Source organism: Acanthopagrus latus, chromosome 23, assembly GCF_904848185.1.
Source record: "Acanthopagrus latus isolate v.2019 chromosome 23, fAcaLat1.1, whole genome shotgun sequence".
Classification (NCBI taxonomy): domain Eukaryota; kingdom Metazoa; phylum Chordata; class Actinopteri; order Spariformes; family Sparidae; genus Acanthopagrus; species Acanthopagrus latus.
In genome coordinates, this window is record NC_051061.1 from 1,312,072 (window position 1) to 1,456,250 (window position 144,179).

A 144,179-nucleotide genomic window follows, 5' to 3' on the forward strand; every position below is an offset into this window, starting at 1 on the left:
AGCAGAGTTACAAGTTGCACCCAGAAGAAGTCAACCCCCTGTAGAGATTTTGAGTACAGCCTGCAAACAATCCCAATTTTGATCCCTTAATTTACATTTACATTTGATTTAGGGCATTTAACCGATGCTTTTGGCAAAACGACTTACAATAAGTACAGTTGCACATTTAAGTAATAATGAATTGTGACCCACATATGTGCTGAGTGAGACATTTTGCAATGTAAATATTAACTTCCAAGTGCTCTCTGCTGGACAAAGTTGTGGCAATACTGGCAGTAAAATGCTTGAAAGTCATCCCCAACCTACATAAAAATATAAACAATATGTAAATCTAGAGAGGTTGCCCAATGTCAGCTACTTGGACAATAAACCAATAAACAAATGCCTCTTCAGGGTGTAATCGAAATAAAAATGTGCCCACATAAGTAATAAAATGTTCAAAGTAAAGGTGTATAGAGGCTTAGGTTTCTAGGGGTTCAAGAATAATCAGTTTCCTCACTAGGCTGATGTGGGGCGGCCAAGGAAACACGATAGGGCCCAAACAGACCAGGGTGTCTGGCTGGCAGTCTAAGGGGATGAGGTTCTCAGTGAGCAGGGACAGATTTAGAATGAGTGTAAGAGCCACCTGGGTGCCATTCCCCACCTCTTTTAAGCCTTCACAAAAGATGATTGGCTCGAAGAGGAATGCCCCAAGCCGCTACAAGTCTTAAACAATGGCACTACACTATTTAACTGTGAAACTAATGTAACAGTGATAAGCATACATCTGCCAGTAAACACACAGCAACACATTTTCACTGTAGTTAAGAACATAAAATGGAAGAGAATAGCCATGAAGCTTAATTTGCTCCTGGTCCTGTCCAGAAAGGTCTAACACTGACAGAGAACTTATATAAAGTTCAAAAACTAAAACTCTAATAAACTTTGGATGCCAATCACAGATATACAATCGGAGGAAAATGCAACCGTGTTAACTGCAGCACAACAGAAGTCATGTTCTGCAAGAAATGCATGACAAGCTCAGAATAATGTTCCTAAATATTCTCATAAATTCAATCTGTGGAAAGCAGCAAAGTGATCCCAGATTTTAGGATGCTATTAAAACCATGTAATGTCTCATCTCCTCTTAGATATAGTCTTATTTAAGTTTTGCATGAGTCTTAAACTGGGACTCTAAAACATTATCTTAAGACCCAACGCGACTAAATGCATGGTCACCGGAACCCTGGCCAGTGCACCCTGAACCCTCATACTTCATCTGAACTCATTAGGATTCCACTAAATTTGAAAGAAAGTCAGTTTAGAGCTGATGTAATGCCAGATGATAGGCCTACACAACCGAGATCAGCTACTGACCACCCTCTGAATGAAAGGATTTGTATTGCAGAATAAAAAAAAATAGTTTCCTCATGATCACCTGTGTGTGTTACATGTTGAAAAGGTCATATAATGACAGAACAGAGCTTTCTTATAATTCTCTCTACCGCCGTCACCCCTTTCCTTCTTTTTCTCACTATGTTCTTAGATTCGTTCTCTCTATCCATGTCATGCCGTCCCCCTCAGTCGTTCTTAATTCTCTCTCATCTCTCTGCGTCTCTGTCGTCCTAATTTGAAGTCTTCTTCTCCGTTTGTCTCTCTCTGCACTTTCTAGCTGACTGCTCACTGTGCATGCATGACCCCCACTACACGCACACACACACACGTACACGTGCGCACGCACACACACACACGTACACGTGCGCGCACACACACACACACACACACACACAAACACACACACACACACACACCGAATTGGCCTTCAGCTGTGCTCACAGATAAAGCTCCATGTCCTTGAGGATTCTTCTCTCTCTCTCTCTCTCTCTCTCTCTCTCTCAGCTTTATCATTATTTTGCTTTGTTCATTATGTCATACATGATGTTAGGCTCTATTTTTCTACGTATTGTTAATAGTGATGTTGGTTTTAGATGAGAAACTTGTCAGTGTTCACTTGCACTGGTTATGTACAGTACATATGTACATGAACATGCCGTGGATTTTTTGAGCCCTTATAGTCCTGTGCTCTCTTGGCGAGGAGCACGGTCCAAACATCGAGTACAACAGCTTAACCTGGGGCATTGTGGTGGCATCTCTTTAAAGATGTGGGAGCAACAGTCCAGCTGGTCAGGTCCATCAGCCCTGTATAATGACTTGTTATTCAAATGTTATTAGATTTTGCAGGATGACTATACCTAGTCAACATCATATATGAAAAAAGTAGTGTACGGCCTTTTGCTGCTCCAGAGGAAGCTGCATGTAATCTGATAACTTGCCTCCAATGATGTCATTCAGTGGTCATGTTGCATTATGGGTAATTGTAGGCACCAGGTTTTGAAAGGCAGTTGGACTCATAATGGACGGTTAAAAACAAATGATCAAAATCGAAACATACCTCTTTCTTTTCAAAAGCAACTATTGTGTTTTACCTCATACATCATTTCATATTTAATTTATTTATGCAAGGAGGCTGCACTGCTCAGTTTTGTTTACATCTGCCAAAGAAATAACAGCAACAAAAATGCCTGATCCTCACTTCTGCCTTTTCAGATCATTCTGTGTATCAAGTGTATGCACTGTAAATAAACATACAAATAATGAAATAATAAATAACACATACAGTAAATAGAATGAAATGCTGACAGTTGCATTATTGCTAATGCTTTGTGGTCAACATGAATGCCATTACTGCACACACTCTGATGATGAAGCATACCACTGGGTTTTGTGTTTGACTGCAGGGGGTTGTGGGTAACGCGGGCTGTGGGTCCATTAATAAATGAATCAACCATGTGATGAAGACATATGGCTCTGCACTGATCTGCCCTTGGCTGGTACTGTGTGTGTGGTCCTGCAAAAGCACGTCAATAGAGCTGAGTGAATTGAGTTGAAAATTGAGGGGGATGTAGAGGAAGAGCTAGATAGACCATAGACATAAGCAGTGTGTGGGCTCAATGTGTGTGTGAGACAGAGTCTGTGGGCTGCTGAGTGGGAGTTATCTGCAGAGAGATGCTTTGACCTCTCTGCTGCTACTGCAGCTGCCTTTAGGCTTCATAAACACACACACACACACACACACACACACACACACACACACACACACACATAAACATGGGAGTAGTAGCGAGTGAAGGAGAGGAAGAGAGTTAGATTTTTAATAAGCTCACAATGGTATGAATTTATTCTCCAGTACTATACTATGCTCTTGCCCTCAATCAAGTCACTTGCCGGAGAGCTGGAGCTGTTCCACAAGGGCATGTCAAACACACAGGACACGTTTCCCCTTCAGGGTTAATTAAATTCATGAGCAACAACCTAAGTGACTACATAGGCCTATGTCAATTCCAGAACTACCCATTTGTCAATTACAGTAATGTTTTATATGACCTTTTTTTGGACAAACAACAGGATGCATGTAGCATGATAGCTTTACTATGCCCATTTTCCATATTTCGTACCATTAAATGACTTTTGAGAATGATTTCAAATATTTCAAACATTTATAGGTATGTTTGTGTGTAGCCCTTATTGCCTGTCAGCCCTGCTTAGCTGAAATGGAACATTCTGCATTATTTTGGACACCACTGCTTTTGTTCTTTGCGAGATATGCTCCATCGTGCCTCTGACTGGTAGCCTTATTTGTGTTCTTTATGCCTGACTCAAACTGTTAACTCATTGTAAACTGTAAACTAACTGGCCTCTCTCCCAGTCAGTCATCCTCCAGAGCCACTCTTTACTTTAAGAGTGTCTCTAGGCAAAGCTCGTCCAACACCTGGCCTGTCTGCTCTGCCTAACCATAGCTAGCCTAATCAGTGTGTTGACCTGGAAAACTGCAGCTCTCAGTCAGCTGTATCATCTCCAGCAGTGGCTGTTTGTTTTACAAACTAACCACAAGGAAAATACAGACACAGCCAATTAACACTAGACAACCACTGAACATACAGTTAGGAAATGGCGTGCTAGCTAGCCAATTCTTGTCTCAGTTGTGGTGCTAACAGTTAATTAATCCTACTGACCGCCCAATAATAATGCTAATCAAGAATATACAGTACGTATAGTCCTAAACATCAACCAGCAACATAGGTTCAAAACATAGAACCTGCTCACAGACAAAACATTACCATAAATCACAATGAAATTCCAGCAGTGTGCTTGCTTCACAAGTAGAAAACAATTGATTCTGGATGATGTACTGATAGCATCTGCACATATGCTTTTTACACATGTTCTGTGTACAGTGACTTGGTAGAGTTTTGTAGGAGACGTGAGACGATCACACAGGTGAGACCATTGATGCAAATCTATGTAATGGCTAATGAAGACTCAGTTGAAGCAAGACGATCACACAGCTTTGCGTCCACCACTCTTTTTCTTTGCACAGTGGTCACAAGCACGTAGCTTTATGGAAATAGTCAGTGCAACTTACGTGACTTTCTGCCAGTGGTATTCATGAGATCGTTGGACTGTTATTGCCATATCTTACTTACGGTTAGCTGTAGCTTGTTAGCAGCACACACACCAGCCATGTACAGTATGTGCCTGTGCTGTGTTGGTGTAACAGCTCCGCTGCTGATGTGTCACATAACCAACGAGCAACTCCAGTTCTTATTAAAAGGTTCCTCCAGACCACTCTCCTCCTCCGTTTTACATAATGCCACAACACTGCCTGCTTCATGATCTGATTGCTAAACAGTGTAGTGTAGAACTGAGATATGTGCATGCATATGTGTTTTGCTGCCTGCTGTTGTGAGAGGTATGGATGGCTGTTATGAACCTTGAGTTCGATGTTCATGTATGAAATGTTAATGTACTGCAGAGCTGCACCCTCTGTCCTGCTCTCATTAAGCCACTGCTCAGATCCTCTGGCTCAGCATCTTTAGACTAGTCTACGTAGTTTTAATCTTACATAATCAGACCTCTGTGGCATTCGCATAGACCAGTGATTGTCAACTGACAGCGCATAGGCCACATTTACCTTGCCGAAGCCGCTCATCCAGCCTGAGGAAGATTAATGAATTCTATAATATGAGCAGGCAAAAGGGCAAATCTGCCAACTCTCACACACTAACTGTGTGACCCACATAATGGACACTTTTCATAAACTCTTCCGCCTTATATTCTTTTGTTCATGTAGTGAAAAACAAACACATGACGAAGAGAGGATGTTTTTATGGATCTCCAGATACCCTTTTAATGCTCATCCTCTGATTTAGACTATGTCAGGTGGCTGACAAGTGATTTGATAAACCATAATTATTCATCATCAACCAGGATTATCACTGATAATGAATCTCACTCTAACTAAATTGAAAAGTAATTCACTGTCCCTCCTACCTGCATGTGCACAGTGCAGAGAAGGAGGAGAGACACTGCTGCCTTAAGAGTTGATCGCTCTTGTCTGTATGCTGTCGTGTTTGAATGTAAATGTATTAAGTAAACAAGACAACATTGTGGCCATGTCTATTATTCACTGCCTATTTTCTTGCTTTGGTCAATAAATTTAGTTTGTATCTTTCACTGAAGTAGGTCGTCCTTTAAGCCCTGGTGTTGTGCAAATTGGATGTGTATCACGGTGAAGAGCATACATTGTGTTGAATGTACAGACATATTGTCATGTGATTCAGGCATCGGTCCTGAAAAAGACGCTCTTGACATCTTTTGCTATGGAGCGCTGCAGGGATGACTTCTTTTTATAGGCAAAAGTTGGAGGGAAGTTGTTCCCCCAACAAAAAGCTTGTTTTTGATTGGATTTTGTTCAGCAAGATAATGTTCTCAAATGAAAGATTTTTGAAGCATAAATGAAATCCATGGAAGTAAAATGTAACATTAGTATACAAACAAACTACATCATGGTAGCATGACTTTAACGTCACCACCACTATCATGTTACTACACTGTACAACACACTTTTCTTTAACCTGATCAATGTGCAAGTTGTAGAGTTAGAATTAGAATAGCAACTGTCTGTGGCTCCACCCAGTGGCCCTGATTTGATTTGCAAGAATCCACTGCTCTCGCATCAACACAACCAATCAGAGCCAAGGGGAGTGTCTGAGAACTGTCAATCACTCTCAGAGATAAAAGTAACCAGATAAGCAGTGAGCCGGAGGAGTAGACTCCTCAGTGCAGGGCCAAAAAACATTTTAGATAAAACTGAAGTTTAAACTGCTTGAATTAGCAACACATGAATCACTTATATGAGTGATTCTTTCATCGGTCAGGTCGGATTATTATGAATGCCAAGTCTATTTACAGACAGGTGACACATTTAGAGACAAAAATGGTTTTTGCTTATCTGATTGAATGTGATGGAAGTCAAATTATAATTTTGTCCGTATATAACATGCAACTAGCCACAGCTGTAAAGTGCTGAAAAAGCTTGGAAATGCACATTGAAAAGGCTTGAATGTACTATCGCACATGCATAGGTGTAAATATAGATAATTACATAATTGCTGGATGAAATTAAAATTAGAATATAGTAGTGCTTTTTTTTTTGTATTCAAATAGTGGTATTATTTAGCTTGTAAATGTCTCCTTGTATCCCTTTGTTGAGAAAACAACTTAATCTGATACATTTTCATTGTGCCACTTCTTAGCAACCATCTTTCTTAAGTGTGTACATGCTTTAGAATTCAAGTGTGGGGTATTTACTGACATATTTTATTTTATTTTATTTTATTTTATTTACTTTGAGAAGAGAGAACAGGAAGTATAGAATTACTGACTTATTTCTATGTGTTTCTCTCCTCCTACAGTGGGTTAGGCAGCGGTATGAGCAGGGATCAGGGGACAGCTCTGACATGAGTTTGTCAGTGGATGGAAGCAATGTGTTGCTCAATTCAATGCATTCACTGAGGAGCTTTGCATTTACATTCTCAATAATTAGTTCATTTTATTTTTCAATGTATTTTTTTTAGGCAGAATGTGCCGTGAGCAGTAATGGCTTAGTGTTACAGTTATAGCCTGGCAGTTTTGTGGCTTCTAATAATTGTATATCAAATGTACACATAGTGTTGTCTGTTGGAACTGTACAACATGATATACCTAAACACAAGCTTGCCTCTGAGCTCTTGAGAAGCAGTGGCTAGGAAAAGCACACAAAACATGGAATTATTAATCCTTATTGATTCCATCATGTGCAGGTATAGTTTGGGATTCTTCTTTTGAGGTATCTTTTTTTTGTGTGTGTGTAACCATGGAAACCACCAGTGAGAGGAAAGGGACAGGGTAGAGAGGATGTACTTTACAGAAGCAGATGGAAAACACCAAAACCTTGGCTGGCGGGCTCAGTGGGCTCCTGGCTGAAGTTTGAAAATGCACAATCACACAAACACTCTCTCTGACTGCCACCTCTGCCAAGACATGCAGCCTGGCAGATTTACTGTAATTAGTGCCCCCGCTGTGAGGTGGAGAGTGCAAAGTGACTTACTGAGCTGATATGGCTACTAGCCTTTTGACTATCTGCCTAAAGGCCAGCTTGTGTTTTCTGCACCACATTTCCAGAGACTCACCGCAGCTCTTTCTATTCCTCTCCTACAGCTAACTGACGATGGATCTATTCCGCAGAGGAGAGCTGGGGCTGCTTGGAGGAGGAGAAGGGCTGAGAGATGATGTGGGTGTTTCCGGGATCAGCTGGTCAGCCAATCGGCTGCCAGAGGACATGTACCCGGCGTCAGGATTGGCCCTGGCTGCGGCCTATCATGACATCAAGACCCGGTTGGCCAGTTTGGAGAGGGAGAACAGCAGCATAAAGAGGAAGCTCAAACACTACGAGGTCAAGGTGGAGAGCAGCACATACACAAACACACAGACAGTACACAGATTATCACACAGAATAGAACACAAGGGAATAAACAAGACACATGGTAAAGATGTGAATGCATTGTTTACTGGAGAGTCAATCTTCTCACACTTCCTCCCTTCTCCTGTCCTCCAGTTTCCTATGATCAGTGAATTTGGAGAGGAGAGGATACTCTGCTGTTCCTGTGAGCCCATCATCAAGGATACCAGTGTTATCCAATCAGAGACCACCAACCTACAGCAGAGGATCAACTCTCTCACTCAGGAGGTACTCTGTAATATTAGCAGTGTTGTAATGGCTGAAATCTGTAGATATGGAATTACTGTCGAGTGTAGAGACAATATCTCTAAAAGTCAGACCACTAGACACCAAGCTGACTGTTTAGCCAGATTATTGAGGTCACACCAACGCGAGCACAACTTTACAGTTGCTATTGATCCCTCGTGCACAGCAGTCGCAGCGGCAGAGGAAAATAAAAGGTTGGGTGTTTGATTTTTGTGGGCGGTTTGAATAGTTCAATAGTCTCTGTTAAAAGCCATGGAATGATACGCTTGTTCCCGCTACATATTAGACACTTAAATTTAATGCAGTCAATGTGAATTAATTGACTCGACAGTCTGGGCAATTTTTAAAAACGTACATATTTATTTTTTGTCATCTCTTTTTAATGTTTTTTCATGTTTCATGCATTTCTATGAGCTGTTGAAATAATTGTTTTTCAATGTGATCATTGAATTAGCAAATACATTCTTTTAAAGTTGATAAATACATATTTAAAAAAGTATAATTATAATATTAAGTAACATAGTTGGACAAGCCACAACAACCACAAAATGAACACTGAAACATGTGCTGTGGTAACCCTGCACTAGTGTCTAAAATATGAATTATTAACAATGTATCATAATCGTAAACCAACGTAACAAATTTCTGCTTTTACTGCATTTGTGATATGCACTGTATGTGGTGTTTGTCCATGTTGTGTTACCATACTTAACTGTCCAAGATGGCAGATGTACTGCTGTAGCATATATCTGTTACTCAGCATTGGCAAACATACTTTAAGGCCCAATATTTTTAACCAAGCTGGAAACCTATTTGAGGAAAACTTCTTACGTTGACACTGACTTAGCAAACACAGAAAAGATTTTGGAAGCTTAGATTTCTGTTTTGCATTATATCAGCCACAGTGTCATTATAGCGCTCTGTATTTTTCAGTTTGCTTCTGATTATCATGCAGGAGAAGCTGCAAGTGTTTTTTGCGTTACTTCATCTTTAATCCTTCTCTCACCCACTCGCCTGTCAACAAGTAGCCAAACACGATGGTAGCCAACATGATGGTAAGGCTGTTTATGGTTGTAACATTAGATAACTGTGAGCTAGTAACCTGCGTTTCTAAAATGTACTGTCATTTGCATATTCAGTAATATTTCTCACCATCTAATACATTGTCATCATCCTCACTAGCTGCGGTTACATGGATAATAGTACTTGAAAGCAATTGAAATCATTCTGAGTAGAGATTCTGACTCAGATGTGTGTTTACATTCCCCAAAGTTTTAGGGGCACTATGTAGTTTTGGATTAGAAATTCAAACTCAGAATTTTGATATTTTACAATATTAATGAGGAACTAATGCAAACTCATAAAAATAAAAATGTTAGGTGGAAATAGGCAGGGCCTATATCACAAGATTCAGCCCAATTCACCGAACGTTTGGATATATACATACAAAAACAGCATGCTCTACTGCTTTGAACACCTGTTTTATCATTTTAGTGCAGAGTGTCAAATTGGATTTGCACACACAACTGTACTTGTGTGTCCATGTACTTATATCTCCAAATATTTCACTATGAATCACAGCATTAACTGATAGTCACGGGAGATGCATTTATGTGTTTTCTTTCAGAACTGGAATGATGGACAGAACAAAACCCAAACTGTTTCTGTTTTTAATGAACAGAATTAGAATGACAGTTGTCTCTTTGTGTCTCAGCTCCAGAAGAGTAAGGAGAGAGAGGAGAGGTTGGAGGAAGTCATCCAGGCTTATGAGAAGATTCACTTGGAGAAAAGCAATGTCCAGAGAGACCTAGATAAGATGGTAAACACACACACACACACACACACACAAAGACCAATATTTCCCTGTCAGAACATTTTTGCACAACATTTTTGGTCTGTGTGTGTCAGACGACTCTAGCAGAGCAGCATGTGGAGCGGATCCACAGTCTGGAGTCGGCTCTCAGACAGAGAGAAACCTCCCTTCAGACACTCAGCGCTCAGCTCCGCAGCAAAGACACACATCAGTCTCAACTCCACACAAGCCTGGATGTACCCAGAGGTGGGTGCTGTTTGGATCACGGCAGTACTGTCAGTCATAACGACAGAAGTATTGGTAGTAATGCTACTAGACATATTAGTAGCTGTAAAGCACAAGCTTAAAGTGGACACCGCAACCTCTTCTCACCACACGAGCCAAGTTTAGTTAGGTAAACATACAAATAATGCAATTGATCATTTTAATAATCCCTTCCCCTTTATACTGTTAGTACACACTGTTCAGTCCGTTCCTTGTTGTGTTATTAAACCATTCTACTCTGTCTCTTACTGGTTCTCTACATGGGACTGAAACATTTAACTTAAAGTGTAGTGTGGTTATATCTGATTGCCTTGCGGTTCTGCTCCGGTGCTCTATGAGCTATAGTTTTATAATCTGCTGTTGTTCCTCTCAGGTTCAGACATCTTGCTGTGAGCAGATGTTCACTTGAGCCACAGTACCACTGCTCCGCTCAGTAGTGTTTTTATACAAACCACTTGCGGAAGAAGAGACACAAACCTAATGACTCCTGACAACCACTGAACATACAAAATCTGAAATAGCATGCTAGCTGACTAGCTGTCTCATTTGTAGTAAATTCATTGTGAAATAGACCTGAAGTAACCTGTAGGACAGTCATAGCACCATCATACTAACTTGTTCCTGCAGTTTTACTGTCCATATCCATAGAATATATCATAGACATGAAGAGACACACACAACAACACATAGAATGGGCGAAGGATGTGGCAACTTCATGCTTGGCATGCTGTAATCCAGTGTTACATTATTAGTTATTAGAGACAGACACCACAGACATGTACATAGAAAATACCAGCGATTTATATTATTTTATTCATATCATTGTAGAGCAGTGATTTGAAAGAGAACTAATGAGTAAACAATGACACAGCTGCGTGTCTGGTTCTGTCAGAGGGCCGTGGGCCAACGCTGCAAAGCTCCCGCAGTCTGGACGCCTTGTCAGACTTGAAGCTACAGCGACTCGAGGCGGAGCTGGAGGGGGCGAGGCACCAGGCTGAGGGAGCCTGTCAGAGGGAGAAGGAGCTGAGGGCCAAGCTTCAGAGGCTGCAGCAGGATGTAGCTCAGCTACAGGATGCCCAGAGACAGGTAGGCCTCATGCCTACAAGACTGAATGTTTACACCTCAGAGCCATTATCTACTGCAGGTCTCCAGACAGATAATGGAAATTCATAATGAAGTGTAACACAAAGGAAAAACAAAATTCAGTGAAACTGAAATGAATAGATTACATGTATGCATAATACAAATCATAAAAATAACCTAACAAACCTATTGCAGGTTGAGGTGGTTGGTCGAGAGCAGTCCCCGATATCTACGGTATTTAAGCTTGTTTGGAACAGAGACCAGTTGTTTTGGGAAATGAATGAATATTTTAAAAATAATAATAATAAACAATATATTTGTCCGCCACTTTGAAAGATTTACATCAGGAACAACCAAAGGGCTTGAGGCCTAGAGCCACAGATAGGGTTAAGAATGGTGTTGCCTCGTGTACAACAAATTAAATCTCTGTACAATAATTAATCCATTTGTATCATGAGGAGTAATTCTAAAAATACAAAATTTGAACATGTGGTATTTGACTTCTTTGAATATTATCAAAATGTTCAGAGCTGATATGATACCAGTGTTATTTTTCATGTTCACTTTGCCAGGTATAGGTATTATATAGGTATAGTTAATGTATAATGACGATCTTTCCCAGCATCCAATCACTTCTCCAAAAAGATCTTCCATGACACATCTTCTTATCACAGCTTTTAACTGAAGTCTAGAGGACATTTAATGTGTACAACAGTGGTTCTGTTAACACAAAAAATAATATTCAGCATAACATCAGAGGCATTTTCATAACATGACAAATGAGTGTTCAGATATTGCAAATATTACCATAGAAACCAAATCCCGGGAACTAAAAAACCCCACAACTAACTGGATACAAATCCTAGCATTAGCTTTTTTCCCTTGACAGAAAGCTTTTTCAGCAAACTTACAGACAGAAGGATGAACTCAGCCTCCGACTTAAACATGTGTAGAGATTGAAGGACTGTACTACGTGCTGATAAAATCAATCCATCAAAAGATAAAACAAAAATGAAATAGCAGTGCTAGTGTTGCAGTAGAGGGAAGAAAGACAAAGCTGGAACATATGTAGAAAAACAAATACATGAAATACAGTATAGGTTTACAGAGATGTATTAGAAAATATGTTAAAACAGCACTGTGTCTCTCTGTCAGTCACAGGACTTGTCCACACACTGTGAGCACTGTGATGTGGAATGGATAAAGAAAGCCGGGGACGAACAGTGAGTCTTACTTTAAATAGGGCAGTATTTTACAGTCTACAGTGTATTTCTATTTATTTGTGTATTCATGCACGCTCTTCGTGTTGCAGGGTGAACCTAGCATTAGCTTATACTGAGCTAACGGAGGAGTTGGGTCGTGTTCGCAATCTGGCAGTGAAACAGAGTGACCTTCTGCGACACGTCTCCCAGGAGCCGGGTAGGTCACCTGAGTGGCTTCTTGGTTGATGCATTCGAATGATTGGTACTATCCTTGAGTATTATTGAGCCAAAACGCCTAAATGTCTGTCTTTCTCTCTGCTTCCTCAAGTCTCTCGTCCTCCCCCGGCTCCTCAGCGTCTCTCCCCTACTTCCCCCCAACGCCCCTCACTCTCTCCTGACAGGCTCCTCCCCACTACCTCTCCTCCTCTGTCACCAAACGACGGCCCTGCCTCTTACTCCCATCAGCCAACGAGCAGCCGCCTACGAGCAAAGTTCCAGGGTCGCCGTAGTTATTCAGAGGTGAGGCTTGATTTTTGGTATAACTCGGTTTGAAGATTTGACATGCTTGGTAATATTTTGTCTAATATTACTATCAAACTACGGATATACATCATGACAGTTGTTTTGACCTCTCGCTTTTTCCCAGGTATCTGACCCGTCAGCCATCCAGAGACCATCGGCTCGCCTGATGAGAGATCCAGTATCCACCCTCCCTAAGCCCAGGCCGCTCCTTGGGGAGATGCAGGGTTATGGCCAAGCCAAACCCCAGCTCCGGGCGTCCTTGGTGGGCCTGGTCAGACCAGCCTCGGCTCATGGAGCCAGAGGAGAGAGAGGAGGGGGAGGAGAGAGAGGTGGGGGCAGCAGCCTGAGCAGCAGTCCTCATCATTGTGCTTTGGACCTGGGCTTCCCTCTGGCTGCTGAGGTCAGACAGAGAGCTTTCCTTTACTTTTATTTATATAAGAACCTTTCCAAAAAAAGACATGCTTTCTGCACCAGTGTTTGTTTCAGAAATACTGATCTATAACCATTGAACCTGATGATGTTTAATCATCATGCTCTCCCCTGCCCCTCCTTTCATCCAGGTGCATCACTTTTGTCACCTTGACGACCCACCTGAGCCCACCCCACTGGTTACTCCACCACAGTCCTCTGATGATGAAGAGGTGATGTCCATGATAAATATGTGCGTGGCTCTTCCATGGATTTATAGAGGAGATATTCATTGTGAAGATGTGTATGTTGTGTGAATTTACAGGATGTATGTACATACCTATCACCGGCTGCCAGCCCGCCTCAGACACTTGGTGCAATTGGGATTGGCTCATCGTCTCCTAGGGAACAGCCGCTACACCCTTCATTTCCGTCTCCTAGGAAACAGCCCCATCATCCCTCCTTCTCAGCACCTGAGGGCCCTGCCACCCTCTCCTGCCATCTGCCTCCCTACATGAACACTGAGCATGCTCAGTCTTGGCCCTCCATTAACGTGAGTACGAAACATGAGAATGTCATAAAGTAGCTAATAGATTCCCTGCATGGAAATACATCACATGACAGGATACATGGGGAAAAGAAACATACAGAAAACCAACCCAATAATTTACAACAGACAACTGTGGAAGCCCATAGGTTACTTTATTAAAATGATAATGTTAACCTGAAAATTAAAGTGTAATTCCACAATATAATTGTCACAGATGTATGCAATACTTACTAATAATCCACGTTACATTTTATTTTCATATGCTTGTATGTGTATGTGTAATGGTGCAGTCTTTATATTGAATTTTAATTTACCTATTTACATACATACATTTCAGTGATTTAATAATTTAAGTATAATTTGAGGGTGTGAAAATGAGCGTTAATTTGATTATTGCAATTTCATTTTTGCTCGAATAACACACATGTAAGTGGAAAACGTTGCACATCACATTTTCGCCTCTGGACTTCCGTAGACAAACTGCACTGCAGTAAGCAGAAGTGGGATGATATGATATCAGAAATTTCTAAACAGAGAAAACACAGTTGTTTCTTCAAAATTTAGAAATGTAAATATAAACTCTAACACAGCATATTGAAAACAAGCAAAAGTTGGCAGTTTGAGCTGTATTGATAGAACTTTTGGCTCCATCAGTGCAGACAAATCAGTACAAGCAATACTGAAACTGTATCACTTGAAAAGGTTCACAAGATAGCAAAACTTGCAAACACCATGTATGGGATCATTGTTAGTTGTTTTGATTTATTGGTTATTGTTTAGTAAAAACAGAGATAAGATTCTGAGATTTTACTCAAAATTAGAGCTTCACCAACTGACACTTGTGTCTTCCTCTGTCTGTAGTTGTGGATGGAGTCAGAAGAGAGTGCTGTTCGTAGCTGTCCTCTGTGTCAGCTGACCTTCCCGACTGGTTACCCTGATGACGCCCTCATCAAACACATCGACTCCCACTTGGAGAACAGCAAGATATGACTTCTTTTTGAGAGACGGGCACCAGGCCCGCCCTGATTTTTTTGTTTTTTTTCCAGCAATGGTTTAATGAGCCTGCATGCTTCTTTCTATGGAACCTGCTCTGTACGACCACAGTCTTCTGGTAAAGGGGTCACATGCCTTGCTCAAGGGACATTTCCCTCTGCCCTTCCAATTAAGATTTTTTTAATCTAACCAGTGACCTTTGTTTTTCTACCCTCCAGGCTCAAATGTTTATAATTTCAATGTCCAGCTTTTGAATATTTTCCTTTTTGTCCACCACGGACATACATCTCTCACAAAGCTCCATATTAACAATACTGTATGAAATGGTGATTTTTCTCTTCTCATAACCACACTCTCCATTTGTACAAAGACCTTAGTGCTAAAGAGCTAGCAGATGTAAAGAAATGACATAGTGTTGTATCTCTTGGATACACTGCCACAGAGACAGGAGCTGCTGGAGCTCCACTCATATTGTCATGTATGGTGATCTCAGAGAAGCTCAGAGAAGACAGAAGACATGCTAGAAACATCCAACACATGCAATGTCAAAGGCATTTGTTGTTTTCATGTCCCAACATGCATCAGACCTCGTGGATGTTACAGCTCTCATGACAACTTGTGACGGCCCATATTTCTGGACATGAAAATAACTGTTGTGAGGTAAAATGATTTAGAGGAAAAAAATAAGTAATTTAATTAGTAATGCACTCTTGTTTGAATTGGATAACACATTTTACACCATGTTGTCTAATAGCCAGTTTCCAAATACAATTGATAATTTATGGTTGAAGGATAGTTTAAAGGATCTATTAGAGGGACTCAACAGGTGAGTGGTGTTCCAAAACAAACTATACGTAAACTCAAGAGTGTAAAACTTTCCCATGGTAAACATGAAATTGGAACATGAGAAAAGGAGCACCTACTGTTGTAATCAAGGTGCATGGTTAAACCCACAAGGCAGAGACCTGTGGAGGACCATGTTCACCACTTATAATTTTTGAATATTATCTTAACTGTGTATTTCACACTTTCCATTATCAATTGTTAACCAGATGCTTTTCATCATTGCTTTCTCTCCCTCATGAATATGACTTTGTATCTCATAATCATCAGATTAAAAAAGGAATCTGAAAGATCAGATCATCAACAGTGTGAAAAGAAACAGCACAGAAGTCATATACTGTGTTGCAGATATGTCCACTGAAGTTAGCATGCTAACCAGCAAGCCCTGGCCCATCCTGTCTCCTTATACAGCTTTGTACCAGCAAAAGGATGGTAGCGTGATAGACCAGTAGATTCAGCTGAGAGATATATGCACATACATCTGTCTTTTACCTAAATAAGATGATCTTAGACATAACGTGTTTTACAATCCAGTTTCACACTTTAGGGCACACTCATCAGTTTAAATTAAAAAGAGTTAATTAAAAAGACAGAAAAGATCAAGCTCAGAAACCTGCAGTGATGCCAGAAAACTATCACGTGTCATTGCTTATCACTTTGTTTGCATCAGAATTACTGTGCTGAAAAGACAGAGAAACTAAGGGCAAATATCTACAGAGACTGAAACTGTTTTCTTTTTGTTTTTTTTTGTTTTTTTTTACATTTAGCTCTTATTATTTGAAAGGATGAAAGCCAGACGTATCAAGCAAAAAAAGTTGAGAATCTAACATTAATGACACAAAATCATTTTCATTATATCTGCACATTGTGTCTCAAGTGATTTTACACATTTGACATTTGACTGAAGTTCACTGCCTTGCTCAAGGACACTTCACCAGAAGTGGGGGCCAGGGGGGCTCTACAAAGATCAAGTCCAAGGCACTTCTCACTGATCGAATGAGTTCTTCCTCCATGAAGGCAATAGAAGGTGTGGGAGAGCAGAGAGGACTCTCGATCAGCCTCTCTGCAACACCTCCATCATTACTGTTCCTCAGACACAACAGTGTCCTGATTAGGGTACTGTTTTAAGATGGGAACACTGGTCACAGTTTAACCTCCGGGTGAGTCCATGATGTGTGTATATTTTGTCACAGTGTAAATGGATTAACTACCTTAGCATAAGCTATGTGTGTTTTCTGTCACACACACACACACACACACACACACACACACGCACACACACACACACACACACGTCAAACTGTTATCCATACATAAAATGTCAGAGAGCTTCAAAATCTGAGGCAGAAGCCTTTAGAGGGTCAGTTTACCCCAAAATGAAAAACATATTTTCTCCTTACCCCAGGTGGTACTGAGCAATACAGATCACTGTGGTCTAATGTGACACACAAACAACACACACACATATATGTATATGTGTGTGTATATATAAAGTGGTTCTTCAGCTGGTTGATTTTGTTTTTGATATGTCTCAGATTTCTGCCTCTACTTCAATAAAATGGAAATAACTTTCATTTGTTGTTTTCACAGCACCCATAGGCACAAAACAAGAGTCTAAAGCCATGCTGTCATAACTGTGAGGCTGCTCTTCAAAACAGATTGTGCTCTCTGTGAATGCACAGAGAGCATAATCCTCCTGAGTGCAGCTCATGTATGTCATCCCACTGTTGCTGTGGTGACATAGAGAGGAGGGAGGGGACCGCTAACTGCAAAATGGACAGGAAGTTAGATAAAACTATGATGGCGACTTTAATACTATGCAGTGAGATATACAAAAGCAGGAGAAATTAGTCCAAATTGTAACTGTCGGTTTCATTAGCCTGTCAACACTATTATGCTATCTAATGTGAGACTCAAGAGCTAGAATGTTTACAATATCAGCATATCTCTTTTATTGGCTATTGCACTGCTGCTTGGAAAGTACTGACATAATCATCCAGACAAAGGCCGGTTAGGCCAACGACAAGTGGCCCTAAGGATTCTGAAATTCAGAGCTCACACCTGTTCATAATGACTCTGTAAGGAAAGTCACACACAGGGTTTAAAAGCCTGCAACTCCCCTCCAGTTAGTTAGAACTGAAGAAGCCCCTTGGATTAGAGGTAAAATGTCTTAAAGAGAGTGAAACAAGTCCAAAAGTCTAGTGGCCTATAACACAGCGTTTAGATTCATCCAGATAACCTGCAAGCAGTTCAGGAGGTTAAACTAAACCCTTCATGTTAGCAGATAATCTTGGCCAAACTTCAGTACCGATAACAGATTTCTCCTCCGACTGTCAGAAGGGGTGAACTGGAATTAAATCTGAAATTTAGCTGAATGCTAACATCAGCATGCAGTCTCACCCATATGTAACAATAAGGCTAACATGTCTAGCAGGTGCAATATTCCCATGTTCACCATTTTATTGCATTTTCTAATTCGCACTAAACCCAAAAGTATAGCTGTGGGTGATGGACTGTCAATTTACAAAAGGTCATAAACAAATTATTAGAGCTTATCCAAATCTTGCCAGAGGAAAAAATAAAATATATCACAAATAATCACAAAAAATATTGATAGAAAGTTGCGTTTCATTCATTTTTGTATGACACAACACCAGCCACACTCCATCTGGGAAATGCTGAGACCATTTTACTGGATGATTAAAAACTTTGGGTGGATAACACATTAAGTGGCTCTAGATGAAAAGTCAGGACAACAAATAAGTCAAAAGTTCAGCCTCAGGGTGGGAATGAATATCTATGTTAGGCAATCCATCCACTGGTAGTTTTAATATTTTAGTCTGGTGTCTGGACCAGTTTTGGCAGACCACCTAACCAACAAACTGACCTAGCAATCTGTTGCAACTTCAAATTGTATACAGATGTCTATGCCAAGTATAACAGGAAAACTTGGGTTAGAGGCAGAAATATCTAAGACTGCTAATGGACAACATACGGAAGCTGAGAACAGCCATGGATTTTTCTTTTTTTTTTTATATATATACACTGTTATCTCATGATAACAACTTATGATCTCGTTATCTCAGTATATCAAAGATTGTTTTCTCGTGATAACGAATTGATTGATAATGTGTTCACCTTGATTTCAACCTACAAGAGCTGCTTCCATAGACGGCTGTAGCTGTAGCCTACCGGTAAGTTACACTTCACGTAAGTTTGCTTACCTGACTGGGTTTGTTTAGGGGCTACCAGTTAGCAGATGAGAGGCTGACAAACTCCCATCTATCCAGCTGCTTCAGCTAAGGTAACGTAAATGAAGGCTAACGTTAATTTAGCAATGTAATGTGAAACGTAATTAAGTGTTTATTAATTAATTTAATATTACGGAACACATAATTAATTAGTCGTCACGAGATAATCTTTGTTATATGGAAATAACCAGATGATAAGTCGTTATCACAAGATAACAATGCATTAAAAAAAAAAAAAATAGAAAAATGCATGGCCATTCTTGTCTTCCGTAAAAACCTTACCAAACATTTGCTAATAAACTTATTTAAGATTGTAAAACTCATGACTGTGTGAATATGGACATAACACAAAGATTCCCTAAAAACAATACATTATTACTTATTACCTTATCTGATGCTCTGTGGTTGTTTGAACTCACGCTGCTTCATTAGACTCATGTGGTGATCTGTCTCCACCTAGTGAAGGGACAAGGAATGACAACATACACAGCTGGATGTGACACTGTCACCATGACTTGTATGACAAGTCTGCCAAGGAAGCGATGCAGTTTCTCCAAGTGTGACTCTTGTTTGGCAGATCATATCTGTGATGCTTCTCAGCACTATATTGATGAATGCATACTGGCATGCTCTTCATTTAAACTTTTCTGCAGCACATTTGGTGAAATTACAAACATGTACACTGTCCCATACTGAAAATGTGGACCTATTGATTTTAAGTGCCGGTACACTGGTGTAAATGGCAAGATATGTGTATATTATACACTAATTGTAGATACAGTACAAATCTACTAGGTTAGGGTCATATGAAAAATCTTATTTATTGATGTGTTTCTTCAAGGCATTTGAATCTTTGTAACTCTGTGGAAAACTTCTGGGAAAGTGAAGGAGGCAATAGTGTTCTCTTATTTCTTCCTCCTTTCTATTTTGGTAATATTGAGAATTTAGCGCTTGGCTTTGTTACTTTAGGTCCTATTGGCTGCTTCATTCTTAATCAAAGGCTCCGTTAACACTGCAGCAAACAATGTTGTTTTTTCTGCCATTTGAAGAAACAATCTAAAAGGACAACTATTACCTATTTCAATAGGGGTCTATTTTTGTAGTTTCTATCATCTGTTTTAATGCCAGGGAATTTCTAAGATCTCATCCCTTGACAACATTGCTAAAAGTAAAGTCCTACATTAGATTGATTACTAGCAGTTTGAAACGTTACTTCAGCTTTGGTAAGAACTTAATATAGCACTGATACCGTAGGAGAGTGAGCCACAAACATTGGGGGTCATTAAAACTAAAAAAAAAAAAAAAAATGTATAATAATAATCTAATTGCAAACATTAATTCTGGATGACTTGTCATGACCTGTCATCATTTCCTGTCAATCCCTTGTGTGTGAAGGCAATTTGTATCCAGCACAGAAATACTGGACTCTGCTACTAACCAAGAAAGGTACTGGTTCAGATAGATAATAACCACTGGTGAAAAAAAAATGACAGTTCACAATATCATCACCATGTTTATTTTCTGCTGATTTGGAGGATTATAAGATTGAGCAGTGTTACATTACATACAAATAAAATACACAGTATCTTGGATTTGTCATGACGTTGCAAACTAAATAAGATTTAAAGTCATATAAACATCTAATCTCACAGAGGAACATTCTGAGGCAAGTTTTAAGGGAGCCCAAAATTTACTTCTGCATCGCCTAGTCTCCGATACATACAGCATGTGGCTGTGCAGACATCCACCCAGCTACATGTCTGCCAACACAGACAAAATGTAACGTGCAGCAATGGGCATCTGGCATTTCTAAACCCAGAATGATTTGAAGTAAAGAAACACACCATTATTAGAGACCTGTAAAAATCGAGCAAACTCAGTTTTATTTTTTCTTTTGCATTATTTATTTTCTTTAATATCAAACAACTGAAAATTAGTGTCTCTTACTGTACACATTATATTTTATTTATCAGTAAGTTGTGAGACAAGATCAAGTTTTTCCAATATTTTATTGTAGAATGCAGTTGTGCTCATAGGTTTCTGTTTACAACATCCGCAAGAGAGCAGAATGAACACTTCAATAAAATATCGTATAACTGTGGATGGGGATGTGTGCTGTAATGATTTGGAAGGGTAACAAAGATGAAAACTAACCTGTGTTAGGGTCAGTGACTGGCTGAGTGTCAAACAGCCTGAGAGACTTTAGGTCTTGGCAATATACTAAAGTTATTTAGTGCACAAAGTATTTCAGATAATGTACACATGCAAATGAAATAGTGTGCGCATGCACACACACACACACACACACACACACACACTTTTACTTCCATATGCTAAGTATTTCATGCACCATGGTGTTATAACATCTGTAAACATGAGCAAAATATGTGAAACCAAAATAAATTGTTTTTTTGACTGCCGAACTGGAAATGTCCCCAGTTTTTACCAAACCTTTCCACACACACACACACTTTATCACTGTTATTGGTGAAACTATTTCATGTTTTATGCAAAAAGGTTTCCTGAGGCAACCTGTACCCGGGGCATAAATTAACTACTAGTTAGCACTGCTGCTTGCCTAGTTCTAATTCTTGTGTTATTGCTTGAAGCACTTTCCTGCCTGAAGTTTCACTATGTTGGTCAAGTTACCTACTTACTCCCCCCCCCCTCCTAAATAATGAGCAAAGACATCTTTTCCAGAGGTTCAACTGGATGCATGTTGCAGCCAGGTGTCATTATCTCAGGTTCAGGTTGTATTAGCTCAGAACTGTTCTGGGTTGTATAAACTCATAGCTGATGGAAAAAAGACATGCATTTTTAGGAAGTGACATTGTTATGATGCCGCTTTGTTTGTAATTGGTTGGGTAATTCACACAATTACTACATAATGGTGCTTTTACAGATTTTAGTTTAGTTTTTTTTTTTTTATGTGATATCAGGGAGGCCCAAAAGACAAAATGGCAAGCAAATTTGATTATGGAACCTTTAATTTGAAACAAAGTCATTAAGAAAAAAAAATTAATTCAAGGGGTTTTAACAGCAGTCTCTTTTCGTTTAGAAAAATCCATTGTTGAAACATCAATAAAAACACTTCATTGCATCAACCGAGAGATCCAAGAGACACAATCCTAGTCTTTCAGCTCATTTTGAACATTGACAATTCATACAGGTGCGAGGTAAATGCAAAGCTAACAGGACTGACATTCAACCAGGGCAAGGACACAAAAAACAGTGTATCACCAAGAATATAACCAATGACAAGCAAGACCCAGTGAGAAAGCAAGTAGGATAGCACCATTTCACCTGAACACACCTCACAAGCACCAGAATATACCCTGCTTGTGTTCTGGATCCCTCCAATTGAAGTGATCGTCACAGACCATTTCCAAACTCATCACAATGTCATAAAAATGAGCTCAAACACACACATTTTTTATAAAAACAGGTTAAAACTAACAAAAGTATAACATAATCCCACAGATAAAAAGACACTTTACATACAGAGAGAGGCCTCAATCCTGACAGGAAAACTTGATTTTTAAACATTTTTTTCAAGGGGAGCAATAAAACTAGTTTTCAGGTTCAGATTTAATTTCGAGTAATCAATGATTACACTGAAGGTCCCCATCATGGTAAGAGGTAGGTGAAAGGCTGGAAAGACATCTGACCTTGTCCAATCAGTCTTCATTTGTTCCATAGTGGCACCTCACCTCTTCAAGGCACAGAAAACCACACGAGAGGTTCATTTATGCTTCCAGACACTTTTCTCCTCTGCATGCTGGCAGCAGGGCTCAGCAGCAGACCTCTGGAGTATATTTATGCACATATTATAAGACTAAAATGGGTACAATTAAATCAGTTTTACTAATAGAGGGGCATATCATTCATCCTCATCATATTACCATGTGTTTTCTGTAAAGTTGGTGCAGTGTTCTACCACAGGTCCAGATTTTCAGTCTTGGCGAAGCCTGGGTCTTTGCGGAGCTTCCAGTAGGTGTCATTTGACAGCCACACCTCTCTGCCAGCCTCATCCAGAGTTTTTCTGTGATAGTAAACAAAAGAAAATGGTTGCTTTTGAGCAGTTCTATTGGAAAGACAATGCCCTGTTTGTTTCCATCATAAACATTTGCTGCATTTGCTTCCTACAACTCAGAATTCTTTGTTAGATTTGAGGATATAACTCCTGGTAATGTCAGTTTGTAGCATGCTCTCTGTCCAAGCTGAGATAACTCCAAGGTGGGAATTGATGGGGTATGGACAGTCTGAATATCCATGACTGCTGAGTATTTTGAATACCCCGTCACTGGGATAATCCTTGAACATATTGTTCATACACAAGGGGAGGCAGGTTGTGGATAAATGTGTTCTGAAAAAGGTTGAAAAAGCAGAGCTCCTAACCTGAAGAACCTCGGGATGTGCTCCTCCCCATTCTTTGCCATCTCCTTCCGCCTCTCCCTCTGCTTCTCCTCCACCTCTTCCTTCATTTTTTCTGCCTCAGCTACCTTCCCCTCCTCCAGGAGCCTGATGAAGGAGGCCAGGAATTAAACAACAAGGATGGCGCAATAGTATAGGAAAAAAATATATATATATAGTATGTATAAAACACCACATTTTTCATTTCAAATAAATGAAGATCTTGTGTGCACCTCTGGTCTGGTCTGAAGCGGGTGTCTGTAGGCGGGAGGACTGCCTTGAGCTCAGGCGTCAATTCATTTAGTTCTCTGGCATAACGCGAGAAGCCGTAGAAGTCAGCGTGGTCATCAGGCTGCACATCTAAGCCGGAAATCACAACATACATTTATTCCCAGAAGGAAGGTTATGTGATCGACAACTCATTCCATTAGCAAACCATGCATTTGTCACTGAAATTCACCTGTATTGGTGAATCCATTATGCGTATTCTTCAACACTACAGGAATTTCATCAGACAGTAACTGGCTTGTAAGCCTGAATATAATTACACTGTGACTTTTCTGAAGATGTTTCCATTGCTCAGATGAAGATGCTACTCACTTGGCTTCCAGATGCACTTCGGTTCAAGCAGGGTGTCACAGAAGATGCCCTCATGCCAGAGGCCTCCAAATCTATGAACCACCTCCCCAGCCCGGTTTAGAACCACACCCTGCACCTCATTCTTATTGTTGTCTGAGCTCCAGTAGCGTGACTGAAATATATAGGAAGGAAGGGGTCAGGGTGATTTCAGTAATAGAGGACAAGAAAAGTACATGTTGATTACCCTGTCTTGTAACTGAACGACAAGATACAGAAACAGAACTTTAGAGGACAGGCTGGCCAAATGAAGACATCTGTGAATGTGTGTGTGTGTGTGTGTGTGTGTGTGTGTGTGTGTGTGTGTGTGTGTGTGTGTGTGTGTGTGTGTGTGTGTGTGTGTGTGTGTGTGTATGTGTGTGTGTGTCCTAACCTTGACAAAGGTGATCTTGCAGGTGCAGATGTCGCTCTGTGTGTTTCTGATCACCACCTCACCATAGTGCTCAATCCAGCGCTGCTGACTCAGCACATTGTGGATACATGTCACTGCCTTGTTCCATTCATAGTGATCACCGTACCTGCACACAAATGATGCTTTGAATGATGCCAAAATCAATAATAAATTAAAGAAATAAATGGCTTAGTAAATAGGTCATGAAATGCATCAAATACTAAAAATGGAACGGAATGTTGTTACAGATAACATACACATAATAATCATGATATTACATAATAGTAAATTAACATAATCTCCTACAATTTCTAATATTTGGTTAAGACTACACAACAATTAGTCTGTTATGGTCAGTGTCAGATTAGGTGATTAAAGAGTCAAAAACTCTTCCAGGAGACCAGGAGACATGACAGCCTACCCGACCAATCATAGCCTGCCATCTTAAAATGTGTGTGATTTCATTGGTAAGAAAACACAAACCTCTGTGTCTATACAATCAACTACTGTTATACAGTATGTATATTATGCCAGCTCACTGTTTTCAGTATTAGCAGGTTCTGTATTCATTTTGTCATTTTTACAGCTATTGTACATCTAGATGATACATTGTGTTCCAGCTGTTGTTAAGTAGTAGAAGCAGAGGCTTACTTGGGCAGGGTAACGTTGACTTGTCCAGAAGAGAGGATCTCTACTGACTTTCCCCAAAACTTGTACTTCCATCTCTGATCTGGGAGCAGACAGGACGAGACAGAGCATTAGGTTTGTCTCCACTCATACAGAGGTATAGGTGGACCCAGCACTCATCTTGATGCACTCAGCGCCTACCTTGCCAGAAAGTGAAGTTTTCTGACTCTGCATGGCAGGCAGAGACGGGTGGGTGATGGCTGACCTGAAAACAAGCATAACAGTAAGCTCAAAACTCAGAAGCTCACCTTTGGTCAGCATGTTTCTGTATTGAACTCCACTGGTTACCTGCTCACTGACGTAGTGGAAGCCTCTATCTTCTCTGTGAGTCTCGTAGGTTTCTCCCAGCACAGGGTTAAAGGGTTTGTAGCGATACCTCCAGGATGCCCAGGCATATCCAGAGATGGAGAACACTGCCACATAAACCTGTGGACATTTTTTTTCAAAAGTGATGAACTCTCCACTGAACTCCACTGTATCTTAGCTCCGGGTGGTCGGGATTCCAAGTAAGCCAAACTCACCATTCTCTCAAACGGATCCTCGATGTGGTTGGCAATGTCCAGCAGCTCACTGTACTCCAGCTCTTCACTGAGTCTCTGCAGCAAAGACACAGGCTCATTGAGAGCGATCGGCATGGAGACTCTGGACAGGTCCTTGCCAATGTTGTTGTACAGGATGGTCATGATGCCAATGTGGCTGTTGTCTGCTCCTGGGGCGGGGATGGCAGTGCGACGGCCTGGATCATAGAAACCGGCACAATTATTTGGTGGGCATACAAACATTTGGAAGGCATGCTCTTTTTTTTTTTTTAACCAATTTTGACAGATTTAGCTGGCAGTACGTCTTAGTCTGGTGTTCGCACCATATCCTCTCTGGCTCAGGTTATGGAGGCTTGGCATTGTGTGCAGTACTTCTGCAAACATCGACTGCCACTTGGCATAAAAATGCCTGTGCGTACATGTTTACGTTTTCAAGAGTCAACATTGATATGGCGTACCAAGCTTTGTTTGTAGAATGAATGCAACATGCAAAATCTGTGCAAAGCAAAGTGCACAAATGACAAATTTCTTCATAAAATCCATATATACACACACAATATTTATACTGTACAGTTTACATCATGTGTTCAGAATTTGTTGAATTTCAAGGAATTCAAGGATATGAAAGGCAAGCGACTGATGAGCAATCCTGGCCCTGTCAATGGTGGCATACAAATATTCAGAGCCTTCAAGAGGACCTGCTGCAGACTTCCAGAGAGTCTGGACGTGTGGACTACAATTATCCACAATTTGTTGCAATACATCCGTTAGAATGTAACAGCTGGATCAAATGAATGTTGCATTCAGTGATGCATTCAAAATATCTTACAAAGTCTAACTGAAACTGAACCAGGTGTCATGAATGTTTGTTTCTGTAACTCAACGAATGACTGCTTGTAAGAATTCAGACACTCTTGTGCTATAAGGAAAAGCTGTGCCCTTGCTGAGCTTGTCCTCTCACGGCACCATCAGGAAGCAGCTAAACTCAGTCCTGGAAAACCCGGACTGATGAACCAGCAGTACGTAGTAGACATGCTCTGCACTCAAATTCAAAATGAGACAAAGGAAGGATAGTGTTACCAGTGTTGGTGGGTACTGGGCTCGGCCTGTTAGGAGCGCTGTTCAGACTGGCCCGGTAGTTGATGGTGGCAGCAGCTGAGGAGTAGAGGAGATGGTTAATCTTTAGTCTTTTTTTTTTTTTTTTTGCACAGAAAATGTTTAAGTGGAGGGCAGTATGATCAGAGTGCTACAGGCGACTGGACGGTAGGTTAACACTCACTGTGTCCCTCCTCAGGCTCTGAGGTGCTGGTGGTGGTGATGTCACTCAGGCCCGACTCATCCGAAGCCTCTGCCTCTGATGAGGTCTCGCACACAATCACTTCACTGGCATCGAAATACTCTGCCATGGAGTCCGCCACTGAGGGCGCACGGAGACTGTGGCGGCCCATTGAGGGTGTCCTCTGTGAGGGAGCAGAGGATAGAGGATCTGCGGTTCAAACTACAGTTTCATTTCTAAAATGAACAGATTGGACAATGAAAGTACTGGAACCAGACTAGCCAGCAAGACATGTGAAGTATCAGACAAACCGACAGGACACATGAAAAAAAAAAGAAAAAAACACCACAGACACACAAAAAATGTCCACAGGCATGATCCTGCCAGGAACATGCAGCATTAAGTGACTAACCTGCATCACACCAACCACTTGGTTTTCTTCATAAATTTTAACTAATTTCACAGGCAAGATAAAACAAAAAACTGAATGCAAATAGGTGACAGTGAGACAATGAGACAGACATGCATGAAAAGAAACTGTTTCACACATCCAGACACAAGGCAGTACACACCTGGTCAGGACGAACGGTGCAGAAGGATTCCTCAGTAGAATCAGAGGACAGGGAAAGCGAGTGGACTTTGGTCAGACGTGACTGTATGTCAAGCTAAACACACATGCACGGACATGCGCATATACACGGATCAGCCATGCAAGAAACAAGAGGAAGGGAAGACAGTGGATCAAACACAAATGGTGAGATGGTTAACGCAGACTCCACAGCCTTCACACAATACGAGGTGTGGATCAACGTTTGGCTCTGTTGTTCAACTGTCACCAGGGGACAAAACTGCATCTGTCTTATGAACTCCAGGCATTATAATGGGTCAATCAGGTCTTTGCCTGGCTGCCTGGTCAACACCCATGTTTTGTTTTTGTTTTTTTTTTTCCCCAACTCCACACCCCCAAACTGTAATGTAGGCTAAGAAAATGTAATTCAGGTTATTTTTAATTTTTGTCTTGCAGCCAAACATGACTAAACCACTCAGGCTTGATTCCATCCCTGCCCTCTTCTCCATGCAGACAAGAGAGCAGAACTGAACTGACCAACAGTGACAATGCAGGATGACAGCTGCCAGGCAAACACCAAAAAGTCACAACAACTACAGTCACATGCAGCACAGACAGATCACAAGCAGGCAAACAAGAAGAAACCTCATGCAGCCCCACACAGGAAGGATTACAGAGTGCCGTCAGTTTGACAGCTGAAATCTACTGGCAAGTCTGAGTTTCAGTGTGTGACAACAGCCGTGCCGTTTGTGTCTTTGTGTGTGAAAACAGGGTGAGAAAAGACTTGAGGTGTGTTCCTTCAGGGCACGCCCGTGATAACATGTGTCTGTTCGCCTAGAAACAACCCAAACCTGCTCAACAGTTTCACACAGTGCCTCGCCAACAGTCAGCAAGGGCTGAGCCTCCATTGTCTATTTGCCAATCAATCAGTGTTAGAACTCTGGCAGAAATGGTGAGGTGGTAAAGAAGTGAGCCGACAGGGAAAGACACTTCTAAATTCATGCCAGTCTTTGTTGTTGTCGTCAACTTCTTCAGGAAGAAGACATTTCTGAGTTTTGAGTTGACGTTACCCAGTTCAGCTGCTGCTGCCTGTGTGTGTCTGCGTGTCTCTCAGTGTGTGTGCGTTACCTCAGACAGTGTGCTGCACAGTGTAGCGAGCTGGTGTGAGGTGTTCTGCCTCAGGTCCGGGCCGGTCCAGGCCTGCCTCACTCGCTCTCTCTCCAAGGTTAAAACATCATGAATTGACTTGAGAGAAGCATGAACTGCAACATAACGACAGAAACTTATGGACATGCTGTGGCAGCCACAATGTCATAACAAAACATCTTGTAGTAGTGCTATATTACAAAACCATTTTCTACATTAATCTACATAACAATTTGCATGTAGTCATGGCGGCTAACATTAGCTTAGAAAAGTATTTGCCAACATAAACTAACAACCAGCTTCGAGCACAGAAGTTCCACAGAGCCCCTTTTTAAAAAAAAAAGGGGGAACACAAGAATTGACCCCACTTTATTTCATATTGCAGGAATTATTTCAGAACCAAGAAACGTCCAGTGTATTGAGCCCTGACTTCTTTCAAAACAAGTTCAATTATTATATTCATATTACTACGAGGTGAGTGAGTTCTGTACCCCTTTGGGAAGCGGTGCAGATGTCCTGGTGAAGCTTCTTGGCCTCAGGAGAGGTGACCTGAGGGTTGGATAGCTGAGAGTAGACGTAGTCGGGGATCGACTGAACCGACGCCCCCAGACCAGCGCTGCTGTTTGTACTCAGGTGGCTGGAAGTGAACTGGACAGGACAGGAGGGCTTGATATGGTGTCAAAGTGAGAGGTTTAACTTGTTCAACACATGATGTTTTAAGATGAATCACAGCATGCGTAAGAGGTTAAAGACAGTCTTACCAGACCCCCATCAACACGGGACAAAGTCCTGGCATGGCCAACTGGTTTTCCCATCTTCCTCTTAGGTTTTTCCAGGGAGAGATTCTAAAACAGAAACAGGGTTATAGTGTCTCTCTGAAGATAACACCACATTTTTAGATGACTGAATGTTTGCTTTTAGACATAACATATTTGTTGTTTAAATTCTGTACATGTAATGACAGATCACAAGTGTACAATGTAATGACATGAAAGACAAAAGCCTTAGCTTTTAGCTCCAAAAAGAATAAATAATCTAGCTATTATGTTGTGATCATTTGATTCATTTGTATTTGTGATCATTTCATCAGAGACCATCAGCAATCTTCTGAGGCCAGCTCAGTGTCCCAAGTAGGAGGTCCATTTTATCAGGTTTAAATAGAAGACAAGTGATCTCAGCGCAATCTTTTTTTTCAAATTAAAAGAATACTATGAAGAAGCAGACACATTCACAGTTGCCTCCAGAACACTCACCTGCATGCTGATCCGCATCTCCAGATCTGTGTTTGTGATCGGTAGGCCTCCTTCTAGCCAGTGGAGTCGCTGAATGAGCTGGGCTAGTTCAGTCAACTCTGCCTGACAGCGAGCCAGATCTGACAAACAGAAAGGTCAAAAGGTCAGCGTTCCGAGATCACACACACACACAAACATTTTGCACATGATCCTACTAAAAAGTCACTATCACATCAATGTGTTCATTTTCTGCATTTCAGCATATGTATGTATGCATTCTGACTGGTGAAATACGACTGAACCAGGATTCACTATGTGGCTAGAAGGACGTGGGGATTCTGACCGTTGGAGGTGGCATCAATATCGTGGGTCTGCTGCAGCCAGGCTGACACCTTGTTGGTCACTCCTGGGTGGGAGGTGATGGCAGGGGCGGGGCTGCCCATCTCTGGCTGGTACACTGACGCTGAGCTGGCATATTGAGGAAGCTTGACACACACACACAAACACACCTCTGAGCATTTTTGACAGCTGGTCAAACAAGACAGAAATTTTTAGGAAAGTATTTTAAAAACGCAAAGTAACTGATCAAGTATTTAAAAATCATGACAATAAGTCTGAGAAAATTGGTCACAACAAGTTTTTTACACAAGTTGAGAGGAATGAGTATAAACCAAAAACAATGGAAAAATAAGAAATATCTTTATTATTTTGATGTCACTAAGCAAATCAACCACCTCCCACAAATCTATGTGCTTAGCTGATCACACAGAAACAACCCACTCAGAGGGTTCTTAAGAATTACACAAATTTGAGTGGGAGAGTTGCAGTAATTTCATTCAAAACATGTATTAAAAAAAAAAATATGCTAAAGTGTGTGAGATTAACAGGAATCTTTACTCACTGTTGCTCTGTTTTTCTGGGCGAGAGATGCCATGGCTGGCAGGGTGCCCTGACCGATGGAGAGAGCGTGAAGGACCCCATGATGAACACTCATCGCCTCGTTTTTCCTGAACACACGGTGGGCACACAGCTTGGTGAGCCAGATATAGAAGAGATCATGGCTCTTTGCCTAGCAGGGAGAGTAAAACAACAGCCCACAGGGATTCAGTAAAGAGAGGAACAGGGACAAAGTGAACTGAAATGAAGCTTTTCAGACAACAGTCTGCAGCTCAGGAGCGTGAGGTCATATCATTCTCCTACAAAACACCTCCTGGGTCCTGGAATCTCTGACATGTGTTGCGTTGGGTACCTTGAGGTGGTAGAGGTTGTCTCCAGCATCCAGGTCTATGCGTTTGGATTTCTTGTTGATGGACATGACAGCCAGGCTGACATCCAGAGAGCCGTGGAGTTTCCCTCTCTGAATCTAAAAAACACAGCCACCAAGTTTGTTTTCACTAGATTTTTTATTTACCATTCCAAACATTTACAAAGAGCTGTTAAGAGCACACTCAAATCAACCGAATAATCACAGAGTTCATCGCTGATGCCATCAGTGTGTTGTGAGACAGTGTTCCATTGGCAGCTGTGGTGTTTTTACGACTTACATCTTGCTGCGTCTTTGAGTATTTGAGAATTCCCTTCTCCAACAGGAAGTATCTCTGAAAAAGAACCAATCACAGTGAAGTGTTAGAAAATAAAACAATGATGATCTAGTGAATGCTGGAATTGCGTGATGTCATCAGAAGGTTAAACAGCTCTAGGTAGCTTGGCAGATAGATAAGATAACAGTGAAAATCAGTGCAAACAGAGCTGCTCACATGCTGTCCAGTCTGTGCTCACCTTGTGCCAGCCTTTGAGCGGGTACTTCCTCCTCTTCATTAAGTAGCCCTCGCAGATCCCGGGGATACTGAGGTCCACAGTGGAGCCGGGAACTGAACACATATCCTGATACTGCATATCGTCCAACACCTCCCAGTTACGAGACTGACACAGAGGAAACACTTTCATTACTAGAAAACAAATAGGGCTGGGTATTGTTAAGAACATCGCGATTTGATTTCGACTCAATTGGATTCAATATCGATTTGAGTCAGTATTGATTCAAATGCTTCGATATCGATTCAGTAATGAACAAGTAATTCATTAGAGTGCCTGTTGATCATTTTTAAATTCAAAAAAGTATTCTTAAAATTTTAAATCTTTCCTCTAGGAAGTTCTAGTTCAAATTGAGCGGGCAGGGTGAGACCGGCTACACTGGGAGTTTACAGTCTCCAAAAGAGCGGTGCGTCAGACATCGGCTACCCGCCTCCGTAGCTTCGACAGTGTTCCCGTCCTGTGGGTTTATTACCTGTTTTGAATGTTTGGAGGAGCCAGTACTACTGCTCCGTGAGTGGCCAGGTTTGAAAGTGCTGGCTGGGGATTTGTCAAGGGCACTGATCATGGACTGGCTGCTGCTCAGAGGGGGCGGACACACCTGAGGGTCCATTGGAACAGCGTAAGGAGGAAAGCGCTGCATGGAGGTAAAGACTTTCAGAGCCGGTTGTATCTCATGGCAAAGTACACGGCACTGTGGAAGTCAAGAAAAAAGTGTCAGCAGTGCAGTGATGAACCAAATAATCCAGACAATTAAAGTTTCGACAGAATAAGACTCTAAAACAAATGTCACATTGTACAAGAACATACTACAAAAGAAGTTTTAATGAATAGGTTATGAAACCGTCTCAATTTACCGAAAGTGAGACAATTTTGAATGTAGGCATAGCTATTCTAAATGCTCGTCACGGTCTGAGGAAAGAAGCTGCTCTGAATTCTGGTGGTACATCGAAGCACTAAAAAATGTGTCTCTTGTCATCTTTGTCCAAAGGCACCACCACAAACAGTCCCATGAAGGTTACAGTGACACATGCAATGCTCCACATAACTTTTTCCTAATAAAAAGTCAACTTCAAAAACTACAGAAGCCAGATTGAAATTCTTTTTGCAGCTGGAAAAGATAGGGTATGCAGGTTTAGGGTGTATACCCACTTATTTTTCAGCGTTTGGTATACCCACTGTAAATCCCCCTGATGTGCACCCAGTGGCATCACACAGCCACTTTTACAACAAGGTGATTTCATCCCCACCACTTTTTCCTGGGTATTAAACCATTTGCCCACCCTCACGGTGTACCAGCGTACTGAAATGGAGTGCACCTCAGTACACGAACATGAAAACCCATTGGTTAAGTTAGATTGATTGACAGCTATCAAGCCAATCACAGCCATTTGACCAAACCCACTAGTCCCAGCTGCTGGGAAAGTAAACACTGACATGCTGACACAGAGCTGCAGAGGTATGGAACATTATTTAACAGTTAATCATGTAGAATTTTGTCTGTAAATAACTAAACAACGTCTTGCTTTGTGGCATGTCAGCTAATATTAAACAAACCAGGTAGCAAACAAAGTTAATGCAAGCCGGGTAAAGTTAAATGGTAATTGACAGTTTTCTTGAGACAGCCAGTGATTGATATTATTAAAACATGATTACTCTTTTTGTTAAGAATGCCAAAAAGGAAGAGGCAGCAGAAGATTGACTTCTTTTTCCAAGTCAAGTTGTCATGTGAGTGGAGTTATGTGACAGGTGGGAAACAGAAAGCTAGCTTTCAATCCATAAATGCACTAATTCAAGTTTATAGTAGTACATTCATATTCTTGAATTAATGCCATGTAGGTTCATTTCCGTAACTTAAAGCTATTTGTTGGAGCTTAAAACCTTTTCGATGAAGAAAATCTCCTACATCAACTCATCCTTGTTACTGCTCTCAGAAACTAGAACATAATAGAAATGAAGACAATGAAATCCAATAAGACTGTTCAAATGTTAAATAAGAGGAATAAAATATAAAGTACGATGAAAGATTAGTAAAAACATATTAGAACAAAATATATGTAAAATAATTACTAAAAAGCAGATAAAAGAACAAAAGAAAGGAATGTTTCCTAATCAAAATCAAGGCTGTAGAGGTTTGTTCTAAGTTTACACGAAATATTTCAAGACTTCCATGTTCAGGAATATTAACATTGAGTTCTTTGTGTAGGATGTTTGAGAAAAGGAAGTCCAGGACTCAGGACAAAGGAGAACTAAGGAATAAGGAATAGTTCAGTTTAGATAGAGATAGAGATATATAGATACAGATGGAGATACAGATGGAGAGATGGATAGAGATATAGATATCATCATCGAGCAAGATGCGCCTTCAAGGACATTTGGTTCTCATCTACTCAACCCCTTGTTGATGGAAAGTCAGGTTAAATGTCATAGTGCACAAAACATTTCTGAAGTGTCACAGCAAAACAGAACTACACCACTCTTATACACAACTGAAGTAGTTGGGTTGACAGAAATAATTGATGAATTAAAAAAAAATGTATTGACTTTGTTTAGCTCATCCTGTGCAGTGCAAGTTTATAGAAACTCCAATATCCTGCATTCAAAAGACTGGGTTTCACCAGATGAGCTGAATGGAGTTTGTTTAGGAGAATGCTGCAACACCGTTTTGCTGCAAAAATGTTTTGTGGACTTTGAAGCTTTAGCCAACTTTCCACCAACAGGAGGGTGAATAAGTGATGACTACACTTTCATTTGTGGGTGAACTTTTCCTTTAAATCGAGGCTCCCACTAAGTGTGACGCGTGTTCATTAAGGAATTATCGTCTTCTCTATTTCTAAATGTTGGTTGGATCTACTGGCTTGTAAAAGTCCAACATTTAATTGAAAAGCTAGTTATGGTATATAACATCAGGCTTGACTAAATTATAGCTATGCACAACCATACAGGTTATGTAGTCTGAAAGTTGCTCAGTCATTATGTCAATCAGACAATGAAATGCATAATTAGGATGAAACCAGTGAACAGATGGCCCATTGAATATGTAGAGGCTCTCCTAGCTCCTCTTAGGGAAAAAACTAAAAACACACCCGTTCTCCAATCACTGGCATTCCCTTTTCTCATCCAACCGCTGAAAACTGACGTAAGAGGAAGTGCTCCATGTTGAAATTCCAGTCAAACATTTTGAGAAGCCTGACCAGATTCTGGTGGCAGCCGTTTGCTGGCAGCCATTATCACATGATGGTGTATTCAAGGAACACTCGGATGGGAAAAAAAAAAAAAAATGCATGGCATAAATTTGGAGGTTTTACAAGACCAATTATACTGTCCTTCTTCTAGTAGCTTCCCTTGTCATAGCTCTGAGATTGAATTAGGGAACTGTTAATTAGGAGAAGTAGAAGTAAATGCTGTCTAAAATTTACTCACATCATATGTTAGCATATACTGATTTTAACCATAGCCCCCACTCCTCACCTGGATTTGAATATAAAAGTGCATGCAACTACAAGAAGAGGTAACACTGATTAAAATGCATGAAACACAAGTAAAACCATGAGCCATCAGTAGACAGCAACACACATCAGGAAGGCCTGAGTGACACAGTAACAAATTAAACACACCTGTGTTGGTCTGATGTCTAACGAGCTGCTCCCTCAGTAGTCCACAAGCAATTCCTTTAACTTTCCTTCAAGGATAACTGAAGAGCTGTAAAAAGAATGAATAAATAAAAAAATTAAAAAATCCCCTCAAAGTTCCTGTGTTACAGCAAAGTCACACCGTGAAAAGAGATTTTCCTCTGTACATTACTTTAGCTTCAAAATGTCCTGTGAAAAGTCCTTTCAGCTCTCATCTGTGCTCCACGGAGAGCAATGCCACACCTGACTGATGGTGTGCTTGTCAGACTGGTGCATATCAAAGCCAGCAGGTATCTGGGCGGGGCTGAAGGTAGAGCACACTCTCTCAACCTGACCTAACAGGCCTGCCGGCTCTGTCATCACAAGGTTCTCTAACAGATTTGCTGCAAGCAGATCTACTTATCTAGAAAAACTAAGAGCCCAAATCGTATTCACTTATCAATTTTGCCCTACAAAGGCAAACAGTAAAGGTGGAAAAAAAAAAAAAAAAAAGTTTTCGCAGTTCATAGAAGCATAAATGGCACTTTTAAATGTGATCAACTGTCACATTTCTTTTAGCAGAACAGGTTTTTCTTGGAAAGTTAAAAAAGAAAGTTGAGTCCACAGAGCAATTAGAGTAATTAGAAGTAAGGTTTAGGGATAAGTCTGGCAATAAATGTGTGTGTGTGTGTGTGTGTGTGTGTGTGTGTGTGTGTGTGTGTGTGTGTGTGTGTGTGTGTGTGTGTGTGTGTGTGTGTGTGTGTGTGTGTGTGTGTGTGCGTTTTGTGCAGTGGGAACTACCACAAAAACAGGTCTGTGTGCTTTGTCTGTCTTTTGATTTTGTCTGAGGGCAACAGAAGGAGGTCACAGGAAGAGGGAGCATGTCTTTGTCTCTAGTTGTTTTAGTCAACAAATCACTTTCCGAACGAAAACAGCACTGGATATATGTACTAACAAGTACTGTGTCTGCATCAAAGGCTGATTAATAATCATCAGAAGAGGAAGAAGAAGAAGAAGAGGGATAATTTTGTGTAGCACTTTTGAAAACATAGTTGCCTCACAATGTCCAAATAAACAGAATCCAATAACAATAAGAATCAACATAAAAGAATAACCTGAAGTTTACAATATGATCAAGGTTCAAGGTTTTAAAGTCATTGTTCTAGTTTTATTGTCCAGGTAGTGGACTTAATGTTATAGACTGTGTCTGATGGTCTGAGGGGGATTTGGTTGAAGGATGATAGGTAGTTGTAAGATGGGCTTAGTCAGGGTTTGTCTCTTGATTCGGCTCAAAAGCCCTTCTGAGTGGTTGACAGCTGAATGTTAATCTGATGGAGTGGACTTTGTCTTTGTCTTTCAAAAGGGTGAAACAATTATTACAGAGGTGGGGGGAAACATCCTTGACATAGTTCTGGGGGGCACCAACATGATTAGTGGGCCTAAACAAGATTCTGGAGTTAAAGTAGTTGCTGGAAACCAAGGCTGAGAAAAACTGAAGAAAGTTGAAAAATGACATAAAAACAGGCAGGGTTTCCCATTCAGTTTATTTGGGGCAGGCCACTACAATATCAACACACACTGACATTCAATTTTTGGAGCTGCTCAGCGCTCTCTAAACCCTATTTAGATGGTCGATAGGGCATGGTCTCAAGTGCAGCAAGCTAGTGCCTTTAGGATGTGTTCAAGTCCATTTTGCTAGTGAAACAGCAGATAATCTCACCGCAAGGCGTGGTGCACGGTGCAGAGGGGTGGTATTTAGTTGTGGTGCAACGGATCATCTTTGATCCATGATCCGTTTGGATCAATATCTTCGGTTCGGCACACACGTGATCCGTGGATTGATTTATGAGAAAAAAAAGTTGTGCGCATGTTCAATCCACACACTTGTTAAGTGCAGCGTGGTCATGGCGAGCAGAGGACCGGAAGAGCTTGAACGCCCCGCGTCATTTAAATCTCCTGTATGGGAGCATTTTGTCTTCCCTGTCAAATATAATGATGAAGGAAAGAGGTCAGTGGATAAAACTGTGACAGTGTGTAGGTACTGTGGCACAGGAAAGCCATGTGACAGTGGAAACACATCAAGCATGGCCACGCATTTGAAGCGACATCACCCCGGTGTTTCACTGACAGGAGTGAAAACGAAGGCTGCTCAACAGCCACTTATCACTGCGGCATTTAAGCAACCCCTTGCTGCACAATCTGAAAGCCATCACAAATGCTATCAGTGTGTTTATAGCTGCAGACATGAGGCCATATTCAGTTGTGCAAAACGAGGGCTTTAAACACATGCTGAAAGCGCTTGAGCCACGTTATGACATCTCGTCGCACACCCACTTTTGTGTTTTGCATTAATTATGTTAAAAAGAAGATATCATGCCTTATGCACTTTAAGTTGATTTTATATATTTTAATTTATTAAGTGTTAGATATAATAAACGAAAGATTTTTGCTGATCCGAAAAATGATCCGATCCGTGACTCTGATCCGTGAAACAATCCAAACTGTGAGTTTTTTGGTCCATTGCACCCCTGGTATTTAGACTCCTAAGGGCAATAATGGAAGCACCCGGGGCAGCTTTTGTGGAGGGGGGGGTATGAGTGCCTGCACAAACCCAAGCTGGAACAGCAGCTTCTGGGCTTACCTCATCTCATCGGATCGCCCTGACCCATACCAGTTGGGACTCCCATTCCCTTCAAGAGCTAGATGCACAAAGGCCTGACACATATTACACAGTAGCATGTGGCCTCTGCCCAGCGATTTCACTATCATCTGTCCCACTAACAACTCTGTTTGACTGCATATAAAAAAATACACTGAAATCTGTGCTGCTGTCCCTCTGTGTGTGTGTGTGTGTGTGTATGTTGACCTCAGTCTGTGGATCAGGAGGGAGCAATCATTCTGAGCAACAACTTGATCCTTAATGAGCAAATATTAATGACATCACATGCAGCAATCCTCCAGCAGCAGAAACAATATGTGTATCTCTATATTAACATGCTCATTTGCACATGAGGACCAGCTGATAAACTAGCTTTTAGTTTTGCTGATTAAATGTGCCATGATATTTGTTAGTACAAAAGTTTAAAATAACTGAAAGCAGCCTCTCAATCAAAAAATCACAGTGTATGAACAAACCCAGGGGATCACAGGTGAGCACAAGTACATTTGCTGTTTACACGATGTGGGTGCTGGACGTGAAAATGACGACTGCTTCAGTCTGAAACTAGCAATGACACTTGTACTTCATTGTGCTTTGAGCTGAGCATGAGATACGGCCCTTTGTTTCTCTCACTCTCCCACACACACACACACACACACAAACAAATGATGGCCTAATGGCCTCTTTCAGTCAGGTAAAGAAAATCACATCATCATATTTATTTATAATTATCAAAATCAAACTCCATGTAAACAGATAGAGCAGGCAGGAGCAACACAGTCTGTGTGGACACACACAGGAGTGAGCAGCAGCAGCAGCTCAGCAATGCAGCCACCTCGCACTGAACAAGCATCCAGTGTGGCCAGCCCGCAACTGTGTGTGTTTTCCACACTGGCTCCAAACATGGTGGTCAGATTCCCATGGTCTGCATGTCGAAGTGTCCAAGGGCAAGACACTGAACCCCAAACTGCTCCTGATGTGCTGGTCAGCACCCTGCATGGGTAAGTACTGTAAGTCACTGTGGACAAAAGCATCTGCTAAATGTAAAGGACCCATTTCAGTGGTTCTTATTTACATTTTTTCACCCGTGTGAGAGAACGACACCATCTGTGATTGATTAACAAGTGGGTAATCTCCTCACGCTCCACCTCTACACTGGTACCTGCACTCTGCAGAGAAGCACAGAGGGGGAGAGACAGATGTTTTACAGTATCAGCCCTGGTAATATGTCCCTCCACTGACTATGAGGCTTTCCTGTTAAATGTAGGCCTTTTTAAGTGCATTTCGTTTAGTATCACATTTCTTTGGGACATTTTGAGAGGCTGTGTCAGTGAAAAACAAGCCTCCTCCGTGTGCAGCTGGCCTGTTTTAGTTAAGAGGGAATCTTGAGTGAAAAACCCAAAACACAAGATGTGTTTGTGTGTGACTTTATAAAACATACTGCTGATGAGGTAAGTCCACAGAGCACACACATAGGACAAACATAGACATACAGAAAGGAGCATGTGAGCACCAAGCATCACTGACGTCAACACTGAGTCCACCTCTCCTTTTTCCTGCTGAAATCCCGCACTCTGTCAACTTGGAATACAGTTCACTTGAGTGCAGCAGCTTTACCGGGATGTTGTGGTGGAGACAGGTCTCTGTAAAGATGTGGGCTAAAACATTCCCTGCATACCTTGCACTACATGTCATCATCGTGTGGTCACATATCTTGGTTACAGACTCACTGTGCAAAACAATGTCAACACAGTGTCCTAAGAGTTGGTGTGTTGTTGGCACCAAGCCTTAAGAGGCTGTGTGATATACACCCATATGAGGGAGGGACATCCTGACATGCCTGTTGTTATTGCTGCTCGTTAAGTTATAGAAGTGATTTGGTTATATCTCTACTTTAAGATGTGCTGTTTTCAATAATGGTGTGATGGTGTACTGGTGTTATAATGACACTGATAACAGAGTTTGCTTCACTTAAATTACAAATAAACTCATGGGCTTACCTCTAATGGTATCTGACCATGGAAAGTTTCGGTTTTTAGATATCCATTTGACATTTTTCTGATTTCATACCTGTGCACTAAAGGTAAATGGAGTTTGTTTGTGGTAGTCACAGCACTACACAAAGACAATATAATGACAATATTTTCACTGAAACTACTTTTCATGTCCGTGGACTGAGATGGTGGGTGGCTGTAGCTGGTTCAAATACCAGCTCTGGGCTTAGCTTAGCCGCATGTCGGAGTGTCCTTGAGCAAGATACTGATCCCCAAGTTGCTCCTGATGTGCAGTTTTCACCTTGCATGGCAGCCTCTGCCATCAGTGAAGGGCCCTGTGATGAGCTGGTGACTTGTCCAGGGAGCACCCTGCCCTCGCCCAGAGACAGCTGGGATTGGCTCCAGCAAACCCCCACAGCCCCATAAAAGAGATAGAGCAGTTACATACAATGGATGGATGGATGGATGGATGGAATGAGATGGTGTGGTATTTTTCTTAATGTGATTTTTCAAAACTGTGAGCACCACAATTCATTCACATGCATTTTATTAGAGTGGAGGCCTAAAGGTTAAACATGGATATCTGGACATTAACCAATATTGTTTCCGTTTGAATGGACATATTACAATTGTAGTAGAAATTAAAATCTAGGTGTCAGATTGTAGACTAGTTACAGATGGAATTTACTCAAGAACTGAACTTGAACTTAAGAAACTCGATGAAGGAAAAAAAATCAATAAAGATCCTGCATTAGTTTCATGGTACCGATCATCTAATTGTGCTAGCAGGTTTCTGCTGCAGTCAGGCAAAAACAGGGCCAAACATACTCAGGATTACACTGGACAACAAAACCATAAGTGTGGTCCTGGAATGATTTCTAAGAATGCAATGTTATGCAACATAAGCCACTACTGGGCATGCTGTGGTAGGTGTTGTCACCACTGGCACCTTTAACAAAGCTTCACCGGTATGAATTCCAACATGCTCCGTGTGATCACTCAACTAGAAACAATGGGAATTAAATATATTTGCAAAAGATGAATTACAGCAACAAGTACCAGGGATTTTATGTAACAAACAGCTTTTTCACCCAGGACGTCACTCATACTGTAACTGTCCCCCTCTGCCTCTCCTTGGTGGACATCCACACTAACATTACAACAGTACATCACAGCTGATGTCATAACTCTGATATGTCGAGTCACTGAAACAGAGGAAGAAGTTTAGAACAACCATGAGAGGTATGTGGTCCGACCAGTCCACCAGAGAGAGAGCTGCAGCTAGGATACAGCCCTGAGAGCATGACACAACAGCCACCTCTACAACCTTTCCTTCTGCACAAAAACAAGGTCATGTGTCAGATGTGGAATCTGGTGGTGAATTCTACAACATGTTTCTGGTGCCATCACAAACAAGATCCTCAGCGTCTTAGGGCCGAAAACTGTGACTCTGGAACAACAGCATCTACCCAGGCTGAATGCTAACCAAGTAGTTCATTGTCTGACATACACTTCCGTTCCAAGCTTTAAAATGTCTTTGTCACTGCACCACATGCCTGTAACCTAGCTATGTTCAGACTCTGAACAAAGTTTGCAGGCTGGCTATTCTGAGGAAGCCGAGTTAGGGAAACGGAAGTGTAAATAACAGCGACAGGATTGAAAGAAACATGCATGCACACAGCGACCTGGAGAAAAGAAATGCTGCCCAAGGGCTGCCCATCTAACACGGAGGGGTTAATAAGAAGGTAATAAACGAAACATGGCGACACACACATTAAACAGCAACAGTTGCAACAACAAAATCCAGCCTTACACAAACTTTTTTTTTTGCACGCTCTTAAAGTTGATGGTCTTTTAAATCACAATGTTACAATGTTAAAGGGCGCAGTGGACAATGATGACTGTCAGTCACTGACGTTCGGCCAAACCCTGCTCAGAATTAATGGAAGGTGGAGCTTCTATCCTGAAATTGCAATACGGAAGGAATGTAAGTGTTCACAATGGAAATTAGTCAGAAGTTGATTGTTGTATTAAAATCATAAGTAAGTAAAATCATAAGTACAGTGAGCTATAAATGCAAATGTGTGTTTCAGTGGGTGAGGCACTGAATTATGTAAAGGTGTATCACATTTATCACTTCGAAAATATCAACAATTTTGCAGAGCGTCATTAAAAGCTAAAATATGGCTGCATGTTTTGAGAAGTTACTTGGCTTTAACATGCAGAACTACTGGTGTGGTCCCTCAATCAGAAGGTTTTTCCTTTCCACCACAAGAAGCAAGATTCTCAGAAGCTAACAATAGCAGAATTCAAAGTAGCTTGCTAGCTTTAAAAAGCTGCTTAAAAATTAATTGAAATTTTAGACTTCTTCAGATTCTCTGGCTAAAATGGTCCATCATGTTTTTGGTCGATCACCTTTTCATATTTTTTTTTTTTATTCTCTGGCTCCAATCATCTGGTATGATGACGGTACATGATAAAGTGAGTTTCAAAACTGCCTGTAGGACCCAGGGGGTTGTCACTGACATTACACCCATGGTTTTCCATTATCTTTTCTGTGGTTAAGCCAGGTAAAATAGATTGTATTTAAGCTCGGGGTAAACTAAGCAAAGTTTGCAAGAAAAAAAGTTGATCATCATATGATGCAGCATGTGCTGCTTCAGCCCAATTTATATATTTTGTCCATCAAAAAACTCTGCTTAATATATTTTTTGTAAAACTTCCCACTAAGTACATACGGTGGTTTGCTCATAATTTCCTTATCAACATTTTTAGTTAACACTATGTGCGTTCATATTTACTATGTGTGATATATAGTGCAATAACTTGTTTAAATCTTAACAGCTGTCCTTGCTATGATTAGATGATCACAGTACTCTGTAATGTAGTCTGTCAGTTGGCATATACATTCTGCACATAGCAGGATAAATATATCATATGATTGTGTCTTTTTTGGTTTGCTGTTCAATAGAGAATGCAATAGAATATTGTGTGAGATAAAGTGTGTGAGATGAAGGTCTAAGTGCTGAGATGCTGTTGTCATTTAACTTTATTTGCAAGTGAAGCGGATATTGTGCGGGAGTCGTTTTCCTGATGGTATACTGTCTCAGAAGCTGCACTTAAATCTAAAACAATTAAGATTGTGCCCTCCTCTGTAACAACAGCTAAAAATATAGTAATTGTGTTACCCTCAGGAGGGCAGCTTCCTCACACAAAGACACAATGAGATTTTTGATAAATATTCATCAGCAATGTGGATATAATGACTCCACTTAGTCATTATATCCACATTATTGATTGTTTATTATTTCGCAAAAATCTAGGTAAGGCAAGTATTAGAAGAAGAAGTAAGCTGAGTACAGAAATTTACATCACTTTACTGTAATGCAGCCTTTAATAGAAGGAAAAAACAAAACACTTAAGACATATCACATTGTAACGATATCCAAAATCTATAATGATATACAGTGTCACCCAGCTGTAGGTCTGTTCCAGAGATGTTCCAGCTTTAATCAATGGCCACAGTCAACAGGACAGTGACTGATAACCCTAACCCTGATCAGATGGAGAGTAGCTGTGACTGTGGGTTCATCTCATTTCTCGTCTCCTCCTCTCCTGCATTGGTGTCTTTTTTCTTTGGGTTTTAGTCCCTCTCTTGTAAAACATGCGGGAAACATGCAATGAAATGATCCCAGGAAAAAGAGGACTCCCGTTTTACCCTATGTTGACTCTTTGCTCTCATGCATCACAGTCTGATTGTGGCATCACCTGCCTGAGTAGTTTGATGCTTCTGAGTTTGTCTTAGTACTGTATTAATAGTATGATGTACAGACCAAACAATATTAATAGGCTGATAGCTATTACTGTTAGATTTTATTGATGTGTGTTCACACACAAAAATGTTTGTCTTTGTATGTACCAATCCACTGTCTATATGTGGAATTCACTGCTCAATCACTGAATGCACATCAGACATTTCTACAACTACATGTCTTGTGTCTGCATTTACTGAAATGACATTTATGAATTGCATTAATTTATGATCCAGGTTATGAGAGAAATGTCTCATTATGCGCAGGGCCACAACAGAAACACAACACGTCTGGGAGTGACATTACACTCCTGTATATGATGTATATCCAGTATAAACTGATATGTGTTAAATCTGCAGCTAACACTTCTAGTGAGTCAGCAAACAGAGGAGCTATGGGAACCACTGACGACCTGACCAAACCAAATAACAGATGGTGTTGATTTACAGTAAGAACAATGTGTTCTATCACATTCATATCTATATGATGTCACCTCAGACAGGGCCGAGACCCAAACAGACTGGTTCTCTCTCTCTCACTCACACGTCTACTCTCCATCTTTTACTCCCTCCCTCCCTGCAGGAATGTGCCAGAGCAACCTGCCCAGTCTGCTTGGCCACAAGTGACTGATGGGACTTCTATCCAGGTTTACAACACGATGTGTACGACCCAACATTTGAATTTTTGTCTTAATCTGTCAAGTACGCAGTCTACACCTCTAGTCTCTAGCCTATGAAGATAAGAAACATGCTTGTCAATGTCATTCACTTGTTTCTGGGATTTTGCCCCCACACACACAACAACAACAACCTCTCCACCACACACCCTCCACAACAGCATCTGGCTGCTGACCTCCAGCGTCAGACTGCTTCCGGTGCAGGCTCCAGCCTCAGGCCGCCTCCAGTCTCAGGCCGGGAAGTATGTGCAAGAAACTTCAAAATAAAATTGTTTAGACACAATAAACTTCAAAATAAAATCATGTACACACTTCCGGTGGAAGCGCTATATCTCAGTTTTGTCGCTGACTTATATTCAATTAATCAACATTGTGATGTTAAAACCATTCATTTCTTAAATGTGACATACATGTTGGTCTTGCCACTTCTGTCTACGTAGCATGTAACATCGGTAGGCCTGTCTATATCAGTGTAGCAACATATCAATTCAATACGTCTGTCATCAACACAACTGCATTAATTATGTCAATAAGACATAAACTCCGTCTATGTTGCTTAGCGACGTCAGTCACACTTTTCATACTTGATCTTTGAAGAGAGTAACAGTAGGCTAGTTTAGTAAAAACATCTGAATTTGATATGGAAAATGTATTTCATGACACAAGAAGCTTATGTGTCTGCTTGTACTGTAAACCTGAAGATCTTTTGAAGAGATGAGTCTATATATTTAAACTATGCAAGCAACCTCAGTGCACATGTGGGGGGCAGGAGTAGTTTCTTAAAACCATATCAACATATAACCATAATTAGCCTCTGCTTTTTATATTTTATGTACAATGTTTACAATGTTAAATACATTTTTTGTTGTGTGCTATTTCTGTGTATGGTTTCACCTAACTCTTATACATAATACACCAGAAGGTCTTTAGTAGACATGTAGGCCATATTTTTACTATGCTTAAATATATAACAACGTCAGCTTACGTGAAGGGCAAGAATAGTTAAAATTATTCATTATTTTCAAATGCATTAACTTACCTGTTTTCTTCATGGTATAATCAACGTTAATTATTTGGTGCTTGATTAAAAACCACACATAAAATGACAAAATGATTAAAAAATATAAATAAATACAGTTGCCTTTTATTCAGCAACAACAGTAGAGCCCTACAAGGCCATCAATCATCAATTTGACATTTGCAAATAGCCTGGCTTATCACTCATCTCCTCACTACATGTCCACATGTCATGTAAATTTTGGAGAACAGAAATTTGAACAGCTCCAAGATGCCTTCCCTCTCCTGGTCAGCCATGTCCGCACTGTCCGCACTCTATATCATAACTGCTACACAAACAGTATCATCACCTCAATGATTCACATAAAGATAACAAATTGCATTCCTTCATTTCAGATATACATATACCATATATAGTATACTTAAGCACAGGGCATAGAATGTAGCAGAATGATACTTCACAAGTAGCTTGTCATCAAAATGTGCCTACTGCTTCCACTGTTGTCTCAGCCTCTTTTGCAATGGAGACATTGGCTTGAAAGGACAGTTGATGATTTCACAGTACTTTAAATACTCTTTATACTTTAGATATAAATTACAAATAGTGTATACCATTACCTCTATTTCCAAACCAGTGTTCTCTTTCCACTGTCCAGGACTTATTGACTGGGAAAGGTTTCTAAAAATGATAGAAAGCTGCATTAAGAATTAGCTATGTAGCTTTTTAAATGATAAAGTTATCTTTCACGCATTACACACGGCATACAAGCAATCCTGTCAGTTTCAATGCAATCTCACACACACACACACACACACACACACACACACACACACACACACACACACACACACACACACACACACACACACACACACACACACACACACACACTCAGCAGCTTTTTATGGTGCCAGTTTATGAACTCCATTTTAACATTTACGTTATGCTGTTAAACTGTATAAGGAGGAGGAACAGTCTATCCTGTGGAGGAGGAGACATATGGGACGGTGGATGGTGGAAGCAGGGAGAGGGTGTAGCTGATGTGTCTGATGGACGAGGGTCTGGCTCACACTGAGCAGCAGCTGAGGATGTTGTGGCACCGTGGCAAGCCTTCAGGTGTCCCTCCATGTCTGTCCTTCTAATAATGCTTCTTTCAAACATAGAGCAATGAAAGTGTCCTCCACTCCAGCAGTTCAAATTACATTTTCAGATTTGTTTGTCTTAGAGCAAGTAAAGAAAAAAACGTTTAAATTAGCCAATGACTAACAAGACACAAGAGCACACTCAGACACACAAAGTTACGTACCTTTGAATGTGATGGCGTATCTGATGTGTACATCCAGGTGCTGCTGGAGCCTGGCAGGCAGGCTGGACTTATATTCAGAGCAAAGGGGGCAGTGGAACAACTTACAAGCTGTGCAGCGTTCCACTGTGTGCCTTCCATCTGCCTGAATAATTGAGTGATGCACCTAGATATTACAGAAAAATCATGTTAAGCTCCTAGTACATACATTTAATTTTAAACAAGATTAACATTATCTTATACGACTTTAACACGCTGGGTGAAAACTTCTTATTTCAGAAAACCGAGCGGCCTGAATGATAGTAAACGTTTAAATCTTTATCTTCATAACAACTGGTTTATAACAACCAGCCCATCCACATTCATAACATTCAGTAATTTGCGTGCTTCAGATTTACACATATTGACAGCGATGTATGTTGAAGATGGCAAACATATGCAAAACCCGTGCATTCAGAACTTTTTTTTTTTTTTTTTGATAAATAAAATCAGTCATTTACTGTTGTGACGACGGTAACGAAAGCCCTAAATACCCGAGTCCTAAAAAAAGTTTGTTTTTTCCGGTCCTGACACTGGAGGCAGCCTGAGACTGGAACCTGCACTGGAAGCAGCCTGATGCTGGAGGTCTGCAGCCAGGCCCCTCTCACATTTTCTATATCTCTAGCAGCCTCGTTTTAATTCTAGTACCACCAAAAAGCCACTATGGTTTCAATGAAGCACTAACAATTGTGTTGCGGATATCTTTTCCATCTATGGTGATAGAGGGAATGTTGATGTGTTGAAAACTTCTATGTGGAAGTATGTATGTTGTAAACATGTATGTAACGCTGTGATCCTCCCCTCTCACTGAGGTTACATGAGACAGAGACACCATTCACCCTGTTACACCACACTGTACCGTCACCATGACCCTGAAGCTCATGTTATGAGGTCACAAAGTTACATTATGTTGCTTTAAATCAGGGCAACTAAATGTCTGAACAAGGAATGTAGGAGAAGAGAAAGATTTAGACAACCATCTAGTGGACAAAAAGAGAAAGCTAAGTTGTAATGGGACAGTTGTGCCCTGAGCACAGGCTCCCAGGCTTCATTTCCTCCCTTCTATATACCGCTGCCAGCAACATAATAATACATAGAAATTAAATATTTGAGATAGATCATGAAAGTGTGAGGTATCTGCCAATCATACTAAATGCAGCATGACTCTAGCATACAGGGAAATGTTGCCTGGAAGGTTTAAGTCAGGGAACCTATGCAGACTTCCCTTTTCTCCACCTCAGACTTGCACAGCGTCACCCTGCCAGTTGCGCCCTTTAAAGTGAAGAGAACGTGACAGTAGAATCAAAATGAATCTAAAATCACAGTAGACTGCGGCATCATCAGCCTTGTTTAATCAGTGTTTGCTCTACTGATGAAGAATGAAATTTGCTTCGGCTGGATGTAAGTTCTCATATTTAATGAATAAATTGTTTCTTTTTAGTATAGTTATATATAACACAACAGGGTGCACAACACTTCAGAATATTCATTTGAGTTGTAAGTTCTGTGATTTTGGAATCTTTGAAATTTCAAGTGAACTTTTTTTTTTTATTTCAGACACATCTGTATGTAATAACACTCCTGTATAAAATCTGTGGAATGATATGTGTTATAACTACAGCTAACACTTCTAGTGAGCCAGCAAACAGACGAGCTATGGGAACATGTGGGATCAAGTTCCAGCACATTATGATATTAATAAGACGTAGGAAAATAGCTAAACTATTCAGACTTGATTCAAAAAACGGCAATATCAGATAAAGACATATTGTGACAGTTGACAGTGGAAATATATTAAGTGTGAAACCGAGAGAACTGGAGTGACTTGAGTTCCTTTTATTTTACTTCCCCATATTTAACAAAGCAGTTGTATTACGTGTATGCGTCACACTGCCAAGCAAATTACCACCTCAACATTTAATGTTTTGAGGAACCAACCAGAGACTCTACTACCAAATTTGTGACAAATTACGCATAGTTTATGGACCAGTGGGGCCAAAGGGGGCCATTTTTCCATACAAATGCAGGTCTGGCTCTGCTCGCTTTGACTCAGTCAGCCCAGCGCAACATCTGGTAGGAGAACAAAGCTCCTCTAATTCAGTGCCAAACACTTTGTGTTTCCTATAATTTCTACACAATAAAAGCCCTCAATTATGAAGTTATATCAAGGCTTTTACTATAAAGCAACCAAATCAGGAAATGTTGAGTTTTCACCAGCAGTAACTGAACATGACTACTGAGAGAACTGATAGTGAACAGGATGAAACTATGAAGTACAGCAGATATCTGAGAGTTCGAACAGGGACGTATATTATGTGAATGGTGTGACTTTGATTGTGCGGAAGGTCGGAGCAAGGAGTGGTGGTGCAAGACAACGAGTGGTGGACTGACCGCAGCGGCTGGAAAAGAGGGCAGTGAGCTGTAAGCTTGCAGTTTAGCAGTGTCTTCAACATACAGTGAAGGCCACAGTTGTCAGTAAATAAAGGCCAAGCACAAGTGAAAAACCTATGAGCAAACCTGTCATTGATGCTCTGAGGGGTGAGAGTTGAGGGGGGATCTCTGAGGAGCAATGAGAGAGAGCACACAAGAAACAGAAGACAGGACTCTTACTGTACATCAGTTAGTGATTGGACAATTGAACTGATGTCACACATCAGAACATCACTGGAGTTCCATACCACAGTTAGAACAGTTTTTGTAACATACCAAACTCTAGTGTTTTACTCTGAAATTTTAGATTTTGTCTTCTGATTCATCATGTAGTAAAAATGTGTATGCCTGATCATAAGTGAATGCAAGGACCACAAACAACTTTATTAGAAAATGTTTTCTTTTCATGATCTGTTTTACACACGTGAAGTTTTACATCAGTTGCCATAGAAACCATAGTCACATTCTGGGACATTAAAGGATGATTTCACAATCAATGAATACAGATGCAAAAAATGGTGGAATAACACAAACTTTTGAAGTCAAAGGTTTTATGTCAAAAAGCACCCATAGGGTGCAAAAATCCTGTAGATAGTTGAAAATCTCCTGTAAACATATGCCTGCAAAAAATAGCATTTTAGACTCATTTAACATATGGTTCATACTAATCATATTGCATATTATAATGTAAATAAAATGATAAGCATGACTGATGTATTGAAAACACTGTGAGTCCAATGCTGTGAGATGATTCCTTTCTGATCACTGTGCTGTTTAAGTCAGTAACACCTTCTCATTTACCAGGAGCAGGTGATGGCAGCTGTTACGGAGCTGCTTTTGGAAACACTGGAGGATCTTGGCGATGAAGAGCTCAGGATCTTCAAGTGGTTTCTACAGCAAGGTGAAATCCTCGAAGACATTCCAGCCATCCCAAAGAGCCATCTGGAGAAGGCTGACAGGCTCGACACACTAGAGCTGATAGTGCAGACTTACAACGAACAGTCGGTGAAGGTGGTCAAGAAAGTGTTGACAAAGATCAACAGGAATGATCTGGTACAGGGTTTGTCCGACATCGGCTCAGGACCCAAATGTAAGTTATTTAATCTGAGAATCTGACCAAAAATTAAGGTTTAGTTTAAATAACATGATGTCCTTGGGACTTTCTTGATTCTTTCTTAATCTTTAAGTAACTGTGCAAGATGTTGAAGAAATGTTAGACTCCTTCAGACTCCCACCAACAGCAGCAGATAGAGGCTATGTCTACAATAATAGGTTCTCCATGGGTTTTAGCATAGTTTCAGAAATACTCTGTCCATCCATATTACATGCATCCTGACTGAGGTTCAGGCAGGGTGACAGCAAGGATGACCCGCTGGTACTCAGGCAAGGTGTGGGCAAAGACAGCCAGATGGGGTTCCTGGGTGCTGTGGTTCTGAACAACTGAGAGAACCACAGGGAGCCATTCTTTGGGGACTCCATGGAACCCCCTGAAAATAACAAGTCTGATCAAATGATGGCTGCTTGATGTTGGGCAGTTCCTCAATCTGTCCACTGAATACTGGGGATACTGGAGAGGGACACATGTGGTGGGCTAGTTGAGTCACACAAGCAAGGTTTAGGGTAATGAACTGAAGGCCAGTTGATTGGAGTGTAGGCCTCATATCGACCCCTATAAACAATTCCCATCTGCTGGGTTCATTAATGGTCAGTACGTTCTGTCACAATGCTGAGGGAGGATCCAGATGCAGCCATACAAGGTAGGGAGGGATGATTTCAGTGCTCAAATAGAGTCAGAAATACAAAAAACACAAAGCAAAAATCAACAAGGTAACTAGGATGTATTGTCAGGGGGCAAACAAAATTCTGCAGAGTAGGTGGGTGGGGAAGGTCAGGTGATGAGGAAAGAAGGGAAAATCTGAGTGCATCAGGTGGACAAAAACGGCAGTAATTTGAGAAAGTGGGCATGAGGCTGTGGGGAGGCGAACAAAGGCAAAAGACAATAACTGCAAAGCACACTGTGAGCTCATATATTCACCAAGACAGCACAATTTTCAATTTGATTATTTAATTTTATAAAATGTTAAGAAATGTTAAAGCATAATAGTCTGGTTCTGCACTATATAAAGATAAAGCAATAGCATCGACACTTCTGGAAGAAGCCTGTGTTTAATCAGATCAATACCACTCTTGTGTGTGTTCATCTGCTCTAATATAAGCTGCAGGTATTACTATGCTTGACTTACTAGCTAACTATCTTAATTAGAAACCTTGCACTGACACAGTGACACAGCTAATTTATTTCTTCTGTGTTGTTACATTTCGTGACAAGAAATATCTGTTCAGGACTGGAACATTCTGTGGGAGCCAAGCCGCTTCATCCAGTTCCAGGATTTTTTTAAACCCTGGCCTTCGGTCCAGTAGATTGTCTCTGCTGGCAGAGACAATCTACAATTCTCTGTCCTCAATGCTCTGTCCTCAAGGATCATTGGGTCAAGCTTAGAATGAAAAGATTGACTGACATAGCAAATATAGCGAAGCTGGGCAAGACTTGAAATATGTTTGATTGGATGCTACATGTGAAATGACATATGTGAATCCTTTTGGGACTATACAGATTGATTATTTGTCCTTACTGAATGTTAATTTGTTTTTTCATAGATTTGCTCAGGCAGAAACCTGACCGTCCAGAACTCATCGAATCATACCAGAGCACACTCCAATCACACCTCCAGAATAGGTTTATGTGTGCACAAGAGGGGTGGACAGACAGGGTGGACAAAAAGCATCTAGATGACATCTACATAGAGCTCTACATCACATACGGGACAACTGTAAACATCAACAGGCAGCATGAGGTCAGGCAGGCTGAGATGGCATCAAAAGAACCAGGAGGAGCAGAGCAAACAGTTCAGCCCAATGATATCTTCAAACACCCTTCTGGAAAAAACACACCAGTAAGAACAGTTCTGACCAGTGGGATTGCAGGGGTTGGGAAAACGTTCCTTGTACACAAATTCATCCTGGACTGGGCTGAAGGACGAGCCAATCAAGATGTGCATCTCACATTCCCCTTCACCTTCCGCCAGCTGAATTTACTGAGGGGGAGAAGGTTTCGTTTTGCTGAGCTCGTTCACAAATGTATCAGGGAAACTAAAGACATCAGGGAGGAGGACCTTAATGACATATTTACAAAACTACAGGCTTCAGGGAATACCAACTATGACAAGAGCGAATTCAAACTTCTGTTTGTGCTTGATGGGCTGGATGAAAGCCGCCTTCAGCTCGACTTCAGTTCAAACAAAAATCCCACCGCTGATGTGACACAGGCAGTTGGAGTGGAAGTCCTGCTGACGAGCCTCATCAAAGGTGAACTGCTCCCCTCTGCTCGCCTCTGGATTACCACACGGCCAGCAGCAGCCAATCAGATCCCTCTTGAATTTGTTGACATCGTGACAGAGGTGAGAGGGTTCACTGATACACAGAAGGAGGAGTACTTCAGGAAAAGATTCAGAGATGAGGAGGTGGCCGAAAGAATCATCTGCCACATCAAGACGTCGCAGAGCCTCCACATCATGTGCCACATCCCAGTCTTCTGCTGGATCACTGCCACAGTTCTAGAGGACACATTGAAAAACAGTGACAAAGAAGAGCTGCCCAAGAGCCTGACTGAGTTGTACACAGAATTCTTGGTGTTCCAGATCAGACAGACGAAAAAGAAGTATAGCACAGAAAAAAGCATCCAATACATTAAATCACTTGCAAAACTTGCTTTTCATCAACTGGAAAAGGGAAACCTGATCTTCTATGAAAGAGATCTCAAAGAGAGTGGCATTGATTTCATTGAAGCCTCTGTGTACTCTGGAGTGTTCACACAGATCTTTAAAAAAGAGCACCACTTGAAGAAAAACAAGGATGAGGACAAGATGTTCAGCTTCGTCCATCTAAGCATTCAGGAGTTTCTGGCTGCTGTTCATGTGGTGCAGTCACTCATTAACAAAAACAAAAATGTAATGGCCCAACAACAACACAAATTCCAAAGTGTACAGATGCTTTTCAATAAACCATCTGTAGCGCAGGTGCAAAGAATGGCTGTTGACAAGGCTTTACAGAGTCTAGATGGACACCTGGACATGTTCCTCCGCTTCCTCCTGGGTCTCTTCCTGGAGACCAATCAGAACAGCCTACAAGACCTTCTCAAACAGATGATAAGTACATCAGAGGCCAATCAGGAAACAGTGCAGTACATCAAGAAAAAGATCCAGAAGAATTCATCTCCTGAGAGATGCATCAACCTGTTCCACTGTCTGAATGAGCTCAATGACCATTCTCTAGTGGAGGAGATCCAGCACTATTTGACTTCAGGAAGTCTGTCAACACACAAACTCTCTCCGGCTCAGTGGTCAGCTCTGGTCTTTATCTTAATGACATCAGGGAAAAACCTGGACGTGTTTGACCTCAGGAAGTACAGTGCTTCAGAGAGAGGTCTGTTGAGGCTGCTGCCAGTGGTCAGGAACGCTCAAGTATTCTTGTATGTTATAGACAATATTATTATTATTATAACTTCATGAATTGTGTATTTTTTTAACTTTTTAACCCTGTAAAGTCTGAATGCAGTGATAATTGGTCACCACAGTTCCAACTAAATCACAGTTACAATTGCATATTCAGACTTGTCATGGCAGAAAAGCACAGATGTGACTAATTTCATCAGTTCCATCAAGTGTCATATGACTGCATCTGTTGCTGTGTTATCCCTCCATGAATATAATTAATGTTGCTTCAATTTAACTTATGAGACAGCGATGAAGTCCATATTTGGAGCATGTCATTGTGGCTGAATAGGTACACAGAAAGTGTATGACTCTCACTCAGGAGAGTGGGGATCGTATCCTAGTTGGAACATGATGTTGTCACTATACCATACACTTAGTAATATTATTTGCTATCATTGGTTAGGTTTTGGCAGCAAAAATACTTGGTTAGTTTAGAGTTAGCATTCAAAGGCGTTTCAAAGTGTAACTCCTCCCACATGCACTCCCATGTTACGGACTTGCAAAGCTATGCCATTACAAAAACATGATTGTTAAATTGCAATGACTTTCTGAGGGAAACATTGATCATGATTAAGGTTATGAACACGCCGATATCAGATTATGGGAGCCATCACAGTGGGCCAGCATGCACAATAGCAGGATCCCTGACACTAATGCCTCTGAATGACATGCATTTGTTTTGAATTTCTTCAGTTTCACATCTGCATTTGCTACGATGAGGTGAAAAAAAATGCCTACCATAAAAAAAGATCCAATGTCCTTCACGTCTTCCACTCATTCTTCTTCAGGTTGAGTGGCTGTAACTTGTCAGAGCGAAGCTGTGAAGCTCTGGCCTCAGTCGTCAGCTCCCAGTCCTCCAGTGTGAGAAAACTGGACCTGAGTAACAACAACCTGCAGGATTCAGGAGTGAAGCTGCTCGCTGTTCAACTGGAGAATGCAAACTGTAAAGTGGAAACTTTTAGGTAAACTTACCTCTAATTTACAACTGTTTGGAATTCACTTTATTAGTAATTCACTTTACATATTTTGTGGTTGCACTTTTTTATGGATGGAAATTATTCTTTAAAAAAAATGGAATGTTAAATTATTAAGTGATTAGATTCATTTGAAGACGCTTTGTTTAAGTCAGGATGAAAAAGGGGGAGGGGGCAACATGATACAGTTGCCCCTGTCTCACATTCCACATTCACAGCACAAAAATAGCATTTAGCATATAATGAATGCAGCCTCAGTGGTCTGGGATAATCAACTTGGCTGTGTTACTGTCTACCATCCATCATTCTCACCACCCAACAGACACTGATGTTTACAGCAAGCAATATCTGCTACTTCTGCCTGAAACGTCCATCACACACCATGCACACTGACTGAAGTGATGAGGTTTTTAGCTCTAAACTTGCAGGCCTGGCTTCTTCATCAACTTGTTTGACTTGGCAGTGGCAAATAGAGACAGGGAAATGGGAGAATTCATTCTGTAGACAGAAAAGGTCAAGAGTCAAATTTCCATTTCTTTTATTTTGATTGGGTGTATTCACAAAGATAGCTTGCTTTAGATTACTCAAATATTTGATCATTTGTACAAATCTTTACTTCTCTATTTTTCACTTCACATGCGGATTCATCATCATTTTTATTATCTAATTTTTGTGACTTTCATGCTTCGTGCTACTCTGCATTGGTCTCGTTTGTGGCAATAACTAAACATAGTTTTACCATAGAGCGAAAGTACAATATGTGTTTGCGTAGAGGTTGCGTAGAACATAAGCTTACTGTGGCCAATTTTATTTCTGATTCCTTTTCAGGCTTAGTGGCTGTAAGCTGTCCAGGATCAGCTGTGAAGCTCTGGCCTCAGTCCTCAGCTCCCAGTACTCCAGTCTAAGAGACCTGGACCTGAATAACAATAACGTGCAGGATGAGGGAGTGAAGCTGCTTTCTGTTGGACTGATGAGTTCACAGTGTAGACTGGAATCTCTAAGGTATTCATTCATTGGACCGTTTATGAGTTATAAAGCAGTTTGGAATTTTTAATAGGGGAATGGGAATGTAAGTGAGGGAGCTGGTTAGATGGGGGTGAAATCCAATGTCACATGAAGACTTTGAATTTCACTAACTAAAATGGAGTTGCAGGCTTTAAAACCATGTGTGGGAGTGTCCTTACAGAGTCATTATGGACACGTGTGGGTCGTCGACCCAACCGACCTTCGTGTGGGTTGCTAGGGTGAGGTGACCACAGCTGAAAACGGTTGTTAAGCTGTCTGGGAAGGGAAATGAGCACTGCATTGGAGGTGGGTAATGAGTATTGACATCGGCCACCTCCTCTGTTCAAAGACAGTCTTTCCAGTTTGACTTAAGCAACCCAAGTGAAGGCCAGTTGCCAGTCAAGTGGCCTCATCAACTCTGGAATTAAGAGCTAACACAGAGTTTAAAAGACTGCGACTCCAATCCAGTTAATTAGAACTGAAGAAGCCTCTTGAACGACAGGTGAAACATCTTCATGAAACTGAAAAATGTTGTTGTTTATATGCGATTATGTTTCTGCAACTTGGAGTGTATGCAGAATGCTGCAGCGTGCCTCGTTTTTAATCTACCCAAATTCTCCCATGTGAGCCCCCTCCTCTGTGACCTGTACTGGCTTGCAGCACGCATCCTATTCAAGATGATGGTGCTGGCCATCAAGGCAACTCTACCCGTCTACTTCCAAACACTGGTCAGACCACACACCCCAGCACTTCGCTCTACTACATCAGTTGGCGGGCTGGTGCCCCAAATGCTGAGAGCAAACAAAGCCCGCTCAACAAAGTCACAACTGTTCAGTGGTGGAACAAACCCGACCAGTGTCAGCACAGCAGAATCACTCACCATCTTCCACAAAAGACTCAAGACTCATTTGTTCAGACCTCACCTCGACCCCGCACACCATGACAACTTTTTAATGTTTTGTTATATACCTTTTTTTTATTTGAAATTCTTCAGGTTGGATGTATGTAACCTGTCAGAGAAAAGCTGTGAAGCTCTGGCCTCAGTCCTCAGTTCCCAGTCCTCCAGTCTGAGAAAGCTAGATCTGAGTAACAATGACGTGCAGGATTCAGGAGTGAAGCTGCTCTGCACTGGACTAGGAAGTCCCCACTGCAGACTGGAAACTCTCAGGTCAGGAATCCTGATTTTTAATACTTGAATTTTATTGTATATGCAGCTTTATGTCTGGGAAGGTACCTAACGTCACAGAAAATTATCTTTATACATACTTGTAATATTTTTTTAATGTTTCAATGACCTAAATTACAATATGAAAGATAATTTTGATGATTATGTAGCGAGCTTCATCAAGAAAGAGCGAGACGATTATAGAGCAGTGGCCACAGTGTGTTTTTTCTGGTAAATGGTACCACCAGACATACTAAGATCTTTGGAGTAAAACCATGCCCTCTCATGCATGTGTAGGTTGTCAGGGTGCCTGGTCACAGAGGAAGGCTGTGCTTCTTTAACCTCAAGTCTAAGTTCCAATCCCTCCCATCTGAGAGAACTGGACCTGAGCTACAATCATCCAGGAGACTCAGGGGTCAAGCTCCTGCTGGCTGGAAAGGAAGATCCACAGTGGAGACTGGACACTCTCTGGTATAGCTTCATACCAACCAGTCATACTGATTAACTGAGAACATTGATCTCATATATAACAAGGTTACGACTTATATTGCCAGCTTGTGAAAGAAAATACAACTGTCTGTTTATTTTTTGATTTCTCTAGTCTGGACCATATTGGCATTTGCTGGTTGGAAACTGGTCTGAGAAAGTGTAAGTGTGTACACAGTTGACAGAAATGACAGAAATCTTCTCACACTAAGTACCATTTATTCAATAATGGACAGAAGTTTGGTATGAATGCTAACCTGTGACACCTTTGGGAAGGAAGGCTTGGGTCAGTTAGGGCTGTCACTTTTTATTCAAATGGGAGAAATTAAATATTAATCTGTAAACACAACATGAAAGTTCCCCCTAGCAGCTTTTCAGTAGTAAACAAACATTATGATTTTTTAATTTTAAACTTCATCTTTCCCTCCTCCTACTACTTCCAAGTAGCGTTACAGTTGGCACCACTGTCACAAACATAGCATTAGCAACAGGGCTATCACTAACAGCCTGGCTTTGTCCATAGCAGAGAACAGCCATAAGAATCCCAATTTAATGTAGAAACCCTGATCTCAGTGCTATGAAAAGGATCTTCTTTAGTTGTACCTCTTTAGTCTATGTTATATGGCATAAGTACAGAGAGAACCGAGAGAGAAGGGTGAACTGAAATGGGAGGGGGGGCAGTGGCAGCAGTCAGAGGGCCCTCGGCCACAGGACATAGGAACCAGAGGGCCCCAGGGTCATGTGGTACAGCAACCAGAGGGGGGACGGCAATCAGATGGCCCCTGGGCCACGGGAAACAGCAATCAAAGGGCTTCTGGGCCGTACGGTACAGTGACTAGAGGGCCCCTGGGCCACGGCAATGAAAGGGCCCCTGGGCCACGGGGGACAGCAATCAGATGGCCCCTGGGCCATGGGGGGCGGCAATCAGAGGGCCCCTGAGCCACGGGATATGGCAACCAGAGGGCCCCTGGGCCACGGGAAACACCAATCAAAGGGCTTCTGGGCCGTACGGTACAGTGACTAAAGGGCCCCTGGGCCACGGCAATGAAAGGGCCCCTGGGCCACAGGGGACGGCAATCAGATGGCCCCTGGGCCACGGGGGACGGCAATCAGAGGGCCCCTGAGCCACGGGATATGGCAACCAAAGGGCTTCTGGGCCATATGGTACAGTGACTATAGGGCCCCTGGGCCACGGCAATCAAAGGGCCCCTGGGCCACGGGATATGGCAAGCAGAGGGCCCCTGGGCCATGTGGTACGGCAACCAGAGGGCCCCTGGGCTATGGGGTACGGCGACTAGAGGGCCTCGGGGGACGGTAGTGGACAGTAGGACAGTAGAGAGCTAATAGAACTTAGATGTATTGTAGGTATGCACTGGTGTGAAAATTTTGGCCGATACCATTATCTGATATAAATGTTGTTGTAAGAGCAGATAACCGATATTAACTGATAGATATTTTTTCCAAATTTGACCAGTAACCATTTTTACTAACTTAAAATCATACAAACTGAAGTTTTGAATGTCTTTTTTTAATTTTCGAAACATATCATCGAACGTAAAAAAAATATATGATATTGGTATGAGGAAGCACTCACAACCTCCAGTCTGTTGTGCACGAATGTGTATATTTCAGTGAAATAACAACAAAATACATATTTTTTTTCCATCAGCCGATATATCGGCCAAGCGGACCGATACCGATATGTTAAAAAATACCAAATATTGTCCGATACCGGTGTTAATGCAGATATATCGTGCATCAATAATGTATTGTTTGTGAGAAGAGATTTCGCTTCTGCACAATATTGTAAGATACACAGGAGAAACGTGACACTAGAAGTGAGGCCTCTGCACTTTGTGGCAAGCTGGACACCCTAGAGATAGCTGTCATGGCATACTTTTGGGATACAATACTGCAGCGGTTCCAAGCCACAAGCCTGCAGTTGCAGAAGCCTAACATCAACCTAAATACGGCTACACAGCTTCTCATTTCTCTTCGTGATTTTGTGGCAGCACAGAGAGACAATTTTGCCCATTTTGAAAGATCAGCCTTAAGTGTTACTGATTCAGTTTCCCAAGACTACAGGCATGATCTCCAGCGCACAAAGAAGCGCAAACATATGGCTGATGAAAGTGCAGAGCCAGATGTTGAATTTGGTGGAAAAGAAAAGTTTCGAATTGAAACATTCAATGTTCTAATTGACAAGCTTGTGTCCTGTCTTGACCATCTGTTAACTGCATACACACACTTGACCAATCTTTTTCATGTTCTATTCATGCCTGATAATATGTCCATCAGTGAACTCACTTCAAGGGCCGAAGCACTTGCTGCAGCATATCCCACTGATCTGACCACGAGCCTGGCAGATGAACTTGTTCAATTCAAATCATTCATTCCAGAAGAATGAAGATGCCCAAATACAATGCTAAAGACTGTGGTAAATTTGGATATGCAGTCCACTTTTCCAAGTCTTTACATTGCACTTCGACTGTTCTTGACTCTGCCCATTACAAACTGTGAAGGGGAACGGTCATTCTCCAGAATGGCTCGAATAAAAAATGAGCTCCGGATGAAAATGACCCAAAATCGTCTGAACTCCCTCTCTCTTCTTGCAATTGAATCACAGTTTGTGCAACAGCTGAACTTTGATGACTTGGTAGATGATTTTGCACGAAGGAAGAGCAGAAAGAGACTTTTGTAGGGGTGGGGTGGGGGGCTTGGGTGGTTGGGCTCGGGGGGGGGGGGCCTTGCAAACTCCTTGCCCCGGGGCCCAGATTCAACAATTCAACATGAGCACTTCAAAAAGAAATCCATAGTCCCGCACCATCAAACAACTTGAACCAGTTGTCCGCAGGGTTGTATTGTTATACTTGTACAGACATTACAATCCACTCACAAATGACCAAAAACAGTAATTATCACATGTAAATTGTTACAAATTAGGGCCCTTTTAACTTTTCAGGCTAAACTTTTCATTTTCAGTTGTTATTCATGTTAAACAAGTCAACAACAGTTAAGTAAACTTAAAGCAACATTATATGCATAAATCTGTATTTTGCACAACATGCTGCTATAAATACAAATGCCAGGTTTCTGCAATAAGTCAGATGTAATGTAACGTTATGTACTTAACTTCGAAACCAGCTAAAATGGCTGAAACTAATGAGCTGACAACTTTGCTAACACAGCCAAACATCAAGCAAGAGCAACAGCACAAGGCATGTAGCTTCACACGCCAGGTTACATCCTCTGTCATGATGTCTTTAGAGGCCGCTGAGCCTGGTTCCCTTGCCCACTTGCTCCTCCTGGTGGTCCAAAGCTGCTGTTATATTGATGTAAACTGACAGCCGTGTTCTGAGCAGGGTCGAGGGGAGTGGGGACACCACAGCATGCCCTACTGACCTGACAGTCAGCCCAGCTATTGTTGTGTTCCTTATTAGTGCAAAATGAAAAGAATTTACATGAAACTCATGATAAACAAACCGTCTGACATGTACTGTCTATATCTGTATGTTTCTCTGTGGAATATGTACAGACAATAACAATTATCTACTTAATGTAACAAAGCATTTTAAAGGTAAGGCTGTGTGTTAACCTTTCTGCCTGTTGCTGTCTTAGATACCTGCGAGCTAACCCTGGACCCAAACACAGCAAACACATACCTCTGTCTGTCTGAGGACAACAGAACAGTGACACTGATGAGAGAGAACCAGCGATATCCTCATCACCCGGAGAGATTCAAGCACTGGAAACAGTTGCTTTGTACGAATGGTCTGACTGGCCGTTGTTACTGGGAAGTGGAGAGGAAAGGATGGGTGTCTTTGGGAGTGACTTACAGAGGAATTGGAAGGAGAGGAGAAGGTGCTGACTGCTGCCTCGGCCTGAGTGACATGTCTTGGAGCGTGTGCTGCACTCATAACCATTACTCTGCCTTTAACAATAACAGAATGACAACCATACGTACGACTACCTCTGTTTCTGACAGAGTGGGAGTGTACCTGGACTGGCCTGCTGGCACTTTGTCCTTCTACCTAATCTGCTCTGAGACACTGATCCACCTCCACACCTTCCACTGTACATTCACTGAACCTCTTTATCCTGCGTTTGGGTTTGAGTACATGATTAGGTTTGATTCCACCGTGTCTCTCTGTCAGATTTAGGAAGGGAAAGTTGCCTCCCGTAGACAAACGCAAATGTTGACAGACCATTCGAGAGCACCCCCCTGAAAAAAAAAGCTGTATCATGTGACTGATCAGTTGAAAGGTGTTAATGTACTCTGTTACGGAGTGAAAAGATCAAGGTTGTAACATAACATGTGCAAGTATGAAAATCAAATGACTCAAATGTTTGTAAATCAGGAGCATTAGAGACAAAGTGTGTTTTTTATGAACCATTTTATTTGTCGTTTCTTTTTTTAACCCACTCTCAACATAAGCAACTAGCAATGCTGAATTATGGTTTACAGGTTTAAGGATACTTAAATGTTACAAAGTCCAAGAAAAGACCAGAGGCCTGTCTCTTACTTTCTGACTTTCCTTCTGTCTGTGGCTCTTAGCTCCATGTCAGCTGGTTTCTAAAAACATTTGCTGGACCTCAGTGAAATGAATATAAAAAGACATTGTTGTAAGGGATCCTTATGGCAGACTCAACAACTTTATCCTCTCTGTCCTCCTCTTAGTCACACATCCACACTGCTCTAACATTCTTATGGGTCTGTATTGGTTGTCAGTGTTTGACACTACAACAATATTTTGAAGCTGGAAAACTTTTATATCTAATGTTTGTACATATGTCTTATGTAATGTACCAGGGATAATGCTTTTCTTTCCAAAGGTTCAAACATGATAATGGAATAAAGGCTCGTGTCAAACAAAGTAGCACAATCTGTCTGGATTTCCTCTTAAGATGCATCAGTGGTGGGTGTACATGTACAACAAAACACTATTTGATGAATCAGGACTGAACAACATTTTATTCTGCACTTTTCCAGAACTTCTGTACAATACCAACATTTTCAAGACCTGGAAATAATCACTTTCCATCAGTAATCCAGGTTTGATAGAGACGTAGAAGAACCCTGATTTAAGCACAACACAACACAACCAAACAGGGATATGATTTCTTCACTTCCACTTGAGGAAGTGTGTTGCAATCAATCACATTTTGGCAATCACATATATTCTGCTAGGATCTGCTTCTCATAACCATTCTATAACGTAATAAAACAAATAAAAAGGAATGCCCTATATTAGTGATCCCATTTGAATCTTTTGCTACTCCTGCCAATGGAACAAGTATTAACATTACACCAACAGCAGAGGCAAACTGCTCCTCTCCCCATTAAACATGGCTGCAGAGCTAAAGGCAGACTGGAGGACAATGGAAGGCAGGAACAAAATACAACGAGCGCAGCACTCTTTCTTTTGTCTGACACCTTGTCTCAACATGTTGGAAAGCTTCTTGATGACTGTATAGAAAGATCAGTATACTAAAGTTAAACAGTCCGTATTTGGAATTAAGGAGCAGTTCAACATTTGAGAAAAAAAGTATTTCCTTTCTGGCATAAAATATGTGATTATTGATCCCGCTGTCATGTCTGTTAAACATGAAGCTACAGGCATCAGCTTGTTAGCTTAGCTTTACACATTTGAAAAACGAAGGGAAGCAGCTAGCTTTGCTCTGTCCAAAGGTAACAAAATCAACCAACCAACTACTCTAATTTGTACTAACAAGCTACTATTCTTGGAGGTATGATGTGAAATAAAAATGGATGTGTAAGATTTCACTTTGTTTTTTTTTATTTCTTGGCACATAATCACACTAAAATGGCTAATGTCATGTTTACCCTTTGACTTTGTTCAGATGAGCCAGTATATATCGTGCAAATCAGTGAGCATTAGAGGTGGTGGTAAGTATGTTTTGATACCTTTGGACAGGATAGTTTTCCCTGTTTCAAATCTTTGCACAATGCTAAGATAAGTTAACCAGCTGCTCGCTGTAGCTTTACATCAACTTTACAGACATAATAGTGGTAACAATCACCTTATCCAAGGCTAGGCAAGCGCACAAAAAAGTATATTATAGAAAATATCAAACTTAAAAAAAAAAAAAAAAAAAAATCCGAAGATCTCGACAAAATACCCATACCCTATATGTACACTGAGGGAGTTACTGGTGCTGGTTACTCAGTATAATCATTCATCCTCTTCATACTGGCTGTAAAGAGATCCTGTCCTAATGTTTACTGAAAAAAGTAAAGTTAACCTGAAGCTTGTGTGACGCTCCAGTCGTCTCAGGTAGTCAAATCAAGTGGGTATCTTTCAAAAACATCAATAAAACCTCCACCATGAACCATAGACAGTATAAAATGGGTATGAAAAGTGAATTTGATATTTCAGATGCTTTAACCAGCACTCTTTGTAATGCTCAGCACTGGATGCAAGAAAACGGTCTGATTGTATGTTTGCTTATGAGAAAACTACTTTAGGAGTTTATGTCAATTGCTAATTCCAAGTCTTTTTTAATAGAGCGGGATGTTCATTTTGTAAACTACGGTCTTATGATAAAGCAGGATATGCTTTCAGGTGAGGCTACCTCAACGACTGTGTATCCTTCCCAGCTCCATCCTCTTGTCCAACTATAGTCACACCATGGTGACCCCTACCCCTGCCAGAAGTCAACAAACCAATGGGTAATTTCAAAGTGGCAGTGTCCACTACTTTATATACAGTCTATGGGACCAATGTACCCACTAGATTTGTGTTAACTTTAACTGCTGAACTGTTTAACTGTTGGCTCATCAGCTTCCACTTCCACAATTGGAACAAGGACTGCAGATTGAGTCTCATTTCTTACAGTTGAGTTAAGCTAGAACGGGATTTTAAGTGGAACAGATGAAATGAATATAATAGTCAATAACACTCTCAATTTATATAAGACATGAAGATAACTGTAAGATGGACTTCAGAGTCCGAAACCCATTCCACTGGAGACTTTCTTGTGTTTATGAAACCATAGCAGTTCTGCAGTATTCTCGTCCTAGCCTCGAGAACATCCCTCACTACGTTCAAACTGCAAGCAACACTGTCAACAAGTCTATTCATTTCCTGTGACACTCACGATTAAAACTTGGCCGTTAGCTGGTGTCAGCTTGACAATGCTGGCTAATCAGATTCAAGATTCTGACAAATCAATATTAGTTGAGTATAGGGTTTATTACTTTGTCTACACCAAAAACAAAAGAGCTTCTTAGTCTGGTAATGCCATATTTAAATATTACAATCCAATTATGTAGCTACCAATGCCAAAAAAATCAACTGGCATGATTTGCCCTTTGCGTAAAAATCTGTATGAAACCGAAACGTTTGGTCGGGCCATCACAGGTAGAACAGACTGAGTTACTTGCAGTAAGAACGAATGGACAGTTGTGTTTGCTTGCCTCCATTAGTTCCTCCAAGTGGCTCTAGCGCAACCATGGGGTGGTTTGGTTTGTATTTTGATGGGTTAATCACAAGAACCAGCGACCCAAAGAGCAGCAGGGTTTCCAAATAAACAATTCACTCTACACACACTGCAAATAAGCATTAGTTTCAGCACAACAATGAGTAAGCAGCATAACAAAAGGGTATAAAGGTGGATGTCAATGAAACTGACATTTCTCTAACGGCTTCTCATCTGGTAAACAGATTTCAACAGCACTATTAGAACTGAAAGCTAAGCAGAACTTCTTGTATAATACACAGGAATCATTGTATTCAGAATCACAAGCTGATGTTTGATGTCCAGTCTGAAAGAACTGCACTTTTTGCACGTGTGACTTCACCCTGCCCAGAGAGAAGGCACGTGACTCACTAAGCCTCCACAAATAGTCATTTTTTTCATACTACCTTACATTGTTAAAGGTTCGTCTTTCTTTCCTCCCCTCTTCAATACAAAGGTCCATACTGAAGGCAGACCTGTTTAGATGAAAACACCATCACCTTCCACTGCTCCAGCCAACACACTGTGGCTAATTACCCTCCTTCCCTCAAGATCCCCGCATTTGGCCCAAACCTCCCTCATCTTCAAAGCCTGACTAGATTTCTGTTTGGGCTAGAGGGCTTTTTGTGCATTTTTACAGCACATTTGAAGGTTTGAGCCATGAAACTAACCTTTTATTTCCATAAGCAACAATGGCTGGTTAATCTCAAAATCTATCAGGCATCTGGGCAGCCAACTTGAGTTTTAAAATCAAACTGACTGCATCAAAATGACAGCTGGCAGGCTACAAAAGTAGCACAAATACACCACTACAGGCCAAATTTTCCAGCATTTGACTATTGGATGGTGTTTGTTTTTCATAGTTGAGAGACCATCTATTCTCTCTCTGCATCACCAGTCAACAGAAGCTTGATTCCAATCGTGAACCCTGGACACACTAAAGCCTTAAATGTAGGTGTTGCTTTCTCTTCTGTGATTTTGCTCCTCCACTGCAAACTTAACAAAAAAGGTCCCTTTGTCTTTAGTTCTTGGCCTGGCTTTGTGTCCAACACCATCCAGGGAGTCAGGGTTGGGAGCTGCCCTGACTGTCGGGGTCCGTCCCAGAAGAGCTGGTGTCTGAGTCTGAATCGTCATCATTGTGGTTGTCCTCCGCAAGGCTTTTCTCCCGTATTCGTCTGTGGGTTGCACTGAGGCGAGCCAGCAGGCCCTGATAGTCAAAACGACCACGCTTCTCACCAAATGGATCCTAGTTCAGAAACAGAAGAACAAGATCATTATCAGAGAAGTGGGGTAGATTTGGAAATGAACACTCTACAGAGCTTGTCTTATGGTATGTGCATTTAATCCTGCAATGGGGGTGTAACACTGGGCTACCATCTCTTTCTATTTGTATAAAAAAATAAAAATGATCCATTCATTTGTCTCTCTTTTCCTAATATTCGTCACTTTGGAAGCCATTTTTTGACAGATTTTTCTTTGATATATTTGCATTTATTGGTAATTTGACCAAACAGACCAGAAGAGATAGGGGTGTGACATGCAACAAAGGCCCCAGATGGAACTGAACCAGTAATATTGTGGGCACATTATATGCCCTTTAATCATTTAGTTGGGGACATCCAACCATGTACTTTAATTAATCAATTGGTGAAATTATTGTATGTGAACCCCACCTCCAAAAAATTAAGACAAAATAAAAAAGTGAGAGCTGTGTAACTGTTCAAGTTCTGAGTGAAATAGTCAGAAAACACAAGTCACAAATGCATTGGGCCATGCTAGTAATTTTAAACACATGAGGCAGTGTTCATAACGGGAGGATACCATAAATGTAATACAGACCTGGATATTGAACTGAAAGATGCTGCCTATTCTATGGGACCTATTCACCTGGTGCCAGGTCTTCACCTGCTGGCTCTTCCTGCTCATTCCAGCTCTGCCCGTAGTTTTAAACTGAGTTGTCAAATATTTTTACAATCCTTTTCTCGGCTTGAAAAAGTTTTATAAATATAAAACATCATGTCAACAATACGTATTTTTTATATTGGTGCTCTATGGGGGAATGCATTTTACTGCAGGTGGCCACTGGGCAAAATTAGAACATGGCTAAGCAGCACCGCCATATCCAGGTCTGTAAATACATGCACGGAGGGGGCAGAGACAAATTAGGATTTGAATTTCATTAAAAACCTGTCTCTAAACCTTTGTATTTGTTAATGGTGACTGTTACAAACTGCCAGTTTCAAATAAGACACTGGTGGAAAATGCATTAAACAATTAAAACTTGACCTAACTACTACTACTACTAACACATTGTGACAATAACAAATCAACTAAAAAATTACTGACATCTGCAAATTAAAGAAGACAGACATCGATTAGAGAATAAATAATGTTTATATATTTACCTGCATGTTCTGTCCCTGTAGATGCAGTCTCTCTTTGCAGACTCCCTCGTAGAAATCATAGTATTCAAGGAAGGACTTTTCCATCACACTCCTATAAAAGAACAAAGAAAACACACACACACTCTTAACTGTCCAATATGCAGAAAAAAGAGATGAGTAAGATGAAGAGATGAAGTACAGCAACGTATCAGAGTGAGGAAAAGATGTTAAAGACGAATAGAAAAGAACAAGAAAGAGATTGATGTTTATCTCACCACAGTGCCTCAGGACAAGGAACTTTACCCTCCAGCATGTCACATACAGCCACTCTCATGGTTTCATGGCGGATACACTCATTGTAATTCTTGCTGTCCCCTGGGTGTCGCTCCTGAGAGACAAGAACATTACTGGTATTATTTCATAAAGTTGTTACAATGCTTCAGAACTGACATTTAACTTAAATCATCTCTCAATATCCTGTTTATTTGTGTAAACAAATCTGTCATTGAGAGTCACCAAAGAGTGCAGTGCAGTTTAGGTTTTTTTTTTTTAAAGATGTCTTCCTATAAAATTGCTGATGTAAAACAACAGAGTGTACATTTTTTTCCTTTTCCCCCTAAATTATCTTAACAACCCCAAACAAAACTGGTATCCATTGTCACAGGTTCTGCTTTTGTTTCCACTACCTAACAACAACTTTGGGGCTGAGCTTCCAACCAAAACTTCTGAATGACCCAGGAGATGCTATGAAATGCAAGTTACAGGTACATGATTTTGATTCTTCATCAACATTTGACTTTTGTTATCAAAAAAGTAGTCTCTCCTCCCTGGCATATTTGAAACAGTGGCAGAAATCATAGTTTGTTGTCTTTTTTAGAGATCCTTATTTGATATGTTGGGAAGGTAGCTAAATCAGGAAATATTTGATGGACCAAACTCTTATCTTTTGTTGTTATTGACAAGACTTTTTTTGTTGTTCAACTCTGGAATCTTTATTTTTGGTGAATATTACATAACCTAACCTGAAATAATGTAACAACAGCATAGCTGTCAGTGCTGAAAAATGTTTTTAATCAAACTGAATCATGAATTTGAAGAAATATGACAACCCTAATATAAAAACAATAATAAGATTCAGACTATCCAACACAACTTTAGGTGCCTCACTCTGCATTTGTCTGTGTAAAATGGAGAGTACATCACTAATGTGATTTCATAACACTTCCCTGTAAATGTCATGTACATATTTGTGTTCATAACATTTCTGATAGGGGGATATTTTCTTCACTAAGCAATGGGGTAATAAAACCAAGCATCACATCAACATGTTTCACTTATTCTTACTATGGCTTCAAGTTGCTGGTTGTAAAGTTTCTGAAATGGAAGAGGGATGAGGTAGCTCCACTAATGTTAGGGTATAGGGCCATTATTCAGTATTCAACATCAGAAAGCTGTTTTTTTTTTTGCTTACATTTGTGTTTTAGTCTAGTTTCAATTTTTAACAGATAATATGTGTTAATAAAATGACATCTGTTCAAACATGACACTGACACAGTGTGTTTAGGTACATGCCCTATATATGTTCTCATTTGTTTTAAATACAATACAGACACAAAGATGTGTTGCTGCTGTTTCATAAAATTGTTCCGAGGCAAACACATAGCCCTCCCAGCTTTCTGCATGAACACAACCACACCTGTACCTGCTCAAAGCCGGGCTCGTTGTGATAGGGGTTCTCTGTCATCAGAGACTGGATGGAGATGAGGACAGATGAAATACTCTGAGCTGGACTCCATGCTGGGCCTGTCCATGTCCTACACACACAAAATAAAATGCACAGGATATAGCACCATAAAGGAGTCAGTGGTCAGAAACACACAAACTGGAGTCCTGTGACAGAAATGAACCCTCACTCACCCCAGGATGCTGAGGCAGACCTTGCCATTACGGTAAAAGTTGGGGTTGAAGCGGACAGTGTTGTGTCCGGTGGTGATTAGCTTGACCCGTGGTGGGTGGATGGGGTAGTCGGGGGGGCAGCGGAACAGGAAGAGGAAAAAGCCACCCTCATACGGTGTGTCAAATGGGCCTGTGATCAGGGCATGAATCTGTAAAGGAAAGAAAAAATGTGTTACAAGGCAGAGAAGGACTGATGGATTAGAGGAAGGAGGACCCTGAAGCAGAAAATCCAACCTAGAAAACAACTGACAACATTCACATCAGACCCCGCTGTGAGGAAGAACATCAACTTTTAACTAAGCTTGCTGCAGTGTACAGTTGCCCACTGCCCCCACCGTCTTGTTGTTAATTCATACTTAACTGAACGACAGACAATAAAATAAAACTAATAAAACTACTGACACAGGACGACAAAACACAAGCAGTTAAACTGTCAAACAATTTGAGTAATTTCTTAACGAAAAAAAGTAAAAATTCTTCAACTCCAGCTTCTATGTGAATATTTTTTGGTTTCTCTCCTCCTATACAACCTTAAACTGAATATGTTTGGGTTGTGGACAGAACAAGAAATTTGAGGATTTCATCTTTTTTTTTTTTTAACACAAATCCACAAATTGAGAAAATAATCAAAATTAAAATAACAGTTAGTTTCAAACCCTATTGTTGACAAGGCATTATCTCTGGTTATGAGACAAAGCCAAGGAAGTCAACGCCACAGAGTGCAGATTCCACAGTATGAAAATAGTAGACTCTGCACACTGATATCTGTGCCTCACTTGCAGCCAAGCCACAGATATGAGACTGGGGTCTTGTCAAAACACAAAGAGCAGGAGCACATCCAGCACTGACGGGAATACTTGAATAGGTGTGATGATGACAGTCTTGCAGGTGCCGCAAATGTTGAATTTGTCAGTCTAAAAATGATGGCCCTAATAATGTGTTTCCAAGATTATATGTGAAAAATAAATGTGATGAAAATCATCATCGCTTCTACATTTGAAAAAAATGCCCATACTGCCTAGCCTGAACCCAATCAACTAATACCATCTTTTAATTATGTTGATGATTGTATACAGCAATACTTATGACACTGTAAGTGTAACATTACATTTAACACAGTAAACCAAACTGCACTTTACTGATTATAATAACAATTATGTGCAAATATTCATGTGTTGGTTATTCTCTAATGGTCAGGAGAGCAGCAGTGGAAGTCTTGAGTAGGGATCGACCGACATGGATTTTTTAGGGCCGATGCCGATACCGTTTTTTTTTTCCCCCCATTAGCCTTAGCCGATGACCGATACGGACTGCCGATTTCCTTGAGCTGATATCTGGAGCCGATACTACTTTTGCTCCCTCAATTTACATCATAAAAATTACACAATGATGATAACAAATGTTACGAGTCTCAATATTAAAAAAAGGAACATTTATTGAAATTAAAAAAGGTAAGTTAGAACAAGAACAAGTAAACAATATTTAACAAATATTAAAAACAGGTGAAGTAGAACAAGAACAAAAACAATATCCTTTCCAGGGGTAGGCTCTGTGAAATGCTGCCACACTGGTTTGTTTTTCTGCTCTGCCATTTCTTTAAAAAGAATAAACAAAAACACAGATCAGTGTCAATCTTGTGCAATCATCTTACATTCATATCACCCACATTCTGTGTGCATCATGGATGGGAGCATATGGTTAACTGTGCAAGGGTAAAAGGCTTCCACATCTACACAGACTTGATGATGCATTGCTTGCTGACATATTATAAGACAGATATAATCAGGTCATCACAAAATGTCTTTTGTCAACATATTTAAATAATTTAAGAAAACAATAAATAAATAAATAAATAAAGTAGCCATTGAAATAATGTGCTTGATTTGTAATTTAAGACTGCCATCATTTCAATTTTTCTACATAAAATAAAATGAGCGTGTCTTAGGCTACTATGCCACCTAATCTGCAAAGACAACACACTAGTAGGTCTAAACGAAAATGTAAAAGAAGCTGCCAGAATGATAACCCCAGAACCTAAATTAGCAGAGGAACATAACGTGGTGTCAGATGCGCATTAAGCAACAAACTGTTCAAGTTTCTGTCCTAAATTGCATCAACATTGACAGGAATAAATATTCAGCCAAGCATAAAACAGTTTCTCAAAGTTTTAAAAGCTCTCCTTCAGTCGGCGCAGAACTCTCATATATCGCTGTGATGCGTTTGTCCCTCTGAGTGAGATGCACACACACACAAACTCCTGTTTGGTAGCTGATGCTGACTGAAAAACTTAACCACCATTTAACTGGATTGCTAATGCGAACATGTGCAAACGGCTCTCAACACTAGTAAGGTCATCACGGTGCACTTGTCTAGTACATGATAAATGTTAACACAAATTAATATTCAACTACGTATAAAACATACCTCTCATCATTAAAGCTCTTCTGGAGGGGGGACTGCGCTATGATATCACCACGATGGCAAGGGAACTCCGCTACGCTCCAAGTAGGGAGAGAGGGAGAGAGAAACACACACACACACGCGTCCAAACCTCCAGCCAGGTGGTCACTAAATAAAACTGCTACAACACCACGGAACCATGGAACAACATCGGCATTACTTAATCTTATGACCAGTGTTTGTAACAGCTACCGTATGAATACATATAGCCACAATGGCAAGCAGTTTTATAGACGAGGCATTTGGCATTCCTGTTTACCATTTGGACCCACAAACTTGCTTTGCTATAGTTTCAAGCAAAACACATACAGAGCATGCATTTGGCATTCGTGTTTCCACTTTCAAAGTGTATGGCAATATTTCAGCTCAGTTAAACAGTTAAAAGATGCCTTGAAAGTTTAAAACTTACCGTTGTGTTAAAGAGCAGGCTTCCAGCACTCTCCTAGTGGGGGAGGGGCTATGCATGGTGTGCACATGCACTGCAGTGTCTCCAGCAACACGGAACTGCCTGTGGACGCGTGTCTGTAAATAATGCCGGGTCAGCGAACGCAGCAGCCCGCATCGGCCGATGCCAATACACGTAAAAAACGCAAAAATCGCCTGATAATATCGGCCGGCCGATGTATCGGTCAATCACTTGTCTCGAGTGTGCATGGCACCCCACCTGGACAGCCACTGCAAAATTAAAGTCTGATTCTGTGGGAAACACTTGATAGGTCATGCATAGGGCCCATCTGACACTTGATCAGTTCAGTCACTGAATGATCTAACAGATAACAGAATCGATTTGTAGACGACAGTATTTGTATTTGGCTCATGAACAGAATATTTACATTAGTATCCAGGCATAAAAGTAAAACAAAAATATTGATGGAGTCTGTTAACTCATGTGTTGTTTCTCTCTATTCTTTTATATATATGCATAGGAAATTCCTACCTCCAACACTTAAAGGACACAGCATCAGTTCCTGCTTACTTTTGCTGTGCACAAGTTTTTTATTTTTAGCTCAGCTTGAGGTGCCTTGTCACCTCCCTCTGGCTTAGATTTCAAAATGTTTGGGACAAAAAAAATAAGCCCAACCAGCCACTACTAATTCACAGAACAATGATGAAAATAGTGTCTGTGCCCGACCAATGCCGTCTGATCCGTGATGCCAATAAAGGCAGCTGATTAACTCCCAGTATCCACTCTTCAGCATGAAGGGATCTCAAGGTGCTACAAATAAGTTAAGGGAGAATGGACCAAAAAACACTTTGAGATCTGAGCTAGAGTCTGGCAGCAAGGCAGAAAATGAAAAACTGAACTTTTTATTAGCCATTATCCCTCTCTACAGCACAGTGACAGTGCACTTGGATATGTTAGCAACTTTGTTTTTTGTAAGAAATCACTCATATGAGTGATTCTTTCATCGGTTAGGTCGGTTAGTATGGATGCCAAGTCTACTTAGGTGACACATTTAGAGTCATAAAGGTTTTGTGTTCCTTATCCTTTCCATTTGTTTTTCACCCTTCTGTAGCACTTCTATCACAAAACATCATTTAGGATGAATGACATATAAGTCAAACTGATATTTTTGTATAAATATAATACACTTCTTGCCACAGCTGTAAGGTGCTGGAAAAGCAAATGCTCTTTTTGAAGTGCTTGAATGTTATATTGAATATGTGTAGGAACTGCAAGTTTAAGGTATACATAATTACAGAATACAGTTTGAACACTGAGGCCAAAATAACTTTTTTGCACTTTTTGTATTCAAATAAATGATAATGTTTTGCTTGTAAAAAGTTACCTATAAAAGAAAAATTGTTAAATACTTTTCATTCCCTTACTATGGATAAAATCAAAATTCAATACATTTTCATTTTGTCCCCACATTTATTTATGTACTCCTAAAATGTTGCAGAGATGCACATATACACTGTATATTACCATACCTTGGTCATGTCCTGAGGATCAGGGACAACAAACATCCCTGGTGGAGGTTCCTTGTAGATGGACATGATATCCCTGCCAAGATAAGAGAGGGGGAGGGAGACATATAAAGTTCTTTAAGTTATAAAGTCATGGTAGAGCTGGAAAGAATCTCACACGGAGATCATCTGTCCGTGGCCTGAGCACAACCTCGCTTAGAACCACAGAGGAAATTCCACTTATGTTCATTGTGAGATTTAGCAGCAAATCGCTCATGGACAGGCTTCTCAAAACCACAGCACCAGGTAAATCAAAAACTACCTACTTGGTGATACGACGTGAGGAAAAGAGAAATGTCTTTTGGCTGAACTGACCCTTTATAAACTCCTCACTCTCGTTTAATTAGGTAGCAACCTGGCGACCGTAATATACTATGATTAAAATGGGTTTTACATTTAAGTGCATGTTTAAACAAACAGAAGAGGTGACACATATCATGAGTCAAACATGTGCTCTGTGTATTGGCTAAATTACATTCTAAAGTTACCGCTCCGTCATTTGGAAAGTCCCTAAAGGTTTCCATTAATGGCAGAAACTTTGTAGAAAGCTTTCGCTTTCGATTTGTGTTCACTTTATTGACAATTCGGGGCCTAAGCACCCCACATACAACTCTAACCACACTGAACATTGTTCAAAACTGGTTTACTGTTGTTTAGTACCTCTTTATCCTCAAGATGCACTGCTGGGAAGCCTTCTCGTTGTCCCAGTCCGTACTGAGGGTCGGGTCCCAAGAAGTAGCGTGGATTTGAGACAGGAGGCCCGCTCCTGCCACCCCGGCCACCCCTAGCCCTACACCGGGGAGAGGTGAGGAGGCGTGTAGGGTCGGTGACACGGCCACGACGGGTGGCGAGGAGCCGGGGGTGAATGTGTTGCCAAAACCGGCTGAGGTAACGTTAGCAGTGACAGCGGACATAGGTGCCACCACAGCGGCTAGGCCACTCTGCGCGGGAGAAGGGGAGGCCGGGTTGACGCTGGAGTGAGCGCCGCTGGCTGCCGAGTGCCCTACCGGCAGAGAGTTGGCCAAAGTCGGCAACAGCGAAGCTCCGCTGCCTTGTCCGGTAACGCCTAAGCCAAGGGCACCTCCGCTGGACTGCTCTCCAAAGCTGTCCGCCATGGCTCGCGGGCTAGTAACGTTAAGCTTGAGTAATCGTTATCGTTGATTAATTTACGGGGTTAGCTTACTGTTAGCTGCATTGACAGCTGTGTGCGAAAGTTACCTCTGTTCGTTTGTCCACTTGAATCAGAGAGCTGAAAAATGGAGCCGAGCCGAGCACAGAGGCGAGGCCAGAAAACAAGGCATTTCTTCCCACGACATGGTGGCTACTTCTCGTTAGCTTATGTGTTTTTCCACAGGCCTCCAAAAAGTATGAAGTCGCTGGCAAAATTACCGCGTCCACCTTGCTACGGCTTATGAAGTAGGTCACCGCCCGGTTGTTATCGGTCTAAATGAACATGTTGTCAGAATACGTGGTTTTCAACCGACCGACCACATCCCCACCAGTCCATCACACAACGCAACTTCAAGTTCTGTTTTCTCTCCAGTCAGGCAACACGGGACATCCGGTGGGCACTTTCAAAGTAAAACTCGTCTTTGGGTGTTGCATTCCCATAGGAGTTGCGATATGCAACACTGAGAAATAAACCAAGTGTTAAATTCTTCGATCACCGTATGGCTTCCAGTAATATATCGCCTTATTTTGGCAGTAGGAACTCCCAAGTAGCCGTTTGATTTCATTAAGTCCACTACTGAATTTAAAAAATAAATAAATAAATCTACCCATTTACAAGCAAGTTGTTTTTATTGAAACGCTAATGTGAGTAATTTGCCTTCTACCACCGAAAAAAAAGTATTCAGGTTTTAGACCCAACATTATTTCAAGACACCTTAAACTCAAATTGGGCTGAGACATTTTATAGATGAAACTAAAGAGAGAATGTAATTTTGGCTGGAAATGGTACAATAGTAATTTCAAGCCAAGTTTCATGACTCTACAGACTCACATATTGAAGTAACGGAAACCAATAACTACTATGGAAAGACAGAAAAAAACTTAACCCAATTAGTAACTGTCTAATTATGGGGTGTCCATGGGGGTTCTTTAAAATGTTAAAATAAACATAGGTTAGATGCACTTTCTAACATTACTCTGACAAGTAGGTAACTCATGAAATTTGATAATTAAACTTCCAGTACCTGTCTCCAGTCTCACACAGCTGAAATTAGCCGTACATCTGATTAGACATGACATTTTGGTACTCTTCACAACAGGTAATTTATTTTTTAAGCTGTTGATCAGCATACATCTATATTAAAATATATTTACCTTTTTTTTTCTTTTTTTTTTTAAAACACACATCATGGTGGACAATCTTTGTTCAGCCACAACACAAACATTTTGCTGTTTGTGTCATTTATAAGAGCAAAACACCCGAGGGACACTTGATACCCCTTTTCAGTTAATTCAGTTTTCTTGGCAACAAAAACAAAATGAAAAACACTGCAGACTGTTCTTAGTTATCCCAACCATTTATTTTGGACAGATTATTTCAACCGAAGTGAGGTCTTACATAAAACTTCTGAAAAACAAAAATAAGAGTAGGAACATAAAAATGTAGGATTGGAGGTTTGTTACCCTCAGATGTGAATATTTTTCCTTTAAACCTTTTCCCCTTGATTGGAATGGCCTAGCAGCTCATTCAAAGTTCCCATTCAGGAAACCCCCTCCGGATGGAAGAATGGGAGAGATAAGGGAGCAAGGAAGGAAAAGAGACAGGGAAGAAAGGGTAAGTGAAGGGGGCTGTCGGTGTGTTTCCAGGTTTACATGGCGAACAGGATGAGGAACGCCACCATCAGACAGAAGAGACCCATAGCCTCAGACAGCGCAAAGCCCAGGATGGCGTAGGAAAAGAGCTGCTGCTTCAGGGAGGGGTTCCTGTTAAAGAGGACATAGGAGCACCAAGTCAGATATACAGCTTATTGAACAGTGATTTGACATAGTGTATGTTCAGAAATATGTGTTTATAATGTGGCCATGCCAAAAATGAAGAGTGCAGTCAGTATGCATGGAATCAATCAATGTAAGAAATGTACATTCTAGACATCTATATATACACAGTGTAATAAATGCTACAGTTGAAATATAGGTTATTACACATTATTTGCCATAATTATTGCATATAATGTGGTTTGTCGATTGAATACAAAAGAGAAACAAAGCATCGCTGGTCTAATTTTGTTCAGGTCCAAAAAGAAAACTAAATGGAATAAAAAAAATCCCTGAAATGCATCTTAAAAATCTTTAAATTTAAAGAAAAAACAACCAGCTCTAGTAACAGGTACACTCAAACTTTGCCCTCTACCATTCTGAAGCACAACTGTCCCTCCTCCCTAGTCCCATGCTGGCCTGCACTCACATTGCTCCAGCTACTACCAGGCCTGAGCGCAGTTACTTCTTGTACATGCTTCATGTTGTAGCACAGTAGAGAACACAGAAAAATATTTTTTGTAGCTTAATTTGCTCAGAGATGGCCCTCTCAAATTCCTGCATTTCTTGATCATGCAAGGCAGCGTTGTAGACATGATGATACTGCAGTCCACATTTCACACCCATGCTTGTGCATGAAAAATTGTTTCAGAGCACACCTTCCAAGGAAATGTACTGTGCATGAGCATGAAGCGCTTACACTAGTCAAACACACTGGAATTTGAGGGTCAAACGTGCTTGGGCTTGGTGTGGATTGCCTATGGATAGTGCGAGTGTGCCCTAAAAGTCCAGACAGACATATTCCAGCACAAATGGATCTACTTCTGTGGCAATCATAAGAGTGTTTGGAAAAGATGCCGCTCACTGAACAAAATGCTTTCTGTCTGATTCAGATCTCCCCAGAGAAAATCTTCAAATGTCTTGATTTTTCAACAAGATATTTAGTTTAATGTTATAGAGGAATAAAGAAACCAAAAGAATATCCACATCAATTGCAGCTCTAGCAGTTGACCTGTATCATCTAGTCTCGCTCAGTGTCCCGCCCACGATGGCATATAGGGGCAAAAAACTGCTCCAGTGACAGTGGAGGTTCATGTTTAAGGTAAAGCAGAAGATATTGCCAAAGTTATGATATCACAATCTTATGACCCATTTTGTTAGGATAGCAAGCACACCCAGTCTCCCCAGTTACCCCACATTAAAATACCAAGCCATAGCCCATGGGACTTCCATAAATTGAGGCAACAGTAACAGCTTTATGTGTCAGCATAAAAGATTTAACTGCAACTCTTTATTAAGGTGCCAAACTATGTTAAAATAAATTAAATTTAAAAATCCAACACAAAAAATGTTGTTCAGGCAATAAATGACTGATACAGAGACAAAATCTAGCCCCATTGAGAAGATTGTCTTCCACTAGAGAAGATTATTGAGATGTGGTTAAATACTTTTAAGTGGAACTTGACTTGTGATTTTTTTTGTCCAAATAGTTTCCAAGGTCAACAAGTAAAAAGAAAACAAAAATTAAAAAAAGGTCCAGTATTTCAATAGTAGAAGTTTGATGGGTAGTGGAATGGCCCATGGAAAACACACCAAATACCCAAGAGGTTTGGAAATTATGCCTCCTAGTCCATTTCAGGGGGGTGGTTTGTTTTTGAAACCCTCAAATTGATGAAGACCGTTCTAAAACAGATTATAGCACCATCAGTGAATGGAGAACTGTCACCACTATAAATTCATATGAAGAACTCTACCTGGCATAGCCAATGATAAGGCTGCCGAACACTGTTCCAATTCCAGCTCCTGAGCCGGCCACACCCACTGTGGCAGCACCAGCACCAATGAACTTGGCGGCAGTGTCGATGTCCCGGGAGACAGCGCTGGTCTGGAAGGAGCGGGTCAGGACTGCAGACTGGCTGACTGGCAACAGGGCCTAGGAGAGGAGGGAGAGTAGAAACAACTACAGTACAAGCCAAGAATCTACTTGAAGGCTGTCTATATATTATTTTATTCAAAGTGTATACACGGGAAGTCTGTACCAAAGACAAAGACACATTTACAATGGTGGAACAACCAAAGGATGTAAGGGGTACCGGTACACACCAGAGCTGAAATCTGATCATTATTCTAGAAATACTTACACAAAATCAGAGATGAAGTGATGTGGAAAGCATAGCACCACGTCTCTTTGTACAAGAGATCTGTCTTACCAATACTGCATAATCATTTTACAAACAGATATTTAGCAAAAGTCTGTGCAACGTTACATCTCATGGTCAGTAAGATGCAACTTAATTCTACAGTAAGATTTTTCTATATATGCAACTTGTGGCTATCACAGCTGTATTAAGTGACAATACTGTTACAGATTTGGTCAACTGCAGCCATCCAAGGCACATCAGAATTTATTTCAAGACAACTGGGTTAGGGATTGTTGAAGGTCAGAAGGACTGACCTGCTGCTCCACTGTGGCTTCAGGTCTGCTAAAGAGGGAGACTGAGACTGGCCGGGCGAGGACTCTGGACCCTCCACGCAGCTACGCACACACACAAAACAAACAAAAAAAAAAAGAGAGAGAGAGAAGGGAAAAGAAACACATTGCATTATCACACAATGGGTCATCTTTCTAATAATTTTCTGTTGCACAAACCCATGTAAAAAGTTTTGCTTATAGCACAATAAAGCCATTTTAATCTAAATGGATGTATAGTTCTTAGAAATTGACCAGGTGTAATGTAAATTATACAATGGGCTTAAAATAAAAATCTGGCATCCTTAAACATGAAACTGAAGCCTTTGGAAAGTCCATATCAGAATATTTAAGATACTGGATTATGTGAAATAATAGTTTTATCATATTATTATTATTATTATTATTATTATTATTATTATTATTATTATTATTATTAGTAGTAGTAGTAGTAGTAGTAGTAGTAGTAGTAGTAGTAGTATCATCATTAGTATTAGTATCTTTATCATCATTATTATCCTCCGCTAATCAATACCATGATTAACCTCACTTCAAATTTTGAATTACCGGTTCATACATCACATTTATCACTGATTACAATTAGAATTTTAGCACATCAATGACCAAGACTGGTATTTGGCAATATTTGCATCAGTGTACATTCAGCCCATCCCTTGAATGCTATTATGCATGAACATTACACACCATTAAGCAGGACAGGCAGATCATCATCAGTGTCAGATGTAAATATGGAACTTAGTCCTCTACAATACCTCCATGACTGACATGCCTAAATGCTGCAGGGTCGGCTGCCAGGCAAATGCCACTATCTGTGCAACTGTCATAAAGAGCATGGAGCAAATATGGCTGTCACAACTACTGTGCCCTTGAAGACAAAGACGCAAAAAGATCATACAGCCATTAACCTCTAAATGTAGGTTGTGTTTCTACAGGTTGGTTATTACCTTTCTTCATTAAAAGTATATTCACAAGATGTATGCATTACAGTTAAAAGCCTCAATCATCTGTTGATGTCAGTAAGCTAACCATCTTTCAAAAAAGGTTTAAAAACACAACAATTACACCAGAAAATGTCTAGAATAAAAATAAAAGTATTTCAACTGACGTACCACGGCAGGAGAAGTGACAAACTTGGCGCAGGCATACATGGCTGGAAGCTGGAGAGAGAGAAAGAGAGAAGGGGGGGTTATATGAATCTGTGGTGTTCTCATTCAGTCTCTTCTGGCTGATCAAGCAGCAAATTCAGTGATACGGTTAAAGCTTTTGCAGGGATCAACCCTGGAATTTTAGTTGTGGACATTGCAACTAGATTAAGATTATGAGCACAAATGAAAGGTGGACATCTAGAGGTTGTGATAGACTAGTGACACAGTATTAATATGTAGTCAGTCACTTTAAAGAGCAAGCTAGTAAAACTATAGACAACTCTAAGTTGTTGGAATGAATAAAAGTAATCTTGGAGAGCTTCATCTTAGTAAGGGCATGAGCTTAACATTTTTTAATCACAAAGCCAGAAATGCTTTTAGTATCAGGTGAGTTTCCAGAGGGTCTGGCTTAGTCTGAACAACCTGAGATTCAGAAGTTTAGAGGCTGCAGCTCTGTACCACAGATGGTCTTTACTGACCTGCAGCTTTGACAACTTGACTGTAGACAGGCATAACCTTAATCTTACAGCCCAGGGTCAGAGTACTCCTGTAGGTAACTTCCAAGTGCATCAAGTATTCCATGTGAAATAACCAGTTTCAGTAAAGTGGGTAAATCTGGAGTATAAAGCTTAGCAACAAGTTGATCAGGGAGAGTAATACCGGTCTGTCGCTTCTGGCCAGTTCAGCCAAGAGGCTAATCCAATTGCATCGACTACTCCAAGGATCAACTCCAGATAAAGTGCTAAATATCCACGCATGCTGCAGAATGAATGGCCACACTCCCACTTTCAGACGCCATTAGCTGAAACCTCGAGGACATTTCTGCTTAGAAGTTTCACCCAGACCAGTGGAGGTTCACCAAGTGTCAGTATTTTACGCGGACTATGAATTTGAATCCTCGCAAGGCCTGAGAGAAGGTTAAATTGCATGTTAACATTGCCTATTTAGATCCAAGTTTGGTTGGCTGTCTTAGCAGAGGAGGGGAAGCGATGGAGCTAGGCTAAGTTGCTAAGCTAATCAGCCTGCAGACTTGAAGGTCAAAAATGATCTACAGACGGTCACATTGGGCCTGTAAAGGAGCCACAGTGCACTCCGTGCTACGATACACCTGCTGTAGTGCAATGACAAGGGCTGACATGACACGACAGGTCTCCGACAGGGATGTCCTTGCAGAGACGGACTGCTTCAGGGCACGATAGGCCCCAGATTGTCAGACATTTTACAACCAAGTGTCTATCAACGCAGCTTAGCCGTGCTTTGGCCGGTGTGTGACCCGTGCTAGCACCGGCAGTATGATAACCACAGCGGCTGACCGAAACGCACTCCTCCAGGTAGAACTGATCCATTACCTGTCAAAGGTGGACCAAGGGCATAAATTGCAGTCGGTACAAAAGTCAGTCCCGGGAACCAAGTCATTGAATGGCCGACCTAGCCTGCTAGCTACCGAATGTTAGCAACAACAGCTACCTTAACAAGCATACTTGCTTGCGATTGATTCTCCACGTCTAGTTTAAATATCAGACGTTCACGCGTTTAATACACAGATCAACGTGAGGGCATGAAGTGTGGTAGCTAAGAAATGCAGTCATTACCGGTTTGTTACGGCTCTCGGAGGGTCCGGGATTAGCTGGACTCGCACACAGCGGCAGTCAATGAATGTAGAATGTGCTGCTTGTCACCTTGTCATTTATAAGCTCAGCGTCTACGTCCTAAAGGCCCATTGGTCAGAACGAACCCTCCTTCGCGTAATGCCATGTTACATCCGCCATTCTAGCCTATCGGATATAGCTTCTCTGAACTACAATATGTTTTACTGGCCTCGAGGTTTGTGTAGGCGGGACTAAAGCAACGTTCATTAATTTAATTGGACAGTGTTGCCGGGAATGACGAGTTTACGAGGAACGACCTTTCAAAGCACATCCAGTGCCCTATGTACTTATTGGTTATTCTGTGCAAAGTCCCGCCTATGTAATGTATTAATAAACATTTTATTTGTCTCTAATTAAGACTGCAAGGAATTACTAACACTTTAATCCACTATAAGTTTCACTGCATAAAATGTAATAAGAATTTTATGAGAACATGCCTTAGAAAAGTAAATTTGAGATACGACAAAATTATGACAATCTTCTCCCCTTGATTAAAGGATAAGGTCCCCAAAAATGTCATATTTTACTCACGCTAATGCCACTGGTAAGTGAGAGAGACCTGGATGCAGACACACGGATCTCAGCAGAGAGATCTCAGCAGCAGAAGCTGATCTTCTTGTGTCATTTTCAGTATATTCAGCTGCAGCCAAGGCAGTTATTTCAAACTTAACAGTGATGAATGATGGGAGACCAACAGGGCTGAGGAGAAATCACAGATTGAGGTGGGAAGCACATTGATAGTGACAAAGGAGTAGATAAATGGTATGACTGAGTGTGTGAAGTGATAAACTCAGTGGCATCAATTCAGTGGAGTCAATTCCAATCAAAAAACTAGTGAAAAGTGTGAAACATCTCTCTTTGGTTAAATGCAGCCTGTAACTCAGTGTTCCAAGCTGTACAAAGCATACAGGATGATGAGGCAGCCGCGGACAGAGCAGTATGCCAGTGAGTTTAAAAGATTAAGAGACAAAGCATGCAGGTGATTAAAGAAACAAAGAAGAGAAGCTAACAAGTCTTCTGCACATTTTACTTGTACTTATATTTATCCTATTTATTTGATCCTTCCCTTTTCATCTCATGTAATGGTATCTATGTATGTTTAGTCAGACAGAAGATTGTAGGAGATCCCTCTGAGGCAATAACAGAGCACCTGAAGAGATGTGGGGCATTGGCCTTCACAGTTATATCAATGGGTTAATTTGTATTGGATCTGTAAAAAGGACAGGTGGCTTAAAAATATGGTAGAAGTCATGGCCAAAGGAAAATCGAATGATTCTGCTGTCCTGACATTGGCTGGGAGTTTGTTCCACCACTCAGTTGCCAGAACAGACATTACATAACATAACATGTCCCACAAATTAATTACAAAGCATATGTATGTCTTTAAAACAGTGGTTGTTGACAAGTGGCTAAATGAGACTACAGAAGTTCTCATAGTCATAAAGACTCTTCTACTCACTAACCAGTCTTTAACAGTGGACTTAAAGGTCCAGTGTGAAGAATGTAGTGGCATCTAGCAGAACAGACTTGGCAGAAATGGAGCATAATATTCTTCGTTTGTTTGTTTGTTTGTTTGTTTGTTTGCTTTTTAACTTTTTGTAGAGCATGAGTTAAGAGGTTTAACAGTCAGCACATGAGCCTCACTCTAAGTAGCTAACTAACATCACATACAAGCTTTTGTTATGCACTGTCATCAACACCACCCATGGCCTGGTCCGGGACACTGAGCTGTCACTCAAACAACCATTGAGAGGTTTGTGATAGAACTGTTAACAAAAAGTCAGGGAGCACAAAGTAGAAAGCTGGCAGCGTAACCACAACACTGCAAATGAGAGCATAAGTCTGATCATGGAGAACTAAACAAAAGGACATGCTATCAAAAAAGTAAAAGAGCAATATTTTTACGATCATACAAATCATTTATTTCCAAATTCTAGGTTTTTTTTCTTTCAAGTTTTTTTTTTCTTTTTTTGCGTTTGTGAGATTTCTATCCTCTCAAATTCTTTTTTTATTTGACTGAATAAGTGTAACATTATTTTTATTGGTACATATCTTATTCCATAGAGGTACATCCAATATTTTTTGTAACATTTTCTCCTTCCATACTCAAATATTATACCTGGAGGTGACATTGATGTTTTTTTTGTTTTGTTTTTTTTAATCATGCACGCGTGAGGCTGAGGGCTAATTCCAGTTCACTTGATGGGCGAAGGTCAGGCACACACTGGTGAGTCGCCACCTCATCGCCCATCACAAGGGTACATCACACAAGGTGCCAACTGCACATCAGGAGCAAATTTGGGGTATCTTGCTCAAGGATACAGTCCACCAGCTCTACCCACTGAGCTACAGCTGTGGATTGCCAGCATTTAAATGTAAATAGTTACATATAACTTTGTAAATTTCAAAAACTCACGCACAAATTTTGCAAACAACAATTTATATTTGCATTATAAGTAATAAAAATGGTTGGTTAAACATATTTGTGGTTTTCACAGTAAAAAATCTAACTTTTTCTTACTCAGATTTGATGGGTTTTTTTCTGACTTTAGGTCCATTGTGTTAATACAGTATGTCAAAATGAAAAAATAACTGTACAGTCACACGTGAGGTTGTGCAGAAAATAATGTCACCAAACAAGGCAAGGTAGTAAAATAGTAAAAAACGGCCACCTGATGTTCCACCTTCAATAACAGCCCCATTTGGCCATCAGTGAATTGCTACTTAACCTCCCACTTTTCTATAGGAATACATACTTCCTACAGGCAACGCACTAGTAACTTTAAACAGTCCACAGCTTGACTCTTGGTCACACACAGGGAGCGAGGCCAGTGTCAGTGGGGAAAGTCATGTGACATGTGTGTGCCCCAACCAACCACCTCCAAATTTAGATTTTTCTTGGTTTTTAATTCAACAGCATCAGAGGGCCACTGTGAGAATTGATGCTAAATGGATACCTACAGTGTCAGACTAAGAGGCGTTGGCCCACTGACCAGGCTACTGTATTTGACTTGCTGGGAGTGAGAATGGACTGACCTATCTAGGAACAAGTCATAGAAATAAAACACAGGTACGGGTTAGGGTTAGCCAAGATAAGCTTGTGACTGTAGAACATACAATGAAAGCAAAATCTTTGGAATATGACTCGTCACAACTAGTGATTGCACGATGAGCCACACCATCTCTGTTCTCTATACAAGCTGACTGTTGGTTAATACAACGGACTTCAGCAGATTTTCCATACTGCTGAAAAATTCACTGTCAGCAGCAGATGCGTAAGTGTACAAGAATTCATTATTTTCTTGCTTACTAAAAGATCTTAATGAATGATATTCAGCGTAAATCAAAAACAAAATCACCAGGGTTCAGGCTCCATTCAGCCATGACATGGCTCTTGGATTGACCATGGCAGGGTACACAAAGATAGACCAAGACCATCGTCCTGCATCTGCAATATGAGACAGCTGCTGAGTTTTGTCAAATTCCATGTCAATGAAATCAATCACACTGATTCAAATGGTTGGTCTACAATGATGTTAATGAATGAACAGATAGTTTATTCAGATATCTGCTGTGTTGCTGCTGGCCACTACCAGACTTGCTGGTAGGCACAGGGGAAGAGGTGCTGTTCGTGAGAAATGGTTAATAGTAAAATGGTTAATAATAAAAAGATTGAGGGTTTGTGAGATGATTGGATTGGTATCATAAGATGACATCTTTACTGAGCCTCCATGTGAGAGTGGTGAGAGTGCAGACAACAAAGGAGATGAGGAGATGGGTGGAGGTCAGGACCATGGATGATCAATCAAAGCTCAAATCAATTGCATAATTGTGGTTTGGGGGTTGGAAATTAATAGAGACATGCATTAACATCTATTGTAAATCCCAGAGATAAAAGAAAATGTTTCTTGGGTCTGCAAATTGTCAATGGCCAAGAAAAAGCAAAAGGCTTATTATTTTTCTTATTAAATCTATATTGTCAGAGTCCAGACATGTGTGTGAAGTGCGTCTTACATAATAAATCAAACATATTTGCTTTTCATCAGACCCTTCAGGTGTGACATTGAGGAGGACAGTATATTCATGTATAAACAAAAGCTCTGTAAAGAGTCTGTTTGGATTGATGCATGCATTGTCCTCCTGATGAACCCAGACAGAACCACCAACTTCAAAGGCAGAACATTAGCAGGATCCTCTGGATCTCTGCAAGTGCACTTTGTGACTGCACGTGTCTTCACAGCCGTTCATAGTACAAATGATGTCAAACCTGCTTATAAGGGAGCATTCTGAGATTCACTATTTTTACTCAAAGACACGACATGCAACAGGGGGAGCCGAAGAACTGGGCGACTACATGATTCATATAACAGTGCCATTTTTAACGTGCTAGGTGAACTAAGGGAAAGAGGACATCACAACACATCTCACCTGTCGTATTTTTTGTGTCATCAGTTAATAAGGGTGTCATGATTTTGATTTTAAACCGAAATCGACCAACATTAAGTCATAAACTTGAACTTTGAATTAAAAAATGGAATCGTCGATGCTGCCATGCCCCCCATGTCATGTTCAGTTGGCTTGCCAAGCAGAAAAAACAGCATGGTGTTAGTAAGACATGCAGAACAGAACAGAACACCATTCCTGTTTGGCTCCCGGAGCGTGGTCGGGAAGCACAGGGGAGATGATTTCCTCCAGGGCCGAAGTTTGTGTTTACCTTCGGGCTGAACCACTTTCATGTGTTAAGCTGGTCGGGAAATAATACCTGGGAGCTATCGTCTTTCCTCACAGTCAAGAAGCAGCTTGTGTTGCACACTTTATTCATTCACTGCCTCCACATACGCACACTCCCTCACTCTCGCTCGCCCACTCACGCCTTAAGCACACACACCTCAGCACCGCCCTATTCCTGAAAGGGGCTACGTCACTCTTACAACAATGGCAACTGCAGATGCAGGAGACCCATAGACAGAACTTGAACCCCCTCCTCTTTCACTGAAGTCGCCGGTGTTGAATTATTTTGGATTTCCAGTGAGTTATGTTGACAATGTTCGCATTGTCGACAAAAAAGCCACAGTTGCAAGTTTCCAATTGACTGAAGGTATAAGTTATTGTTACATTATGCTGTTGATAAATGTTTTAAATTTGACAATGTAGTGTGGTGCATTGCGAACAAAGGTCAGATATTATATTGCTTAAAAGTCTAGTCTAAAAATGGCATAGCAACATGTGCTTAAAAAAAAAATAGTGAAAATTGAGAACTGAATCGAACTGTGACCTTAGAATCAAAAACTGAATTGAATCAAGGATTTGGAGAATTGTGACACCCCTATTAATTAAATTCCCTACTACAACAGGAAACCCAGAACTATGATGACATTTAAGGTCAGTGATAATCCAGATATCTAGACTTCATGGCAGAGAATGACACCAGGTTTTGACATCAAATTATTACACAGTGCCCCTGCTCAAGAGACGTATAGTGTCCTGGCAGACAGCTTGTTCACGGTCACACTAGCCTTGTAGCGGCAGTAGCTAATATTTGTTTAGGAGGCAGTGATGGGTAAATGATCAAATTAATGTATCTGAGTCTAAATGTATTTTTTATTCTCGGCCATGAAGTCTAAATTTCTGGGTTATCACAAACTGTAAAAGTCATCATAGTTCCAGGCTACCTGTTGTAGTGGAGGGACGCCTGAGATGCACTGTGATGCTCTTTCTCTTGGATAAGCTACAGTGCTAGAAGAGTCACATAATTTGTCTTAAACTGCATGGAAATATAACAATAGATCACTGTTAATACATTCCTGAGATTTTCTATTGAGCAGGGAAATGTTTTTTTTTTATTTTTTTTATCAGTAAACAGACCTGAAAATACAATTCAAAATATTCAATTTTGTCACGTTAAAAGTCACATTGACTAGAATGTCTTCTGCAAATCGTTTCCATCACCCTGCACTTGACTTGTGACTTGTGATATTTTTTTTCTTTTTAGCATGCCCAGTGCATTTCATACTACATATTATGTAATTTTTGATCAATAAAACTGAATCCTTAAATAATTTTATTTCATTGTTGGCAGCCCTAGACTTCCACATTCTTTAGCTCTTCCATCACCCCTTTACACCACCAGGCACTGTTATCCTGGCAATGTTAGCCAGCTAGCTACTGCAGTTTACTCCGCTCATTTTAACTTCCTCCAGATGAAAACGTCAGCTAAATGCTGAAAATGTAAATGTAAATAATTTAGTGTCATTTACTGCCGCTGCTGAACAGAGGAGGCAAGCTGTCAGCTGATTTATGCTTACCATGCTGGCAGCTGACTTGCTGATCTCAGATGAAGGCCCTGCTCATAAATATTCATTATATCTTGTAAAAGAAAAATATAGATTCCTCTATGGACACTAAGAGAGAGGCACAGAGGGTGAGATGTGGAGCTCATTAGTTTACACTCCATGGCAGCAGAGGGCGCCAGATGACAAGATGTCAAAAACGTTTCCTCTGGTAAATCTATGCAAGACTGAATTCTTATGCTTTAAGAATTTGATTTAATTTGAATTTGATTTGGGCTTTGGTTTACGTTCAGGTACACTTTATTCTCTTTTTCATTTGCATACTCCTATTTTTTCTGTATTCATTTTAACCTACAGGAGCAAATCAACAGAGCATGATTACTGAATGTGTAACAGACAAAACTTCAAGGGCAACACCTCAAACCTCTTTCATGGGAAGAACTAACAGACTGATACAGCCCCTGATCATCCTTCCTCTCAGTGACCATCAGCATTCCACTGGCCACTGAGAAAATCATCATGACATGTCCACAGTGTCCCCATTGTCCCCAGTGTAAATGGCACCTATGTGCAGGAGGAAAAGTGAGCTGTTGGGCCTCTGTTGAACCCCATCTCTCATCGTGAATCTTCCCCAAATATCCATGATACTGAAAACTACACATGACAACATTTTTTATTTACCCCAAGGTCCAGAAAATAACCAGTACAACCTTCTCCAGGCTTGCTGTACGGCTGTTATTTTCAATCATTTATATAACAAAAAGGTTTTTTTTTTAAGAATATGTATTGTCTCCTGATTGTCTCATGATTAAAGGATAATTTCGCTCAAAAACTAAAATTTAGTCATTATCCTTACCATCTTTTCAAATTGTGCCAAAGCACAAAAATGTGCTTTGGCGAATTGGATTACACTGGAAAAGTGGTATGAAGCTAACTGAGATGAAAGCCACATAACTTCAGCATTCCCAGTTTGCTTGTTGCTTAGGCTCTTATGGGTCATATCTAACTCTTTCTCTCAGACTTTCCTGTCTCACACATTTACATCTAACTAGGGCTAACATGGATCAGAATGCTATTGGTATTTCAGTTGATATTATGATGTAGGAGGGAATACTGAAGAACCTTTGGAAGTTCTTAAATAATGACAAACCAAATGGCACAATATGAACCTAAAGCGAAAAAGAACATTTCTGTTTTTGAATTTTTTTAGGAAGTCTGCTCACCCTGCTGCTGTCTGGAAAAAAGATACAGAAGCATCTGCTGCTGTATCACCAGACTACAGAGCATCTTCAGGCAATGAGACTCCTCAGCTGATCCTCATACTCCACAATAGAAACATAAAAAGAAAGGTTTGTCCACGATGGACCTTCTGTTGTTGCCTTCAAACTCTCCAGCTGTCCACCAGATGTCCTCCTAAACAATGAGCTGGATCTGATTCATGTCACAGTTACTGGACCCACACAGCTGAGTTCAGGCCCATTTCATCATATTTCACCATAATCTGGATGGACTGTGGGAATAATCGAGCCACATTATGAAGATGTTTTCTTTTATGTTGTAGGCGACAGATGGACAAAGATTTCATTTGCTTTGTTTGATAGAGAAGGACATTCTATTTTCATGAGAAGGAATAGGCCATCTGCCAACCTAGTGATGGATATGTTGGCAATCATTATTATCAGATATATACATGAAAAGCACATACATATATTGTGATCAAGAAACAAGCAGTCAGACGACTGGCCTGGTTTAAAATCCATTTATCAGTCAAACTTAACTGGAAGAGAACCCAAAGGCAAACAGTAAAATTATAATTACAATGGAGAAATCCATCCCAGTTTGCAGACATATGTCCTGGTTCAACTTTGACTCATTCTACTTACCACAGTTGTGTCAACTCGGAGTTAGCCTGAACAATGAGGGATAATAAGCTACATTTCACTTAGAGCTCCCAGATGTCAGCTTGTTTACAGCCTGTCTGATCTACGTTCCGTGAGGTTGCCATGGTCTCAGATCTCAACAATTCCACTGGAAAATACAATGTTATTATTACAAACAGAAGTAATGACAAGGGCTATAAAATCAATACATACAGTGCAATGACTGCAAGGTGCATAGATTTTTCATGGAAACTTGCATCAAAATGCTCCCTCAGTTTAGTGAAATCTCTCATCTTTATTTTTTTGTGTGTATGAGTAATTTCGGTAGTATGTGATAAATGAATAAAGATTGTTTTCTTCTTGAACGCCCTCATGTTAGCTGCAAAATCCAACAGGGAGATACAGTATTTTATGTAGAAATGGACAGACAGACCTTTAAGGAAATGAGTGTTCTATTAGACCAGTGTAGCTCTTGATGTAATGATATATAGAAATAAGAATGATCTTCCCAGTGTTACAAAAGATGTAGATGTCTAATGGTGCTTTCCTACCAAAATTAACGGGTCTGCACAGGCTTTTTTAAACACTGTTCACCCCATTCCCACTTCCAGCAGTCAAGGCAGCACGTCTGAAGCGTTATACGTCACAAATGCACCAGAAACACTTGTAACAGAAGGGAAAGTGACAGTAGACCCATGATTGTAAGAGAAGTGTCTGTAAAATGATGGATACATTCTTTTGAACGTCACAACCCTTGTGTCATGACTGATTTCACTATCATAATTTGAGCCATTTGGTCCAATAACGTTTGAAAAGTCTAGAAGAGCAGCGCGATTAAAATATTTAATCGACCTTTAAGTTAGCCGGGTGCTAAACCAGAAGTTTAGGCAGGTATTTTGATAGCAGGGAAGTCAAGCTTTTTTGGCTTCAGAAGACCATAGAGCAGCTTTCACAGGAATAAACAGGGCTCCACCACCAACACTGTGTCCAGTAATAAAACACCTTGAACAGGCCGCATCTCAAATTCCATCCTAATTCACGCAGCACATCGGATATTGATAACGGGTCATCACCTCACTAGTGTGTTCACTCAGGTCTTACGTTTAGATCGAAGTTGAGCCGAGGTGATAAAATCCTGTGTGTACTGCAGAGCCAATTAACCCAGGTGTAAATACCCAGTTTACACATTCCTATTGGGATTTTTGACCAGTGGAAAAAGGGTGCAAGGTTTTAATTAAATCACATGGACATCCTGAGGTATGTATAACCTGAAGTATAGCGATTTATTGTACAGAAAAATCATTTATAGGAAGAGTAGATGATGCTAGTGTGCATACTCAAACTAAATGACATTCAACTGTTCAAACTACAAATGTTGAAACAATGCATGTTTTACAGTTTGAACAAGCACACATAGTGTTAGTTATGTGCCATTATGTCACAGCCGCTTTCATACATACTTACTAGTGTTAAACACATTAAACTTTGAAACTGGTTGTGAAACAGTCTCAGTATATTACTGATGCCTCTTTATGACCTACATAAGTAAATGGCACTGTCAGTGAGAAGAGTGGCTATTTCTGTATAGTCATTATAGTTATTGTCAATGCCTGTCACCAGGTCAGATTCCGACTTATCTAGTTAGGATGAGTCCTAAAACTAATGTACATGGTGTAGCGCCGATGATGAACTGGGAAGTCTCACAGCCTGAGGAAAGAAGCTGCTCCGTAGTGTGGTAGTTCACTATTGTGATCTTTTGTCAAAACATTGTCAAGACATTTGCATGTCTTTGGATTGTGGCCGAAAGCCAGACTATGCGGAGAGAACCCATGCAGGCATGGGGAGAACATGCAAACTCTGCATTACATGTATTTAATGGGAATAGCTGTGTAACTCTGTGCCTTCAAAGGGTTTCTCCAGCTTTTTGCATACTTTACAGAGACAAAATATATCAGCCTACAACGTAAAATTGCTTACTTGCATACAGGTTAATCTCCGAGGCAAAGACTGGTATGGTGCCTCATAGTGTTGAGGTGAACTTGTTTAACAAGCAGGGAGGTGCATCCTGACAATAAAATGGCTGTTTCCCCACAGAAGATAAAGTAAGAGTTGCTAGCTTGTGACCAGGCTGGCGGAATAGTAAGTTGTCATTTTTAGCCTGGGGGATGCTAGCTCAAAAGTTGTTGTAGCAAAGGGGATTTAGAGGAATGCTGACTGAAAGAGCTGCCCAATCTAAGTTCTAGGTCTCACTCAGACCAAATCAGTGTGAAACCAACCCAGTGTACTGTTGCAGTAAGACTGGAAAACAACCAACACAGCTAGCAATGGTAACAGCATGAATGAACAAAAATGCAATGGTGTGTAATGTTGTGTTTCATATGTCGTTTCCCAATTTGGCATTGTGCACCACTTCTAAACACACTGTTAATATAGCTGTCACATTCTGGTAAAGTTAACTTGGTTTTTTTTGTTTTTTTTTGCTGTGTTTTTTTAAATCTGTCAGTGTGGACAGTCACTGTAGGGCTGGCATGCTAAGACAGAGATCAGAGGCAAAGTGGGATGGGTCATTGGCAGGTGCACAGTTCTTGTAACATGGCTAAATGCTGGCATTTAAATGCCAACATTTGTCCTAGTTGTGTTTTATTTCACTTTTATTCACTCAGTTTGGTCATGTGCACCAGTTTAAAACCCACATTAATCCACATTAATGATATGACACTTCCTGGTTGTTTAATGCAAAAATGTATTTCATTTTTAATTTCATTTATTGATCAGTGCAACCAGCATGCTACTAGCATAGTAACCAAGCAGTGTTTCATGGTGGCAAGCTGTTTGCTTTTAAGGTGTGTTATTCACACTATCTGAATCGGGAAGGTTAAAGTTCACAACATTGCTTCACTAAAACAAGCCATGGGATAAGGGCTTAAGGCAGGAACACACCGGCCCAACCGTTGGATGTCTGAAGCGTTTGGAGAGACTCGGACGAGGTCAGGAAAATATATTCGGTGTGTTCAGCTGCATTGGAAGCTCTTGGAGCTGCTCGGACATTGTCTGGTCCGACTTAGCATGCGAAGTCTGAGGAGGAGGGCTGGCGGATGTCTGAGCCATTGGATTCTCTGATTGGCGGTGTGCTAGCGAATAAGCGCGGTGTGTGGGAGGGGCGGAATACTGTGTGCGCATTTCCACGCAATTAATCTGTGTTCGTTTGGTAATGCCTCTCTGCATGTTTAGCATGCAGCTGTTTCTGTCTGAAATAGTTAAGTTTCGTTTTGATCGAAAGTAAAGAGAGTTGTGTGCATAAACCTCTCGTCCAGCGTCTTTAACACTAGAGCCTCCTCCTTATTGCATCTTGTGCAAGTGCAGAACGTACACGGTACTGTGGAGCTGGCAGCACGTTGAAGCGGTGTGTTCAATGCAACTTTTCTGCCGAACAGGTCAGACAAGAGGGAACAGAGTGGTTGGAGAGTGGTCGGATAAGGCAGTTGGATGTCTGGGCTGTGTGTGGGGGCCTTTATAGTCCTGTCAACAGTCTACATCCAGGTTGTCAGACTACCAGATGGTTAACTGCCCATTTGGCAGTTGGAATCAAGATATTAGTTGTTTTTAGTGCCTGTCCACACAGATATTACATGGATAAAAAATAATAGTACTGTCACTACCAGTCCATGCAAAAAATTGATGACCCATTACTGTAGGGGAGACACAGTCACTGCAAGAAAAACATCTATCCGCTTGGATGTTTGTAAGCGAGCAAGAAAATTCTGCTCAGTTCCTCCTTTTTTTGTTACTGAGGCACAGATTGAATTCTCCTGACATATCCAGGCAACACACACACACACACACACACACACACACACACACACACACACACTGAGACTGCGATCTTCATTAGTGCTGAGTGCCAATGTGGCCTCTGGATTTATTGGCAGGCAGAAGGGAAGCAGACATGTATACACAGAGCCAAACACACACACACACACACACACACACACACACACACACACACACACACCTCCTCAGCATTCTACTCTACAGTAGCCTAGAAATAATGACCAACCTCAGTGGGATCAATAGACTGGAGACAGATGAGCCTGGTTAACACACACACGCACACACGCACACATCATTTTACATCTTCACTGGTCTGGTCTGGAAGATGGATAGCTGCATTCACACTGCAATTAATAATGTTTTTACAAGACTGATAGCTGTGTGTGTGTGTGTGTGTGTGTGTGTGTGTGAGCGTTTGAGAGAGACCTATAGTATGATGGAGACATAACTGGATAGTCCTCCCTCCCTCCCTCTGATCCATCCATCCATTTTCCAAGCTGTCGTGTTTATGATGATGGGCTCTCGGAGCCTATCCCAGCATGGAGTGGGTAAAAAGGTAGGTTGTCATCTTGACAGCTCTTCATTCTAATGCAAACACTTAAAAGGTTACAGTTCACAGACCCTGCATGTCTTCAGAATGAAAGACAAAGACCTTGGTTAACATGCCAGTCTCATTCCTTCCTCTGTCAGCAGGAAGGTGTTCAGTAGACAACATGACTATCCATGATGCCCGTTGTTATTGTCCACCCACTAAGCCAATTGCCACAGTCAGAATCTGTTTACTTTCTCTCTGTCTTCACCAACGCTGTGACGTAGAAGATAAGTTTTTACTAATTTGCAACCTGGTTAAGCGTAATTTAATCTGCACTCCAGCTTCGATGGGAATGTTTTTTAAACCTATATCCAGCTGTGAAAATGACCCCCCTGTGTACTTCCTTCCTGAGCCACCACAGGGTGGGAACGCTCATAGCCCCATCCATGTCTGTCTTTTCCATTAGCTGCTGTAAGCAGCTGAGTTGAACATGTGTTCAACTGCTTTTCTGCTTCGTCCCCTGGTGCTTCGCACACTGACAACTTTTGACTCATCTGATTAGGTGGTTGTACATCATGGTCTGCTTGATAGGTCCTTACATCAGTTTTTCAGCTCACACTGAGCCACCATTTTTTACAGTGTTGTGTATGCTGATGCAAAGCATGTTCATTATGTGAATATTATATTGTGACATAAGTCTTAGATTTTGGATATCGCCATATCATCTTTAAAACAATGTAGCTTTGTTGTTTTAAAGGCCGTAACATTAAAGTGATGGCATTTTCTGAAATTGTCAGACTGTCCTACTCATTCTGATATCTGAGTTGTTATATACACATAACTGGTAAATATTTATTAAAAATGTGAACAAGTACCAATAGTTATCCCAACAATAAAATGTTGTTAACAAGGTATTTGGTCAAACATATTGATATTTTAGCCCTTAAGTACTTTTATGGAGATTTCAAAATATTGAGATATTTGTGCATGCTGATATAGCCTAAACATAGTTTTTAGATAATATATATTATTTTATGGCATATTTTCCAACAAGCATTTAGTAAATAGCTGCTAATTTCGCACATTTCCATTTCTGCTTAACTTTTGCTGATCATGTCGTTTTCATTTGCAACTAGTTTCTCACTAAATCAAAGTTAGTTGGTTCAGCTGAATGTCCAACTTGTTTCTATCCATTTTGTGCAGGTCAGCAAATTGAAATATTACATTTTCACCAATTCACCAATCAACAATGAGGCTCTCTCTCTCCCTCTGTCATTTGCTGTTACACACTCTCACACACGCACAGTTACTGTACGCAGGTATTTTCAATATCTTTTTTTTTTTTTTTTTTTTTAACTTTTTGCTAGCATATTGTTTGGACAAAATATAAAAAGGCATTTGGAGTGAATACATCAGTAATAGGCATCAATAGGCAATTTAGAAACTAGCACAAAAACACTAGTTGCTAATAAGCAATTCATGGTGGCTAACTGAAAAAAAGAGTCAGTTAGGGAAAATGTTTCTTAGTTGAACTGATCTGCTGAAGTGATCGAAATTTGTGAAAATGTGTAATAATTAAATCATGAATAATTAAGTTAATTAATGTCCTTCAGTTTACCGACCTGCAGAGGCTGGACAGAAACTAATTGGAAATGAAACTTCAGCAACTCACTTAAATTTAGTGGACGGCTGAGGGGGAATCTGGTTTGTTCTTGTATATGAATTTAATGGGCTATTGCAACACAAACACTTATCTGGCTTAGGCCTTACCACAGGAACCATATGCCATGTCCTTACACTGCACAGAAGATGGGAGGCTGCTCGTTGGACTATTGCTTGACTGGACGTATTCCTGGAGTCTTGCCATCAGGAAAGATTCCAGTAAACGACTGCACCTCCTGGCTAACACACAACTCCTCGTGACAACACAACATTCTGTTTTTACACTTATTTTCCCAAAGGGTAACAGAGCGAGTACAATCAACAAAAACTGAACAGAAACCAGTAATATAACTACTGTAATGCTGTTTGCATTGTATTAATCTATCTAATAATAACCTATCTATTCAAATTCAATTTTTATGTAAACTATGACATGTTCACTGAGCCATGACTATATATGTGTGTCCTCTCTCTACAGTGTGTGTGTGTGTGTGTGTGTGTGTGGATAGGGGACAGTGGGACGTGTTCTAATAAATTCTTTGTTGGGTAGCTGTGTGACTCAGAATATGACTGCCTAATAAACTGTGCTAGTAAGACACGCCCAGATAGTGTGATTATCAGGACAAAAACTCTGAATATGAAAGATTCCACTGATAAATTAACTGGTAAAACTGTGAATGAGAAATTTCTACGTGAATATAATTTTCTGCTTTCCATAACCTGAACAATGTCACAGTCAGAGTAAGCCTCACCGAATAAAGCTGTGGAGCAGAGATACTAGTCTGAGTCACATCACTTTGTCAGACATATTTGTGACTGTGTAAGATTTAATCTAGCGATAAATCTGTGACACACTGCCACTGAAGAGTGCTGTCGACATGAGGGAGTGTACCTGGTGTGATTGGGCACATTAACTCAACCACTGTATGGTATTTTCTGTCACTGTATACTTCTACTCCACTACATTATGTGAGAAAATATTGTACTTTGTACTCTATTACATGTATTAAGTAATTTAGTTAGTTACTTTACATGCACATCATTTCAAATTAATTTATAGTGAGCCATTTTGACTCCAGAACAGTTCTGCCTCCTGGAAGTTTGGGCCTCTGCCAGCAAAAAGGCTGTTTTACACTGGAGTGATGACATATACACTGGTGAGATGAAGTCAGTGTTTGATACAGAGGCACTAAGTTCAGACACTTTTTAATACACAGGTTCACCTCAGTTCATATCTGATTCTGTGAAACAGGCACCACAATGCAGTGAATAACTAAACAATTGATGCACTTTCCCTGTTCTGTTCTTTGTATTCTTCAGTTAGACACATATCCTGATGCATCATTATGTGATCTTCTTGCAAATGTATAGATTATTGCAGAATTGCTGTATGCTGAGCCCTGATACTTTTAAATAAATGTTATACAACTGGTATTAGTTGGCTTCTGCGCCCAAAAAAAAAAAAAAGAGTTGAGTCCTGTCCAAGCTGCCCAGCTGTGGCTATGACAAGTCAGACTGTCCGTCATAAAAATGGCCTCTGTTCCTTCCTCCTTCGTCTACAGACTGTGCTTTAATTATTTCTGGTATCTGTGACTCTTGACAAAATGCTACAGTGTCCTGAATTGAACACACACATACACGCAACTTCTCGTGCTTGTGTATCAATGCAACACTTCCACAGCCTGTGTGCGCCTGCGTCCATGTGTGTACATGAATATGTGTGCTCATGTGGTGCCTATTACACTGCCTCTGTATGTGTGTGTGTGGTTGTGAGGGAGCTTTACAAGCAATCTCTTTACTGCTTTGTGTGGTGCACACCTACTTTTACTACCCTACCACAGCGAAGAAAGAGCAGAACACACGCACACACACAAACATACACTCACATGCACACACACGAACGTACACTCGCACGCACACACAGGCAGTTCCAATAAGGGCCACGTGAATGATATAGGCCGCTCGGTTTGGTATTGAGTTCTCTCCGGCCCAGTTTATGAGGAAGCTGCAGTGAGGGGAGGGGGCAGAGGGTGGGCGCAGACATTAGTTTGATTGTAGTCTGAGACTGAAGTAAAATCCAAGTCTCAAACAGCACTCATGTACCTAGTCGCCAGAATAACTTGCACAAAAAACAACCATATAGGTCAATTATTAAAGTAGCTGACAACCCACATTGTTGTATCTTGTTAAGTGACCTCCAGTGGCTGTAGTAATTATTAAGGCAACAAAGGGGTAAGTCATTATGAGGAGTGAAATGTCCGTATAGGGAGGAGGCTATGGCTGGTCGGGTTAAACAAGCGCAGGGCTTTAATTCACAGTGTTGTCCTAAACCTCTCTATGAGTTGAAGATTCATTCCATTATCAGTGGCCCTGTTGCTCTGGATGCTCCTGGACTTATTTGACTGAAATGACCCTCATGATATCAAGACAGTACCTTTGGTTATCTCTTTTTTATATACATGTGAGCTGAATATCTGAGATACTGTTTCAGGACATCTTTTTGTAAATCTTTGAGAGAAAAATAAATAATAGATTGGTTTATATTGAAAATTCACATTCAACATCACCTGATTAAAAAGCATGAGGTCATTTTATCACTAAAAAAAAAAAACTCATTATCATCATGTCTGTGATATTTTGATCCCACAATGGATCAATTTTACCCAGTGATTTCTTGCAGCTCCACACTGGACCTCAATGATAACAATTACCTCCAGCTGAAGAATGAACCTGCTGCACTGCAGTCACAGCTTTGTTTTAAATGAACAGAAAAGCAATAGTGTTTTGTGCTAATTACTGTGGCAATCAAGGTCAAATGAAGTGGGGAACAGAATTTTTATAGGGGAAACAGTGGCTTGTGATAGAGAAGGCTGCAAACCACGAAGCCACAAGAAGGACCTTTATACACACACATGCAACCAATACATACAGCTTGTTTACTTTAAGAAATAAAGCTGCACCAATGAAGGAGTCCACTGCTTAATGATGATATTAGGATAAATAAACAACAGGATTCTGAAAGTTATTTATTATTATTTCTAAGATAAAACAGACAGAATCTCACTATCTGCTTGGCTGGGTGCCACTAGAGGAACGTTTTTTTGTGATTTGAAAGATTTGTTCATTCCATGTATATTGGATTGGTATATTGAATATATAAGTATTACATCACTTCCTATATTTTAGTTCCAGAGTGTAATGGGCCAAACTAACTCCCTAAATTGGTATTTTTATAAGTCTCCTTGTGTATAAAGTGCAGCACTTTAACAACTTCATTACCACTTTACTGTCCAATGTATTCAAACATCCTGTTTCTGTTCCTCGCTGTTCTATAGTTTATTCTTACCTGATCTGTAATATTATTGTAGATCGCTGTATAGTTGATATTTTTAAATCTTACATGTAATTTTAATAAATCTAATGTTTAACGTCTTAAATAAAAACACACAAACCTTGTGGTCGATACAGAAAATCCTTATCCTAATCCTTGTGTTTTAACATAGTAACATAGTGTATTCAGTAAATAAAATGATTAGAGTTTGTATTATTTTTGAGAAAATGACCATTAACTTTCCAGTTTATTTCAAATGCATTAATGACTGCATTCCACTGATGAACATAGACCATGTTGCGATACACTGATAAAAGCAGTTTGTGTTAGGAATTCCATTGCTGTAAAAAAAAAAAAATAGAAATGAAAGTGAAGTCACTGTAAAAGTTAAGCTTTTAGGAATGTATTTTGAAAGGCTGGTTGCAGGTGGAGTGAGAGGTTATGGATGCTCCACCGAATGCTTACAAAGCTCTCTCTGAAACGTCTAAATATCTGTTTTCTATTATACTGGATTTACTTACTCCATTCAGATTTATTCAGATTTAGTTTCATATGGTATGTAATGTAACCATGTGCCTCAAAGCGCTTGGGGGGCCCTTGTCATACTATGAGCGATCACACTACACAGCTCCACCACCGCAGCTCCCAACACCTCCTTCCTCCACTGGTGAAGGACTCAACCATACACTCCACTGTCACTGAAAGACCGGCTGTTTTCTGTTCTTTTGTTATTTAAAAATCTCAGGAAACCTGGACATTGCACATATGCTCAGGCACATTTATTAGATATTGTAAACATCATGTACACACAAGGGAAGTTACTGTATATAGTATGTTTATTTTATCTTATTCTAATGCCTATTATAGAGCCCTCATTCTTCATAAATCCATTGTATTGATATTGTTACAATCATGATGGAATATGTTAGTAATATGTTAATTTTGCATTTTCTCCATAGAATTTGTTGTCTTGTCATTGTTACTTTTATTTTTTTGACCAAGGGAAACTGATGCAATAAAATAAGATCTAAACTTCATTTTGTAACATGGTGTATTCAGTAAATAAAATGTTATGAATATATAATATCACATGTATACTCAGTTAAGTAAGACTCTCAGGTTTAGTCAGTGCTGTTTGTATTATTATTGAGGAAATTGCATTCATTATTTTATGCATGAAGTTCGGCCTGTCCCATCCACGGCAGTCTTTTGCAAATCCAGCATTCTTTAGGAAAACATCTCCGTGGAGCCAGGGTTTTATTATGTAGAGACATTGCAGCCTCATTTACAGCAATTTTGTGTCATGTAATGTTTGAATGTAAATGTAAAACGTTCAACAAGAAACATGCAAAATGAGGTGTGAATACACAGGGACTTGGTGGTAAATGAGTGAGAAATGATGCTGTCAGTGAAAACAGTTTGTGCCAAAGCAATGAAAAGTGACCCACTGTTTAGTCCACACTGACTTTTTTTTGTAATTATGAGTCATATTAAACAATGTTTGTGACCAACTGCAAATACTGCAAAGCTCACAGACATGTTCACACATATACTGTATGTAACTGTAGTTTAGATTAAAAGTCACACTTTTTGCATCACCCCATGTTCACCACCCTGGAAGTTTCAGACCATCATCCGTATGTCCTGCAGCAACTTGGACGTGTTGTGTGTTGACTGGGTGCAGTGCAGCCCAGTAAACAACAGGTGGCAGTACAGATGTGTACAGTCAGAAACCCCCAGAGCGTGAGGGAAGTCTGTGAGAGGACAGGTTTGCTGCCAAGGGAGGGAGCTGGCTTGCTTGGCTGTGCCTCATTGGTTCAAATAGACACATCCCTCACAGAGTGCCATGACTAAAGAGAGACAGATGTTCCATCTGTCCATCTGCCCATCTGAGGACAGCTTCAACATGGTGAGTGTATACACAGGGTTTTTCCTGGCACCAAAGGGGGCAGTGGAGGTAGGTGGATCACCGCCACTGCCCTATTCTGGGTGGGCCAAAATGTTTCGATGGGTAATTTTCATAGCATTTTTAATTCACATTAACTTACCACAGTTTCAGATACTGTAAGCTAATCAGTCAACTCAGAAAGATATCAAAATGTGTCCGTTCAGTGAGTATATGTTATTTGTGTGTGTTCCGGTGGTTCTTTAGATATAACATATGAAGAACAAAATTGACTAATTCACAGTTAAAGTATCAAAAATGTGAACTATCCCAATCAGCAAAGTTGTTTTTTTGAAAGGGAAAGAACAAAAAAAAAGTAAAACAATTAACAGAATGCAAATTAAAGGTCCCATATTATACTGTTCTTCATCAATTTCACACAGCTGTCAGATATCCAGCAACACTATATTTGAAATGTATTGCCCCAAACTCATCTGTGGTTCTATATTTCAGCTAACAGTGGCTCAAGTGAGCTCTACTGAGATAATGCTGTTTCTGAGCCTGCACCTTTAAATGCTAATGAGCTCCGTCTGTCAACGCCTGCCTTGCCTGCTACACGCCCCTCTCAGGGAGAGGATAGCGCTAATGCTAGCAGTAGCATTCCCTGATATTTATGGTGGATGTAACGCTATGACTCACCGAGATGCTGTTGTTCAACCATACCAGTCTGACCCAGAATCAGACCCAGAAGGAGAGGCTCCTGAAGAAGTACAGACTCTGCGGCTGCAGCAGGACGTTTCAGAATGGTTAGTGTGTCTGAGTTTGTTCATATGTGTTGTTACAGTTACTACCATGCTCAAGCAACACAGTCTCCAAACTCTTGGACACTGTTCACATCGTCACTGTCTCCAGTCTGCACATGTTTCCAGACTTTTTACTGTGACGACCAAGCTCCCTCTTAATATTGTACCATACTGGAGCTAACTAGTTAGCCAGTTTCCAGCTGACATCACCATACTCGAAGGCAACTCTTATCAAAACATGGCAACACTTACCTGTGGCTCAGGTCCTCTGAGCGACAACACTGTGAAACACTGCTGTGTTACTGCTGGACACACCAAACTCCACCTCGGGGATGAACGCCCCCCTCTCAGATATCTCCTGTCACCACACAGAGGAGACCGGCTTAGGAAGATCTCTCCTTTCGTTACGTAACGGCAGGAGCTGAATCTGAACAGCCTGTTTATATATGTAGAGACCAGAGAAAACATGTTTTTCATAATATGGGACCTTTAAGCCTTAAACATCACAACCATCTAATTTTGCTCCATTACAGGCTGGATGCATTATATTAAAGTTTTTATTTTAACAAACGGAACATTTCAGCCTTCTACCAGCCACTGCGGGTTGAAACCACAGGCTATGTGTTTAGAAGGTGAATAATAAAAAGCAATGTTCAAATCAATGTTACAATTGTAACTTACACAAAATGCCTGGACAGAAACAGATTGAGCATCATTTGGCTACATGCAATATGTAATATGTATAACAAGAAACATTAACATGGCTAACTTTTATTATATATAAATACTGTCCACGTCTTCAGGTTAGCAGGTTAAAATATCACTTTCTACATAATGATGAGATTTACTCGCAAAGGTCTCCACTCCGTGTGTGTACAGTAGGTGGAGGAGCTCAGCAGAAGACAAAGTGAGAACAAATTTCCCCACAATGCTGAAAAAAGTAGCTACTGATAAAAGAACAGTTAACGTCGGAGCTTATCAATACTACGATATTTGATCATTTTGCTCCAGGGCCTTTTTAGTATCGGCTTTCAGTACACATCCCTACTTGACAGGACCTACGTCTCAGCCCGCCTGTCATATGCAAACTATAGCTCTATGAATTCATAAGCACTAGTGACAGAGAGTTGACAGTCATGATTGATGGCTGAGAGGTGGCAATAGTACACACTTGTGTAAAAAAGAATATGGAAAAAGTAGAAGTACTGATTCAACTTCTTTTCTTCTTCTTTGAAGTTTGGCTGAGGATGACTCACATGGAGATGTCCATGGAACAACATAATGTACCTTTTTCACCTTATAATATCAGTACGTCCCACATGCCACCTTGTCATCTGTATCCACTTTTCCACAATGAATCTGTCCCAAATGACCTTCATATAATACTAGAATTTAACCTTGGTAGAAGAGCCTGGTTAGTGAGGAAATGCAGGATGAGAGGATGGAAGGTTTCAGAAACTCCCATAAAGTGTATGCTTTACTGTAAAGTAGCAGTTTGGATAAAACTTGGTCTATGTCTATGTTTTTCTCTCTCTCTGTGTGTCTCAATTCAATTTAAATTCAACAAGCTTTATTGAAGCTTTAATTAACACGATATCAATGTGCAGGTAAGAACTCAGTCAGGAGCAGCTGGTTCATGTGGAGGAGATCATATCAGGTGTTGTTGTGCAGCTTTTCTCCTCTCCTGTGGCAGCCACTCACATGTTTTGCTGCATCTACATCTACACTTTTTTCTCCCAGTAAATGATGTAGTTTTTCTTGGTCTGAGAGTTTGTGGAAGTTTGGGGGTTATCCATGTAATTTTGGTGTAGAGCTGGGTTCTGATGTCTGCGTATGTGTCACTGTGCAGCAGGAAGTGCTGCTCTGTCTCCACCTGTCTGTGTGGACAGAGCCGACACAGCCGGTCCTCTCTGGGCAGCCGGGTCTGCCTGTGTCCATAGAGTCCAGATGGAGCCTGTGTTTATTTTCTGACAGAACTTTTGCAGATGATCTAGTTGCTTTTGTAGATCCTTCTTTGATGGAGCGAGCAGTAAAAGGTCATCTGCAAATAGTAAGCATTTGATCTTAGAGAGAGTGAGACCAGGGATATCTGACTCTTCTAGGGATTTGGCCAATTCATCGATGTAAATATTAAACAGGGTGGGGCTCAGACTGCAGCCCTGCTTCATCCTTCTGCTTTGGGGGAAGAAGTCTGTTTCCATTGTTCCAATTTTTACAGCGCATTTATTATTTATGTACATTGTCTTAATAATATCGTAGATTTTTCCTCCGGTACCTTTTTCTAGTAATTTCAGAAACAGACCATGATGCCAAATTGAGTTGAATGCTTTCTTGAAAAAAAGAGTGTGTTGTTGTTCTGGTGGACGTGTTTCTGGATGAGGGTGAGGAGGGTGTAGATGTGGTCGGTGGTTCTGTGTTGTGGTCTCTCTCTGTTTCGCTCTCTTTCTCTGGTTTTCTCTCTCTCTCTCTGTTTCTCTCTCTCTCTCTCTCCCTCTCTCTGTTTCTCTCTCTCTCTCTCTCTCTCTCTCTCTCTCTCTCTCAGTCTCCCTCATGAACTAAACCACACATTTCCTGTCTTTCCTGTCGGTGATAGTTAAACTGTTAGATCAGGGGTGTAATTAATGTTGAGCTCTCATCAGTTGCTCCATAAAGCACGCTGAATATAAGCTGGCAAACTTCTCTAAACCCTAAATTGGTTTCTGTGATGTGACTAGTGACATCACTGCTCCACTCAGACTTTTTGGGGGGGGGTGTCACTAAACCGTTTAGTGATTGGAAGGTCGCTAGACCCGCACTACCCCCTGACCTGTAGCTGTATGCAAGTTAGCCATGTGTTAAAGAAAGCACCGTTTTAACATGAGGGCAGAGGAGCTTATGGAGAGAGAGACTTCTAACTGATACTCAGGCAGGATATTTATTCAGTCAGAGTAAACAGCCGAGGAAATCCAGCAGAGAGCGACTGAGCTGCAGCTGAGTTAGTGTTGAAGGACATGGTCGACAACGGCTATCCAGAGCTACAGACAATAAACAGTGACTGGAAAAGCCTTTGCTCACATTTGCTCTCCGATGTTGCTAAAGGACTCATGAATTATGGCTGTCGAGGGGATCAAATCTGTAACCATCCAACAGCTACCAATATTTGGTGGTCAGCGTTGTTCCTTGTGACCGATATGGATCAGTAACCTGCAGGTCTTCACAGAGCACTGTTTAAAGCTGGTTTGGTTTCACATCTAACAGGCTTGTTAAACTGAAAAGGAAAATGATTTACTCAGCTAATTTATGCATCATTAAACAGCAGACTTACCCCTGAACATGCACAAGGTGAAATGTTAACTGGCTGATTGTTTGCAGCCTACCAGTCTGTTAACTGAAATTGAACACAAGATCATGGCCCATGCTGTTGACAGAGAATTTTGGCTGTCCTCTGTCAGTTTTAGAGGAAGATGTGTCGCATTTAACATTTAATTTCATGTATTGAAGATTTCCATCCATCCATCCATCATCTGTACACATTATATGTACGCCGCTTAATCCTCTGCAGGGTCGCGGGGGGGCTGGAGCCTATCCCAGCTGACTTAGGGCGAAGGCAGGGGACACCCTGGACAGGTCGCCAGTCTATCGCAGGGCTACACATAGAGACGAACAACCACACTCTCATTCACACCTACGGACAATTTAGAATGATCAATTAACCTCAGTATGTTTTTGGACTGTGGGAGGAAGCCGGAGTACCCGGTGAAAACCCACGCTTGCACAGGGAGAACATACAAACTCCACACAGAAAGATCCCAGGCGTCCCAACCGGTACGCGAACCGGCGATCTTCTAGCTGTGAGGCAGCAATGCTAGCCACTGGGCCACTGTGCAGCCCTATTTGAAATATGATGAGCCAATTATCTCTGGAAAGTTTAACACATTCAAGCCCATACCATTATGCTAATGAGGCGTCATGTGCGATCATAGCCCTTTGAGCAGTTTTATAACCCAGCCTTGTACTGCAGTGTCTTTTTGAGACGTTTTAAAGTAAATCCATTATAATTAATCCCACGGCAAATGTCTTCTGTTATAATTTATCCATTCTCCGTGTTGAAAGCAGTTGGTGTTAGCATGACCGCTAACCGGTTGTGTGAGTGAAACTTTCAGGACTGGTTTAGAACGGTGCACTTACTAAAAATGACATGTCTGACAGCAGGTGGCACTATAATCAAGGTAAGAATGTTTTGTCCACTAACTCCCAATCACAATGCCTCAGAAGCTTTACCCTGTAGGTGTTCCATGAATGTGACTAAATGAGGTGATATAAGCCACACCCATTTCTGACGAGAAAACATTTTCCTTAAATTAGTTAGAAACCTACTTTTAAGAGCCCATTCGAGGCTCTGAGTTGAATCTGCATGAAACTTTGCATGTAGAATCTGGGGACACTCATGACTGAAAATTAGTGAGAGAGTTTTCATAATATAAAAATTGCTATGCAGTGTTATGAAACATGGCCACCCAACAGCTGCTAGGGGGCACCATCAATGCAAAACGTTTTTCTATATATAATTGTTGCAATGGATTTGTATGAAATTCAGTGTGTATGATCATACCACATTAGATTCCTTTAATATGGTTATGATCATTTGAAGTGGCCATGGCTTGTAATTTAAAGTCTTACTTTAAAGAAATTTCACATTCTAATATTAAAAAAAAATCTTTCAAAATCACACATACGGGCTAAAGAGCAGAAGTGTATTCAGACCATCCACTGAGTGGGCTAGTTCTTTCCGCCTGTTTTCAGTCTTTGTCCTAAGCTAAGAAACTGTTTGCTGGCTCAAGCTTCAGACAGACATGAGAGTGGAATCAATCTTCTGACCAAATGTTTGGCAAGATAGTGAATAGGCAAATTTCGAAACAACTTGAACTATTGCTTTAACAACAAAACACTGATGATTAGCAGTGAAGTGATTGGTTCCCATTTTGAAACACACAGAAGCATGTCCGGTTATCTCTGTTGAGATAGACACAATCACAGAATGAGAGGACCTCCAATATGGCCACCAGACGCTAAATTATGTCACATGAAAGCCCTTTATTCACTACTTACCTCTCTACATCCCATCTGAGCCAGTTGAGACAGGCCAGTCTGTCTCCCCCTCTACTTACAGCCTCACATGATTATACCACATTATTATCCTAGTGGTACCCTCTGTGTGTCCCGCCGTGCTAAGCTCTGTTCAGACGCGCTCACCTGTAATTAACCCTTGTGTTTATTGTCCTACATTATTACACACAGCCCGTGTAGAGCTGCTCTGGGTTTCAGCCTGTACAAGTACTGCTGTTATGCTGAACACCTGTCCAGGTGAGTTGGAAATCAGTGCTGGGTGTCTAAGGTTTAAAGGCACACCTGCTGGGCTGGAATCAGCACAAGGCACAGGACTTTGCCATTGCTTCATGTTTCACACACTTTGGGACTGGTGTGGCTGCTGTCCAAACTGTATTTACAGCAACATTAAGACTAGCAACTGGATCTGGAATTGATTGTGCTGAAGGAAATGAATTACACCACAAACCCTCAGAGGAGATCATATGCTTCAGTTACAGCTTTGTTTTGATGCTGTAAACCTCATATTGATTTGTCAGTGAAGCATAACGGTTGCATTGTAAAAGCCATCACAATGAAGACAGTTTTACTATTCATATTCTTATTTGTTCGTGCTCCAGCTTTTACTGCCATAAAACTTTTAAGATCAGTCATGTGCTTCTGTGTTCTCAGGCTGTTTTGTGGGCATTGTTGGTATATCTGTAAAATAAGGTATAGCTTGGCATTTCCCAATCCACTGTTGCATTTGATTTGTTAGAAAAATGTACCGTTGCAAGCCAGGCCACACTGGAAAAGAGCTTGTTCTAAGTGTCGGACAGAATGCTGATTTCTACATATTCTTACTTTAAGGAATATAAATTCACAATTACATATGTGGCCAAGTTAACTGGATTCCAGTTTCCTCAAACTTTATTTCAGACCTATGAATTTGCTCAGTGCCTCTGAAAGACCAACCATATCTGTTCCAACAGAAATATGAAGCTATTTCTTACATCAAACAGGTCGACAGATGCAAACATTTACATAATAAACATAAATACATGAATGGATTTACATAGGTGAAATAAACTCCTATGTGACTAAAACTGTAAGTGTGTAACAGTTTGTCAGATTTAATGTAGATGCTGACTACAAACTAAACTCATGACATCAGAACATTGAGATGTGCTGAGATGTTGCAGTTACATGTATGTAACACTGTGATCCTCCCCTCTCAGTGAAATTACATAGAGCAGAAACAAGAGACAGAGACACCATTCAGCCTGTTACACGACACTGTACCATCAACATGACTCTGAAGCTCATGTTATAAGGTGAAAAAGTGACATCATGTTGCTTTAAAATATCTTTAAAATATCTACCACAAACACAAGTGGAAATTGTCCCACATTCTCATCAAAACATTACTAGTGGTTTTGCTTCAGAGTTAATTTTGTTTACCAAAACTATAACGAAACATATTTGTTTTTTCAGATGAGACTATGAAAAGCTTAAAATAGATCTTTCATAATTCAAACTGTGGCAAAATATATGTTTTGTTTTCATTGATGAGATATTATGGGACTAAAATGTAATTGGTTGTCAGACATTTAAAATACATGATATTATTTATCATACTTATATATACACATCACTGCAGATTAGATTCAAGGCATCGTCCTAGTTAAAAGCAGAGAGGCCAACTGAGTGTTGGTGCAGTGTAAGCAGCAGTGCACACACTCATGTCTCAAGCTCCTGTCTTTTATAGAAATCACCAGCCAACACACTTTTTTGTCCAAAACCTTTTAAGCCTCTGCACCATTTACAAGAGGATGGCTGTTCGACAGATGAGGACTGCAGGGCATGAACAAACGCAAAGATACACACATTTACGAACACAGTCACACACACTGTTTAACACACTGCCGAATCTGAGGAAGACATATACCTCATCCATCCCATTAAAAAAAATGGTCTGTACCTTTCTATCATATTCTGTCCTATTATTATTTCTGTCTTACACACACACACACACACACGCACACACACACACACACACACAAAACAATTTTAATCTTTTAATCAGTTTACTGCTTCAGTGGAAGGGCTGTGTTTGATTGTAAAACTCCATCAGACAACATTGAACTGATAGAATTAATCAGTGGTATTACAGCAGTATGAAACAGGTCAGAGAGGATATTTCATTCAGAACATGGTACAATTACTGTAAAACTAACTTTTAAAGGTGCGTTTGTTTCTGTATCTATAACTGGATTTCGATTGAAATGCATTTGAACCATTTAGAGTAAATAAAAGTGTGTTACATTGTATGAAACACATCTAACCTGTTCCAGACAACAGAAACATCTGAACTCCTGCAGGGAACTGTCAGACCATATTATCAGACAAAATGTGCTTTGAAAATTGGCTGCAGGTTTTCCAGTTCATCAGCCATATAGAATCTAAAAATGTACCGTGAGACATTGCCATTGTAAGTTGGGATGACGATGACATCTCTGGGTTTTCCAGTGGGTGCCATGCGCAAAACAGTCATGCCACAAAACTGCTGCCATTTTCTATATGCAATCTTCAAACATTACACAAATTTCTAGATAACTAATAAAAATGTGACAATGAGCAGCTTCTTCTTTATATCAAATCATTATTATTTTAGCATTTATATCAACTGAAGATATCTTTCATTTCTATGGCTATTGAACCAAAGAGAAGTTTTAAAGATGTCACCATGTTTCATCGGACATTAATGTGCTCCAGCACAGACAAAATTGTGGTGGCCATTTTCACTATTGTTTTAAGGCCTAAATGATTAACAGTCATGACAGTGATTGTTGGCCATAATCTAAATATGCAAAGAGAATGAAAAAAAAACTACAGGAAGAGAGAGAAGCATCTCAGTAGGAGTGATGGTGGAAAGTTTCAACTTGGCGTGTTACTGATGTTAAATAAACAAAGAGTATCACTTTCTGCAAAACCCAGAAGAAACACACAGTTATTAATAACTGTGGATATATTTTTTAAATCATCTTCCCAACCATGACCCCCCTTCACTTGTCGATGGGCCTTGCTTCTCCTCAGTTTTCCTCAGAGTCATTGTGCAAAGCTGGACAACATGAGTGAGTTAGCATGGTCTAATCTAATGTTAGCTAATGAAAAGACTGATAGGAATGGAATCTCTTAGGTAATTGCATAGAATAATTGGAGAAACATGACGAACATGAAGAAAAACCCCTGAAGTAGGCTCACTAACTGTATTGTGTTATTGACAACAACTAACTGACATAAATAGCCAGCCAACATTATGATAGACTGTGAATTTGTTAAAATCTTTCTATACAAGATTAAATATTCACAACTGGGCGTGAAAGAAGGCCGGCACAGTCAGCCACTCTGTACCAGTTGAATAGTCCGTGCTGGTACGCGGTCCTGGGAAGAGGGGACAACAGCTGCTTCCCAAAACCCACATCCAAAACTAGTCACGGTCACATTTTCAACAAGAAAACACATCTGCTGACGCCATGTCATCTTAGACAACATGTGGTTCCTTTATACTTTTTTAAAATAAATTATTCTAAATTGCTTTCTAAAACATCTGTGCTGTGTTTTTAATCTGTGCTGGAAGGAGCCCGGCTGCATTTCCTTAACTTCTGGTAGTTACAGCTGGCCGACATCAACACTGCTGCAGCTGGCTCTCTCATATCAAGTGTTGTGGGTTTTTGGCAGGCAAAAATGGTAAAGGGACACAACATTCCCTTTTTTTTTTTTTTCCCAAATATTTTTATTGAAAAGTGCAAGATACTACCAATTACAGGAATACAATTAACCTTTTCTTTTTTCTTTTATACATATATGCATATGTAAACAGTCACATATACACATAAACAAACAAAAATGAGCAAAAAGGAAAGAAAGAAAACAAAACAAACGCACTCTGATAAGAATGTAGAAGAAAATAATTAAATTACAGGGTGCAGTGTAAATAAAAAAAACAAAAAAACAACAAAACAGTGAACAACCCCCCCACCCACGCCCCCACTCAGCTCGTCACAACCAACACGCATACTACAGGTTAATCATACAATATGTACAACAGTAACAGGCAGACATTCAATCAGGTAGTACCTCTAAATTAGTGAAATAAGAAATAAAGGGTTGCCATTTGTAGAAAAATTTGACTGTACATCCTCTTAATGTATATTTAATTTTCTCAAGCTTTAAAAAAAACATGATATCTTGCAGCCATCGGGAGATAGAAGGATACTTAGCAGACTTCCAATGTAACAGTAATAAACGTCTTGCCAGTAAGGATGAGAAAGCTATAATATCCTTTTGTGTAGCGTTGAGTGCAAGTGAGGGGTCAGGAATCCCAAATATAGCAATCAGAGGGCAAGGTTGAAGATTTACCCCAAGAACAGTCGACATAATAGTGAAATAACCCGCCCAGAAACCTTTTAGATCAGGACAGAGAAAAAACATGTGGCTAAGGTGACAAGGAGAGCCATGGCATTTATCACATTCGTCTTCCACTTCCGGGTATAGTACAGATAGTCTAGACTTAGAGAAATGCACCCTGTGTAAGACCTTAAATTGAATAAGTCCAAGACGAGCACAAGAGGTGGTGGATCTTACCCTCTCTATCGCCTGTTCCCAGGACTCCTCATGTATTTGTATTCCCAATTCCCCTTCCCATGTACACTTAAGTTTAACATTTGAGTGGTTGCTAAAAGCCAAGATAATATCATACAACTTTGAAATGATTCCTCTGTGATGGGGGATAAATGATGGGACACAACATTCTCAAAGCGTGTGACAACATTTGTCACTTTGACCCGTTCCCCTTCATACACTGATGCCAGAGGCTGTCATTTAAGGTGCTGACCTGCTCATCAGGCGCAATTTTGTTTTCAGTATCTTGCTCAGGGATACTTCACAGTGCAGCTGTGGAGGTCTGATAGTTCAGAAATTCAAAGTTCCAGTCTCAGAGTGCTCAGAGCGTCCTCTCTATGGAGGATGTGTTTGGTCAAAATTAAAATTCATAGTCTAAATAGATAAAGATAGAAAATGATTATCATTTAGTATACAGCTAGAAGCTATCAGGTCATAGTCTCAAAAAGAAAATGTGAAATGATATGTTTAAAATGCAAAAGCTGAAATGTAAGGATGAAATTGTAAATGCTGATTGGAATAAGACAGGGGACGCACGATATACATAAAAAAAAAGTTCCTACATGCTGGCAGAGGAATATTCTGCAGTCTTTTTCATAACCAGGAACCAGGTACTTCTGTAATGAATTGGCCACATCTTTGCACATTGACTAGACAGTCCAGCCATTTACCATTTCTGACCTAGTCTTGTTTGCACAAAACTAATCCATCATGGAACACTTTTTAGTCCATATTTGAGTTAATGTGATCATTCTGAATATAACTGAGGACCTGTTTTTTTATGTTGAATCCAATAATGCAGACATATTTAAACAGTTTTTAATCTTCTTTTGTATTTGTTTTATTAATTTTGTATCTGTTCGAAAAATGATCTACAATTCATTACTTCACATGTACTGACACAGCAAAACATTTCATTTTCCTTCTTGTGGTGGTCTGAGTCCTGCATGGGTCTTATTTTACAAACCCACATCCACCTGAACTGCCATACTTAAAACGCATTTGATCCCTTTTCGGACAGAAGCACAAATTACATTCTGCACCCGAGTTGACCAGCTATAATTTGAGACTGACACGCGACCCGCATCCAAAGGAAAATTAGAAACATGAGATTACTCAAAATTTCTCCCAAACATTGGACTTGAGTTTCATTGGGGTGTTGTCAGCTACTTTAAAATCACCACTCAGGGACTGAGTGGTTTTAATTTTCAAAAATGAAAGTAAGCTAGCCTGGAGAGTGGGAGAGGACACCTTGAAAATAGCAATCGCAAAACCCGGCCTGCGCTCTCAAGGCGTCTGATCCGGTCCGCACCTGTGTCCGACACGGTACATTATTTTTCACCAGTTTCATCCAAATTGTGCAGGTCTCCCTGTCGGGTGCCCGTGGGGACCCGAACCCATACAGGACTCATTTGTCTGAGTGCAAATGGTGTCTGTACACTTTCATTAAACAAAATAGACGCAATATATTCAGATAATCTGACTTTATTCTTTCTGCAGCAACAATCCAATTAACCCCTTAAACTATTATATTAATGTATGATCAGAGACACAAAAATGACATAAAATCTGGTGTTGTAGCCTGCAGTGGCTGGCATACTACTGGTTCACCTTAGGTTGTAAGGTCTCACACAGGATGTATGTTTGTAACTGTGGCTCAGGGTGTGGTGTTGGCTCCAAGACAAAGACTGCCTCTGTTCTAGAGAGTTTTATGGCTGTGTAACATTACAGGGGATATCGTAGTGACTACTTTGGTGTCACAATGAAGGACAGCAATGTGATAAAATTCTCCATCTTTCAGGTACAAGCCTTTAAGAAATACTCTAGTCACATATCAGGGTAATTGTAAAATAAAAAAAAAAAGTGGGGACAAAGAGGCAAGAGACATTAGGGACATTTTTTCTGTGACACAGAACATCTTGAATTTCATTATCTATAGTTAAAGATCCAGTGTGTAGGATTCACACATCGTGTGGCTAGTGGTGTGGTTGCATATTACAGCAATAATTTCAGTCTTGTTTCACCCACTAAAATACTGACAAATACCTTTGGGTTGAACAATAAGATCTTTTAATAACCAGAAACACAAGTGTTGCGCTGAAATCTCAAGAGATGAGTTCTTACAGCTTGTTGCAATTCGTCTAGGTTACGACCAAACTCCTCTCTCCAACACTGACTCACATTTCCCCTGTTGTCTTCCTGCAACGACTGAGCAAGACTTGTGTTGTTGTGTTCTCAACAAGGAGTTGAATCTCAGTAGAAGTTGTTTCCATAGTTGCCCCAAAGGATTACATTGCAGCCGTGTTGTAACTGCCAGCTGAGGCGGTCTACTGGACAGATTCCAAAACATTTTGTAAATATGAATCATTTACACAACAAAACATTTAAGTAGAGGATCCAATTCTAAAAATATGGGCATTTCCCTTTAATGTTGTAAATCAACTGTGGAATTGCATGGCTATACAGCTACAACTGATGCACACAAACGCTCAGCCTCTTTAGCTTCCCAGGAGCTTAATGTGATGTCTGCTCTCTCACCCCACCATGAAAACACAAATATTTCAGTGAAGACAACTTAAAACTTTAAAGTCAAACAAATAAATAAAAGCAGTAGTCATTAGTGTTAAACCAGAGGAAACAGTAGAAACCAACTCTAAAACAAAATATCTACATCTAGATTATCGTCACTTGGTGCAATTGTGCTTTAACAGCTGCAGACTACCAGTTATCCCTTTGGATTCCTTTTTTTGTCATCGTCTCTCCTCTGAATCTGAATCTGAATCTGAATAACATCAAGCAAGCATAGTGCCACAAACTCACGCTACAGTTTAAAATTAGTTGAGGTCCTGGTGTTTGACGGCATTCGTCTCCAACATCTTCTCCCCTTTCCCAGATAAATCACTACAGGAGCATCTGCATGTACTGAAGAAACCAAATGTGTCTCAACAAAACTGCTTTCCACACTTTGACGTGAGATACGTGGTGGGAGGACGTGCCAGAAAACAGAAGAACCAACTGTGTACAAGTGGTAGTTTCAATATCAACTGCAATTAAGACTATACACTATTTTCTTAATGTTTTTTTTTCCATGGCCTGTGTTTTGAATACATTTACCAGAGAAAAAATAAATATTCCTTTAAAGGAATAATTTTAAAGCCCTGAACTCTTCTTCTGAAAATACAATGCCAATCAGAAGCTTTCCGAATGACTGTGATATTAATTTCTGCCTTGAGTATACAGTAGTCTACAGAGTAACTTAACATCAAGCTGAAAAGCATTTTTTCGACTGGCACCATAATCCAAATGAAATGGACTTTTGCAGGTTTGCAGAGATAAAGACAAACAAACAAAAAAAAGAAAACACTGCAAATGGCACCTATCGTCACCTATAACAGTTGCCTTTGGTTAATCAGCAGTGTGACTGGCATTGTTATAAAGGTCCCATATTATAATCTTTTTCAGGTTTATATTCTTACTTTGAGTGTCTCCTACAAAAATATTTATAAAACACATTATTTTCTCATACTGCCCATTACTGAAGCCCCTCTTCACATAATCCTTTAGTGCCTGTCTTTAGGACCCCCCTCCCAGTCTGCCCTTATTTGTCAGCTGCCACATGCCTGAGCAGGCACTGCAAACCATGTTCATCAGCTCTACTGGTGTTTTACCAGCATGCCCTACCGTGCACATGTCTGAGTGACTGCGTAGCAGTGTCATCAGGAACTTTCGACAGTCTATTTAAAGGTTTCTGAATGTGGGCAGTGTGCACCTCTTTTTTTGAGTGTTTTGATACTTTCATATTTTTATAGGGGGGGGTGATCAAAGTGTGAACTAAGTTTGTTTTCTCTCCTGTGTTTATGACTTGAGAACTGGTCGGGAGAAAGAGGTTTTGCCAGGGTAATCTTTCTAGGTCAGGTTATTTTTACTTTTTCAGATGAAAAAAAAAATTCACTGCGTTTCACACATTAATTTATTTTTTTCTCCTGATTTCACAGAGGGAAAATAAAATCAAATAACACAAGGGAGAAAACATTTCAGCTCAGACTTAGAAAAATAGCTCACCAGAAAACAAAATATCCTCACTTGCCTGTCAGGGCTTCTGAAGGAGCAGGACCTGCTTTAAAATGGAAACATGACATTGTCCTAACTACAATATGGGACCTTTATATAATACCTTGGAACGACGTGTCTCTGGTTCCTGTTTTGAGAGGCTTGTGAGTCTCCTCTGTTATTAGGAGGTAAATAATAACTAGTTAAACTCTTGAATGGGGTGCATCACCATTGTGACTTAACAAGCTCCATCATGTAAATCGCATGAATTAAAGTCACAGTGAGAATACTGTGATGTGCTTGCAGCGGCTTGTTTGACAGCCTTGCGGCGTGTCTGCCTGGGGTTACACCATCTCTTCCCGCCGCTCCAGACCGCCAGACTGGATGTTGGCTTTGGGACTGTGGGGTTGGCTCAATCCCAGTGCCTCCCCTCTAGCTTTGAGCAGTTGTTCTGGTCCCCAGTGAAGGCAGAGGGGGCAAGGGCATGAGGCTGGATGATGCATGATGCTGGAGGAGGGGTAGAGGGCTGCTGCGGTTGGAGGCAGCCCCCCTGATCTGTTGTGGTACTGGGACAGGCGGAGTGCATCCAGAGTTCGCATAGGTGCGCTGTAGCGACTGTGAGCAGAGGATCCTGGTGAGGAGAGAGCCAGGGGGTAGTGGTGGTGGAGGGGAAGGTGTGGGAGGTGGGGCGGGATGAATGGGTAAGGTAAGGTGGAGGAAGGAGAGGCACGGCCCATCAGGAGCGCTCCCAGGGGGTCCACAAGAGGGTGAGGCCACGGCAAGGAGTGTCTCTGCCGCTTGTCCTTCATCCTCCTGTTCTGGAACCACACCTGGAGAGAAGGGAGCAAGAAGAAAAGAAGTGAGGAGCAGGCCAAGACAAATAACCTGTTCAATTCACACTGATAATGAACATTATTATGACAAATTATTTGATACATAATATTTGCTGATGTGTTCTTGGTTGAAGGAATACTGTGGACTTCAATACTGTACACTTCTCAACTGTACAAACTTGACTAAATGGGTCAAAGAAGCTCACTGCAGAACTCTAGAGTAACTGTCTTTAAGTTGGAAGTTGGAATGCTAACAGCATCTAATAATAACATGGTTCTCCAGGGAATGTTAACAGGTTGACAACTGTGAATCTGCTAATATTCTCTAATTAGCACTAAACACAATTTATAGTAGAGGGATATTTTAAAAACAATCCATCTGATCGTTGTTGAGATCAAATCAAAAATGTCAAACATGTGGGGACACAGCAATTCAATCATAGTGATCGATACAATAATACCAAAAAGGTCCACTTGCTGATGGTGACGACTGAGGGGTCACTGTAGTCATTAGAATACAGACTGTGGGAACCAAACATATTATAATGTAAGGGCTCTAACTTTTGAATTTTACATTCATTGTTCTTTAGATTTACTAAATGTATTCAAACATGTTTTCTCTCTGTTGCAGCACTAAGATCTCCACCTTCTGAAAGCTGAGACTGACAAGTTGCCTGTGTGTCTGTCGTCCTCGACTGTTTTACCAGTTGATAGAAACTCCTGGAAGGCTCAGCGTCTAAAACGTCAGGTGGCAGCATTTACAAGGCCTCGCCTCGCATTCCTCCTCTTTCATAAAAGAGCCTCCAGTGGTTGGCAGAAGGTGGGGGCATTTACTATGTATTAAAGCTGCTGCACTAGGCCAACAGGCCTCCAAATGTTAGACCCTGCTTATCCTGTCAATACTCGTCTGTCATGTCAGAAAGAGGAGAGATTATGAAAACCTCATATTCATGGGAAATATTAAGTGTTGTCATTGTCATTGTGAGTGGCCGTCTTTGCTTTTTCAGCTCCCAGCCGACCCTCTAGCTTTTACTTTGTCTGTGTCTAGCAGCAGAGGCCATGAACTCATGAGGTGAAACAACAGAATTTCATGAAGACTGATTTTGGGTGAAGTCTGTCCTGAGACTTCGGTAAACAGCTAGTCTGGCTCTGCCCAAAGTTCAGAAATCAACCCAAAACTACTTACGCCCACTGACTAACACAACAGATCTTGTTTGTTTAATATACAGTAACAGAGTCATAAAAATGATGACTGGTGTTTTTTTTAGCCAGGGATTCTTCCCTGAAGCACTGGACAAACATGTGGACAAACTCTTCCACGTTCCACCACATAACTAAAACCACAAATAGGTTTTCTGTTTGATACAGATTTAATACAAATGTTAAAGGGATTGCTGACAGTTAGATGAGAAGATTGATACCATCCTTAGGGCCAGTTTAGCTCAGCACAACACAGGAAAACAACTAGCCTAGCTCAATACACTAGAAATGTACTCCTTCAAAGCTTTCTGATGAACATATTATATCTGTTTAATCTGTGCTATAACCAGAGTGTAAAAATGACAATATGGACAGGATGATTTCTATGAGCTCCATACTCACACATCCAATTGATGCTAATCTTCTCATTCAACTCTTAGAAAGTGTAATTAGTAACTACGTCCTGAACTCTCTCTCTCACTGTCTCTCTGTGTTTCTGTCTCTAAACTGGATGTTACTGTGAATAGAAATTCAACCAAAACAACCAAAACATACATATTGATGTATGAACAGACAGACCTGTCATTGCACACTACCGCCATAGCTGCACCTACTTCACATGCTCATTGTTTTCAATGTAAATATGAGCCAGAGTTGCCCCTGATAATCCATATCAACCACTTTGGCTGAAGCAGCTGAGTGTCTCTGGGCCTGCAGGTAGACCAAAGAGACCATGTGGCAGAGCAGCAGACCAGCCTATCTGCTCCTGAGGGAAAACGCACGTTTGTTTGCCAGCGAAACTACAGCTCCTAAACTGCCACATCAGACCGCAAGAAAGCAGAGCTAGTGTCTGAGCTCAGTCTTACAGGCAGAAGGGTCTGATCTCGCGAGATCTTGTGAGTTTGGCAGAATGCTGTAATGCTGCTTTGCCGTGACGCTCCAAAAACTCCTGACTTTCCATCAGCGTGGGGGGAATGATGACTGAATTTTCATCTCTAGGTGGAATGTATCCCCTAAACAGTTGACATGCCTATTTACATTATAACTTTTCCTCTGTCTATGAGAAGAAATTCATGTTGCAAACAGTGTACATCATCTACATTTCAGTGAAGTTACACTATTCTCTAGTCAAGCCTTGATTAACCTGTGTACTGGGCTCTATTTACTGGGGGTCAGAAGGGGCCCTCATAGTTCCCTCCACTCTCTGCTCAGCAGTAAAATATTTCTACACTGTAATATAGAACGGAAACAACGTTTGCTGTGTGTTAACACTGTGCTCAGGTGCAAACAGCTGAGGCTGTTCAGATGCATGGGGTCTGATTAATGCTCTTAAAGAGAGAATCGGGTGGCCTATAGGTTAATTTATGACCTCATCGAGTTCATTAATAGAAGTAATTCTATTATAAAATGTCAGCAGGCTTCCGCTGGCTGTCTTACAACCACAGTACCTTGATCGTTGTCTCCGGTAAGTTGAGCGCCGTGGCCAGCTCGCAGCGCCGGGGTCTGGACACGTAGCTCTCCTTCACGTACTCCTGCTCCAGCCGGGACAGCTGCTCTCGCGTGAAAGCTGTCCGGTGCCGCCGGCTTTGGTCGAGCAGGGCGCTGCGCGGGCACGTCTCTGTCTGCTCCTCTCCGCCGGGGCCGTGGAGAGCGGCGGCGGCCGCCACAGGCGTCTGTCTGCCCTCTGACACTGAAATGACGCACACAGAAGCTCGGGCTTACAGCGGGCACGTGGGACCCGTTGCACCCACACACAATTTAAGGTCCTCTCCGTGTGTGTGGACGCAGCTTCGATAATGCTGCCAAAATGCGTCAGGATGGGAAAAATGGTTTCTTATTCATTACAGATCACAAACTACATGAAGGTGCTGCGTGCTGTGTGGATATTAGACATTCATTATAGGCGCAAATGCAATGCTGCCACAGAATTAATCAAGAAAATGTCATCATTAAGACTGTAAGCCTGTAGACTGCTTCTTAAACTAAATGTTGTGTTTGGACTCCTGGGCTCAAAGGCAAACTTCAAGAGTCAAAGAAGAAGAGAGGGCCTGCAGCAAGGACAGATCGAATCATTCACACATACAGCAGTGAGGTCTGTGGGAGCCTGCAATGAGGAAGTCAGGCCAAAGTCAACAAAAGTGAAGAGAAAACCATATTTTAGATTAGGCGTTATACATCCAGACCCCTTTTGCTGCGAGGTTATCGTCTGTAAGAGTTTCTGTATCAGCGATGTGGACGGTATCTCACTTTTTTCTTTTTTTTTTTTCTTTTTCTTTTTTTTTTCCCTGAAATGACATATAATTCTTGATTCCCAGTGATAGACAGGACTTTGCTCAAAAGCTGTTTACTTACGCATCAGGCTGTTTCTGTGCACAACTGTAAAAACAAAAATAAAAATAAGAAATAAAATCCCTCCTGTGTGTTCCTCAGGTCAAATACTCCTCCACCAGCGGCTCCGCTGCAGAGGCCCCTGAAGATGCTGCTGCACTCCGATGACAAAAAAAAAAAAAAAAAAAAAAAAGGGAAAAAAAAAACAAAACTTCCCCCTTTGTCTCACACACACTTCACCCAGGTCTGCTTAGACAGTCAGGGGGAAGATGAGGTGTTTTTGTCCCGGCACCCCCTCCTTCTCCACCCCCGCCCCCTCCTCCGCCTTTGCTGTCTGCTTTCCCCGGGGCAGCTCTCCTCTCCTCCACTGCCCCCTATCACAACGACGTCCAGACGGGCCGTGGTTTGCGCGTCGGCCCGGCGTGGCGCCGCGGCCCTGAGAGGTGCTAAAGGTGTTTATGGATAAAGCCTTTGGTCTCCGTCTCGGCCTTTGTACTTTTGTTATGGAGAATTAGAGACGCACCGGCAGAGACTGCAGCCAGACCCTCATTGTTCTCCGCCGTTTGATGTTTGGAAGTAAATCATTACAGGTCTAATGGTTCCAAATTGGCCGAGGTGGATCATGGGGGAGAGGAATTAATAATTAGGATAATATTATGTCTACAGCCTGCCTGTCGATATCTGAGCCGACGTTTATTTTGAATCATTATTTTCATCTAGTTTTTTTTTTGTTTTGTTTTGTTTTGTTTTGTTTTGTTTTGTTTTGTTTTGTTTTTTTGTTTAGTTTGGTTGAGTTTTTTAGGCCTATATTTTGGCGTATGATTGAAGTCAATGACCTGAAAAAAACATTGAGATAGTTTCATGTTATTTGCGGAGGGAGCTGTGCAGAGGGAGAATATTGTTTGTTTTTAACATTTGGTGGATTCAAATGAAAAAAAAAACAAAAAAAGAAAAGAAGCAAAATGCATTTTGCTGTGAAACTGTCAGAGGTGATTTAAAATGTCTCTTTTTGTTCGGATCCGGCATGTTAATCGTCAGAACTTCTGGCTCGACAGGACAGAGTCATTGAATTTAACTGAGCTGTATGGAGCGTAATAGCATTGCTTTATCAATCAAAACGCCATGCTCCAAGAGTAGAAGCTGACCCTTGAACGTGTGATTTGGATCTTATTATGGCTATAATCTGTGCTGATTGTTAATCCAGCGGCCACATGATGATAAAGAGGACAGGCGGAGGACAGAGACAGACAGACGCCAGGTAGGGTGGAGTCTCTCTCAGGATATTCATCATTATAAAAACACTCAGGTGGGTGACTAAAAGAATCACGAGGTCATTTCCGAGTCGTCTTATGCTGTTGTGTTATTAATCATAAATAATATTTTGGACGTTTTAAGAGTCTCACACTGTTGCTGCCAAGCTTGTTGCTCTGCAGGAATTGTTAGTTTATGATGTGCATGTGTTGTTTCCTCCATTTTAACCCGTGTGGTGTAGACTTCATTTCCTCACATCTGGAGTCTCATTTATATATACGTACATACATACATATATATATATATATATATATATATATATATATATATATATATATATATATATATATATATATATATATATATATATATATATATATATCTTTGTCACAAGCTGGAATACACATTTAAAGATGAGGGAAAAACCCTTAATATTAATTAAGTCAATATGAAAATACAAACATTAATATGAAATGACAATACATCATTGTCGATTAAGCAAATATCTATGTTTTACATGTTACATGGACTGTGCATGAACAAATACTCATTTTTTGTGCCTACAGTTCTCCTACAGTATGAGAGGGAATAGATATATAACATATAATATAATATAGCATATATTTTCCACATTATTTCCACGTTTTTTGAGTTAAAACTATCATTAAAATGCATTAGTTCAGTTTTCATGCTCATTTTCTGATACTTCTCTGGCTATAATAAAAGTACTACCGAGAGAGGTTGCTTATGAGATACAGAGATATTTAGCTCCCTGACTCTGAGTCATTAACTGAAATATCAGACATGTTCAAAATTGAGTTCCAAGGAATTTTCATGAAATCAGGAAGAGTCATTAAGACTGAACAAGCATGTTTTTTAAACTCCATAACAGGAACCCAGAAAAAAAAGACTTCTTAAAAGGTTGATAGAGTAATGTTTAATCATGTCACCACCAATCACAGATGTAGAGCAGATGAAAATATATTGCATGTGATCAGGTTTTACACATGAGGGTCTCTGAGACCACAGATAGAAGTTATGTGTTTTCTGTAGCAGACTTCTAAAACATATGTAACAGATTTAGATGAAAAAATGAAGTAAAATTATCAACAGACTGTGAAGAAAAAACAGGTTTCGCGTTATGGTGTATGTATTGTGTTGCAGAGATCCAGTGTCCACTCAAGTTATCATGCTAACCAGATGGCCCTGGCCCGTCTAACCTCCTGTGCTACTGGTGTGGATGCCAACACTCCTCTGGTACTCCGGAGATCCCAGTCTGGACCAGTAAACAAATGGCTAAGAAAGGAAAGTTGAGGCTGTTGCGATTGTTGCTGGTATTGTAGGTACTTCATCATAAGAAGATAAATTAAGAATTTGAATTTAGAACAGATGGTGACACCAGGGAGAGGTTCGAGGGATCAAAGTAGTTACATTTCATCCCTTGCTGACCATGAATATATGAATGAAATTTCACAGAATGCCATCAGAGCCTTGTAGAGATATTTCAGTCAGGACCAAAGCAGTGGACCTAGTGTCTGACAGACATCCTTAGAGCCGCTCCACTAGGATGGCTACAGACAGAATGGTGAAGAACTGATATAGCTGATGCGGAGGTTCTCTGACTTTTAGTGCATGCCATGTGAAAAGTGGTCCTGGAAGTGTTGCATGTTGAAACAGTGAGGCTGCAGTTCAAGAAAGGTTTATATATGATGACAAATAATATCCCAATATTTACTTAATTATGTCTTTCTCCTAATTTGTTTGAAGATAAATGTCTTTTTGAAGCTGTTGGTTTGCCTGTAATATTTTCCCCTTCTCTGTGTGGCCCGTGCCACCTTGTATACTGCCACTAGCTATAAAGCGCCACACTGGATTCTGCAATTACATGTTGATAGCATCCTTTGTTAGATCCTCCCTGTCTGGTAAATGCCAGTGTAGTTTCTATTTTGATATTATAAGTCTGAAATATCTGTAGTCAGGTAGACATTATAACATAAATATATAATATTCACCAGCCATGACAGCATCAACTGGTAATGTTTCCCCTGTGTGTGTATGTGGGTGCGTGTGTGTGTGTATGTATATGTGTGTGTGTGTCTTCATGGCAATATGTGGTTCTGGAGATACTGTCTGTATTGGGAACTACTAGGTTTTAGTATTTTGCCAGGTGTTTATATGTCTGTATGTCTGTGGACATATTTTTGTCAGCATGTTAGCAGCACAACAGTAACGAAACTTAACATGTGTGTAGTTGAGACCAAAATGAAGGCAGAGTCTGAAAATGGGTGTGGTCCAACCAATGACTCATGTAGTAATGATTACTGAATAGTCAAGCATTTAAACCTGAACATGTTGATGGTCATTGAGTCTGGTGTGATCCCATCGCAAGATCTGTAGTTATGTTACCGGCAGTCACTTGGTTTGCTACTCATTTAACTTGGTTAAGGTGAAACTCTACATAGGCTTTTTTTGTGAATATATAAGAGTCAAACCTTTGCGTGAAAGCATAATTATGATGAAAGAGGCACTTTTCAGATTAACCATATTTTCATTTTCGGGTCAAGTTCATTTTCAGTGGGAATGCTGCGGGCACTTTTACGCTAGCATCAAAATCGCTATTTTTAAAACAGTAAGAAAGCTCGACACAACATGAAACTTTGCTCATAGTATCACCAGGGTCTCTACACATGAACACCAGCATTGAGAACATTGTTTGTCTACACAGAGTTTACTAAAAAGAAGGTTTTTGAACAACTCCCTGTAGCAGTTCCGCTCCCAGTCGTCATGGCAGCCGAGAAATATCAATCTCCGATTGTGATGTAACCTGGAGGACAGTCAAGGTGGACCACTGCTACCAACAACTATCCTCACGATATCTCACTTGACTTTTCCAGCTTTTGATTTTAGCATTTTTTCTTATATGAGGCTGCTTTTTCAACTTCAAGGTTGACAAAACAACAAATTATCCATGCATTTATGTAGAACTAAGCTTTAGCAGTGTTCCACCTTAACTCTCCTCCATGTTACGTCGCATTCGGAGATCGATACTGCCATGACGACTGGGAGTGGAACAAGCGTCAGCTAATGTGAGTTGTTCAAAAACTTTTGTTTTAGTAAACTCTGTGTACACAAACAATATTCACAATGCTCATGTTTATGTGTAGAGACCCTGGTGATACTATGAGCAAAGTCTCATGTTGTGTTGAGCCTTCTTAGTGTTTTCAAAATAGCAATTTTGATGCTATCGTAAAAGTGCCCTGGCACTCCATTGAAAATGAGCTTGACCCGAAAACGAAAATATGTAAATCTTAAAAGTGCCTTTTTCATCGTATTTATGCTTTTACACAAAGTTTTGACAGATATACATTCACAAAAAAGCCTAGGTTGCTTTGTGGCGAGAGTTTAACTTTAAGTTAGGGGCAGCCTATCCTCATCAGAAAAATGAAAATATTGGCAGACTGTGAAAGCAGCTCATTACAGCCAACGTTTACATTTTCATGTTAGGTGGTGACCTCTAGTGGCTGTAACAATAGGAGGTAGGCAGCAAATTCAGGCAAAGCAGAAACCAGCAACGCCTATGGAGGTGGATGGAATGGACACACACACAGGGCTGTCACCCAGGAGACTGCTGTTTATCTCCCATGTTAAACCACATACATATTATATGAGACTGAATTTACATAAGTTTCACAGGCAGTTCACTTTAAATCAGTAAAAAAAAAAAAAAAGTAAGCAACATAAGCAAAGTTAAGCAAGAAACAGTAGCCCTTTTCACACAGAGACGCTGCACCATCGTTGCAGCAGCGGTTCGCCAATTCTCTGCCTTTGTTTGTTCACACAGAACCAAGCAGCTCTGGCGTGAAGCCTGACGCTGCGGATCCAAAAGAGGCGTGATGGTACACATCACGATGACGTCTGTGTGTTTTTTCAACTGTTTCCCCTGGTATCCTCCTGTTAATCTGTGTATGTAACCACTGATAGTTTATAATCATATGGATGCTCTTGAATGTTCTTTTGCTCTAAGTTACATAATTACATAATAACACCAGTAAATATGTACCCTGTCCAGCTCTGACTTGCAAGGACGGATTCAGTTTTTTTTTCCTGGGGAAAGGTTACTGAAGTTGTGGTCGGGAGGGCTGACCATCATAGTGATTTCTTTTTTTCAATACGATTTGCCAGAGACAGTACCTACAACACAATAGTGGAAGGAGACAGACACAGGGTGAGTTAAAGCTTTTTGCTCTTTATCACGTCACCTCCTTTCAACTGTAGCAGCTGAATGGCTCTGCCGCCCAGAACGGACACTGTTTTTTGGGAAGGAAAGGATGAAGTGTCTGTAGGACAGAGGCTTTTCCACATAGATGCTAAAGACATCACCTGCTACCACATTACTGTTGTTTGGTCCTGTACCGTTGCTTTGTGGATTGAAATTTTGGACAGAGAAAGTTTTTCTTTTCTTTGAAGAGTGAGGGATCTGTTGAGTTGTTACCGAGCACCATCAGACCAACACGATCCAGTCCCACTCTGCATGTATTTCAGTTCACACAGCTGCCTTCTCGCCTCTAGATGTACTTCCGCAGCCGCATCAGAGGTGGACAGAAACTGCCCCTCTGTAGTACCATTCACACAGACGGCAAGGTGAAATATCAGCAGTATTTCCACCCTAAAAGGGCTGTGTGAACGGGGCTTTGATGATGCGGAACGTCACACTGCTTCCTCCTTTGTTCCTGACATACATGCCTCAAATTTGGATGGCTGCTGAAGAAGGAATAAGAGTTGTTTTGTGGAATTCTCTAAAATCACTTTCAGAGCAACATAGTTCTCCCAGCATATTGGGAGGACATTCTTATTTTTGTTAAACCTCTTAGACCCCGCTGGGCTCCTGGTGGTTAAGTCAGGACAAACTCATGCTGTGTATGCAGACAAACAAATTCAAACATGAACGCTCCTAAAAATGCCAAATGTGTTGTCTTGGGTTGGAATATTTCACTAGTGTCATGAAAGAATGAAATGAAGCAACTTCTTGTCAGTGGAACAGAAAAGAAAACAGAATTTTGATAGATTAAAAAATGTAAGAAGACATGGAACCGTATTGTTGTTTTTTGCTACATGCTATATCATTTCTGTCTGAAATGTCTTGCTTAAGAGCAGGAACTCATAGCATTGGGGTTTAAAGACCTTAGCCACTGATGAACTGCGTCTTCACTTTTAAGTCCAGTAGCTTCTCTTTGCCCCTTTGATAAAACCGAAGATGTTTTTCATTCTCTTTGTGGTCGACATTGGAACAACTTGAATATGGTTTTTGTGCCTGTTGAATATTGGTGGTTAAATAAATCCTCTGACCTCAGTTTGAGGTCACGGGAATAAAGTTTGGGTGGCTGTCACTTAGATCGATGAAGTGTCCTGTTCTGTGTATGATCAAACACTGTCCTCTTCACCATAGCCATATTTGAGCAACAGTGCACATGTTGCATTACTTCTCTATGCAGCATGTGTTAAACATATGTGACTAGGCTTCCCATGTTGCTATACAACATCAGAAAATATGTGTGTTGTCCCCAAGTACACCCACATACTGGATGTGTTAAAAATGATAAAAGGTTTATGCAACATATGCTAATGTCTTCATCTAAAAATGTTAAAGTTAGCAAGTACGTTTATTGTGGTGTTGACCCATATCATTAATGTCTCAGCGCACTAGAACTCATAAATTGACTCATTCAGTGACAGTGAAGATTTCAAGCTCCATTGGGTACCTTCATTTCTTCAAGATGATGGGTAACAGTCCTATATCATATGTTCTTTTTGAGGGCTATTCTAAGGTCTGTCTCATATACTGGGGGGAAGCCAGTGGGCACGTCTTGTCTAATCACCAGGGTTGAACTGTCTGCTAGTAATTAGATACAGTGCTTTGAGAGGGACAAGGTTATTAAGGTTATTCACGTTTGGATTCACCTCAACTTTTCATCCTGGCAAGAAATAAAAACATCCATGTTTCAAGGCATCCAAGCCTTAGAATTGTTCAGTGTTCAGTGGGATTGTATAAAACCCAGGGATAACTGTTGGTGTTTCCATCTTTTGTCTGGGTAAAACCTAGAACTTTCACCTGAGACTTGGGTTTGACTCCCATGAATAACCAGAAGTCTTCCTGTTTAGGTTGCACATATGTGCTTCCTTTGTGCTGTAATTGGACCTTCATTTGTCAAGATTTTTATGGAACAATATGTGGAAACAATGTCATTTTTTACACTGTGCAATCAGTATTTAATTCAGAGTTATAAGTATAAGCAAAACAGTTGTCTACTGCAAGTGATTAATTTATTTTGACCAAAAGCATGATATTTTCCTTTACCTGACCAAGAAGTTAAGCTTAATAAATCTTACAAAATTGCAACTTAGGACTGGGCGGTAGGCTACGACCTTAAAATTATGTCTTGATATTTTGAGTTTATATCGTGGGACACACTATTTACCACAATATTTTGAAATGTCCTCAAAAGTGCTTCGTAAATGCTTGCCAGGACTGAGCAACAAAATCAAATGTTGCAATATTTGTGATAAAATAACATGACATAGATACTGTAGGGTAATAATATGTGGGGATGACTGTTGGTACTTTCACAAAACCTTGACATAATTAGATTTTTGATAACCATCAGTAATGTGGATGTAATGACTAAGCTGGTAAAGGTAGAGCAGTCTGGTAAGTCCAGAAAATGACAGCAGTCTTCTGTCATGCAGCTTTTAAAACCAGGAAAAGGCAACATTTGTGCTATAACACTTTATAAAAAACATCCAAAATCTCAGAAAGGATGTTGTTTCATGTCATGCAACTGTTTCACAGAATTTACAGTCCAAAATTCAAAACATATGGATGTTGGATGTTGTGCATTTGGTATTGCTAACTTGATCATGGAGCCCTACATGTGCAGAACTGATGCAATAGATGGTTAAATAGAGCATCATAGTTTAAAGTGTATGGCAACCGACCATGCGATCGTATCATACATTAAAAGGCTTTGACAGATTACTAATGGTGTTTAGGACTTAATTTATTGTTCCCATAGGTACAATGTCCTGACTGGATATAACTTTCTACTTTAAGTAGGTGACTTGGTCGGGGCAGTTAGGGACAACATTGTTTGTCCTTGACTTTGATGGTCCACACTGTGTCCTGATCGGATTCCAACCAGCTGTTTTTTTTTGTTTTGTTTTTTTAATACAGACTGCCATTTCAGCAGCCATAAGCTGACACATCACTTCAAAATTGACACAAGTTGTGTTGGTCTGTAATTGACCGACTAACTGATTACAGTGCTAAGTACTTTGTTGCACATGTGCCTCAGAAGAGCAGAATGATGGGGGCCTTATGAGAAACACATGCCATCCAGAAGACACAACAACTACCCAAACAGACACAATTAATAGTTTTATTTGTGACTCAGCATACTGATGAGATTTTCTCGTGGGCTTTGATTTCTGCCTCAACACCGGGACTTTAGAGATGTAATGCTTTCCATTGTTTGCTGTGTCACTCTGCCAAACCCTGTTATCCTAACGGATTAGTAGTTTTGATCAAATGATCAAAGTACACTGTTGTATCTGTAAAACATATGGCTATTGAATTTGCCACACTTGGGTATTTTACCATCCATACTTGTCCTGAATCTGCTGTGCACACTGACTGTCATCACATTTCGCAGATTTTGTCAATGGTTCTGCTTTTGCAGCTTTGCCTTTGTTAGTTAAATAGTGCTCACTTTCTATCAGCCTATTTTTCCTAAATGACTGATATCCATCAGACCATAATCTTTTTCCAAAAAACACATTTTTGCATACTTTGAAAGGAATTTTTTCTTTTGTTAAAGTCTAAGTTCTGGAAATCTCTGGATATTTTGAAGGAGGCCTCTTGACAATTTACTTGTAAACTGTAAATGATCTGTTTTGATTTTCCTCTCACAGCTCTCATTAAAAAAAAAACGAAAAAAAAAAACGTATGTACACAGCACCAAAGAGCAGATAGTCAGACTTCAGAGCAGAGACTAGCAAGTGAACATGGTTAAACGTTTATAAGGTAAATAGCCAGATATTCCTCTTAGGAGTTGAAAGACAAAAACTTCCACTTCCTTTTTCCCCCCACTGCAAATCAGCGCACAAGAAACTTGGATGTTTTGTACAGTATTCAAGATCGCCAGTGTTGGGCAAGTTACTTTCAAAAACAATGAATTGCTTATTACTAATCATCTTAATTTTAAAGTAATATATTACATTATAATGTTACTGTCCGCATGGAATAGTAAGTTACTTCTTAGACTACTTTTTTAGTTACTTTCAATAAAATGCTCAAATAACCGCTATATAACAATGAAATAGCTGATCTTTTGAAAGAGAGGAATGTTCTTGGACACAGACAACAGACAAAAATCTCCACAGAACAAGGACTGCATGGTGTGATTTAAGAATGCAAATTAAAGTGCTTGGAGGACCAGGCTTATAGGCTGCAGTCATAGAATTATAATTCATTAAGGCCATGTTCTGACACCGATACTGTGATTAATCTCATCCTTGCTGATCCACTCCAGTGTTTACAGAAGGAAAGATAAGCCTCCTGGTCTTTCAAGTGCTAATTACATCAATGATGCAACTTGTCACTGCAGTAACACTGGCTCAATATCAGTACGTTACTCATGACCTCTCCCAAGTTGTCTCGGGGAGCAGATCTACACACTGAAGTGAAGAGAACAGATCCTTCTCACTTAACAACGTGTGCTTCTCATTGCACTCATCAGTTAGGATGTGCAGCTGTTCATTTTTCATCTGTTTCAGCTGAGTCTGCTGCACATTATAGTGCTGCCCAGATGTGATGTACTGTTTGCACAATAAATCTGTGGGCTTTGTGTTAAGAGTCAGTGAAAGCAGCTGCTGCTCTGAACAACATCAGGGACAACAGGACTCATTATCACTCAAAAATGTGAGACGATCACGTAGCAGCATTTTACAACATGTTGGAAATATTATATTATTGCCAAAGTTTGTTCTGTTTACCTCTGACTTGTTTTTTTTCCTTAGGTAGTTTATTCAGTTATTTTCTAATTTGACCAAATCTTATGTGGTGGCTCGAGCTCTGGGGCTATTGTTATATTTTCCCTCTGTGAGCTCATGGTTACTTCCTCATAGACTGACACTGGGGACAGATCAGGGCATATTATAAACTTTTACCTGACAATTCTGATATATATATATATATATATATATATATATATATATATATATATATATATATATATATATATATATATATAAAATGTGAATGAATTATAATTCAGGTAAAAGTTGTGAGGTAAAAGTTTCTTCATTTCTTTTTTTATCATTTATTTGCAACAAGACACACATTCCAAGACTTAACCGTCCCTCCAAGGTTATCCATCAACGAATAAAAGGAAATAAAAGAAACCACCATGTTTCATTGGACCTAACCGTAATCCATTAGAACAAAGTATATGTTGAGGCAGAAATGAGTGTTAGATACTCTTAGATCTGTTCTCACATACAGATACAAACGTAGTGGTCAGTCTCTGGCCTCTCATGACTGGACAGTTGATTAGCTGCAGTACTTAACATGGGAAAATTGTTAATTTTCTGATGAACAATTTGTTTCCAGAGTACAGAATATCTTTTTACTAAATTCTTTTATTTTCTATTTTTCAGGTGGAAACAGTTTTTAACACAACATTGATGCCTGAACAGTCACCGCTGATCCAGTAGTGGAGCAGAGTAGTAAAGAACTCTGTGCCTCTGTTTTCGCTGCCACCGGGCACCTTTTAGGTCTCCATAGAACAGCAGATGGCTTCAGCCTGCAACGTCAGGTCCCTTTCACATTGACAGCCTGTCAAGCCACGCTCAGCAGCTCTGTGAGGCTGCACTGCACAACGTTGCTTAAGATGGGTGATTTGTAAGATATGGCCACAACTAAGAATGAAGTAGCATTATCAAAATAATATGCAGAAACAACCACATGGCATGTAATGTATGTCAAAGACTATGAATTGTGTGGCAGAGGTGTCTACTGAAGTTAGTCTTAACCAGCCGGCCTGACACCTCTCATAATCTCATAAGAAAGGTAATTTTTTACAACTATTTTCCTAATTAAACAGACCTCATGTTTCTCTCTTTTACTGTACCAAGTCAAGTTTAATTGGCTCAATAACTCATCAGAAAAGCACACTTTATTCAAACTTGTCCCTAGAGTCATAGTCCTGGTCAAAGTCGGTGTTAATCACCTCTGTACTGTATCTCATGTCCTCAAATGGCATTCATAGGTGTCAGAGGTCGTGTTCAGCCCCAGTCTGTTGACCAACTGTGCTAACTGGGAGGTGGCTGAGCCAGGTTGAGCTGAGTCCCATTGACCATGGTGACTTTCCCTGTGATCCAAGGTTACAGTCGGACCAAAGGCATGTCAGCTAATAGTGCTACTTTGCTCCAAGGCTAACTGAGCCACTTGTTTACCACGTTAACCATACAAGTTAAGGCATGCACACACAAATGAGTGTCAACATTACAATTAGCATTGTAATTTGCAGCTATTTGCTTTTATAACAATGTATTTGACCTATGAAAATTCTGACATCACATATCTTTGAAGGAAAAATCAGATGATCATCAAACTCATTAGGATATTATTGGAACAATATATGTCTGGAAAAAATTTTAGCGTCAATCCATCTTATTATTATTGAGATATTTTAGCTCGGGACTAGTGGACCAACATATTCATTCCTAGAGAATGTGTGGCTTTGTCCATTGTCCATTCATGTACATACACATTTAAGCCCGGAGGTTCAATCTTTGAACCTGAATTCATAATAAAAAGATAAATTAGTTTCATACAGCCAAATCTCCATGACACTGTGTCAGTGCTGGAGAATGGTCCAGTGTGTCAGAATAAAATACATTCAATTCAGGTACCACTTTAGAGGAACTTTCAACCAAATCTTATTGCATCTTGCTAACATTCTGTCCCCAGGAGCACATGAGTATCCCAAGCTTCTCCTCCTTTTTATTTCTCTCAGGCTTCTCTCTGCTGGACTGTTGGTCCTCACGGGACCTGAGACTCTCTTCCCTGGCTGGTGGTCTGTCCTGAAAGAGGGATCCCTCCTCTGGTTCTCTTCCTGAGATTTCTCCATTTGTATTTGTTATTTTTGCAGTACAGGATGTAAAAAATCTTAAGGCAGATTTGGGATTTTAAATAAAATTGACTTGATTTGTTTTATTAGATTCCTTTTGACCCTCTGGAGAAGTAAACCATGGAGTCATGTCAAATTGATCAGGAGCTGTTTACGAGTCGGAGAAGAGCTCAATAATTACCTTTTAACTTTAACTTTAACTTTCGTCCTCATGCCTGTTTATTAACCTGACTGCAGCACTGATCCACAGAGGTATCACTGCTCAAATATACGCAAATGATCATGCAGTCAAGTGGTAAGCAGACCATTAAACAACCACCACCTCTGATGGAAATGTCTGATGTGACTCAGGCACAAATGCTCACAGACAACGTGATGTTTTAAACTTTTATTTACATCATGTTTCCTACATTTAGAAATGCACATTTAGCAGATTTTTTTTTTCAAGCAACATACAAATAGTTAACTTTTTCACAGTAAATGGATTGTCTGCTGGTTTATATTCATCATCACTTCCATCAGTAGTATTGTTACATCATTTATGTTTAAACAGATATCCATAGGGGGTAAAAACATTTCCACCAAACTGCACGTAGGAGTGAGGAATGCAATCAATGACACTTTTAAATATCAATTTGTGATCTTTATAAATTTGCATTGTCTTACACCAAGGAAAGTCACAGTTCTTTATAAATGTCTGTGTGAGCCAGGATGACCACCTGAGCTGCAGACTGAGGTACAAGGCTCCCTCCTATTGGCGGGAGAGGGAACAGAACCTGCCACCACAGATTCAAGATTTGAAGTGTTTAATGTCATATGTAAGGAAACATGTTTCTCTCTACAATGCAATTCTTCCTTTGCTGTCCACAGAATGCCAGCAATGTAAAAGAAATAAATACAGCAAAAAAAACCGTGCAAATAAAGCAATTCTAAAAGGCAGCAAGTGAAACACAAATAAAAAAGCAACAACAATAATATTAACAGGCAAAGAGAGCCGTCACTGGTGAATTACAATACCAATGTCCGCATTAGTTGGGATCCTGATAACATCTGCCATCGTAGATGTCAAAAACAGTCATAACTGGAAAACAGGGAACCTTCCTCTGTCCTTGACATATTTTCACTCCAGACAGTGTGACATAGAAAACTCTGACATTTCCTGCAGTATCATATAACAAAAGCATTTTGTAATATTTTTGTGAATTTCTAAGGGAATAAAGGATGGCTTATCATAGAAAAAAAGAAATTCAAAAAAGAATAAAGAAATAAAAATAATAATAATAAAAAAAAAAGATCAGGTGTATTTAGGTGGCTGGTGTCTATGAGTTAGTACACTTTGATACAGATCTGGTGAGCTTGAATTGTGGTTCACAGTTATGGGTGGTTTTGCTTAGTGAGATACAGGGCTCTCCAGTTTAATACAGCTTAAGTGAATTACCTTGGCAGAGGTATGCGTTCTACTGAGAGACTTTCTAATTTGTAGATTGTTTTAAAGATGATTCAGAATCCAGAGAGTCTGTTGGCAACAGAATTTCAGCTTCAGTTCTGATGAACAGTCAGCAGTAAGGAGGTCAAGGGTCACAGTACATTTTATAATGCTGCAGAGAACTGTAGAAACAACATGTAACATGATGCTGAGTAGATTTGTATTTTGATTAATATAACTGGTTTTAAAGTTGATAACATAATTTTGTTGTTGTCCGTATTTTGTTACATAATGATCATATGCTTGATTCATTTTGTCATAATTCATCAATGCTTCTTTTTGAGTATTTGAATGTAATAAATGGTATCATGACATTTCTAACGTGATCCCACAGAATAACTTTGTCTGTCCATCCATCTGCAGAGCAGGGCAACCCAGATTGGGCGCCAGGCTGAAGTTGGCCCAGTACAAGGTTTAAATTTGGCCTGCCAGATGTTACCAGCTTTAATAATAATAGAATGATAATAAGATTCATATGTTTTGGGGTGTTTTTTTTGTTTTGTTTTGTTTTTAAACGTCGAACATAGAATTGCTAATTAAGTCTTTAAGCCATTTAGATGTGTGGAACCCTAATTTTTCACAGTTCGAGAACACCTGGCAGAGCGACACTTTGATACCATTTTGTGTATTTGCGATACAACACAATGCAACTCAACAGGTGCCTCTGTTGGCCCGTGGTCCACAATTATGTTTCAATTTTGCCCCTCCAGAGGGAAAAAAAAGGTTTGGGAGCCTGTGCACAGAGGGAACTGACCCACGCTGACATCGCAGGTCTGGACGCGGGGAGCTCTCCGGACAGGTCTCCGGCTCAGAAGAACTTTGTAGGACAGAGTAGAATAGAATAGAATAGAATAGAATAGAATAGAATAGGTGTTTACTGGCATTGTTTCAGAGACGACGAAACACAGTAAGTAGCTCTTCTTTTTCACAATTTAAACATCAAGATAATCAAGTTTCTAAAAAAGATAAAAATCCTAGCCATGTTTTGAGCACCTAGCGCTGACCCACTCTCGGATTTATTTATTCGTTTATTCATTTTTTTTACATTGCATTGACGATTTTACTAACACGTTGTCGTCGGTGGAGAAAGTCCCCAAACTCCCTGCGGAATTCTGCCAATTCTGAGCTTGGAGAAACTATATAAACCGTCTGACACTCTGTGCACGACACATTCTGAACTGCTCGGGGCTGTATTCTTATTTTTTTGTTTGTTTTTTTTTTGATGCGGCAAACGTCACGCGTGGGCACAACTTCATCTTGCGTGAAAACGTCTGCCCGTGTGTTTCAGTGATGTGCGTTCGCAGAGTGACGGAGAGTGAGCTCCGATCACCAGCGGTCACTCCAGACGCATGATCAGGCTGAGAGTGATCGGATCGGTCGGGGTGGACGGAAGTAGCAGGTCTGAAGTCACTCGTGTCATTTCGTCGTGCGCGGAATAGAAAAGCGACACTCGTCGTAACAGCAGCCGCGTATTAACTGGACAGAGTGCAGCACGTATGCTGCTTCCAACAGATGACAAGAATACGGTTTCCCACATGAGCCAAGTTCAGTGTCTGTGTTCTTATTTGGTCCAATGCGCCATGTGGGTCTACAGCGGACACATGCTGTAACAGGGCTGAAATAAGAATGAATGAATAGAAACGTTTGTTTTTCAGTCCGGGTTATTTCAGCCAGCCCGCAATTAACACTGTGTTACTACAATTCCACTACTGTTGTCGCTGCTATTAATAGGCCACTGCTGTGATAATACCAATAAGAGCTTTATTTCGTTACGGAAATCACTATAGAGAATTTCTGATCCTAATCTACTGTATATTTGATTTACAATCTTATCCGGGTAGCGTGGGCAACTACAAACCCTTTCTCATAATTATCTGAAGTCCTTCTCCAAAATTAGTGTCTTATTTATTATAGAATTATAATTATAAAACATATATTATTATTTACTATAGACTTGGAAAAAAAAAGAATCCTTGAAAAGAAGATGAAAATGTGTGTGTGGTGTGGCTGCGTGGGCCTGCAGCTCGGCCCCACGTCACCTGCGTGTTTTCCGCCCTGACTGCTTTTCAGTCGGCTCAGACATTTCAGCTCTATTTCAGACTCGTTTCTGACCGATCACACGATTCTGATGATGCCGCGTCGTTTCATCAGAGGTGAACATAACGACACAGCAGACAGAGGAGTCTCTGCAGTCCCTCGCCTCTGTTCAAATCCTTCATCTCTCTCGTCAACATCTTCTCTGTTGTATTTGTTAACGAATTAAAAGTGATCTGATGTGATCTGAAATGTCTCAGTGAACCTGGTATAATTTCACAGTATCCATGATCATACTACTTCATATTGTTGCTAACAAGGGCTGCATCTAACGGCTGTTTAAAATAATCTATTCATGTGGTTTCTTGAGTAATCATTTCATCATTTGTCAAGTCAGTTTTATTTATACACTTCCAAATCTGCCTCAAATATAGAACAGACTGTTTTCTTTGACCCTTGAAGTGAGTAAAGAACAGCCCACAAAAGTCCTCTGACATGGGAAGACTGCTCAAATCCCTCTTCCGGGGTGGACAGACACACAATTTTGTCTACACAAAGGTGTTTGGAAATGTCAACATCACCCTAATATGTCTTGTTCTGTCAGCCAGCAACCAAAACCAAAGATATTTAGTGTCGTAGAAGATGAAATATGATATTAAAACTGTGGTAAGTTAATAGTTGACATTTTAGCTTTACTGATTTTAGCTCAATCAGTTATTAAAATTGTTGCAGGTGACTTTTTAATCGACTGGCGACTTGTCTCAGGCCTGCTATTCCCACGTCATCGCTGTAGTAAATGTGCAGTGTTGCTGCTGGCTCACTGCAGCTGCCTTTTGACTAAATTCATTATCGCTTTTACTTCACTGGGTGACAAACTTCAGTGTTCCTCAGGAGCTGGCCCGCACACTGACCCACTGCTGCAGAAGCATCATGAGCTACTTCATCAGTGAGATGAGGATTGTGTATTCGACAATGTAGATGCCTCTTGTTGAAACACAGCAGGAAATGATTGGAGTTCTCTCATTATTAAACTGTGTTTTCTGTATTTTGACAGCAGCGAGGACGGCTCCCTGATTTTTGATAATCAGACTCCTGAATATTTCCATCTGACTGGCGCACTAGTGAACACTTCAGTGATACACTAGCAAGCACGCACGCACACACACACACACACACACACACACAGCTGCTGTCCTCTTGTTAAATGCTCTGCAAGGTCAAGTTCAAGGACATTTTACAATGAATTCTGGGTAAAAGCCTGCATTTCAGCCATATATGAGAATAATCACCTATATCTGAGTGAAGGATAAATGCTGGGTTCAAATGTTGAAATGAAGAATGATAGATATACTAAGAAATGTGGAAAGATACTGTTCACTGCTTTTATCATCTGTTTTTACTGTTAAACATTTAGAACTCACATTTTTAAGCATGCTATGTAGAAGTTATCACTATTATTCTCATTTATCATTGTTATCAGTCTTTAGTATGAAGGTATCAAATGTGATGTTGAACCTATGAAGCTCTCTTTGTGCCATGGTTGTCCTCTCCTTTAAGGGAGAGTACAGCAAATACCAGCTGACTGGTCACTGCTCAGTGGTAAAAACAAAAAAAAAAAAAAAAAAAGACCCCTGTGATATATGTCAGCAGCAGCCGGTTATCATCATCTGGTACAACATGAGCATAATTTGATTACATCGTCGGAGCAGACTGAGGAGGTTTAAACAGGCTTTACTGTCACACAGTCAACAGACATCAATCTGATGCTCTGGCACATGAGATTGAAAAGCCTGTTTTCATCTATACCATCAAACATGCAGAGGTCTTACAGTCTAGATTCACAGTTTGGCAATGTAAAATTAGTTACTCATTCCATTTTCCTTCAGAAAATGATTCCATCTTGGAGTTAAAGCAAATCTCTGGTTTTACTCTGGTTTTGGTGGTGCAGTGGTTAGCACTCTCGCCTCACACCAAGAGGCTCCTGGATCCAGATCCCGCTGGGGCAGGGCCTTTCTGTGTCAGTCTGCATGTTCTTTCTGTGGCCCCCTCCATCAAAACATGCACTGTCTGTACCCTTGACAAAAGGCGCTGGCTAAGATCTGGAGTCCGTCCCCGGCTGCAAGGGTAAATATGTTAAATGCAGTGGACCAGTTTCCCTGAGTTGTGTGTTGTATCATCAAATATAGATTAATCTTCTTCTTTTTTTCTTGTTCTTGTTTGTGTTCTTCTTTCTTCCTCTCCTTCTTGAGTTACCAGAAAAATACTTTCAGTGATGTTTTCTTTGCAATATCTATATTGGTCCTCAGGCAATGATTGTCTTTGATGTATATGATTGATTTTTCTGATGACACCATTGTTTTTTATTCAAGTAAAGACCCTGAAGAAATAGCTAAGGTATCAAATCAAGAATCAATTAAGACAAGGGTTTTTTGGGACTGTCACAAGTCATGTTTTCTTTGGTATTCAGCCAGGGGATGATGACCAGTCTTCATGTGCCACCCATGATAAACACAAAACAATCAGCACTCATCCCTCTAAACTTGCTCCAATTTCTTTGTCTAGGAGATGTGTATCAATAATCATCTAGAGTGTACATACAACTCATTCATCCCAACCTTTGTTTGTAAGATCAGGCACTTTCACTGTTTATCAAGTCAACCAACTGCAGATGGCTTTAAATGTACACAGCCCTTCAAACGTTTTTAATGAACAGTATTTCTATCGTCACCAATTTCATAATTATTCCAGTCAAGTCAAGCCTCCTATCAGCTGAGCATCTCTGTTACATATTGGTTTGATTTACAGAGGTCCAGTGATGTGGAATATGTTGCCATTATATTTCCTAAATTTCACACCTGCACACATTAAGAAAGCTGTTAAAAGGTTTGTGTTTATTTACGCATAGTTATGACTGGAATTATGTTTGTAAACCCTGTAAAAATTGTATTTTTCTATTTCTCTTTTTTTGATGAACTAATGTCGTCATTGCACTATGCCCAAGTCAAGCCCCTCTGTGGGCTTTATTTCCCCCTCTCCATCACATCTTTTGTGCATATTCATTGTTTTTATTTTTTACATGTAAAAGCCATTTAAAGTTAGTGAAGAAAATATATATAAAATATGTGTCCACTGAACCAGTATGGGGTTGTTTAGTGCCGACTCAGAGATAATTATGGTGACAAAGTTTTATATCGTGTCACACGCCCAAGGCTGAGCTACCAGAGGAGAAGATCCTGGTCCAGGAAGCCCCAGGTTTCCACCTAGATTTGTTCTTCATATACTGGATTATGCATGAATGAATTTGGACAATGCATGTTTCAAATCACTGGTCTGTTGCAATTTCTTGTTTCTTTAGGTAAAATTTTCAATCTTGTGCCAACACTGTGCCAACACTGTGCTTATGTTCTACTTAGGATTTGGCACAAAAGCCTTAGAGTTGGGAAACACCTGTTTTGTCACCACAGACATGATTGGAGATGTCCCGACTTCCCAACAAAAACATCCATATTTGTCACTACAAATGTGGTGTCACCCATAGAAATGCTGAAACGCAGTCTCGAATTGCAGTCACCAGCTTGCCAGTGCCTCCGCCACTATCCCGTCCACCTGCAGACATTAGAGTCAGGTCATAAATATGTAATGGGAATGTGATATGACACGTCTTGTTCAAATGTTCAAATGGTGAAAGTCTATGAGATGTTAACGTGTGAACATGTCAGAGGTTTGCAGAAACATTAGATGCCAGTATTTCATCCTGGTGAGTGGGCTCAGCAGCTTGATGCACCTCTAAAGTGTAAAACCATCTGAGATGCTGAGGCCCTCATGAGTGTGCTGCATCATGACATCATCCTGAAGCGCTGTATTGAAGATATAAACTACATTTTTTTTTTCTTTTTTGTTTTGATCCATCAACCATACAAAGCTAGTTAAAGGTCAGTCAGTGACTTAAATGATAAACTCAAAATCTTTGCTCTGTCAATAAGTGCAACACATCAGTGTGTAACTCATCATTCAGGGTGTGAGTATTGATGCCAGTATGGAGACAGCAGGCTGTTTATGAACATTCACCACAGTCTGTCTCTTCTGGTGAACATCAAGGAGAAAGGAACAGGGTGCCGGCTGCTCCAAGCTTCCATTTCTTCAGTTTCATGACCTGGTTTCAGACAGGCCTCAGCTACTGCTGCAGGCAGTTTAATGACTCACAGTAATAATGAAGAATACAGCTGAATGAGAGGAGGGCTGGCATGGTGGCAGCAGGCTCAACACACAGGTTTGCACGGTGGTCTTTTGACCCATGTTCTCTCAAAGCTGAGCTCAGAAAGCTTCACACATTGTACAAAAATGGAATTAATAAAACATTGCATTAACACTCACACAACTAAATACTAAAGAACAGTGAATGAAACCACAATGGTAAATGTTATATATCATACTATAGCTAGCTGTATTGCTTTTTCGCCATAATCATGTATGTTAAATGTTAAAAAAGCAGAAGTTTTTAGAAAGTTGACAATAAAAGTTTATTCTTGACATTGGAAATAACAGACCCCACAGTCCACTCACTGGTCTATTGTGGAGCTTCTCAATGGCATCTCATGGTATTCTTCAGTGGATGCAGGTTTCATGGCTGTCACTGAAAGCTACAGAAAAAGCCAGAGCACCTTCAGTTTAATTTATTTTTTTGTGCAGATTTTATTTTGTTTACAAAGATGAAAATGCCTTTCATTATTGTGCTTTGTTGTTCCACTGTAAGGTGACTTTGAGTGCAATTTCTATTTATTATTATTATTATTATTATTATTATTATTATTATTATTATTATTATTAGTAGTAGTAGTAGTAGTAGTAGTAGTAGTAGTAGTATCATAATTATTGTTGTTGTTGTTGTTGTTGTTGTTGTTGTTGTTGTTGTTGTTGTTGTTGTTGTTATGTGTATGTATGTAAATGCAAGCCATTAGGCATGTAATATATGCGTTTCAGGACACAGAATATTTTTCATGCTTTTAGTTCATGTTACTAACGGGGATCAAAGGTCATTTTAGCCACAACTGATGAGTATGAATACAGAGAAGTAACTGTAGTCACCGATTGATATAAATCTTTTATTTGTCTTTAAAAAAAAAAAAAAGAAGAAGAAAAAAAAAAAATTCAGCATTTAACTTTCATCCCAGCTGCCTGCAAAATGAAAGATCAGTTTCTACTCTGAAGGTCGGCTGCTTCTTAAAGAGACTGTACAGTCCAAACAGTGACATGTGGAGATCTGCGAGGCAGTCACAGCCAACAAGACGGAGTAAGAATATATTCACCTTGTCGGCTCAATATGTAAGACTGTATCAAACTAAATGAGAAAAAAATAAGTGTATTGTATTGTTTTGTATAAATTAATGCTCCTGATGCATCTTGAAAAGAACTGTTAAAGATAACATCATGCTGAGCTACAACACAAAGAAAGTATTTGGTTTAGTGCATTTGATGAAAGTACATTTTCCTCAAAACAGACCTGTAATCTTTTTTGAAATGTTTAGGAAACCCCCAAAACGAAAGCAGGAATTCAAGGAGCAAAGCTGTATGAGATCACTGACACACAACACGAACCCTCACAATCAATGTGTCTTGTATTATCAATGACCTAAATGACTGACTGTTAAGATATGACACAAATTGATGATCCCGCTGATGGATGGATGGATGGATGGATGAGAACAGAACTGATAAGGAGGGGAACACAACACCAAGACCACCCTGCTTTGCTCGCGCCCTTAGTCCTGCAGAGGATGAGAGTGAGTGTGTCCTCAGCGGGAGGCCTCTGCTGCTCAGTGCCAGGTGCAGATAAACGCGTGTGACATACATGACAGTATTCTCACTACACGTCAAAGTGCAGGAAGACAGAAGCAGATTGTCACCTCGTTTCCTGATAATCCCTCCTCGTGCCAACCAACCAAAACTTCTGATTGTTTCTACTTACAGCCGAAGAACAGAGAAGTCAGTAACAGGACTGGCTGTGTTGCAGATTAAAGCAGAAGAAATAAGTTTCAGACTCTTCGGTCGTCTGTTTCTGCCTCACCGTGCAGGTTCACCTCTACCGCTGAGCCACAGTGTGCTGTTAGTATTTAGATGGAGAGATCCGCACTGACGCGGCTCTGCGCAAACCAGACACACACTGCGACAGGACAAATGGCTGACATCAAATAGGACACAGTAGCATGTATTTAATTAGCTAATTAATTTAGTGTGGAGATGCTGTAATAGGAACAATCCCGGCAGATGCCTAATGACAGAGGATTTACTAACAAGAAATGTGAATTATACTTTCACTTCAGAGGAGAACAGCAGGGCCCCGTTAGCTGTTTGAAATGCAGCATGCTGTATTTTCACAACTCTTAAAATATCCAAACTGTATTTTTGGAATATTCCTAAAAAGCGTGACTGAGATGGCTTCATTTGTGTCTGAGGAAACAATAAATTATTTTCCGAATGCGCGCTGACGAACGCATGAGATGAAAGTAATAAAGTGAAACGGCGACTGGCGACTGTAAGGCGTCTCAGTCCGTGCGGTTATTATATTACAGGCTCCTGGTCGGTAGTCACCGGGTTTCGTATGACATATGTTAGGCTACAGTGTCGTCTCATTTTATGAGATTGTTTTTTTTTTTGTTTTTTTGATTACTGGACGGCCTACGTGCTGGTTGTAGGTCAGCCCATGCACGCATGTGTGTTACTGAATATGACACTTTCTTATATAAAGACATTCCTCACCGTGTCAGCTGCAGCAGCGGGCCTCATTATCGGCCCCGGTCACATCCTGAAAACTGTCTTGATAAATTGTGAAGAAGAACAAGAACAAGCTTGTGGGTCATCAGTGCTCTTAGTTTGAAGGGGAATGCTGAATTTTGAGGCTCAGTCTACTTCTGATCAGCGTTCAATCTCAGAGTTTAGTTAATGATTTATGGAGAGATGTTTGTCTTCATACAGTCAGGCTGGTGCCATCACTGGGACAGCATGGCGTCCGCCTCGTCATCTGCACGGTAGCGCGCTCTCTCTCTCTCACTCTTTTTCACACACACAAACACACACACACACACACACACACACACACACACACACACACACACACACACACACACACACACACACGAGAAGCTTCAAGGTGTGCAGTGGCCTTGAACTTGAGCTCATTACATATGTCTCTTTCTGTCTGCACCCCCCTCCCCCTCCTCTCTCTCTTTCCGTGTTAAACTTGACCTTGACCCTCAGGGGCCAGTCTGACCCCCCTCAGCAGACCACACTATGGGAGAGAGACTGACTGTCTGGGTGGTTTGTGTGTGTGTGTGTGTGTGTGTGTGTGTGTGTGTGTGTGTGTGTGTGTGTGTGTGTGTGTGTGTGTGTGTGTGTGCGCGCGCGCGCGCGCGCGGGCGGATGTTTGTCAGTGTTTTAAAACTTCAGACACAATTGAGTTGAAATCAGAGGCAGTTGGTGTGAGCTTGGTCCTCACTGAAACACAGTAATATTCAGTTGTCAGTCAAATATTGGACAGACGAATAATCATATACATAATGTCCAGTCATATTCACTCTGCCGCCGCCTTCATGTTAGGGAATCCAAACGGCTTTGACTGATTTATTTTACTTTATTATTCAGTTTTAGGCTATTTTATTTTTTACTTTGTTTAACCTGAACCATAAACGTCTTTTGACATTTGGAGTCGCAGTTGAAGACAAAAGTAGAGTCTACTTACTGTGGCTCTTTCTGGAGCTTTCGGCAAATTAAGTTAAAGTTAAATAAAGATTTATCTCTTATTTCTGTCTTAGAATATTTACTTTATAGGTGATTTATTTTGAAAGGCTACAGTAA

At 40.5% G+C, this 144,179-nt stretch overlaps 6 protein-coding genes and 1 long non-coding RNA gene across 17 annotated transcripts in view; 2 read left to right on the top strand and 5 right to left on the bottom strand.

Moving 5' to 3' along the window:
* Positions 1-17,498, top strand: part of LOC119013307 (TANK-binding kinase 1-binding protein 1-like) — a 22,077-nt gene extending 4,579 nt beyond the window's left edge. The window contains exons 2-13 of one of the 2 annotated variants that reach the window (XM_037087708.1): positions 7,579-7,813; positions 7,976-8,107; positions 9,840-9,944; positions 10,034-10,184; positions 11,095-11,288; positions 12,441-12,508; positions 12,598-12,704; positions 12,816-13,006; positions 13,134-13,409; positions 13,570-13,650; positions 13,743-13,970; positions 14,829-17,498. In XM_037087708.1, the coding sequence (XP_036943603.1) occupies positions 7,589-7,813; positions 7,976-8,107; positions 9,840-9,944; positions 10,034-10,184; positions 11,095-11,288; positions 12,441-12,508; positions 12,598-12,704; positions 12,816-13,006; positions 13,134-13,409; positions 13,570-13,650; positions 13,743-13,970; positions 14,829-14,957 (1,887 nt within the window). In that variant the 5' untranslated portion in view covers positions 7,579-7,588 and the 3' untranslated portion in view covers positions 14,958-17,498. Of the gene's footprint in view, positions 1-7,578; positions 7,820-7,975; positions 8,108-9,839; positions 9,945-10,033; positions 10,185-11,094; positions 11,289-12,440; positions 12,509-12,597; positions 12,705-12,815; positions 13,007-13,133; positions 13,410-13,569; positions 13,651-13,742; positions 13,971-14,828 lie in introns of both variants that reach the window. The other variant, XM_037087707.1, reaches the window with a different exon arrangement.
* A 4,525-nt stretch (positions 17,499-22,023) lies between these two features.
* Positions 22,024-35,700, bottom strand: LOC119014470 (oxysterol-binding protein-related protein 7-like). 8 transcript variants are annotated; one of them, XM_037089696.1, is made up of 24 exons: positions 35,559-35,700; positions 35,372-35,456; positions 32,356-32,448; positions 31,722-31,865; positions 31,487-31,540; positions 31,192-31,305; positions 30,844-31,011; positions 30,286-30,427; positions 29,964-30,082; positions 29,472-29,555; positions 29,202-29,358; positions 28,693-28,826; positions 27,569-27,661; positions 27,000-27,180; positions 26,801-26,875; positions 25,703-25,917; positions 25,470-25,607; positions 25,323-25,386; positions 25,146-25,224; positions 24,477-24,621; positions 24,068-24,218; positions 23,701-23,827; positions 23,453-23,575; positions 22,024-23,096 (listed from the first exon to the last, which is right to left on the bottom strand). In XM_037089696.1, the coding sequence occupies exons 3-24, from the start codon at positions 32,395-32,397 to the stop codon at positions 22,988-22,990; spliced, it is 2,658 nt and encodes an 885-aa protein (XP_036945591.1). In that variant the 5' UTR covers positions 32,398-32,448; positions 35,372-35,456; positions 35,559-35,700; the 3' UTR covers positions 22,024-22,987. The 8 variants fall into 8 exon arrangements, with proteins under 8 accessions (XP_036945591.1, XP_036945589.1, XP_036945584.1 ...); XM_037089694.1 differs by having other exon boundaries at positions 32,230-32,448; XM_037089689.1 differs by lacking the exons at positions 35,372-35,456; positions 35,559-35,700 and adding an exon at positions 35,226-35,283 and having other exon boundaries at positions 22,024-22,859; positions 22,957-23,096; positions 32,230-32,448.
* Positions 35,701-46,542: 10,842 nt separating this feature from the next.
* LOC119013371 lies at positions 46,543-49,490 on the bottom strand. The gene is made up of 3 exons (XR_005072735.1): positions 49,384-49,490; positions 46,831-46,993; positions 46,543-46,744 (listed from the first exon to the last, which is right to left on the bottom strand). It is a non-coding gene; the product is annotated as an uncharacterized LOC119013371 (long non-coding RNA).
* LOC119013367 (NACHT, LRR and PYD domains-containing protein 12-like) lies at positions 47,992-63,621 on the top strand. Of its 3 annotated transcripts, none has more exons than XM_037087824.1 (9): positions 47,995-48,267; positions 50,101-50,386; positions 51,955-53,824; positions 54,638-54,811; positions 55,652-55,825; positions 56,823-56,996; positions 57,291-57,464; positions 57,595-57,641; positions 61,098-63,621. In XM_037087824.1, the coding sequence occupies exons 2-9, from the start codon at positions 50,110-50,112 to the stop codon at positions 61,637-61,639; spliced, it is 3,432 nt and encodes a 1,143-aa protein (XP_036943719.1). In that variant the 5' UTR covers positions 47,995-48,267; positions 50,101-50,109; the 3' UTR covers positions 61,640-63,621. The 3 variants fall into 3 exon arrangements, with proteins under 3 accessions (XP_036943721.1, XP_036943719.1, XP_036943720.1); XM_037087825.1 differs by having other exon boundaries at positions 50,107-50,386; XM_037087826.1 differs by lacking the exon at positions 57,595-57,641 and having other exon boundaries at positions 47,992-48,267; positions 61,098-61,233.
* On the bottom strand, positions 62,433-75,291 carry ube2z (ubiquitin-conjugating enzyme E2Z). The gene is made up of 7 exons (XM_037087827.1): positions 74,390-75,291; positions 73,694-73,766; positions 69,260-69,447; positions 69,045-69,156; positions 67,618-67,730; positions 67,364-67,454; positions 62,433-66,204 (listed from the first exon to the last, which is right to left on the bottom strand). The coding sequence occupies exons 1-7, from the start codon at positions 74,842-74,844 to the stop codon at positions 66,022-66,024; spliced, it is 1,215 nt and encodes a 404-aa protein (XP_036943722.1). The 5' UTR covers positions 74,845-75,291; the 3' UTR covers positions 62,433-66,021.
* A 945-nt stretch (positions 75,292-76,236) lies between these two features.
* Positions 76,237-82,056, bottom strand: atp5mc1 (ATP synthase membrane subunit c locus 1). Its single transcript, XM_037087828.1, has 5 exons — positions 81,943-82,056; positions 80,315-80,362; positions 79,170-79,250; positions 78,469-78,647; positions 76,237-76,663 (listed from the first exon to the last, which is right to left on the bottom strand). Exons 2-5 carry the CDS (start codon positions 80,351-80,353, stop codon positions 76,549-76,551), a joined length of 414 nt encoding a protein of 137 aa, XP_036943723.1. The 5' UTR covers positions 80,354-80,362; positions 81,943-82,056; the 3' UTR covers positions 76,237-76,548.
* Positions 82,057-115,781: 33,725 nt separating this feature from the next.
* eve1 (even-skipped-like1) lies at positions 115,782-120,535 on the bottom strand. The gene is made up of 3 exons (XM_037087727.1): positions 120,396-120,535; positions 119,492-119,733; positions 115,782-116,840 (listed from the first exon to the last, which is right to left on the bottom strand). Exons 1-3 carry the CDS (start codon positions 120,397-120,399, stop codon positions 116,355-116,357), a joined length of 732 nt encoding a protein of 243 aa, XP_036943622.1. The 5' UTR covers positions 120,400-120,535; the 3' UTR covers positions 115,782-116,354.
* Positions 120,536-144,179: the final 23,644 nt, after the last annotated feature.

Excerpts from the sequence above, each read along its gene's own strand:
- LOC119014470 (XM_037089689.1), bottom strand. The coding sequence starts at position 35,249 with ATGCACTTTTATATTCAAATCCAG. Across the intron at positions 29,359-29,471 it reads CCCGTGTTGATGGGGGTCTG|TTCACTTCCAGCCACCTGAG; the intron begins GTAAGACTGTCT and ends TGTCCTGTCCAG. Across the intron at positions 27,662-28,692 it reads TGTGCAGCACACTGTCTGAG|CTTGACATACAGTCACGTCT; the intron begins GTAACGCACACA and ends ATGTGTGTTTAG.
- LOC119013367 (XM_037087824.1), top strand. The coding sequence starts at position 50,110 with ATGGCAGCTGTTACGGAGCTGCTTTTGGAAACACTGGAGGATCTTGGC. Across the intron at positions 57,465-57,594 it reads TGGAGACTGGACACTCTCTG|TCTGGACCATATTGGCATTT; the intron begins GTATAGCTTCAT and ends TGATTTCTCTAG. Across the intron at positions 57,642-61,097 it reads GGAAACTGGTCTGAGAAAGT|ATACCTGCGAGCTAACCCTG; the intron begins GTAAGTGTGTAC and ends TTGCTGTCTTAG.
- ube2z (XM_037087827.1), bottom strand. The coding sequence starts at position 74,844 with ATGGCGGACAGCTTTGGAGAGCAGTCCAGCGGAGGTGCCCTTGGCTTA. Across the intron at positions 69,157-69,259 it reads GTCTGCCTCAGCATCCTGGG|GACATGGACAGGCCCAGCAT; the intron begins GTGAGTGAGGGT and ends TTGTGTGTGTAG. Across the intron at positions 66,205-67,363 it reads TACAGGGACAGAACATGCAG|GATCCATTTGGTGAGAAGCG; the intron begins GTAAATATATAA and ends TTTCTGAACTAG.
- atp5mc1 (XM_037087828.1), bottom strand. The coding sequence starts at position 80,353 with ATGTATGCCTGCGCCAAGTTTGTCACTTCTCCTGCCGTG. Across the intron at positions 79,251-80,314 it reads TTGTCACTTCTCCTGCCGTG|CTGCGTGGAGGGTCCAGAGT; the intron begins GTACGTCAGTTG and ends GTGTGTGCGTAG. Across the intron at positions 78,648-79,169 it reads AAGCCACAGTGGAGCAGCAG|GCCCTGTTGCCAGTCAGCCA; the intron begins GTCAGTCCTTCT and ends CTCCTCTCCTAG.
- eve1 (XM_037087727.1), bottom strand. Across the intron at positions 116,841-119,491 it reads TACCGGAGACAACGATCAAG|GTGTGGTTCCAGAACAGGAG; the intron begins GTACTGTGGTTG and ends CCTTCTCTCCAG.